Source organism: Schistocerca americana, chromosome 4 (assembly GCF_021461395.2).
Source record: "Schistocerca americana isolate TAMUIC-IGC-003095 chromosome 4, iqSchAmer2.1, whole genome shotgun sequence".
NCBI lineage: Eukaryota > Metazoa > Arthropoda > Insecta > Orthoptera > Acrididae > Schistocerca > Schistocerca americana.
In genome coordinates this window covers 428230316-428374494 of record NC_060122.1, presented here as the reverse complement: position 1 = coordinate 428374494, position 144179 = coordinate 428230316, and the positions used below count along the sequence as shown (strand labels likewise).

General features: G+C 40.6%; 1 protein-coding gene across 3 annotated transcripts; it reads right to left on the bottom strand.

Annotated features, from left to right (window-relative positions):
- Positions 1 to 39922: 39922 nt before the first annotated feature.
- LOC124612549 (alpha-tubulin N-acetyltransferase 1-like) lies at positions 39923 to 139971 on the bottom strand. Of its 3 annotated transcripts, XM_047140823.1 has the most exons (9): positions 139820 to 139971; positions 139467 to 139734; positions 138969 to 139118; positions 118024 to 118195; positions 110408 to 110555; positions 95871 to 95934; positions 88334 to 88424; positions 73233 to 73270; positions 39923 to 42172 (listed from the first exon to the last, which is right to left on the bottom strand). In XM_047140823.1, the coding sequence occupies exons 2-9, from the start codon at positions 139568 to 139570 to the stop codon at positions 42046 to 42048; spliced, it is 894 nt and encodes a 297-aa protein (XP_046996779.1). In that variant the 5' UTR covers positions 139571 to 139734; positions 139820 to 139971; the 3' UTR covers positions 39923 to 42045. The 3 variants fall into 3 exon arrangements, with proteins under 3 accessions (XP_046996779.1, XP_046996778.1, XP_046996780.1); XM_047140822.1 differs by having other exon boundaries at positions 139467 to 139919; XM_047140824.1 differs by lacking the exon at positions 39923 to 42172 and adding an exon at positions 72531 to 72672 and having other exon boundaries at positions 139467 to 139919.
- Between the last annotated feature and the right edge of the window lie 4208 nt (positions 139972 to 144179).

Sequence of the window (144179 nt, the reverse complement as noted above, 5' to 3'; positions counted from 1 at the left end):
TGACAGACTGTGTCCCTTTGCAGCTGGTTCATGTGGTGGTCAGATGAAGAAGAAAATGTGTGGATGTGGCAGAGGAAATCTGTTTGCAGGCTAGGTTTGGAAGGAATGGCTCCTTCTTCTGACATATGGGTTGAAGGAGAAGGGAGAGGGATGAAGGAAAAGCACTGGTGAGGTTTAAAAAATGGGGAGAGTGGTGGAAAAATTGCCAAGAACCCCAGGTCAGGGAGACTTAGCAGATGAGATGTAAAAGAAAGTCTGATGGTTGGGGAGTGCACCAGTTGAGATTTGAAAACCTGAGAGCTCAAAAGATGGTAGAGAGCATCATAAGCAACACAGAGATAACTGAGACAACATCATCAGAGTTAGTAGGAGCAGAAAGCTAAGGGCATTATATGTAGTAGACAGGTCGAGGTGGGGGGGGGGGGGGGGGGCAAAAATAGACAGGTCAGAAAACTAAAAGGGAGTGAAGAACGGAATAGTTACTGAGAATAAATATTGAAATTGACAGGTGGAGGTGAGAACCAAAGACACATTGTAACACCAGTTCTGAGAAATTGATGACGGGGGAAGAATGCAGATGAGACGTGTGGTGAAACAGACACTGAGATCATGACTCTCATGTTGCAGAGCATGCTTCACAACAGGATATTGTATGTTGACTGTATACACCCTCTGTCTGCACCCACTCACCCTAACTGATAACTTGGTGGTAGTTATACCAATGTAGGAAGTTGTACAGTGTTTACATAACAGCTGGTACATGACATGTATTGTTTCAGTTTCACAGGTGGTTCTCTCTTTAATAGTATGTTTTGTCAGTTACAGGGTACATAAGGCAAGTCTTACAGCAGGGACAGTCACAGGGGTAAGAGCCATAGAGTAGGGAAATGGGTGCAAAGTGAGCATGGGTTCTGGTCAGAAAATTGATGGAGGTTGAGGGGGGGGGGGGGGGGGGGGGGGGGTGATAAGCTATTTTAGGTGCAATGGGAAAAATATCAGAAAGAATTTATGGATGAAGAACACCGTCCATCACATATTACAACCAGTCCTTTCAAAAATATGCTCAGTATCTAAACTTAGATCCTTCATTGTGTTTCTTGAAACCTGCTTGGCCCCTGGAGGTACCCCAAAGGACTAACATTGAACATCCCTGTTTGTGAATGCAATTCTCCTGTACTCCAGCCCATTTTACCGTTTCAAATACAGCAACCTCTTGCACTTACACAGCTACTCTGTCACCTTTATGCCTCATCTGCCAATTTCCACTTCACCATACTTCTCTCCTTGTACAAAATCCTGCAGTTATCTGCCCTTCATGTTTCCTCCCCTACAAACCAAGCTTTGCCAACCTTCTTAACATCACCCAACGTCCCAGAGCAATGGTAACTCATGATCACAAGAACCAGCCACAACAGTACAGTGTTCTGTCTCTCATCTATGGTTCTTTCCCCTCTGGTTAGGGGCTTACTTTTCTTCATGCATAATGTCAATTGGAAACATCACTTTGCAACTCAATGCCAAAACCTTTCCAACAGTAAACCTGGTACTGAACCCTGTGTTTAACATTCCAACCATGATCCTAACTTGATCCAGTACCTCATAATAACCCCTTACAAGGATTCCTAATATCCAGGATTGCTTCACAACCCTCTTCGAGGGGCTTACAACATGACCCTAGTCTGTCCTCTGCAGAACTTCAGGTTCTTCATTTCCTAACAGCTGATGACTCGATTATTACCTTCTTGGTGGACAAGGGATCTACCAGTAGGGTACAAGACCAATGAGAGTATGTAAACAGGGATCTACGCAAGCTTTCTGACGCTTGTACATACAACTCTTGCCGTCAAGATCCCATCCCTTCGATATCCCTCCCCCTTAAAATCTCAGACCCCTCATGAGAACTAACACCTCAATCCATAAACTTATTATCCCATCCAAACCACACACTCCCACCTTTTAGCTTCTAATTAAGAACCACAAACCCAATCACCCTGGCCATCTCGTAGTTGCCGACACCAGAGCACCCAATGAACATTTATCTACCTTAGCTGTTCAACACCTGCAATCTGTATACAAAGACTCCCCTCCTCTATTAAAGACACCGAGCATTTCGTAGGTCATCTGATATCTGTGCCCATTCTACTCCCATGTCCTATCACACACCTTGCTTGTCACAATTGGTGCCAGCTCCCTCTATACCCACATCTTCCATGTACATTACTTTCACTAGTGCCCACCTGATTCCAAACTTATGGAGACCTTCCTGCTTACCTTAACCAACTTCATATTTGCAAACAAAAATACTTTACCTTTGAGGGGCACACACAAACAGATCAGGGTACACACATGGTAACCAGGATGGCTCTGATCACATAAAAACCTACTAACAAACTACTGTACTTACATTTTGACGGTTCCCATCCTTTCCACATCAAATGTTCGCTCCCGTACTGCCTTGGCATTTGCATTTGGGGCAGATGTATTTCTTCAGGTGCAGACACTCTACAGCAGTACACCACCATTCTTACCTCAATCTTCTCTGGATGTAGTTACCTCACTAATCTAGTTGTACAGCATATTTCCCCATGCCATCACATCCAATCCTGGTGCTGCTGATCCCTCCAAAAAACAACTTAAGGTTACACCTCTTCTCACTCAGTACTATCCTGCTCTTGAATTATTAATCAGCTACAAGGCTATTACTCCCTAAGATCATACCCTGAAGTGAGGTCCATTCTGTCTGACATTTTGCCCACCACACCTAGAATAGCTTCTTGCCACTCCTCCCCCCTGCATAATCTCTGCAAAGTTCTGGTCTGACCCTGTGCTCCTTATGCATCATTTCCCTATACTACGGCTCCAACTCCTGTAAGTGTGAGTGTACCCACTGTAAGACTTGCCCTATGCACCCTCTACAACCACCTATACCAGTTGTGTAACTGACAAAATATATACTGTCGAAGGGAGAAGCCACCTGTGAAAAGGCACATCACGTACCAGCTGTTCTGTAGACACTGTGCACCCTTCTACATTGGTATGACACCATCAGTTAGGATGAATAGGCGTAGACAGAAGCTGTATACTGACCTCACACACTATCCAGTCACAGAGCATGTTCTACAACATGAAAGTTGTGACCTCGGTGCCTGTTGCGCCACATGTGCCACCTCGATTATTCTCCCTGACACTGGTTTCTCAGAACTCAGCTGGTGAGAACAGGTGTTACAACATGTCCTTGTTTCTCACCATGTAACTAGCCATAGTTTACATTAAGTTTTTCAATATCAGCATTTCCTCTTCCACGCTGATTAATTTGAGTCGCAGCAGTAAATTGTACAATGGATATTTTACTGCCAATTAATAAAAATAGAACTGACAAGCTGGAACAAGTTTACTTAGTTATTAATAGTAGCTAAAATTTATTATTGGCAAATGGTTTCATCATTGTTATTGGGAATTAGCTCACCTTTCTATGGGTGTAATTGGTTTTCACATGACTAACTACTTAATTTCCCTGTGGAAAATTTAAATGAAATTATTACAGTTTTGAGGAAGTTGTGCATTCATGTTATGAGATGAATACTGTCAATTCGCCTACAAGAGAGCTTAGCACTCTTTGCACTGTGGATTTACTTCGTGAAATGACAATTTACCACAAAGGAACTGAGATAGAGTAACTTATGCTTGAGAGCTTGGACTAGATGGTCAATGTTATTGTGACTTGATTCCTTTGTAAAGCTTAGGCATCATTGGCAGCCGCTATTGCATGATTCTTTAATTTTTGTTCACTTTATGTAATTACTATGAGTAAATTATCAATGTGAATGTGTAGAGCAAAAGTGTATTGCTTCTTTAACAATATACATTGTCAATTTTTCCGAAAGGTTTGTAGTTGTTCTTATTTTGTGTACTGAACTTCATGCATTCCAAATAGATCAGTGACTAATAGATCATGCAGATAAATGATGAATAGAGGGATGGTTAGAACCTGCACACATGGTCATATTCAATATCTCTACAGATTTCTTTTTTATGGCACTATGATGATCATCATCCACTGTCCATTGGTAGTGCCATAGTAGCGCATGAGCAGAACCTGGACTGTCTACAAATGTAAAAGTAAAGGTTTTATGAATGTTATAAGAACAGCTGACTCATAATTTCTGAACAAGGTTGTAGAAAAGTCATGGGTAAGCTAAAAGAATTCATCAGAAAAGTTAAACTGTAAATCCAGTGAGAATCAAATACTATTTCTCCTGAATTTTCAAGGGAGAACATTTAACTGAAGAACAGCTTTAATTTTCTGAATTACAGAAATCTCTTAAGTGTGCAATCATTAAAGAGAATACCTTCTCTGTTAATTGCAACAATTTGCAGTTCAAAGAGATTAAATATATGTACTGTTCACAGTATTTCACTTTGGATTAGAGGTGTTATTGTAGTTAACTGATATAAAGGCAGTAGGGAGACATTTCAGGTGAAAACTGTGAAAGGACTTTATTGTATTGTACTGGTTATATGTGTATCTTTGGTGAAGTCCAATCATTGGCAGTAGAGCAGCCCATATCCATCACATATGAATCTTGCAGCACAGGAAATAGGCAAGCATGCACAAGAATCCACATAACTTGCTAAAGCATGCCACTTGACCTGTTAGCTTTCTCTTGAGTAAGTGTATAGTATAATTTATAAATTCTGTGCTCTTGGATGCATACTAGTTTTCATAGCTAGTTTCTGCGTACAATCTTCAGAAGTTTTAATTTGTATGCATTCTTTCCAGGAATTTTTTTATTGAATTGTGTTTAGAATAAGTAATGTGTTATTTGTAAGTGCATATCCCCATTAGGAAGGAATAATTGTTTGTTAAGTGAACCTTTGTGTGATGTTGATAACTCGAACCCAGTTTGAAATGGAACACAAACAGGAAACTAATGTTCACCCACTCCATGAATTAGAGGAAGTTGAGGAACTAGAGACAGTGACTCAAGCAGTAATTAATCTTTTAGCTGAGATTCTGTATTTTGCACAGGTCACAACATGACGCATGTTAGCGAGACAGTTCAAAAGCAGAAAGACACTGCAAATGAGACCCCTAACTCATGGACGGCTCAAAAGCAATTCCTACATAAGTTGCAAATGTGCAAGTGTGCTCCCTGCCGCCGTTGGATAAGCAGCTGAGCAGCAAGTCGTATACTCCTAGCTCACTCATTTGTTACATAGTTTAATTCTTAATTTCTTTGCGTGTTTTTGGTACTTGCATTGTGTAATTCATAAATTTCGGGCGTATTATAGTATTTGAGAGTTGTAGCATCGCGTTTTAGTACCTGAATAGTGTAAATTCGCGTAGTCGTTTGTCTACTGTTTTGTTTTGAACGGCCAGTGTCGGTTGGTCGCAGTCAGTGTGCTCCCTGCCGCCGTTGGATAAGCAGCTGAGCAGCAAGTCGTATACTCCTAGCTCACTCATTTGTTACATAGTTTAATTCTTAATTTCTTTGCGTGTTTTTGGTTCTTGCATTGTTTAATTCATAAATTTCGGGCGTATTATAGTATTTGAGAGTGTAGCATCGTGTTTTAGTACCTGAATAGTGTAATTTCGCTTAGTCTCCTTCCGCCGCCGAGCAGTGTCAGCAGTGCGCAAGTAGCAGCATTACTGCATTTACTAGGCAATCTTGTATTTTAATAATCGTTTAAATTTTGTCGATTTGTTTGCGCTCTCTGTAGATTAGTTCAGACGTTCTTAGCAAAACAGTTTTTAGCATGGATAGGGACTGCAACTGCTGTGTTCGGATGCAGGCTGAGTTGGCATCCCTTCGCTCCCAGCTTCAGGCAGTGTTGGCTTCGGTCACACAGCTTGAGGCTGTTGCCAATGGGCATCACTGTGGGGGTCGGGATGGGGGTTTGTCGGGGACGGCCAGCTCGTCCCACGCATCCCCTGATCGGACTACGACTGTGGTTGCCCGGGATACTGCCCGCATTGAGGCTGATCCCTCACCTGTGGTAGAGTGGGAGGTCATTTCAAGGTGTGGCAGGGGGCGAAAGACATTCCGGAGGGCTGAACAGAAAGCCTCTCCAGTTTGTCTGACGAACCGGTTTCAGGCTCTGTCTCAGGCTGATACTGATCTTCGGCCTGACATGGCTGCTTGTCCTGTTCCAGAGGTTGCCCCTCAGTCTGCAAGATCCGGGCAGTCGCAGAGGGTGGGCTTACTGGTAGTTGGGAGCTCCAACGTCAGGCGCGTAATGGGGCCCCTTAGGGAAATGGCAGCAAGAGAGGGGAAGAAAACCAATGTGCACTCCGTGTGCATACCGGGGGGGAGTCATTCCAGATGTGGAAAGGGTCCTTCCGGATGCCATGAAGGGTACAGGGTGCACCCATCTGCAGGTGGTCGCTCATGTCGGCACCAATGATGTGTGTCGCTATGGATCGGAGGAAATCCTCTCTGGCTTCCGGCGGCTATCTGATTTGGTGAAGACTGCCAGTCTCGCTAGCGGGATGAAAGCAGAGCTCACCATCTGCAGCATCGTCGACAGGACTGACTGCGGACCTTTGGTACAGAGCCGAGTGGAGGGTCTGAATCAGAGGCTGAGACGGTTCTGCGACCGTGTGGGCTGCAGATTCCTCGACTTGCGCCATAGGGTGGTGGGGTTTCGGGTTCCGCTGGATAGGTCAGGAGTCCACTACACGCAACAAGCGGCTACACGGGTAGCAGGGGTTGTGTGGCGTGGGCTGGGCGGTTTTTTAGGTTAGATGGCCTTGGGCAAGTACAGAAAGGGCAACAGCCTCAACGGGTGCGGGGCAAAGTCAGGACATGCGGGGACCAAGCAGCAATCGGTATTGTAATTGTCAACTGTCGAAGCTGCGTTGGTAAAGTACCGGAACTTCAAGCGCTGATAGAAAGCACCAAAGCTGAAATCGTTATAGGTACAGAAAGCTGGCTTAAGCCAGAGATAAATTCTACCGAAATTTTTACAAAGGTACAGACGGTGTTTAGAAAGGATAGATTGCATGCAACCGGTGGTGGAGTGTTCATCGCTGTTAGTAGTAGTTTATCCTGTAGTGAAGTAGAAGTGGATAGTTCCTGTGAATTATTATGGGTGGAGGTTACACTAAACAACCGAACTAGGTTAATAATTGGCTCCTTTTACCGACCTCCCGACTCAGCAGCATTAGTGGCAGAACAACTGAGAGAAAATTTGGAATACATTTCACATAAATTTTCTCAGCATGTTATAGTCTTAGGTGGAGATTTCAATTTACCAGATATAGACTGGGACACTCAGATGTTTAGGACGGGTGGTAGGGACAGAGCATCGAGTGACATTATACTGAGTGCACTATCCGAAAATTACCTCGAGCAATTAAACAGAGAACCGACTCGTGGAGATAACATATTGGACCTACTGATAACAAACAGACCCGAACTTTTCGAATCTGTATGTACAGAACAGGGAATCAGTGATCATAAGGCCGTTGCAGCATCCCTGAATATGGAAGTTAATAGGAATATAAAAAAAGGGAGGAAGGTTTATCTGTTTAGCAAGAGTAATAGAAGGCAGATTTCAGACTACCTAACAGATCAAAATGAAAATTTCTGTTCCGACACTGACAATGTTGAGTGTTTATGGAAAAAGTTCAAGGCAATCGTAAAATGCGTTTTAGACAGGTACGTGCCGAGTAAAACTGTGAGGGACGGGAAAAACCCACCGTGGTACAACAACAAAGTTAGGAAACTACTGCGAAAGCAAAGAGAGCTCCACTCCAAGTTTAAACACAGCCAAAACCTCTCAGACAAACAGAAGCTAAACGATGTCAAAGTTAGCGTAAGGAGGGCTATGCGTGAAGCGTTCATTGAATTCGAAAGTAAAATTCTATGTACGGACTTGACAGAAAATCCTAGGAAGTTCTGGTCTTACGTTAAATCAGTAAGTGGCTCGAAACAGCATATCCAGACACTACGGGATGATGATGGCATTGAAACAGAGGATGACACGCGTAAAGCTGAAATACTAAACACCTTTTTCCAAAGCTGTTTCACAGAGGAAGACCGCACTGCAGTTCCTTCTCTAAATCCTCGCACAAACGAAAAAATGGCTGACATCGAAATAAGTGTCCAAGGAATAGAAAAGCAACTGGAATCACTCAACAGAGGAAAGTCCACTGGACCTGACGGGATACCAATTCGATTCTACACAGAGTACGCGAAAGAACTTGCCCCCCTTCTAACAGCCGTGTACCGCAAGTCTCTAGAGGAACGGAGGGTTCCAAATGATTGGAAAAGAGCACAGATAGTCCCAGTCTTCAAGAAGGGTCGTCGAGCAGATGTGCAAAACTATAGACCTATATCTCTTACGTCGATCTCTTGTAGAATTTTAGAACATGTTTTTTGCTCACGTATCATGTCATTTCTGGAAACCCAGAATCTACTATGTAGGAATCAACATGGATTCCGGAAACAGCGATCGTGTGAGACCCAACTCGCCTTATTTGTTCATGAGACCCAGAAAATATTAGATACAGGCTCCCAGGTAGATGCTATTTTTCTTGACTTCCGGAAGGCGTTCGATACAGTTCCGCACTGTCGCCTGATAAACAAAGTAAGAGCCTACGGAATATCAGACCAGCTGTGTGGCTGGATTGAAGAGTTTTTAGCAAACAGAACACAGCATGTTGTTATCAATGGAGAGACGTCTACAGACGTTAAAGTGACCTCTGGCGTGCCACAGGGGAGTGTTATGGGACCATTGCTTTTCACAATATATATAAATGACTTAGTAGATAGTGTCGGAAGTTCCATGCGGCTTTTCGCGGATGATGCTGTAGTGTACAGAGAAGTTGCTGCATTGGAAGATTGTAGCGAGATGCAGGAAGATCTGCAGCGGATAGGCACTTGGTGCAGGGAGTGGCAACTGACCCTTAACATAGACAAATGTAATGTATTGCGAATACATAGAAAGAAGGATCCTTTATTGTATGATTATATGATAGCGGAACAAACACTGGTAGCAGTTACTTCTGTAAAATATCTGGGAGTATGCGTACGGAACGATTTGAAGTGGAATGATCATATAAAACTAATTGTTGGTAAGGCGGGTACCAGGTTGAGATTCATTGGGAGAGTGCTTAGAAAATGTAGTCCATCAACAAAGGAGGTGGCTTACAAAACACTCGTCGACCTATACTTGAGTATTGCTCATCAGTGTGGGATCCGTACCAGGTCGGGTTGACGGAGGAGATAGAGAAGATCCAAAGAAGAGCGGCGCGTTTCGTCACTGGGTTATTTGGTAACCGTGATAGCGTTACGGAGATGTTTAATAAACTCAAGTGGCAGACTCTGCAAGAGAGGCGCTCTGCATCGCGGTGTAGCTTGCTCGCCAGGTTTCGAGAGGGTGCGTTTCTGGATGAGGTATCGAATATATTGCTTCCCCCTACTTATACTTCCCGAGGAGATCACGAATGTAAAATTAGAGAGATTAGAGCGCGCACGGAGGCTTTCAGACAGTCGTTCTTCCCGCGAACCATACGCGACTGGAACAGGAAAGGGAGGTAATGACAGTGGCACGTAAAGTGCCCTCCGCCACACACCGTTGAGTGGCTTGCGGAGTATCAATGTAGATGTAGATGTAGATGTAAATGCCACCCACAAAGTGCAGGGACTCTGAACAAGACGAAATACGCTTGAGACAACTGCAGAGCAATTAGCCAAAACTGTAACCAGTTTGTCCACAGTAGTGAACAGCTAGCCAGACAGAAGTTAAAGGAGCATAAAACATGGTTTTCAACCAAATTAGATTAATGGGCTAAGGCTAAGGAACAACTAGTTGTCCAGTGTGTTTCAGGATTCAGTGGCAAATCTGTCTTGTGATAATTTGACAGCAGAAACTCAACTCAAATGAGATCTGCAACAAATAACAAACAAACTGAGATCAGACTTCTTACAGTGGTGAACAAAAATTGTCAAACCAATTGAAACTGTCAAACAAGGAATAGGGCAGGTCCAGGGGGCAATATAAGAGTGTCAGACTGACTTGCACGGACCAGAACGACGACATACCTCAAGCCCCAGATCTGAATATGGTAATACGTGTGTATTGTCTGCAACTTGTGGTCTAGTGGCTAGCATTGCTGCCTCTAGATCACGGGGTCCCGAGTTCGATTCCCAACCAGGTTGGGGATTTTCTCTACCTGGGGACTGGGTGTTTGTGTTGTCCTCATCATTTCACAGTCATCATCATTTGTGACAGTGGATAGACTGGGCTGCATAAAAAACTGGACTGTGTAAAAATTGGACTTTTTACAGGTGCTGATGACCATGCAGTTGAACACCCCATAAACCGATCATCATCATCATCATCATCATCATCATCATCATCATCATCATCATCATCATCATCTTCAATCATCAAACGTGTGTATCAGCTGTCTGACAACAACTCAAATTCCACAAGTGGCATGCTTCTATCAACAAATGTTTGCACTATTACGTTGATGGAAAAAGAATTTCAAGAACACTATCAATTCAAGACATTGCCAGATAAGAAAATGGTAAATGAGGAGGAGTTTTTCAGAGTCAAAAAAAGCAAAAAAATAAATTTTCGAGAAAACACATTTCTGAAATATCATACCAAAATAATAATTATATAAACTTAACATTTACACTGTTTTTTAAGGCAAAATTCTGACTGTATGTGTGGCTTTTCTTAAATTTTAATTTTTTGTTTCAGAGTGGAGGGCAAAGTGTCAGAGCTTTTTCAAAAATCAATAAATGCAAAGCTGGATGTTAAAAGTTTTGTTCATATACATATTCAAAGCGATTTTTCTCTGTTTCTTTTTCTTAATTTGACATTAATTAAGAAGAAAGTCACTTTATTGTTCATTATGCATAGAAGTACAATAATGTTCTACAGTATAATTAATTAGTATCACACTTTTCCATAGATTTTTGATAAGCATAAGTCAAAATAGCAACAAATGTTATTAAAAAAACACTAAAATACTAGTTAACAACAATACCAAACTGGAACGTACTGATCACTTTCAATAATGTTCTTATAAAAGTCTTTTGCTACATTAAAATGCCTCGTAAATTTCAAGATATCCTTTTTCTTTGCATTGCTGAACCTCTACAGGACATCCATTATGAGTGTTGGATACTGACAATGATACCTTCTTCATAGACTTTCCATAAACACTCACTTGCTGAGCAGTTAATTTGGAAGGCATCTTAGATTGTAGAGCTCTTAGTGCACTGGACTTGAGGTCCTGTGCTTCCCAGTCTTTATTTAGAATCTTGATGATGCAGTGTTGTTCCAGCACTTTATAGTAGCCAGTCACTTGACATTTTTACAAAGTATCTGAAGCTATATCCAACCAAGACAGCCACTAGTCCACCAGTTCTCAACTGCTTGCTGAACGACTGCATTCCGTGTATTGACTAACCATGTGTTCATCTGACAGACAATGAGTCCAAATTTACCTGTTACCATTGTAGAAGTAAATTGGTACAAAACCAAATCACACAGGTATTGACATCCCATTACTACCCAGAAGCTAACTCAGTTAAAAGTGTTTCCGAGAAGTAAACAGATTTATGCAAGCCTACTTTCATAATAAGCAAACATTATGGAATGACTATCTTCATGAATCTGAAGAGAGAAAGAATTATCTCCCACACACATCAACCCAGTTTACACCAGTGAACCTGATGTTTCAATGAGAGGAGAGAAACAAGTGGGTAGATTGAATTCCAAAAGTACCAAATGAATATTTTCAGTGGGAATACACATTTAGAACCGCTTTAGCTAATCTCACAGATGAAGCCAGGAAGAAGAAAATTGACTATAACAAAAGATGTCTGCATATTCAAGGTTTCCAAGTTTGAGAGACAGTTTTGGTTACAAAACACCTTCATCACTACTCGAAAGAAAGAATAAGAAGTGGCAACTATTATATGTTGGACGTTTTTGAGATTTTCCCATTATTTCTGCTGAACGTGTGTCATAGTCGCCATGCAAGAAGCAGTTCCATCAGTCTTATCGTGCTTGGGCTGTGACTCTCCATGGCCTTAGTGCCATTTTGTCATGGCCAAGTCAAAAGAGTCATATGCAGATGTCATTATTTGCGTTGATCCTCCACTCAACCCTGGAAAAGAAGGTCCGAGTAGGCCCTCCAACTAGAGAGCCCCTCTGTTGATGAAGTTTTGTCAATTGCCCATTGTATGAGGTCTCACACACCACTGATCGATGGCTGGAAGCATAATGAAACATCAAGGTGGTTCAGGGTGACCCAGATGCATCCACTGTGTCCAGGGAGGACGTGCAGTGCAAGCTGGCCAATCTGGCAGCATCAGAGAGCATGGATATGGATATACAGAAAGTGTCATCGCCACAGCCAGTTCCTGAACATTATTCCAACCTTTACAGTGAGGTTTTGGCTCTCTCACGATATCTGCTCCTGCTGGTAGACACTGGTGTTGCAATTTCCCTGCTTAACACTCATGCCGGTAAACAGGCACCTACGAGGATATGGTAAACAGCAAATCTCCTTGCTTGGTCAGTTCTAGCAAATGTTACCCATAGATCAGTGACCAGGCCTATTACCTTTATTGTCGTCCATGATGCTCGTTTAACAAAACTTTTTGGATTTGATTTGATGCCTTTCCGGACTTCGGCTTCTCAGTGACAGACTCCATACAGCTGGTATCTGCCCAAGTCTTCTATCAGTTATCGGAATCTCTGTGCTGTGAATTTCAGGACATATTTGCAGAGATCTAGGGTGCACCACAGACCTTCAAGCTCACATAACCTTGAAGCTGTCGACTCATCCTAGATTTTTTCATGCTCGGCAGATTCCGATAGCCCTATGCTCCCAAGTCAAGGCAGAGCTGGACTGGTTCCCATCTCACAAGGTTTTGGTTCCCATTTCCTCTAGTAAATGGACCACATACCTTGTCATCATGATGAAATGCTCTGGTAAATCGCAACTGTGTGACGATTTTAAGGTCATTGTCAATTCAGTCTGTGTTCAACATGTACCCATTGCCATATCAAGATGAGCTGTTCACATGCTTAGCAGCGGGTCACTACTTCTCCAAAGTTGATCTTTCTGAAGCATATTGCTGGTTCCCTGCGGATGAGAAGTCCAAGCGTATCCTGGTTCTTAATACGCCTTTCAGCCTGTACCAACAGTTTATGTATGGCGTATCAAGTGTCACCACAATTTTTCAGTGCTATTTTGAACAGGTCACGTCCAGTATTCTGCTCTGTTTCAACTACCTGGATGACATTCCCATTGCTGGAATACTAAAGTGACCACTTGCAGAACCTTCAGGGTCCTTTTTCAAAAACTGCAGGCTGTGGATCTGCATTGCAGTCCACAGAAGCCTAAACTTTTCCATCCCTCTCTTGACCATCTGGGAATCACCTTATTATGGCAGTGTCCAACCCCTGACAAGTCTGGTCAAGGCCATTACGGACCTGCCGCATCCCTCTTCATTGCAAGAACTACATGCTTTCATGGGTAAAATTGCCTATTTCCACCAGTTAATTCTTGGGACATCACGGCACACCTGCTCTACCTTCTTCTCTGCGAGAGTACTTCCTTTGTCTGGTCTCCAGTGTGCGACCAGTCCTTCACCACTCTGAAGGATAACCTCAGGTTGGCACCATGACGCTACTTTTGAGCCCAACATACCACTGGTTTTGGCTACAGATGCCTCCCAGTACAGCATGCAGTCCAGTGCAGGTCCACTACTCTCAGGATGAGGAGGTGGTTCTGGCCATTGTGTACGCAGTAACCAAATTTCACACTTTCTTGTACGGCACTGAATTCCAACTCATCACAGACCACAAACCATTAGTTTCATTATTCAGTCTGTCCATCTGGAACTCCAATAAGGTGGCCCAGAAGTTGCAGCAGTGGTTCTTGTTCCTCTCCAAATACCAATATGACATCCATTTCCACCCCAATGGGTGCCATGACAATGTGGATGCTTTATCCCGGCTGCCCATTGGCCTGGACCCTGAGTTTCAGTGAGACAACCTCGTGTGTTTTCATTTGGATATCACCTCCCACCAAGCGGTACGTGGGTTTCCGATCACTAGTACCCGAGTTGCCAAGGTCACAGCGCCTGCTGCTGTCCTCAAGCAGATCATCCGCCTTGTCCAGCATGGTTGGTCTTCTTGTCCTGGAGGCTGTACTTCCAATCAATTTCATAACTACTTTGTCATAATGATGACGCAGCTCCCAGATTGGTTTTTCCCAGGAGTTTGCGGCTGGAGGTCTTACAGTTGTTGCATGAGGGGTCACTAGGGTGTTTCCTGTACCAAGGCCTTGGCTCCTCTATGTGTGTACTGGCTCGGTATTGACTGGGAGCTGGAGCATTTAGTTCCTGCATGTCCACAGTGTGCTAGTCAACAGATCACTCCCAAGGCTTCATTCTCCCCACGACCTCCAGCAACCCAATCCTGGGAACGCATCCATGTGGATTTTGCAGGTTCATTTCTGAATGTGTTTTAGCTGATTGTCAGTGATGCACTTTTCCATATATGGTCCAGTGCTCCTCAGCCGCTACCAAAGTCACTAATCAGGCTCTTTCAGTTTTCCTGTTCTGTGGAATGTCTCCCAGTAACTCTCGTCTCTGACAATAGACCTTAGTTCCTGTCCCAGGCATTTCATGATTTCTGTATGCAGTCAGCATGTTTGCTCCCCTCCCTTTCACTCCCCCCGCCAATCTAACATGGAGGACGAGTGCATAGTTCACACCTTTAAGACACAAATGAAAAAATATCTGCAGGACTTTCCCACAGAGAAGGCTTTACTGTTTTTTTCTGATGGCCTACCAGACAACTCCTATTGGTTTCCACAGCCCTGTTGAGCTTCTCCATGGGCGCCAGCCATGGACCTGTTTCACCTCCTCCACCCAGATTCTCATCCACTATTGTGTTCCACTTTACCACATTTCACACCGGGGACAGCAGTCTGGATGCATCGTTTTGGTCATTGCCCCCATAGGTTACTGAAAATCATAATGTGACAATAGCTGCATCTGTATCCTCTGCATGGGAATCTGGAAGGTCCAGCACCATCAAAATCTGTGCCCTGGTCGTTGGGTGCCACCTGTCTGCCAGTGTTCCAGGCGCATTTTCCACCTGCCCCAGCATTGCCTGATGAGCTACAACATCAGCAACACTCTGCCCCCCAAGGGGAGAGGGGTGCAGTGATGGTGTTGATTCCACATCTGCTCAGGGTGCATAGTTGTAGAGCATACCACAGATATTGGAAGACATTAACCGCATCAGAGGGAGGTCTCCAGTCAGCGATATGCACGGCCTCTCTGTAGTGTAGTCTACTGGTTGGCCAACAACTCACAGTCAGACCCAGCCAGCCTTGCTCTCATCATATGTTGTCATTCAGCGTATGTCTATCCGACTAGTATTGCACCCACTCTGTGGTAAGTGTTGGTTGTACAAGTATTCTGGAAGTCATAAAGTGTTGTCTGTCATTTTCTGTGTGTTCTTGTAGTTAGAACACTAATGACATTTGTTTCAGAGACTTTGAGATTAGTTGATCGATCTTTGCATCACTATGTGACATGAATAATGTTTGACTTTTAATTTTCTTTCTGAAGATTACTAATGATTATTTTGTACAATTAAGTTGGTGCACATTAAGGGATTCATGATGCTTACATAGCACTAAAGTTATGCAGATTAATAAAAGGTTTACGACTCCAGTTAATAAGACAATTCTCAATTGAAAGAGCAGATAACACTTTTCCCTACCATGCTTAAGCTTTCACGTATGACATTACTGTGTATGACATTACCAAGGCAAATGAAGTCACTCGCATTTAGAGCATTGTTATGAGAGGTTTTCCAATTGGTTTTCTTACATTCTGAGACAGATCAAGCAGGTACAGGTGAGGTGAGTTTTGGGATTGTTGTTATATGCTTTGCACTTGGTAATTCCAATCCTTCATCAGAGTCATTTAATAGGCTTCCAATTACGTGATGTCACTCGTACACGTCATTACCGAGTTGAATTCAACAAGATTCAGATGCAGTAACTTTTCATGTAGGTTTTGGAAACTATGTGTTGTGTAACTTTATATTTGGGAAGTCCATAAAAGATAATGAGTAATGGATAACAATCGACAATGAGGTAAGTTGTGTTACAAGGAAGTTTAACAAATTCAGGTACAGGTTTGTCAGCGGTATCATGTGAAAGTTCATGTTGTTATGTTTTCATGTGTTTATGATTTTCACACTTGCAGCCACCAAAACTATTTCAAACCAATTCATTATTTGTATAATGGAAGGAAACATTCCACGTGGGAAAAATTATATATAAAAACAAAGATGAGGTGACTTACCGAACAAAAGCGCTGGCAGGTCGATAGACACACAAACAAACACAAACACACACACAAAATTCAAGCTTTCGCAACAAACTGTTGCCTCATCAGGAAAGAGGGAAGGAGAGGGGAAGACGAAAGGAAGTGGGTTTTAAGGGAGAGGGTAAGGAGTCATTCCAATCCCGGGAGCGGAAAGACTTACCTTAGGGGGAAAAAAGGACAGGTATACACTCGCACACACGCACATATCCATCCACACATACAGACACAAGCAGACATATTTAAGGACAAAGAGTTTGGGCAGAGATGTCAGTCGAGGCAGAAGTGTAGAGGCAAAGAAGTTGTTGAAAGACAGGTGAGGTATGAGTGGCGGCAACTTGAAATTAGCGGAGATTGAGGCCTGGCGGATGACGAGAAGAGAGGATATACTGAAGGGCAAGTTCCCATCTCCGGAGTTCGGATAGGTTGGTGTTGGTGGGAAGTATCCAGATAACCCGGACGGTGTAACACTGTGCCAAGATGTGCTGGCTGTGCACCAAGGCATGTTTAGCCACAGGGTGATCCTCATTACCAACAAACACTGTCTGCCTGTGTCCATTCATGCGAATGGACAGTTTGTTGCTGGTCATTCCCACATAGAATGCATCACAGTGTAGGCAGGTCAGTTGGTAAATCACGTGGGTGCTTTCACACGTGGCTCTGCCTCTGATCGTACCCGGAAGGTGTACACGATCAGAGGCAGAGCCACGTGTGAAAGCACCCACGTGATTTACCAACTGACCTGCCTACACTGTGATGCATTCTATGTGGGAATGACCAGCAACAAACTGTCCATTCGCATGAATGGACACAGGCAGACAGTGTTTGTTGGTAATGAGGATCACCCTGTGGCTAAACATGCCTTGGTGCACAGCCAGCACATCTTGGCACAGTGTTACACCGTCCGGGTTATCTGGATACTTCCCACCAACACCAACCTATCCGAACTCCGGAGATGGGAACTTGCCCTTCAGTATATCCTCTCTTCTCGTCATCCGCCAGGCCTCAATCTCCGCTAATTTCAAGTTGCCGCCACTCATACCTCACCTGTCTTTCAACAACTTCTTTGCCTCTACACTTCTGCCTCGACTGACATCTCTGCCCAAACTCTTTGTCCTTAAATATGTCTGCTTGTGTCTGTATGTGTGGATGGATATGTGCGTGTGTGCGAGTGTATACCTGTCCTTTTTTCCCCCTAAGGTAAGTCTTTCCGCTCCCGGGATTGGAATGACTCCTTACCCTCTCCCTTAAAACCCACTTCCTTTCGTCTTCCCCTCTCCTTCCCTCTTTCCTGATGAGGCAACAGTTTGTTGCGAAAGCTTGAATTTTGTGTGTGTGTTTGTGTTTGTTTGTGTGTCTATCGACCTGCCAGCGCTTTTGTTCGGTAAGTCACCTCATCTTTGTTTTTATATACAATTCATTATTTGAACTGACTTTTACACACATCATTAACAGTGTGTACAGACCAACATATTTGACAATATCTAACAACATACCAATTAACAAACAAGTACAAAATGATATAGCTATTATTACTGATATAACTGGACTTTTGTTGACCATACTTAATAAGTAAGTGAACCTTTTCAAATGTTTCTTATCAATTTCAATGATTCTCAACTAATGAACAAATATATTTCTGCAAATTACTGAATGTGAACTGAGGTTGAATGGGATTTGTTCCAGGTTTTCCATGGTTTCCTTGATGCTATTGCTTACTACCCAGTGTTAGAAAAATTGAGTAAACCAGCTGTAGTTGTTTTTCTGTGCAGACAAGTTAATAACCTTCTGTAATAACTAGTAACACATATTCAAACTTAAAGATGACTTGATAATTAGTGGTAGCAACAATGTCGATTAATTAAAATTTCGAGTCTCGGCCTGGTGCACAGTTTTAATCTGCCAGGAAGTTTCATGTCAGCACATGCCCCATGCAAAGTGAAAATTTCATTTTGGAATTTAAAAAAAAGCTAGCATGAGGAGCATTGTAATATATCATGTACTCTGTCCTAATTGATAAACATTATTTTGTTCCCTGTGGGGAATTTAAATGATATTATTATGATGTTACACAAGTTTTGCACCAAAGTTACAAGATGAATACAGTCTATTCACCTGTGAGAGAACTCAGTGCTCTTTACATTGTGGCATTTACTCTGTGAAATAACAATTGACCAAAAGGAAATGGGATAGACGTGTTTATGTTTGAGAGCCTGGACTGGTTTGTCAGTGCTATTGTGACTAGATTCCTTTGTAAAGCTTACGCATTGTTGGCAGCCACCATTGCATGATTCTTTAGTTTTTATTTACTTCATGTAATCACTGTGAGTTATTAAAATGAGATCAACTCATATGTGCACAATAAAGGTGTATACCACTGCTTCTTAAAGGATATACCTTGTTAATGATTCTGAAAAGTATGTTGCAGTTCTGATTTTGTGGATTCAAATTATATGTATCCCAGATACTTTGATGATCAGGGATAAATGGATGGATGGATGGTTATAACCTGCTCACAAGGTCATATTAAATTTTGGAAAAAATTTTATTTCTACAATTTATTTATTTATTTTTTTTTTATTTTTTTTTTTGTGGCAATACAACTATTATTCACTTTCTGTCAGCAGTGCTGTATTAGCATACAAATGGACTCCAAACAGTCTATGAAGGTGAAAGTAATGGTTTTATGAATCTTCTAGAACCATCTTACTTACAGTTTATGAACGAGGTTGCAGAAAAGTCGTGGGTAAACTACGAGACTTAATGAGAAAAGTTAAACTGTAAATCCAGTGACAATCAACTACTATTATTCCTGAATTTTCAAGGAAGAGCATTAAACTGTAGAAAGGTATTTTCTGAATCACAGTAGCCTCAAAAGTCTGTTGTCATTAGAGAAAATATCTTCTCCCTTAGTTGCTACAATTTTAAATTCAAGGAAATTAATTATACAGACTGTTCACAATATTTCACTTTAGATTAGAGATATTATTGTAGTTAGCTGATCTAAAGACAATAGTGAGATGTTTAAACATTATTTACATGTAATGTCAGTTTTCACTCATTTGCTATCGTCTTGGATGATGATAGTCATTTACTATCTGACAATAGCAGAGTAAGCTGAAATCTCATTCACAAGATAAATAAATATTGTCGAACATCCAGTTTGTAGATTAATTGATAAATATGAGAATACTGTGATGGAATAATACACATGAAATGAAAGACAAGCAAAACTTCGTGTAGGTTGAGGCTGAAGGTACAGTGGAAACCGCAGACTCCCCTAGTAAAATTCAGTGAAACTCAGGCTGCACAAGGTGAGGGCAAAATTATGGAAGCTGTACCAGATATTATTCAAATGTAAGGACAATGGTGTACTTTTTCTACATGACTACATAATTATAATTGTAAAGTTACAAGGAGACAGACTCGCTGTCCAGCACTTCAACTGTTAAGATTACGAAAGTTCTTCATATTTGCCTTGTGAGGCAATTACCCTGCTCCCTCCATCCCCCCATCAAAACCATTCTGTCTTCTTGCAACTGGGAATTTCATAATCTGATGTCAGTGTTGAAACAACAGTAGGCAGCACAGGTGAATGAGCAATGTAAATTTTGCCAGAAGAAGAAAAATGTATGTTGAAGAAATCAAAGATTAATAACAGAGAAACTGTGTGTACATGACAGTCTGACAATAATACAAGGCTACTACAAATGTTTCATTAATTTTCGAAGTTCTGTGCTGTAGTTCATCAATTGCATTGGCTATCATGTAGTTGCACGACAGTCTCTTGGAAACCCATGGCAAGATGTTTTCAGTGGGTGAGAGATCTTGAGAATGTGCTGGTCATGGCAAGAGTTGAAAGCCTTCTGTATCAAGTTAGCTCAAGACAGCACAGGCCAAATGCAGTCTTGCATTATCTTGCTGAAAGATAATGCCATGGAGATGTTGAAGAGAGGCTGCAACCACCAGCCTAACATGTAAAAATGGCTGCTATCAACACTACCGCCTGTGCACATCAGAGATGATTGTTTTTGTGTGCACAATTGTATACCATACCTTCATGACGACTGCTATCTTCCAGTGCTCATTGTCTGCCAAGCCTCTACATGTGAATATGTCCATTGCGATGCTGCACATAGAAAGGGGGAGTTCCTTGAAATTACAAAGTGGTGCTGTCACTCCTGTATCCAGTTTTGTCATTGGACAACTAATCGGCATGCTTCTCTCTCTGCTGCTGTGTCAAGTGAAGTTGCTACAACAGTTGTCATAGTGACAGTCCATGTGGTGCTCCCCATGTCATTACACTGTCCGTGCTGATACTTGTCTTGTTGCAAAGAAGACCATTTCCTGATTTGGGGTATATTATATGAATGTACAATCCTGAACAGCAGAGTAAACAGTATATTGTTCCCTTGTCCATTAGTTGTATGGAGCCTTTGAGACCACGCTTGCCATTGAGTATAGCCCCCACTCGGCCTCTCAATTCCGTATTCACTTGACAATTGTGGGATCCTGACCAACGTGAGCACCAATATCGCGGAATAATAAACTGCAATCTCAAAAGGCTTTGGTTCTGTTGCTGTTGAGATTCGACGTACGAGGGTGGTTTGAAAAGTTCTCGGAATTGCCACGAGAGGTCAGCACTAGTGCAATGAGTTGTTCACGTGATATTCATTGGACTGTTGCCTGTAAACATGTGCCACATCAGTGCTCTTGTAGGAGAGCCGTGGCGTTGACATGGCTCTGTTGTTGTTCCCGCATAGTGATTTCCGAAGATGGAAAAAATCGAGATTCGAGCAGTGATTAAGTACTTTGTAAAGAAAAGTATAAAAGCAAAGGACATTCATGCCAATTTTCAGAATACACTGGGGGACTCTGCTCCTTCATTTTCAACTGTTTCCAAGTGGACAAACGAATTTAAATTTTATTGGGAGAGCTTAGATGGTGATCGTCACAGTGGTCGGCAAAGATGTGTCACTATTCCAGAAATAATAGCAAAAGTGCACAAAATGGACATGGAGGATCGCCGATTGAAAGTGCGTGAAATTGCTCTCACTTGCCGGATGTCATCTGAAAGGGTATATCACATTTTAACTGAAGAACTAGAAATGAAAAAATTACCTGCAAGATGGGTGCTGCGACTCTTGATGCTGGATCAAAAACACATCAGAACAGATATACTGGAACAATGTTTGGCCTGTTTTAGGAAAAACAAACAAGATTTTTTGCACCAGTTTGTGATCACAGATGAAACTTCGGTGCACTACTATACCCCAGAGACAAAACAAGTCAGAACAGTGGAAACATGCTGGTTCTCTGCCACCAAAGAAAGCAAAGACAATTCCTTCAGGGGGAAAGGTCGTAGCATCAGTGTTCTGGGATGCGAAGGGGATTTTGTTTGTAGATTACCTCCACATTGGGCAAACAATTACTGGAGAACACTATGCTAACTTCCTGGACAAATTGCAACAAACTATACACGAAAAAAGCCCAGGTTTAGCAAGGAAGGAAGTCATCTTCCATCAAGACAATGCACATGTGCTGTCGCCATGGCAAAATTACATGAACTATGGTATGAATTGTTGCCACACCCACCTTATTCACCTGATATGGTTCCGTCAGACTTCCATCTCTTCCCAAAACTGAAAATTTTTGTTGATGGATGAAGAGTCACTTCAAACAAAGAATTGATAGCCAGAGTTGACAACTATTTTGCAAGCTTAGAGGACACTCATTTTTGAGATCAAGGCACAGGAACATCGTTGGACCAAGTGCATTAATCTACAAGGAGACTACATTGAAAACTAAAAAAAGTTTCAGTGATGTAAGTACTTTTTTTTTCTATTCCATTCCAAGAACTTTTCAAACCACCGTCATTTGTAGATAGATGATGTTCTTTTTATATAAAGCAAAACACAGTCTTCTCACACATAAACAACATTCAAATGTGATTTCTGAGTAAGAAACCCACAGTGTAATCTTATCTTATATACAGACTGTAGTTGGTGTTACTCTTCCTGCTTTGTGCGGTTGTATGAAATGCTAATTATTCGTATTGTAATGACTGACTGTGATACAAACACTACAGAGAGGGAAGGAGTGCTAGTTCTTATCTGTCAGGCTATCATTCTGCTCTCCCATTTAGACATTATGGGTTCAATAAACTGGCAGGGCTACATGGATCTTTTGGGGGTGGCCACAGTAAGATAGATGCATTCTGAAAAATTTATTATTCATTAAGATAGAGTAGATATAGATGTGCACTTCTGTCCAGTGAGGAAATTGTAAATAATGTCTTTCAGAAAATTATGAAATGGTTCTCTGCAAATGGACTCTCACTACATTTTGAGAAAACACAGTATCTACAGTTCTGGTACAGTAAATGGCATAACACCACTGATAAATATAACAGAAGTCTGTTGCTAAGGCAGAGTGGTCAAAATTTTGGGGCGTGTGCATTGATGAGGAATCGAATTTGAAGAAACACAATGATGATCTGCTGAAACGTTTGAGTTCAGTTACTTATGATATTAGGGTTATTGCACATTTTGGTTATAAACATATCAGTAAACTAGCCTACTATGCTTGTTTTCATTCATTGCTTTCATGTGGCATCATATTTTGCAGTAATTCACCATTCTGGAGCCCATCCAGGTCACCTCGCAGACATTTATAAGAGGATGAAATGGCAGAAGACCATCCGATTCGAAACAAGGAATTAGGGATATTCACAGTACCTTCACAATACGTATACTTGCTTATGAAATTTGTTATTAATAACCCATTGCAATTCAAAAATAATAGCAAAGTGGATAGCTTCAACGATAGAAGAATCTGACTTTGGCACAGAAAGGGATGAATTATGCTGCCACAAAAGTCTTTGGTCATTTACCAAACAGTATTAAAAGTCTGACAGAAAACCAAACAGCATTTAAAAACAAATTAAAAGAATTTCTGAATGACAACCCCTACTAAATTTTTAGATATGAAGAAGTGTGTATACAGGGTGTTTCCTAAGGTGTGCAAAAATTGAACAAGACATAGAGGATGCTCCACTGCACAATTTGAGGTACGGAAACTGGGGTTGAAGAAGCCAGCTTAAGGAGATATTCAGAATAAAATCACATTACTACATACTTCTTATTTACATTAGTTACAGTTAGCTGCAAACACATCATTAAGACAAAGAACATACCATTTGTACCGTATCTTACAAAATATCCTGACACTGACGGCCATCAACTCAATGCAAACATGACATCAGCGAATAAGTTTCTGACTCACCCTGACAAATATCCCTGGTATGTTTCAAATCATATCACAGGCAGCTACAATTCTGGAAACCAATTCCATCTCCGTATCATAAACAAGTGACTTTCAATATCTCCATAGGAAATAATCAAGGGGATTCAGGTCAAATTAAACACTCAGGACATGGAATAGGACATCCCCTTCCAATCCAGTGACCAGGAAATACAGCATTGAGAGGTTGCAGACATCCTCAATGAACTCAGGCTGTGCACTGTCGTGTTGTATCAACATCCTCTGATGAACAGCCAAGGGTACATTCTCCAACAACTAAGGCAGAACATTTTGCACACGCCTCAAGTACAGGTGGCCATTCAAACAGCCAGGTAGATGATATGGCCCAATGAGATTGTTGCCTACAATGCCAGCCCAGATATTCACAGTAACATACTTGATGGTGTGAATCTATTACAGTGTGAGGGATTTCCTCATCCCATACATGGCTATTCCCGCTGTTTGAAATACAATCATGATCTAGTGAGGCCCAGCCAGTAAGCAACACAATTTGTAGGAAATCTGGTTGATCAATCCATTGTTGGAGCAACCACTGACACATGTTGGCCCTTTGTGCAAACTCAAGTCACAAGCATTGCATGGACTTGCGGGTGATGTGGGTATGTTCATGAAGTACTTGCCACACACTATTACGTGCAGGGCCTATTTCACATACAATACGATGAATCCTTTTAGCAGGGTCTGCTGCAACACGTTACAGCACCTCCTCTTTAAAGTCGGGTGAGCGAGTGATCCTCATATTGCCAGGTCCCTCATTTCTTCTTTCCAATGAACCAGTCTCCCACATTCATTGAGCATGAGAAATGATGGATGATGCCTGTTAGGAAATCATACCCTGTACAGCCTTTCAGCAGCAAGAGCATTGCAATGTACTACACAAGGTGTATGCCAGTGGGTTCTGCGAATCTGTATCAGTACTGCTCCATCATATTGTACTGTATGTCTCTGAACAGCACTGAGTAATGATGGGTCTGTTATTGATTCATAGCATGTTCTGTCATGGGACTATGTAAATACGATACAACAGAGTCATCTTATGGACAGGTAAAGTAAACAAGACCTGCATCATGACTTCCTAGTAATCAGGCTCTTCCTCCTTGTTTCCTTGAGGGAAATAAAGAAAGCACTTGTAAATAAAAAGCACAGTACACGTAAACTTGTACACATGTTAGTTGTAAGCAAGCTGGAAAACAGTAATGCTAGACAAAGTGGTCAACAAGTTTACTTCCACATCTTCTTAAGCTGGCCCCACGTTCCCTACCTCAAATTGTTCAATGAAGCATTCTTTATGTCCTGTTACATTTTTGTACACTCTTACGGAAACACCCTCTTGTATTATCATGTAAAGAAACATTATGTTAAACTGGCATGTTCACATCATTAGAAAATATCATATCCATAATCTACGGAGCAAGTATTAACGTAATGTAGTGTCGCAGCCTGGCATCGATCCACGGTGTCTTCATGTCAGTGTAGCAGCATCCCTAAATGTTATGCACACTGCTACGAGGCAGCAGTCGAACCTAGCACAGCATTCTTGCAGGCCAGAACGACGGCACTTAACACAGCCAGTGGTGGCTATGTAAAAGCGTCTTTGGATTCCATAGGCAGCCCAACAGCAATGCACCTCGGACTCCAAGGAGCACAGCCGGCAACTTACTGGAGGAGACAGTCTGACCCTATACACAGCTCCAGTGCACCTTTGTTACTGAATCCCTCTTCACTGCTGGTAGTCTATGAAACCTGCCTATCTGAGCGTTTTCGCACTGAGTTGTTTTGCTGTCTGACGACAAAGGTTTGCACCATTTATTGACCCAGTGCTATGTTGAGAAGTCATTACCACAGTCTAGTGATCTGTATCACTGATTATTAGTGCAGAAGTTGTTGCTATGGTTACTTCTGCTAACCTAAGAGCTTTTTTCTTGTAGGAAATTCTGGAATTGAGTTCACTCACCAGTGTTCGTTCGCTGACTGAAATATCATGTTCTGTAAATTCTCTCATGAATTTCAGCCTTCAGGGATCTGGAATAAGTCAGGTAATACATTAATGTACAGAAGCAGCCACTGCAGGTTACTTCTGTACAGTACAGCTTTTCTCAACCACCGTGTTGTGACATATTGGTGTGTCATGAATATGCCAGGAAAAAAAAAAAAAATCACAAGTAGGGGTTCTGCACAATTTGAAATGTACTTTGGTGTGCCACAAAGGAAAAAAAAAGGTTGAGAAATGTAGCAGTAATACACTAGTAACAAATTATGACTGGTAGTAATCATACAGATAACTGTGGAAAATCCTTCATGCATGTTAACACATATTGTGAGAAAAACAGCAACTTTGAAAGAAACCTCTTAATATGTTTCATTTGTGTATTTATCTATTTATTTAACCTGATATGATTAGGACCATCAGGCCCTTCCTTGTATAAGACCAGAGTTTCACACATACAGTTCCTTTTGTTACACCACAGTACTACTCAGCAGTTATTTTTATCTAATCTTGCAAACAAAGAATTTATGTAATATACACAGCTGTCTTTATATTGGCATAGTCAGAATATGTTTAATGTAAACACTACACACCGAGCGAGGTGGCGCAGTGGTAGCACACTGGACTCGCATTCGGGAGGACGACGGTTCAATCCCGTCTCCGGCCATCCTGATTTAGGTTTTCCATGATTTCCCTAAATCACTTCAGGCAAATGCTGGGATGGTTCCTTTGAAAGGGCACGGCTGATTTCCTTCTCCATCCTTCCCTCACCCGAGCTTGCGATCCGTCTCTAATGACCTCGTTGTCGACGGGACGTTAAACACTAATCTCCTCCTCCTCCTCCTCCTCCTAAACACTACAATTATAAGGTCGTTTCATCCCTATGTCCAAATATTCTGATAATTATCAGACCACATTACACACTTCCAATCATCTGCTATCCAGTTTGTGTGGCTTTTTTTTTTTTTTTTCTGCGGAATGTGTGCAACTTTGTGAGTCACTGTGAGCAATGGCTTTTGCTAGGTACCCAACTCCAAAAGTTCTCTCATCTGACACTTGTTGAGATGCACCTACATTCTCTGACAGTAACAATTTCCTGCTGTGTTAGAAACAGATTATCACTGACAAGAAACAACACTCATTCCTTTCAGTTAGGATCATTTTAAGTTCACTGCTGTTGTGTCATATTAGACAGATGCGAGTGGTACACCACTCCTTAAAGGTAGGTTGGACAGTTTGTATTGATAAACCAACAAAACAGGCAACTTCATTCACAGTGTGGCCATGATGACTGCTTCTTTGCTGCAATTCTGTCATGTCTTCATACTGGCCCATCATACTGCCACAATTCCAGAAGGTGAATGGCGCATACATATCACTTTACTGCCACGACTTACCTTAGTGATAGACGGTCACATGACTGACTGCCGCCAATTCTCACCATCTGCAGATCTACAAAATGATTAGTAGCTGTCTTAAGGGATGTTAATAATATTTTGTCCTGTGAGCTTCTCATCACAGCGAGAAGAGTTACTGCTCCCTCAGTTACCAAATTATTTTTGTGATCTTCCTAGCAGATGATATTGCAGAACTGATGTCTGATGATTGAGTATGCAATGTCTGTCTAATTATGTCTAAAGGACCATTCTCTTTTGTCTGTGTTTTCAGCTGCTGCTATTGAATTTAGTAGCCAATGATTTGAATTTAATATTAATCTGTGTCACTGATAGTCATCAAGGAGTTGAATATCATATGCCATACCAAGATGAAGACCTAATGAGAAGCTGCTTGGAAAAATGAGAGGAATTAACACAAAAGTTACCAAAATGACAACATTTTGAAAGACTTGAATAAATGTGTGAAAAAGACATTTATTTAGTTTTAATAAATACCATACTTTTAGTGCTTACTGAAGGCTTGCAATATTTCATGGGTGTCCCAGAAAATAGACTGCTACTGCTCAATAGTCACTATTCATGTTATAGGAAAAGTACTAGTACCTATGTAGACCCTTCTCATAGACACCACCACTAGCCAGCTGCAAAGGGCTACCATCCCCCCACCACCACAATTTTTTTCATTAATACTCAATAACAAAGTACACACAAACATTTTCAGCTCATCCTCTGGCACGGCATCCACTATCACTTTTGACATGAAAAGATCAACATCCTTCCCACTTCTCCAAAAGTTGTACTCTGCCGCCCACCAAATCTACATAATATCCTGTATATTCTTATGCTACACTACCCCATTCCCTTACCACATAGGTCACATCCCCGTGAAAGTCTCATGTGCCAGGCTTGTTCCACCACCAATCCAGCATATGCTATTCCCATCACCTACACATCCTACCACATCATATTAAGAGCCATCTGTGATAGCAGTCATATATCAACTCCAATGCAATTTCTAAGCAGCCTCTTGTGGGGGATGTACTCACACCTCTCAGGACATCGCACTTAACTTACAAACCCTCCTCCACTCCTTCCTATCTCCTCCTTTCTTCCACCCTCTCAACCCAAAACCTCAGTCAGGGCAAAGTGCCAGAACAACGTAGTTTTTGTGTGACACTTGCAAGTTATATTAATAATCAAACCTAGAAAAAAGTCCTGTAAATGTATGTCCAGCAACAAATACTCATTGAGATTAAGATCATTTCGTATGTGTTGACAATCCTCAGTACTCATTGGTTTAGGATGAAATGGAGTCCTATTATTTTGCAATTGTTTTTAACAGTGTTAATCAGCAAGAAAGTGTCATGTAAACTAAATGACAAGCGAAAAAATTTTCACAAGATTGTTCCTGTGTGTCTTTCACACACAGGTTCATTCACAGAAATGACAAATTATAATGGAAGACATTGCACAGTTCACATGTTAGATATGGAGTAGTGAAGATCCTGAAACAAGTATGCAAAGAAATGGAGCTGCTGAAGGCATAAACCACATTCTTGTATGGTCCATTTTGGAGCAGCAGTTACTTGAGCTATTTCACAGTGTGTACCAGTTCTCACATGTTCATACTGCACCACTGAATACCGACTATTCTCGACACATGAAAATGGTCTATATCTCAACAAAGCATTTTTTTCCAGTCAAATGTTTACAGAATCCTTATTTTTCCTTCCAGATCTGACAAACACTACATCTTGTAACTCAATTTCACAAATTACAATTTCTCAGGTGCAACTCCTTTTACCATTAATATCGGACTAAACACAGATCAAGTTAAACATTACATAGCCACCCACAGACTGAAACTGTATGACAAGCGAAAAAACTCTGGGATACCTGAATCAATTTCAACCATTTTAAGGCTAAGACACCACTAGGTTCTCTAAAGGTGAGGAGGAGATGATATGATCAAAAACTACCAATATTAGCTTTGAATTCACTGTTTTCTCATGCGCCCCCTAACCCCCCCCCCCCCCCCCCCCCCCACACACACACACACACACACACACACACAGAGAGAGAGAGAGAGAGAGAGAGAGAGAGAGAGAGAGAGACTCCATTTGTCCACGCAAGAATTTAATGGGGAAACTAAAATGCTGTTTGTGTTAAAATTATTAGTAGTGGATTTATCCTGAACTTTACTTTATAATTTGCAAATTGTATTTATACTTTTAACATTCAAATAAAATAATTTTCATTTTGTACTACTGCATAAAAATACAATATTTACTGAAGCAGACAAAAATATCTCAAAAGTAAATATTATTATAATGCAGAATATTTGTTGTGTGATGACAGTGTATGTGTAACTACCTATATTCTTAACTGCAGCCAATAATTTGGTTAACAACATATGCTAAATCTTAATGCCTGCTACCTGCACCTGGAACACTATGTGCACCATAACCTTAAATTTTGTAAGTCTATAATTTTGTTACGAGTGTCACTTTGTGATTGTGTGAGCCACATAATATGACACATGCATGAGCAAATGATCAATACTTTGCATATTATTTTGGTTCCATCTTCAGAATGAGCAACAAAAAATATTTTAGGTTTTTATCTTACATGGGGTAATGGTGTACACGAGGCAGCATATGCTACCTATTATGTTCCAAAATGCTGTGCATAAGAACAGTTTCTTCTGGGGGTCATACTTTGGGTTATACCGGTGACAGAAAGTTAGGGGTTAAGTGTTTTGGACTGCCCTTCAGCTAGGGACCCTTTTTATACCCAACAGAAGGGTCATCTTAGAGTCACTATCCTACAGATCAGCATCAAAATATGAATATTACACACTTCTTCCTGCTTAAACAAGTGAAACAAACTGGGTAGTTTTTTTTTTCTTTTTTTTTCATTTGATTTGGTCTACAGTGGGTCTTAAGGGACTTATGGAAGCACCTTCTATCATGGTTGGTTCCCTAGAATACCTCAAAAAGAGTTTTCTTTTACCATTTTTTTTAACTAAAACCAAGCTGTGATTTCTAAGACAGCTATGCACAGCAAATGGCTGAAGTTTTTGCAATATATTCCAAAGATCTCAATCTCAAACAACCTTGAAAATTCTCTTGACATCTTTATCCATTTCTGAGATATAGAGGAAAGTTACTCTACTGTACATGTAAAATATTGTGTGAGGTGAAAATGTAGTTTATGAAGTCACACAGCACTGATAAATATGCTGTAACATGTCTCCTTTGTCATCAGAAGGGTTCTGGGAACCTCTTTTTGCAGTACTGAAGCATGCAAAAAATATCTGTGCATGTAAAATCCTGCCTGAAGTGTTAAATTAATTAATTTTGTGTTATTTCCGTTTCATTTAAGTACAGCATCAAAATTTTACTGACCCACAAACTTCTTTCCTGTTAGTGAACCAGTGGAAAAATGCTCCTATCAGAGCACAAAAAAGGTGAATATGCTCCTGTTTAAAAGTCTTATTAAAAATTGGGATTCTCGCTGCCTCATTTTTCCCAGAAATTTTGGTATGCAAAAAAGTTTGTGCTTCTTTTATGCTGAGAGAGGAGGAGATGGAGGCAGTGGGACAGAGATGGAAAAGTAATAAATACTGGAAGAGAGTATATAGTGGTTGTGACACAGAAAGTGTTAATGGGACAGTGGCAGTGTGAGAGAAAAAGAGACACAATGGCCATGGAACATAGCCGAAAGTGACAAACAGTGCTAGGAAAAAGTGAAGGAGACACTGCCAGTGAGAGGAATTGGGAGGGAGGGAACGAGTCACAATTAGGGAAGCTTGGGGGAGTGAGAGGTGACTTGCATGTTAAAAAGAGCACAAAGATGTAGGCATGCATAAATTTTCGGGAAAATTTTTAAAGGTGCTGAAGAACGTAGAATGGTACCCCACTTTCCAGTGTCTTTTAAACAAGAGTATATTCACCTTTTTTGTGCTCTGACTGGAGCATTTTTTCTGGTTAAGTTAATATTGCAATGTGAATGCATATTTGTATTTGCTTTAGCACTTTAGTTCTTCCAGGGCTGCTGATCAGTGCACATCAATTGCATTTTACTAGAATAAAGAGGACTAGAAGACAGTTTTCTAATATATTTTTTCGAAGTGGCTGACATAGGATGAGTGCTTCAATGAAATTTCCCAGTGCTTGAAGAAAACTGTCCAGTTCAACTTTCACATTAAAATATACAAAAATTTTTCTCTAAAGTTTGACTGTCACAATGTACATCAAAAGTTGACTTTTCAGTTACAGTTGCTGGTGGCCTTCACAAGAGTAAACTGTGGCATTTTAATTGTTATATACTACTTCATCACAGTCTTCCTAATGTTTACGTGGCACAATTCTTGGTAGTTCTTTTCTGACTGGACCCTAAAATATATAAATCTCAGAAAACAGACTACATAGAAACGTTGAAATGGCTATGAACAACTAAACAAGATGAGATCTCTTTATAGCCCCCCCCCCCTTCTCTCTCTCTCTCTCTCTCTCTCTCTCTCTCTCTCTCTCTCTCTCTCTGTGTGTGTGTGTGTGTGTGTGTGTGTGTGTGTGTGTGTGTGTGTAGTGAACAAAATGCTTACCACATCCTCAGTTTTTATCATGCATCTTTAGTTTGAGAAAACGCTGCTGACAGATTATGCCAGATGGACATTACTTAACAGTCCATTATAAAACCAATTTTTGTTTGTGTTTCATTCAACATATTTTATTATTATTGATGATATATTTTATTGATTAATTCTATTCTATGAGCCCATTCACATAAAAAATACATCAACTAATGCAAAATATTCATGGTCTATACATCATAAAAAAAGCCAGTGATCTATTTTTGGTATTTCTGTCGTTTGTCTCACACAACATTCCCCTTCTGTAATCCTGTACAGCAGTATTACTACAAGCACAGAAATGGTTTATCACAATTTACCAAAAAGTTGAGCAAATATATTTTTTTTAAGATCATAGTGCTTGATCAGACATGTTTCTATTGGAGAGGTGCGTTCTTGCCTTCCTATTACCTTTGCCTGAGCTGCCCCGCCATTTATACAGAGATCTACAGCTTAATACTGACTTCACGTCATGGTGCAACTAGGCACTTTTCACATTACATCATTGCGTGAAATTTAAGCAGCAATAACTGACAGAACCTCTCATTAACCAAGGACCTTGCCAAGGTGGATACAGATAGCAATACCATAGATGCATCCACAATGAAGGGATATCTGTGAAGGTGCCAGACAAACCTGTGATTATTGAAGAGTGGCACAGCTTTTACAGTTGTTGTGAGACCAACAGTCTGGAAGGTTGACTGATCTGACCTTGTAACATTAGCCAACAGGCCTTGCTGTGAACTGCTGTAAGCAAGGGCAAACTACATCAATTATTTTTCCCAAGGGTGAGCAATTCTACTGTATGGCTCAAAGATGGTGGCATCCTTCTGGTCAAGATATTACATAGGTAAAATGGTCCCTCATTCAGATCTCCAGACAGGGACTACTCTGAACAAGACTTTCGGTCATACGAGTACAGGTCATAAATACAAAATTATATAGGAGTAATGCAGAAGTAGGTGCAATAATGAATAAGGAAAGTATACAACTAAGAACAACATAGTGAAAGCATTATCACAGCCACGACAGACATGATGCCAACACTCCAACAATAGTACAAGATTATATGCCTACTAGATATGCAGATTAGAGCTTGAAACAATGTCTGAGGAGATAAAAGGAATTACTCTAATATTTAAGGGAGACAAAAATTTCAACTGTAATATGGGACTGGAATTCAATAATGGGAAAGGAAGAATAGGACGAGAACATGGAATGGGAGAAAGGAATGCAAGACAAACCCGCTAAGTAGAATTTTGCACAGGGCATAATTTAATCATATATAACACGTGGTTTAAGAATCATAGGGACACTGTATACAGGGAGGAGACTTGGAGCCACTGGAGGGCTTCAGATTGATTATATAATCATAAGACAGAGATTTCACACTGCAAAGCATTTCCAGGGGCAGATGTGGATTCTGACCATAATTCACTGATCATGAGCTCCACATTAAAACTGGAGAAGTTTCAGGAAGGTGGGTAATTAAGTAGGTAGGAACTAGATAAATCAAAAGAACCAGAGGCTTTTGAGAGTTTCAAAGGCACCATTAGGCAACAATTGACAAAAACAAGGAAAAGTAATACAATAGAAGATGAATGTGTAGCTTTGAGATATGAAATAATGAAGTCATCAGAAAATTTCCAGTAGAAATCTTTTCAGAAGACAACATATTGAATTTAATTCATCAAAAGAGGCAATACAATGATGCAGCAAATTAAATAACCAATAGAGAATACAGACATTTAAAAAATGAGACTCATAAAAAGTACAAAATGACTAAGCGCATATTACTGGAAAACAAATGAAAGGCCGCAGAACCACATATGACTATGGGAAAGTAGAGGCTGCCAATAAGAAAATTAGAGAGACCTTTGGAGAACAGATAAGCAGCTGTATGAACATCAAGAGCTCAAATAAAATGCGAGTGCTATTGAAATAAGGTAATGGTGTAAGGAATATATAGAGGGGCTATACAAGGGGAAGGCAATATTACAGAAGGAAGTACATGCAATGAGATTACAGATATGATATTGTTAGAAGGTCTTGAAGTATTGGGAGTGGGACAACAATGGAGTACTTAACATCCCCTTGCAATTACTGAGATCCTTGGGAGAGCCAGCCACAACAAAGCTATTACATCTGGATATGAGAGGCAGACAAAATACCATCAAACTCCAAGAAGACTGTACTAATTCCTTTTCCAAACAGATCAAGTTTTCAAATGTGTAATATTACTGAACCATTAGTTTAATAAGTTATAGCTACAAAATACTGACACAAATTATTTGCACAAGAATGGAAAAAAAAATGCTCAAGCCCAACCTCTGGGAAGATCAGTTTGGCTTCCTGAGAAATATAATCCTATGTTTATAACATCTGTAGATTTAGAAAAGGACTTTGACAATGTCGACTGGAATACTTCTAATTGTGAAGGCAACAGAGATAAAAATACAGTGAGTGAAATGTTATTTATAGCTTGCACAAAAATCAGACTGCAGTTACAAGAGTTGAAGGACATGAAAGGGAAACAGCTGTTGAGAAGACAGTGAGACTAGGTTGTAGCCTACGCCTGATGTTATTCAGTCTGTACTTTGTGCACGGTGTGAAGGAAACAAAGGAGATATTTGCAAAGAGAAGAAATAGAAACCCTGGGGTTTGCTTATGACACTGTAATCCCATCAAAAGACAGCAAAAGACTTGGAAGAGCATTTGAACATTGTCAGTAGCATCTTGAAAGGATGGTACAAGCTGAAAATCAACAAATGTTTAACAAGGGTAACGGAATGTAGACCGAGGTGATTAAATTAGGTAATGATACACTAAATGTTGTAGATGAGTTTTGCAATTTGGGCAACAAAATAACTGATGATGGCTGAAGTAGACATTATATAAAATGCAGATGCAATAGCAATAATAGTATTTCTGGAAAAGAGAAATCAGTTAACACTGAATAAAAATTTAACTGTTAGGAAAGTTTTTCTGAAGTCATTTGTCTGGAGTGAAATGTGAACAACAAAAAGTTCAGATAAAAACACACACTTTCGAAATGTAGTGCTGTAGAAGAATGCTGATGATTAGATAGGTAGATTGAATGACTAATGAGGAGGTACTGAACAGAATTGAGGAAAAAAGAAATTTATGGCACAGACTGAGTAAAAGAGGAGGCCAGTTGACACAATGTTACATTACAAAATCGTCAATTTGGTAAATGGGGGGGAAGTGTGTAAAAACTGCAGAGGGAGACCAAGGGATGTATTTTTATAAGAAGGTTCTAATGGATGTGAATAGCAGTGATTATGCAGGGATGAAGGGACTTACACAAGATAAAACTACAGTGGAGAGGTGTATCAAACCAGTCTATGGACTGAAAACAACAACAACAATGGCAGACAGATAGCAAACATGTTTTGGTTCAACTGGAGATCAAACCTCAACCCTTTGAATTTGTTGTGTGGCACTCAAGCAATGAACTGCCTTATGTATCTGATATGAAAGGAAAATTGTTTATGCAGTGAAATCACCTCCTATTTTGTACTCCTCCCACAACTGAAGAGTTCAGGAAGAATGTAATAAAACAAATTCCAAAGAAATCAGGTGTAGACAGGAGTGAATATTACTGAACTATCAGTTTAATATGCCATGTTTGCAAAATACTAACATGAATTATTTTAGGAAGAATGCAAAAACTAATAGAAGCAGGCCTTGGGGAAGCTTCCAGAGAAATGGAGGAATGCGCAAGGTAATACTGACTCTATGAATTCTCTTCCAAGATAGGTTAAGGAAAGGCAACACTATGTTTATATGATTTGTGGACTTGGGGAAGGCTTTTGATAATGCTGACTGGGATAAGCTCTTTGAAATTCTGATGACAGCAGGGATAATACATGGTGTGAGATGCTACTTACAACTGTTACAGAAACCAGACAGCATTTATAAGAGTCAAGAGGCTTGAAATGGAACCAATGGTTGAGAAAGAAGTGATGTTATTCAATCTGTACACTGACCAAGAAATAAAGGAAAGAAAATAAAATTTTTGAGAAAGAATTAAAGTTCAAGGAGAAGAAATAAAAAAATCTGAGGTAATTCTGTCAGAGACAGCAAATGACTAGGAAGAGCAACTGAACAGAATGGACAGTGTCTTGAAACAAGGATATCTACATCTACATCCATACTCTGCAAGCCACCTGACGGTGTGTGGCAGAGGGTACCTTGAGTACCTCTATCGGTTCTCCCTTCTATTCCAGTCTCGTATTGTTCGTGGAAAGAAAGATTGTCGGTATGTCTCCGTGTGGGCTCTAATCTCTCTGATTTTATCCTCATGGTCTCTTTGCAAGATATACATAGGAGGGAGCAATATACTGCTTGACTCCTCAGTGAAGGTATGTTCTCGAAACTTCAACAAAAGCCCATACCGAGCTACTGAGCGTCTCTCCTGCATAGTCTTCCACTGGAGTTTATCTATCATCTCCGTAACGCTTTCGCGATTGCTAAATGATCCTGTAACGATGCGCGCTGCTCTCTGTTGGATCTTCTCTATCTGGTACGGATCCCACACTGCTGAGCAGCATTCAAGCAGTGGGTGAACAAGCGTACTGTAACCTACTTCCTTTGTTTTCGGATCGCATTTGCTTAGGATTCTTCAAATGAATCTCAGTCTGGCATCTGCTTTACCGACGATCAACATTATATGATTCCATTTTAAATCACTCCTAATGTGTACTCCCAGATAATTTATGGAATTAACTGCTTCCAGTTGCTGACCTGCTATATTGTAGCTAAATGATAAGGCATCCCAATTGCCATTCCCTGCACCATGTGTCAATTCGCTGCAGATCCTCCTGCATTTCAGTACAATTTTCCATTGTTACAACCTCTCGATATACCACAGCATCATCCGCAAAAAGCCTCAGTGAACTTCCGATGTCATCCACAAGGTCATTTATGTGTATTGTGAATAGCAACGGTCCTACGACACTCCCCTGCAAGCACACCTGAAATCACTGTTACTTCGGAAGACTTCTCTCCATTGAGAATGACATGCTGCGCTTTCTTATCTAGGAACTCTTCAATCTAATCACACAATTGGTCTGATAGTCCATATGCTCTTACTTTGTTCATTAAACGACTGTGGGGAACTGTATTGAACGCCTTGTGGAAGTCAAGAAACACAGCATCTACCTGCAAACCCGTGTCTATGGCCCTCTGAGTCTCATGGACGAATAGCGAGAGCTGGGTTTCAAAAGATCGTCTTTTTTGAAACCCATGCTGATTCCTACAGAGTAGATTTCTAGTCTCCAGAAAAGTCATTATACTCAAACATAATACGTGTTCCAAAATTCTACAACTGATCGACATTAGAGATATAGGTCTATAGTTCTGCACATCTGTTCGATGTCCCTTCTTGAAAACAGGGATGACCTGTGCCCTTTTCCAATCCTTTGGAATGCTACGCTTTTCTAGAGACCTACGGTACACCGCTGCAGGAAAGGGGGCAAGTTCCTTCGCGTACTCTGTGTAAAATCGAACTGGTATCCCATCAGGTCCAGCGGCCTTTCCTCTTTTGATCGATTTTAATTGTTTCTCCATCCCTCTGTCATCTATTTCGATATCTACCATTTTGTCATCTTTGTGACAATATAGAGAAGGAACTACAGTGCAGTCTTCCTCTGTGAATATCAACAAAAGAAAACAAGGATCAGATTAGTAAAGTAGTAGATGAGTTATGATATGTGGGCAGCAAAATAACTGACAATGGTTGAAGTACAGAGGATATAAAATGTACACAGGCAGTGGCAAGAAAAGCTTTTCTGAAGAAGAGAAATTTCTAAACACTGGATATATAACTGTTAGGAAGTCTTTTCTGAAGGTATTTGTCTGAAGTGTAGTCCTGTATGGAAGTAAAACATGGATGATAAACAGTTTGGATAAGAAGAGAATATAAGCTTTTGAAATGTGGTGCTACAGAAGAATGTTGAAGATTAGATGGGTAGATCATGTGACTAAAGGGGAGGTTTTGAACAGAATTGAGGAGAAAAAAAAATTGTTGTACAATTTGAGTAAAGTAAGGGTTTGGTTCATAGCACACTTTCTGAGATATCAAGGGATCACCAACTTAGTGGTGAAGGTAAGTGTGGAGGGGATAAAATTGTACAGGGAGACTAAGATATGAATACAGTAAGCAGATTCAGGAGGATGTAAGCAGTAGCTATTCGGAAATGAGGCTTGCACAGGAGAGAGTACCATGGACAGCTATATCAAATCAGTCTTTTGGCTGAAGACAGTAACTACAAACATAATGGAACACAATTAATTGATTACAGTCTTATTTATGTGGCTGTCAGCTGCTCATCACCCCAGCTACACAGTGAGTGGTCACCTTTACTCCTGACATTATTTCAATTTCCATATTGAGTATTTATGTAACATCAGCGAACAATCCTAGCATGAATTCTTTGCAGAAGAATGGAAAAACTGGAGGACCTCAGGGTAGATCATACCGAGTGTTAACACCAGCGAACAATACTGGCATGAAGTCCTTGCAGAAGAATGGAAAACTGGTGGACCTCAGGGTAGATCAGACAAGTTTAACACAGACAGTAACAAAACATCAAACATGTTGGGGGTAGGTCGTGGACTTTTTTCTTACTCTCACTGTTTACAACAAAGTAGATACCTTACAGAATACTGTACCCTCACTTTCACTCTAAAACAGTAATTAGAGACTTTATTGTAATCTCCCCCCCCCCCCCCCCCCCCACACACACACACACGCACAAACAAACAAACAAAAATTATACGAATAAAATTTAATTTTTTGCAGTCTACTTACATTTTGTGATCCTTGAGTTTCTAGCAAAGTATTTGCCATAAAATCCTAAACATTGTATACAGGTTTCTTCCACTGCAAATCAGTTACATTATATGTAAATGTGAAACCAAAAATTTTATTCAAATAGTACATTAATAAAGGTATATTCACAAATCTGTAGGTCTTTATGGTAGGTAAAACAACACTGTAATTTAAAAGGTTAAGTTTCTGGGAAAAAACAACAAAATGAGTCACATTTGTTTCTTTTTTTAAGTCTGCATGGCTTTAGAAGTAATTTTCAGACTGATACAATATCACTAGCCTTCAGTCATAACTTTGTGGACATTTTGCCCAATATAACTTTTTTTCGTATTTTTTTCCGGCTCCCCCTCCCCTCATTCACTGTCTATATTTTTGTCTTCTAAATTAAAAAGATTTCAATCTATGTTCTTATGGCTCATTTTCCAATTTCTTCTCTTTTATTTACATTACATCATTTTCTCCTACATAGTTCTATTTATTTTTGGAAGTGCTCTTATTAGAGAGTCAAAATTAAGCATGTCATGTAATTTAGGTCTGTCTGTTATACAAACAACTGAAGAGTGGAAATGGAAAACATTCAAGTACCAGACCTGACATTTGCATCCAAAAAATCTAGATGGTATTTGATACCACAGGGTTCAGCTGCTCACTGCATTATCACACACACACAAAAAAAGAAACAAGAGAAACCAGAAGATAAATACTTTACTAGGAATGTTCTAAGTGCCATACCATGGAACTGACTGATTTTTTGTTGTTGTTCAAAGCTAATGTCAAGAACAGAAAATGTAATATAAATGTGAACAGCCATGAACCCGTCAGTTTGAAACTGGTAATTGCACTATTTGGGTAAATAAATGCCATTATTAACAGTGGCTGGTTGTTTTCTTCCTTGCAAGAATCAACTTGTATTTTGTACACAGCCTTGGTCTCAGTCTTTGACAAAACAGCAGGAGTGCATTCATACTGAGGCATGATATAGTATTTGTAATAATACAAGTACAGAAGTTCAGCATCCGGTTTCTAATTAGTAGAACTGTAGTCAACAAAAACTATTTCTTATATTATTTAAATTTTGGAACTCCAGACAGAAGCACAGCTTGATGTAAAGACCATGTACCAACTACTAAGCATGGTTGAAAGACTTTCTCCATGGTTTGGCACCTGGATCAAGTATAAGAACATTCAATAGAGTACCGATAACACAACTGCACTGAAAACGCATTTTTCTGGAGGGGGCGATGGCGGGGGGTGGGGGGGGAGGCGGAGGGGGGGGGGGACGTTTCCACTTTTCAATTAACAATTTTACTGCCCAAACCTATTTTGGAACATTTGTGCTACCATCAATCGTTACTTTTATTCAAGCACATATGTGCTAAAACATTTTTAGCAATAAAATATATCAGTCATCTGGATCAAAATTCCCGTAATTTACAAATATTGCCACTGTTAAAGAGTTTTAGAACCATAATGACGATTACTAAGGATTTCATTTTACTTATCTCTCCACAATAACCATTTTAAAATATTTTACTAAAAAAAACCACAGATGAAACACAAATGTGAATTTGACTTACACAAACAATATGAGAGAGCTGCAAATCAGTGATACAGCACAGTATAAAAATGGAAGTATAAAAACAATATCAAACAATATTTCATCATAACAATAAAAAACAATATAGTCCACATCTGACTTCTCAGGTTTTTTCAGTGCAGTGCAGTGTGCTTCCAAGAGTTCAGCTGAGTTGCTTGAACTTGATGCACAATATTTTGATGACAGAGTTGCCACTGAAATATTGTGCATAAAATGTAAACAACTCAGCAGAACACCACAAATCACATAATTCAGATGGTATTTTTTTCCTTATTCCAACTGTAGTCATGGCTATTATGAAATTTCATCAAAATATAACGCAATGATTATCAACATAACACGAAAAAAACAAAAAAAAAAAAAAAAAAAAAAAACCTCCCTTTTATGAATATATCTGTCTACTCAAACTACCGTTTTAGGTAACTGTACTGCATTGTCTGCTTAGTCCATATTTTCTAGGAAAGACAGTCTGTGAAGAAACATATTTCTGAAAATTAAGAGCAAAGGTATAAATATTTTTACAGTACACTTTTCTCTTTACATGAAACATACAATTTTCAGTCTCACAGTAATATTTTCATTTAACATGAATCGAAATCGTAAAACTAATAAATACTACAGTAACTGTCAGCAAACTAATGTAAATATACTTGACAAATTAAAACCGTTAATTTCAACAACTGCATATATCTTGACTGATGTGCCAGCTTAATTGAAGTTAACTGCTTTACATTTCTATGGTTAACAACAATTAATATACATTTGTTAAATGAATCTGGAACAATTCCAAATACAACCTTTTCATGAAAATAAAAAATGATTTTCTAGCATAACAGAAATTAAAAGAAAAATTACAGAATAAGGCACTTTTCATCTCATTCCATTTAACCACTCAGTATGATGACAGAATTTAAATTTTACTGAACTGTGTGTTATATGTAGGTAAAGTAAATTGCTCCATAGATCTGGTATTGTTAATTTTATTTGACATTAGCTGTGCAGTTCAAGTATTGTTAACCTGATGCTTAAAGTTTACTAATGCTTAATTATCCTATTCCTCTTTTCTCAAGTCAACTAACAATGACCAAATAAATAGCACTGTCCAAACAGGAATGTTAAATGACAAGAAAGATACTACTAATGATTAGCATTTTACTTTTTACTACTTGACAAATCAAGTAGAACAGTGCAAAGATGATTAAGCACCCAACTACTATATAAGCAACAAATACAATAATTATAAATTTTCATTTAACATTGTTCTGAATGAGATTCAGATTTTACTGAAAACAATTATAAAATATATTCATTTAACAAAACTGCTTCAAATCCATAGTGCAATGAACATCTGTTTACTTTCATTTGAGACACTTAAATTCCGATTCTATACTTTATACATGGTTTTATTTACAATATTATTAAAGCCATCTCTAATACTGCAAAAAAAGCATTATTATGAATGTGCCCACTAACAGGATGTTCCTGTTTAGCTGCCCACAATCACAGGTAGATTAATTTTCACAAGCAATGGGCATTTAGTTTGCCATAATATTGGTATGCTTACAGAATGAGTTTTGCAATACAATTAATATGGTCTCTGTAGAAATGAATGTTCTGTATCTATTAATGAAAACTAAATAAGTACCAATAATGTTTTAATGTGTGTGTTTTAAAAATAGTGTGAAAGCTTTTTCCATCTCAAAAGTTTAAAAAATAATTTTTTGTTTGTTTTGTTTTGATTTGCTGCCTCTGTATATAATGAACTTTGCAGAATACACTACTGTCACTGTACTCTAAAGCTGACAGAGAAAAACAACAGAAAGGAATTAATGTGCTGTTTGGTGCAGTAAATATATGGTGTAGTCTACCACAGCTGCGAATGATGTTGCTCATTGTGTGGTGGAGCCATCTGGAGATCAGGTGCAGATCCTGAGAGACAAGCCATCTCACCACAATGAAGATTAGCTGGATCAATTCCATCACTTGCCACTCTGCAATGAAATATGTTCACATGCAAGCAATGAAGATCATGCAGTGGCTCACCTTTGATGCAATCAAAACATTATGTCTCCCTATAATTGTGATAACAGAGATTTATAAACTACTTTTTAACAGGAATTACTTCTGACAGTTATCCCACAAAGGCCAAAATATTAGATGAAATATGAAAGTTATTAGAAGAAAATTCTTTGAGAAGAGAAAGATATTGCATTTGGAAGTACTTAAGATTTCTGTGTTTTAAATCTACACAATGATGTTTGGCTCTGAGCACTATGGGACTTAACATCTATGGTCATCAGTCCCCTAGAACTTAGAACTACTTAAACCTAACTAACCTAAGGACATCACACAACACCCAGCCATCACGAGGCAGAGAAAATCCCTGACCCTGCCGGGAATCGAACCCGGGAACCCAGGCGTGGGAAGCGAGAACGCTACCGCACGACCACGAGATGCGGGCACACAATGATGTTTACAGAACTGTCTACAAGTAAGAGTGTTTCAATGGAAAAACAGTACACATGGACGAACTGACAAGTTTTGTAAAAAAGGGGCAGGTCCCATTTCTTCCACCAAAAACACGCAAATTCTTTTCAGTTCTCTAGCCCAAATGTTTCAGCACATTTGTACCTCAATAATGGGTTCTTATTTTTTACATTATATGTCTGGAACTATAAAGTGTTTCAACCATAACAGTGAAGACTGAAATTTTGGCCTTATAATTTTTTGTACCTTTCGTAATTATTGCTTTTTTTCAGCTATTAATTTGTTTGGTTTTTTCAACAATTGTTCATTCCGTTTACAACCTATTTTTGCACAAATAGCATAAAATTTATGAAAATCACTTCATTATTTCCTGTTGCTCTGTAGAACATAACTTTTTTTTATGTTTAGGCCCCTTTTCCACAGCCATAAAAGTAATATAGATTATGCACAATCTTTTGTGGCCGTAATAAAAGTCTTACTTTGACCACAGATGTTTGGTTTTATTTCAAAGCACCTTCTGTGATCAGATGTTGCCCCCTCCCCAGTATTCTTCTACACATAGGTATTTGGTTTTTAGTGCACTGAAGTTCACTGACATGGAATACATTTTTGTTTTCCTGCTGTGTAGGTCGACTTATACTTTGTTTTGATGTTGCAGAGTGTGATGACATCAGGTTGACAGTATAGGACTACTGTTCCTCTAGTGTAGCAGTGCTAGTGAATCACCCTGAGGTGATAAAATAGGGAGATGCACACAGTGGAGCCCACTTTGAAGCAGCTTCCAGTCACCATTGGTAAGCTACTGTTTACACAAAGGTTGGCATGAAAGTCAGCACAGCCATCCTAGTAGCAACAGGTTCTGGATATCATTACTTTGTAGGTAGATGTGTTCAGTAAAGATGTGAACAGAACCCGATGCATTTCTCGATAATGCACAATAGGATAGCAATTGCAGTTTCAGTGTGCTATTTTCCAACAATGTTGCAACTGAAACATGCTTTAGTTTGCATGGTCATGGTGACAGGCAGTTTCACAGGTAAGGCCTGATTTATCTGCGGAGTTACTGGAAGAAGTAGCCAAACAGCAAGTTCCTTCTGGATTAATCACACTCTGTCTTCGCTCTTAATTTCATTATGCACTGTAACAGTTTCCTTCAAGGCTCCACAACATCTACATCTAAATCTACATCCATACTCCGCAAGCCACCTGACGGTGTGTGGCGGAGGGTACCTTGAGTACCTCTATCGGTTCTCCCTTCTATTCCAGTCTCGTATTGTTCGTGGAAAGAAGGATTGTCGGTATGCCTCTGTGTGGGCTCTAATCTCTCTGATTTTATCCTCATGGTCTCTTCGCGAGATATACGTAGGAGGGATCAATATGCTGCTTGACTCTTCGGTGAAGGTATGTTCTCGAAACTTTGACAAAAGCCCGTACCGAGCTACTGAGCGTCTCTCCTGCAGAGTCTTCCACTGGAGTTTATCTATCATCTCCGTAACGCTTTCGCAATTACTAAATGATCCTGTAACAAAGCGCACTGCTCTCCGTTGGATCTTCTCTATATCTTCTATCAACCCTATCTGGTACAGATCCCACACTGCTGAGCAGTATTCAAGCAGCGGGCGAACAAGCGTACTGTAACCTACTTCCTTTGTTTTCGGATTGCATTTCCTTAGGATTCTTCCAATGAATCTCAGTTTGGCATCTGCTTTACCGACGATCAACATTATGTGATCATTCCATTTTAAATCACTCCTAATGCGTACTCCCAGATAATTTATGGTATTAACTGTTTCCAGTTGCTGACCTGCTATTTTGTAGCTAAATGATAAAGGATCTATCTTTCTGTGTATTCGCAGCACATTACACTTGTCTACACTGAGATTCAATTGCCATTCCCTGCACCATGCGTCAATTCGCTGCAGATCCTCCTGCATTTCAGTACAATTTTCCATTGTTAAAACCTCTCGATACACCACAGCATCATCTGCAAAAAGCCTCAGTGAACTTCCGATGTCATCCACAAGGTCATTTATGTATATTGTGAATAGCAACGGTCCTATGACACTCCCCTGCGGCACACCTGAAATCCCTCTTACTTCGGAAGACTTCTCTCCATTGAGAATGTCATGCTGCGTCCTGTTATCTAGGAACTCCTCAATTCAATCACACAATTGGTCTGATAGTCCATATGCTCTTACTTTGTTCATTGAACGACTGTGGGGAACTGTATCGAACGCCTTGCGGAAGTCAAGAAACACGGCATCTACCTGTGAACCCGTGTCTATGGCCCTCTGAGTCTCGTGGATGAATAGCGCAAGCTGGGTTTCACATGACCGTCTTTTTCGAAACCCATGCTGATTCCTACAGGGTAGATTTCTAGTCTCCAGAAAAGTCATTATACTCGAACACAATACGTGTTCCAAAATTCTACAACTGATCGACGTTAGAGATATAGGTCTATAGTTCTGCACATCTGCTCGACGTCCCTTCTTGAAAACGGGGATGACCTGTGCCCTTTTCCAATCCTTTGGAACGCTAAGCTCTTCTAGAGACCTACGGTACACCGCTGCAAGAAGGGGGGCAAGTTCCTTCGCGTACTCTGTGTAAAATTGAACTGGTATCCCATCAGGTCCAGAGGCCTTTCCTCTTTTGAGCGATTTTAATTGTTTCTCTATCCCTCTGTCGTCTATTTCGATATCTACCATTTTGTCATCTGTGCGACAATCTAGAGAAGGAACTACAGTGCAATCTTCCTCTGTGAAACAACTTTGGAAAAAGACATTTAGTATTTCGGCCTTTAGTCTGTCATCCTCTGTTTCAGTACCATTTTGGTCACAGAGTGTCTGGACATTTTGTTTTGATCCACCTACCGCTTTGACATAAGACCAAAATTTCTTAGGATTTTCTGCCAAGTCAGTACATAGAACTTTACTTTCGAATTCATTGAACGCCTCTCGCATAGCCCTCCTCACACTACATTTCGCTTCGCGTAATTTTTGTTTGTCTGCAAGGCTTTGGCTATGTTTATGTTTGCTGTGAAGTTCCCTTTGCTTCCGCAGCAGTTTTCTAACTCGGTTGTTGTACCACGGTGGCTCTTTTCCATCTCTTACGATCTTGCTTGGCACATACTCATCTAACGCATTATGTACGACGGTTTTGAACTTTGTCCACTGATCCTCAACACTATCTGTACTTGAGACAAAACTTTTGTGTTGAGCCAACAGGTACTCTGAAATCTGCTTTTTGTCATTTTTTCTAAACAGAAAAATCTTCCTACCCTTTTTAATATTCCTATTTACGGCTGAAATCATCGATGCCGTAACCGCTTTATGATCGCTGATTCCCTGTTCTGCGTTAACTTTTTCAAATAGTTCGGGTCTGTTTGTCACCAGAAGGTCTAATATGTTATCGCCACGAGTCGGTTCTCTGTTTAACTGCTCAAGGTGGTTTTCAGATAAAGCACTTAAAAAAAATTCACTGGATTCTTTGTCCCTGCCACCCGTTATGAACGTCTGAGTCTCCCAGTCTATATCCGGCAAATTAAAATCTCCACCCAGAACTATAACATGGTGGGGAAATCTACTCGAAATATTTTCCAAATTATCCTTCAAGTGCTCAGCCACAACAGCTGCTGAGCCAGGGGGCCTATAGAGACATCCAATTACCATGTCTGAGCCTGCTTTAACCGTGACCTTCACCCAAATCATTTCACATTTCGGATCTCCGTCAATTTCCTTCGATACTATTGCACTTCTTATCGCTATAAACACGCCTCCCCCTTCAATGTCCAGCCTGTCTCTGTGGTATACATTCCAATCTGAGTTTAGGATTTCATTACTATTTACATCTGGTTTCAGCCAACTTTCTGTCCCTTGTACTATATGAGCGTTGTGACCGTTTATTAATGAGAGCAGTTCTGGGACCTTTCTGTAGACGCTCCTGCAGTTTACTATTAGCACATTAATATTGTTATTCCCTGTTGCATTTTGCCTACTCCTACCTTGCTGCGTCTCAGGAGGCGTCTTGTCGGGCCTAGGGAGGGGATTCTCTAACCTAAAAAACCCCCATGTGCACTCCACACGTACTCCGCTACCCTTGTAGCCGCTTCCGGCATGTAGTGCACGCCTGACCTATTCAGGGGGACCCTACATTTCTCCACCCGATAGCGGAGGTCGAGAAATTTGCACCCCAGATCTCCGCAGAATCGTCTGAGCCTCTGGTTTAAGCCTTCCACTCGGCTCCAAACCAGAGGACCGCGATCGGTTCTGGGAACGATACTACAAATAGTTAGCTCTGATTTCACCCCGCGAGCGAGGCTTTGCGCCTTCACCAATTCCGCCAACCGCCTGTACGAACTGAGGATGACCTCTGAACCCAGACGGCAGGAGTCATTGGTACCGACATGAGCAACAATTTGCAGTCGGGTGCACCCAGTGCTCTCTATCGCCGCCGGTAGGGCCTCCTCCATATCTCGGATGAGACCCCCCGGCAAGCAGACAGAGTGAAAACTGGCCTTCTTCCCCGACCTTCCCGCTATTTCCCTAAGGGGCTCCATCACCCGCCTAACGTTGGAGCTCCCAATAACTAATAAACCCCTCCCCCCGTGTGCCTGCTCGGACCTTGCTGAAGGAGCAGCCACATGTCCACTCACAGGCAGAGCGGGCGATGCCACACGGCCAGCCTCCACATTGACCCTCTGCCTCGTGCGCCGCGAACGCCGCTGAACCCGCCACTCCTCTTGGGGAGAGGGTGGCCCAACCGCACCCAGTACACGCGAAGATGTCTCGACAGCAGGGACAGTGGGTGAAGCGTGTAACACCTGGGGTGTACCTTGCGATGCACCAGACTCCCCACTGCCGCTACACTCCGAGGCAGCAGCCTGAAGACGGCTGACCGCGGCCATCAACACGCTCAGCTGTTCGCGAACAGTGGCCAGCTCCTCCTGCGTCCGTACACAGCAGCCACACATCCTATCCATCCTAAGGAATCAATTTACTGAAGAGAGTTAATCAACCTTTAACTAGACTGCTAATTCACTAAAGGCGGCTGTTTATTCACTAAACTGTGGTTGCTAGGCACTTCTTGTAGAAAACAATGAAAATAGCACTACCTGTCTCTGGACTGTATTGCAAACAAACACTAGCACTATTGGCACTATGGTTGACTAAAGGGACTCTCTCTGACTATTCAAAACAAACACGAAATCTATGGAACTATTAATAGCACTCGACAATTAAAGCTTCCTAAAAGCAAATACACACGGAAGAATAAGTGACAAGTAAGAAAAATACAGTTAATACTTAAATTAAGGTAGCTCGCTGCACAGCAGACGTGATGCAGACGGCAGTTACGACGACACTGACTCTACTGGCACTATGGCTGACTAAAGGGACTCTCTCTGACTGTATTCAAAACAAACACGAAATCTATGGAACACTATTAATAGCACCCGACAATTAAAGCTTCCTAAAAGCAAATACACATGGAAGAAGAAGTGACAAGTAAGAAAAATACAGTTAATACTTAAATTAAGGTAGCTCGCTGCACAAGACTGGACCTCCTCAAGCATTTATTATATCACAGGTGCTACAAAGCAAAATGTGTGGGGTCCAAGTTAGACTTTTATTAAAATCATTAAATATGGTCTATTACCTGCCTTATTTTTGTAGAACTTTTTCTGATACTACTTTACAATGGAAGCATTTAATTTTGTCTATTTTGAGAGCTACTACTCATTCCAATGTTTAATCCTCATCTACCTAAAAACATAAGTAATGTCCCAGTTGTCCTGGACTAATTTCAGATTAACAACAGTATTTTAGCATTTGATGTTCTTCGAGGTTTAAGAATATGTCTGCACATGTTCTTTCATGTATGAAACAATGTGTGAAGGACATGTGAAAAATATTACAAATTGTAATATTTGTTGCTAATGTGAGCATCCTACTTACAGTCCTTTTAATCTAAAAGCTTATGCAATTCTAAATGAGTAAGTAACCAAATGGTCTCAGTAAATGCTATTAATAAGTCACTAGCTGAAACTCCATGTCTAAAGTTTCTTACTGTTGAAGTTGTTCAGACATAAGCTATAAAGCCTCACCCATAGCTTTATCACACTGTTTTGTGTTGTATAGGAGGAGTCCTCACCTGACACTTTTTACAGAAAGTTTACCACAGTCTCTACGATTTTACTTTTTGGAAGTAGGTTTTTTTTTTTTCATGCTCAATGAGACCACTCAGTCGAACCTCTTTTCTGTTTTTCCCTTCAAACATCATCTGGCAACTGGGCACGATACCACAAGAAGCTATTCACTTGTAGAGAACTGCCATTCTTTCCAACAGGTCGTGAAGAAACAAGACAAATTCACATCATGCAAGATGATAACTGTAGGAAGGGTTCTCAAAAACTTTGAAGTCTGCTGCAGTTGTTTAGTACAAATTATTTGGCAATGCATTAGATTTTATTAATCACTAAAGAACAAAGTGACATGTCTCAATCTTGAATAGACAATTGTAAGGGCGTCTCCAACTTGAACTACACATTTGTTACACACTATCCATTTAGTGGATTGATCTTTTTTAAAAAAATCATCTTTAGCATCATGTGACATGGTGCATTATCTGCATATCATTAAGTGTAGAGTAGACAGACATATGATTCTCCTGTCTCATGGTATGATACACCTACTATTCTTTCTGTATTAGGTTCTATATTACAGCAACACTTCTTCATGGAATGATCAACTTACCTCCCATGAAATTCTTTGCTGCATCTGAATACGGTAAACTGCAGTGAACAGCGTCTGAGACACTTCCTTAAATCAGTAATCTACTGTGAGACTTCAAGAAAAACCAAAAATCAGATGGCACAACAGGCAACTTTACATTTACATCTACATCAATACTCTTTAAGCCATCTGTCAATGTGGTGGAAAGTTTTTTTTAGGTACCACTAACTGATTCCCCCTTGCCTGTTCCATTTGCAAATGGCACTTGGGAAGAATGAATGTCAGTAGGCCTCTCTATTAGATCTAATTTCTTGAATTTTCTCACTGTGGTCATTTCACAAGACATATATGGGAGGCAGCAGATTGTTTTCCGACTTTTCCCAGAAAGTACTCTCTCAGGATTTCAACAGTAAACCATCCTAGCAAAAACTCAAAATGATTTAGGAAAAAAAAAAAAAAAAGCATGGCCACAACAAGTTTTAAACACTGCTTTTCCTAAGTAGAAGTCTAATTCCTTATCCAGTACACACAAGTTGTCCTGAGTCTGATGGCGACCATGAAAAAGTTGGGGTAGTGCCGACAGATGGTGTGGCTTAGTATTTTTCATCTGAGTTATTACTGAATGTGAAGTGCACTTACTTTTATTTCTGGTTAGTAAATACTTTAGGGGAATCAAAAGCATAGGATATAACACATGAGAACTGTCTGCAGAGCAAACAGATAGGGCTGTGTTTACCTGAGAGCCTTGGAAGAGAGATGGATATTGCTACAAGGATTGCACATCAACATAAATCAAACATTTAAGAGTACAAAAGCTGTATGAAGCTACTTTAGAAATTATATTACTGTTGGCTGATGGGTATAATATGGACGGTGATATCTACAGAACCACAAGGTAATTGGAAATTTATATTCAACATTGTGACTTGCTCAGCACGTGTCTTGGCCACAAGATCACAACATAAAGCTGTCAGCAACATATCCCTAACCAAACGTAGAGTTCAAAATTTATTATAGAAAGAGATGATTTTTTTGCACAGCACCAGATCATCAGAAGAGTGTACCAAGAATGTGCACATCAATATGTGATAGATTTGTTTATCTACCTGACCATCAAAGGAAAAGTTATTCCTACGGAAGGTGGTTGGTTGGTTGCTTGGTTGGCTGGTTGGTTTAGAGGCAGGAGAAGGGACCAAACTACGAGGTCTCGGTCCCTTGTCCCTAATAAAACAATGCCACAAGTGTGAGAATAAAATGGACGAAACATATAACGCAAAACAGAAAGAAAGGAAAAGCCACAAGAACAAAGGGAAGGCAACTAACACTAAAAGGAACAAAAGAGGACAAGAAAACAACAGAGAGATGCTAGAAACAGAAGAGAGTACAACATGAAAGCAGATTACAGAGGCCGGCCAACCACTACAATAAAAAGGGAAAGCTAGCCACTCTGCAATACATTAAAACTTACACCCTAAAAGCACTAGGGTGGAGGACACAGAGGGGCAAAGGACATGCGCTGAAACCTACATAGAAGTATGAAATCCATTCTCACGGATAAAACGTAAAACTAAAGCTGCTGCGGAAGCATTGCTGCCCAACACCAAAGGCAGGGAACTGGGTAAGTTAAAAGTCTGCCGCAGAGTGGCTAAAAGTTGGCAGTCCAGCAAGAGGTGGACAACTGTCACTTGGGAGCCACAGCGACACTGAGGTCGGTCCTCGCGACGGAGTAGGTAATCATGCGTAGCCACGTAGGGCCAATGTGGAGACGGCTGAGGACAACTGTTTTCCAGCGAGAAGCCTGCATGGAAAACTTCCACACATTTATCATCTCCTTAATGACACGCAGTTTGTTGTACGTGCTGTTATGCCATTCCATCTCCCAAGCTGGAAAACCCTGTGGTGTAAGACAGAACACAAGTCAGCATTGGAGATGCCTATCTCCAGAAGCGATTTCCGCATTGCCTGTTTGGCCAGCCTGTCGGCAAGTTCGTTGCCAGGGATTCTGACGTGTCCTGGGGTCCACACAAACACCACAGAACGGCGGGACTGTTCCAGGGCATAGATGGACTCCTGAACGGACACTAACAGAGGGTGCCGAGGGTAGCAGTGGTCGATAGCTTGTAGGCTACTCAATGAGTCAGTACACAGGAGAAATGACTCGCCAGGCATGAGCGAATGTACTCAAGCACACAAGATATGGCCGCCAGCTCTGCAGTGGAAACACTGCAGCCAACTGGCAAGGAGTGCTACTCAACATGTCCTCCATGAACATATGCAAAGCCTATGTGAGCATCAGCCATTGAGCCATTGGTTTAAACCACTTCAGAGCCCCGGACCACGTCAAGAATCGAGAGGAAGTGACAGTGGAGAGCAGCGAGGTTAACGGAGTCTTTAGGGCCATGCAAAAGGTCCAGACAAAGCTGTGGCCGAGGCGTACACGATGGAGGCATATGTGAACGGACCACAAGTAGAGCTCCTGTTGCTAATTGAACCCCACAAATGCTGAAGGCGCTGCCAAACCATAAACCACACTCCCATAGTCAATTCGGGATTGGACAAGGGCTCTGTAGAGCTGCAGCAGCGTAGAGCGATCTGCACCCCAATTGGTGTTGCTCAGCCAATGAAGGGCATTGAGGTGCTGCCAGCGCTTCTGCTTAAGCTGATGAAAATGAGTGAGCCAAGTCAATCGAGCATCAAAAACCAGTCCTAGGAATTAATATGTCTCCACTACAATGAGTGGATCATCATTAAGGTAAAGTGCGGGTTCAGGATGAACGGTATGACGCCAACAGAAGTGCATGACATGTGACTTTGCGGCTGAAAACTGGAAGCTGTGGGATACAGCCCATGACTGTGCCTTGTGGATGGCTCCCTGGAGGCGCCACTCAGCAACAAGTCCTGGAGCAGCAGTACAAAATGTAGAAGTCGTCTCCATACAGAGAAGGTGAGACGGAGCACCCGACAGCTGCTGCTAGACTGTTAATGGCCACTAAAAATAGAGACACTTGATACAGAGCCCTGCGGGACTCCATTCTCCTGGATTTGGATGGAACTATGGGAGTCACCAACTTGGACACGGAAAGTACGGAGTGACAGGAAGTTTTGGATAAAACTCGGGAGTGGTCTCCGGAGACTCCACTCATTCAATGTGTCAAGGATATTATGTCGCCAAGTTGTGTCATATGCTTTATATAAGTAAAAAAAAGACGGCAATCAGGTGTTGCCATCCGGAAAAGGCTGTTCCGATGGCAGACTCGATGGACACAAGATCATCAGTGGTAGAGCGACCCTGGCAGAAGCCGCCCTGACATGGAGCCAGCAAGTCACGTGACTCCAGGACGCAACCCAATTGCCGAGATACCATACATTCCAGCAGCTTACAAAGGACGTTGGTGAGGCTTATGGACCGATAGCTATCCACATTAAGCGGGTTTTTACCGGGTTTGAGCACGGGAATGATGGTGCTCTCCAGCCACTGTGAAGGAAAGACGCCATCGCAACAGATCCGGTTGAAGATGACAAGAAGATGTCGCTTGTAGTCAGATGAGATATGTTTAAATCATCTGGCTGTGGATGCAATCAGGCCCAGGAGCTGTGTCAGGGCAATGTGCAAGGGCACTGAGGAGCTCCCACTCTGTAAATGGGACGTTATAGGATTCACTGCAGTGTGTAGTGAATGAGAGGACGTTCCCTTCCAGCTGCCGTTTGAGTGTGCGAAAGGCTGGGGGTAATTCTCTGACGCAGAGACTCGAGCAAAGTGCTCGGCAATCGCGTTTGTGTTGGTACCTAACTTGCCATTTGTGGTAACACGTGGGACAGCTGTTGGGGCCTGGTACCCGAAGAGACATTTGATCTTTGCCCAGATGTGGGGCACCCAATGGTGGAGACGTATCTCTCCCAACACTCCTTCTCCCATTGTTTGATAAGGTAGCGAACAAGGGCGCGGAGCTGTTTCAAGGCTATGAGGTGTTCCAGGGAGCTGTAGAGCTCGCCGAAGCTCCTTAATTGCTTCAGGAACTTCTGGTGACCACCAAGGGACTGACTTATGGTTCGGGCACCCTAAAGAGCGAGGGATCTCGTTTTCTGCCGCAGAAACAATTGTGCTAGTCACCTGCTCAACCATCACATCAACATTACCATGTGGGGGAGATTCAGCGGTGACAGCAGAGGTGAAAGTTCCCCAGTCCACCTTGTTTAAAGCCCATTTGGGCAGGCGTCCATGTGCCTAATGCTGGGCCAGTGACAGGAAGATGGGGAAGTGGTCACTACCACACAGGTTGTCATGTGCTCTCCAGTGGATAGATGGGAGAAGTCCTGGGCTGCAAATTGAGAAATCAATGGCCAAGTAACTACCATTAGCCACACTGAAATGTGTGGCATCCCCAGTATTTAAGAGGCAGAGGTCGAATTGCGGCAGTAAAGTTTCGACATGTCTGCCTCGGCCAGTAAGCATGGTACCACCCCGTAAGGGGTTATGGGCATTAAAATCTCACAGAAGTAGGAAAGGTTTAGGGATTGATCAATCAGTGCAGCTAATACATTCGGGGGTACTGCACCATCTGGAGGGAGATACACATTGCAGACAGTTATTTCCTGCATCGTCCTTATTCTGACAGCCACAGCTTCAAGAGGGGTTTGAAGGGGCACATTTTCACTACAGACCGGGATTAGGACATAAACACAAACTCCACCTGACACTCGATTATAGTCGCTACGGTTCCTGTAACATCCCTTATAGCTGCGGAAGGCAGGGGTCCACATTGCTGGGAACCAGGTTTCCTGGAGGGCAATGCAGACAGCAGGTGTAAAAAACCACCACAATTCCACTGGAGGATCATATTGAGAGACTGGAAAGGTATCGAACATTCAATGAGACAGTTTACACCTCAGAGTCACTTGCTGCCACCAATTCATTGCCTGAGCAGTCTATATCCATTGTGTCTGAGGGTCTGACGAGATCTAGGTCCTCAGCGGACACCAAAATCTCCACCCCATCCTTGGCCACAGAGCTTGTAGGTAGCGGTGGTGTGGGTGCCACCACAATTTCCTTGGTCTTAGGGGTTTTCTTTTTGGATTTCTCTTGCTGCTCCTTGGGTTTCTCTGGCTGGGAGGACTTCACTGCTTCAGTCTCCAGGACTGAGGATGAGCGTGAAGCCCTACAACCAGCCACTGGTGGGTGCCACCTTTCCCACTAGAAGAAACCTGGGAAGGGAGTGACCCAAGGGTCCCCTTCCTAGTGAGAGAGGCCGAAGAAGACTTACACTTCTCTGGCTTAAAAGTGGGGATGGACATCTCCGATGGTTGGGGGGTTGTTGCTCCCAAAGTAGGTGGTGCAAGAGCAACAGGGAGGGAAATGACCCCCACCATTAATGGGGTAGGTGTAGTCTTCCGGCTCTGAGGGGTGACCTGGTTTGGCGGAGCTGATGGCGCCAGACCTGTTGTAGCGGCAGCATAAGACGATGTCATATGCACAGGATGCAAGCGTTCAAATTTTCTCTTAGCCTCAATGTAGGTCAGTCTGTCCAGGGTCTTGTACTCCATGATTTTCCTTTCTTTCTGGAGAATCCTGCAGTCAGGCGAGCAAGGCGAATGGTGCTCTCCGCAGTTGACACAGATGGGAGGTGCGGCACAAGGAGTATTGGGATGTGATGGGCGTCTGCAATCTCAGTATGTGACACTGGAAGTACAGCGGGAAGACATATGGCCGAACTTCCAGCACTTAAAGCACCGCATTGGGGGAGGGATATATGGCTTTACATCACACTGGTAGACTGTCATCTTGACCTTCTTGGGCGATGTATCACCCTCCAAGATGAAGGCACCGGTGGCAACCCGATTATCCTTCAGACCCCGGTGGACAGGCCGGATGTAATGTACACCTTGCCGCTCTAAATTGGTGTGCAGCTCATTGACAGACTGCAAAAGAAGGTCTCTGTGAAATATGATTCGCTGGACCATATTTAAGCTCTTATGGGGCGTGATGGTTACAGAAACAGCCCCGAGCCTTTCGCAAGCGAGTAACTCCCGTGACTGGGCAGAGGATGCTGTTTTGATCAAGACTGACCCAGATCTCATTTTGGGCAAGCCCTCCACCTCCCCAAACTTGTCCTATAAGTGCTCAACAAAAAACTGAGGCTTCATTGCCATGAAAGATTCCCCATCAGCTCTCGAACATACAAGGTACCGGGGCAAATAAGATCCGCTGCCATCCTTAGCCCGACGTTCCTCCCATGGTGTGGCCAGGGAGGGGAGCGATTTGGCATCGTACATCTGTGCATTGAATTGAGCTCTTGATTGCTTAGAGACTGCTGGAGTTTCACCCCCAGCAAGAGATGATGGACTATGCTTCATCGCGTGTCATCCGCCCTGATGCCACCCTCTCCTACCAGGGTCCCACGGGCACCACCCAGCCGCAGCAAAGGCCACCTGGTGGGATGGCCATTGCCGGGAGTCCCAATGTCCCAGGGGGATGGGCATCTACTCCTTGGCATATGTGGGGAGTTAACGGCACAGGCATCAGCAGAGCGATCCCTGTGTGGTCAGGGGGCTAAGACCAACAGGGTACATGGCAGCCCCACCACAATGGACTGGCTACCGTGCTGGATGTCAGGTGCAAAGAAGTCCATGGTCATCATCGACACAGAAATCTACACTGCATAGTGCATGGTGGAAAACACACCCATGAAAGTGTCCTTGCCCAAGAGATGGAGAATGGGCAGGACTGCAATGCGACAACGAGAAAGTGGGCTAAAGATCTCAATGCACGATGGACACAATGCAGGTGCCCTTCCCCAATTGGCTCGCTCTTCGGAAAAATTTTGAAGAATGGAGGTCAAACCCTACAGGGGACCATCACATAAAGGCCGAAATGTGTGAAACTCCTTTTAGTTGCCTTGTACGACAGGCAGGAATACCTTGGGTGTATTCTAACCCACAGGGGGGAAGGAAGGTGGTACTATCTGGCAAGGCATCTAAACACTGGGAACAGTAGTAAGCAAAGTCATCAGCAAGATCATCAGCATGAGGGTTGTATGCGCATAAACAGATATCATCCATAAAGACAACAAACCTTGTGGCAATATGATAAAGCTTGGGGGAGGCAATAAAATACTAATCGGAGTTTTTAAAATAGAGTGACTACATGTGGCCAATTAACGAAAGATGGAAATAGGAATTAGTAAGAATGAAGGTGTCAGATGAAGGATTTGTCATGAGCCGCAGGATTTAACTAGGCATTTGAGACCATGCTGGAGCTCTAGGATGGAACCACTGTTATGAGGCGACTGATGCAAGTGACTCACAGTCAGCAGACACCTTCTGGCAGGTAGTCACTGTGGCCCTACAGCATATTGAATGACCTTTTACCTACAGAAAGAATGAGGTAGATGGCAGTAATGGGATCAGTCTTTACTATATATTATGTTAGTATCATCAAGACATGAGGGGAAGAACAACAAAGTAACAGTTGAGGTAGAATATTCTTTGATGGTTACTGGAATTTTAAATGAGAGTAGGGAACAATGACAATTTTACATTCACACAGGCATTGGTTGAAGGGAAGTGGTCTTTAATTATGGCAAGGTGCTTTCATAAAGCTTTATCAATTTTTAATCTGTCATAATATTGCCTTCAGAAACGAAATCTTCATGAACTGCTTCAGTATTTGAAGAGAAACCAAGTGGCATGGTATTTTTACTCAGCTGATGAATGCTGATGTCAATCTGCCCAGATAACGACATTGACGACATTCTGCATCATTCCTCAACTCTCAAGCTCAGAAGTAATCCTTTGCAATAAACCACAATTTTTACCAACTGAATCCTGTAATATTAACTTGTTCCTCTTCCTTGTCTTCAATGAATAGTTTGCAGTCAGGGAACAAGTTGTCCTCTGTTGAAAGCCTTTCCAATTAGGAGTGACACAGTTATTGCTTTACCAATAAATTTAGAAGCTATTCATCTGTCATAGGAAACAGTCTCAATACCTTACTCAATACTATAACATGTCTGAGTGAACAGAGCCCTAGAACATAGCTGAAATTTATGGAGATTGAATAATCTTCAATTATCTGAGTATCAGGAAATCTAGTTTTGACAAACACAATCACTACTGTAAGCCCCCAATATGATAGTACATCTCTACTGCAATTTCACCTGCTGCATATTAACAATTTATCACTGCTTCTTTCTTCCGGAACTTAAGATTTGCCATGCTACCAACGCACTCTTTACAATATGGATATAATTCAAAGCACAAAACTCAATAACGACATAAGCATTTAAGCATAGTCAAGAGGTTAAAACTAAAATCACATTCGGTGCATTCATTCAAATAGGTGACCTGTGATCCATGAGCTTCAGTACTTAAAAATCACACCATATATGTCAAAACAAACTATGCCGTGCTCACTAATAATGTAAGGCATGGCAGATATATCTAGTTCTTATTGATAGTAAGAACTATATCCAAAAACAATTATTTGTTGAGACATGGGTCATTATGTAGCGATCTATCTGTTGACACAACAGGAGGTGTACATTCACACAAATTTCTTCCACAAATTAAGGCATATGTTTGATACTAGTACACCTCTTTCAGTAGGGATGCCCTCTTTGCCTGTGCTAGTCTGCTTTTAATGTCCTCTTTGCTTTGCCTGCCATGTGTTACTTTGCTGGCAGAATTCCTTCACTTCATCTATTTTGTGGTCACTAGTTCTGGTGTGAAGTTTATTGCTGATCTCAATTTTGCTAAACCTCATTACTTTTGTCTTTCGTTGGTTTAGTCTCAATCCGTATTGTGTCACTGAGTATCCTGTTCTACTTCACTTTCACTAAGGATACCAATGTCATCAGCAAATATCACTGATATCCTTTCAGCTTTAATTTTAACTCCGATCTTTGAACCTTTCCTTTGTGTCTATCACTGCTTCTCTGATGTACAGATTGAACAGTGAATGTGAAAGATTGCATCACTACCCTACACCCTTGTAATCCAAGAAATTCATTCTTCATCTTCCATTCTTACTGCTGACTCTTACTTCCTGTATGTATTGTAAATTATCCACCTTTCCCTACAGCCTACAGAATTTTTAACATCTTGCACCATTTTACATGGTTGAATGCTTTTTCTACGTCAACAGCTCCAATGACCATGTCTTGATTTTTCTTTAGTTCTCTGACACTGTGTAATGATCATAGAGAATGCCAGACCATAACTCTACTTTCTCCCCTTACAGCCTTACATTTTATCAGCAACATTCACCATGCATGCTTTATGACAGAATACATCAATGCCTATCTATCTATTCTATTGCTTGCGCCTTGTCCCATGGTTACGCAGGGTCGGCCATGGTTAATCGGATTTGGCATGTTAACGGTAAGGGGTGGCCAGATGCCCTTCCCGCAGCCACCCTGTAACCCCGCCCAGGACGCAATTAGTGTACCCCAACTGTCTGTGTCTAGTGGAATCCATAAAATAGTGTGAACATGTTCAGATGTCTGCGAGCTGTGGAACTGAAGTGGAACATGTGGACTAGCCCAGTATTCACCTAGCGGGATGTGGAAAACCGCCCAAAAATCACATCCAGGCTGGCCGGCACACCAGCGCACAACGTCAATCCGCCGGGCGGATTCAATCCAGGGCTGGTACCCCTGCCCGAGACCAGGAAGCAGCGCATTAGCGCTCTCGGCTACCCTGGTGAGTCAGAATACATCAATGCCTAACCATCCTTTAAAGCACAAAAAGTGGCTCATCTGAAAAGGTTACTCACCAGCACCATCAGTTCAGTCTTGGCACTGACATGTAACGCAATGACAGGCTGTTCCACTTTAGCACGTTGCTTAGACATCATCCTCAATTGCATGTAACATCTCTCTCTAAATCACAAACTTTATTATTTCAGAAACATTGTATCTCTTGAATGTAAACTCATTGTCATTCATTAAGGCAGCTATTATAAATCACTTATTTTACACTTTATATAGCATCGCTTTACATGAATAAGGACAACTATCATTTTCCTTATCTACATATTCTTCTTCTATACCTAGTTCGACCATTCTCATGGTATGTACTGTAGTCTTCCATCTACGACATATTCATAGTAATGTGCCTCAGTGTAATTATCCAATGTGTACCCTCATATATCCAGCTTATAGAACACTAGCAGATGTTCTACACTTGTTGGCCACAGCCTCCGATTTCAGGTGTACAATAATTCATAAACAGGCATTTTGTGGCTAAAATGAGGCATACACACAGAGCCAGCCTAATTTTTTTTATCAAACTGATTAAGAAATAGACAGATTGCAAGATCACCCAGTAATGGGCGGAATGACACACATGTGACATATGAGGCAGTCTTAAATCCCTTCACCCTCACACAAAATACTGGAAGAGCTAACTATGACAGTGGAGTCTAGTAGTCTCTTGACAGAACAAAAAATGGCTGTGGTTGAAATGTGAATTATGCGCCATGTTATGGTTATGATACTAGACTGTTGCATGGGGGGTTGTGAGTTCAAAACCCACCTTAAATGTAAAATTTACCCGACACATTCCACATCATTACGAAGTGTCGTATTCATGATCTATGGAACAAATACTAATCTAATCTAATCTGCAGGAGCCACTCACATTACAGGGTGTACATATCTGCTCATAAAAGTACAGAACACTTGTAATTGTGACTGTAGTAGAACGACTAACACCTCTCTGACACTTAGCAGACAAACAAGAAAACTGTGCTGCATCATTCATAGCATTGTCGACCTAGTAAAGGCACTTTATTTTGTAATGTCGACTCAAGGGCAGTAAGACGTCAGTGGCTGAGGCATAACGCATTCATAGCTCAGTGGTACAGCCAGCGGTCTAGCAGAAAACTGCCAGGCAACAAGGTTTGTCCATATCTGGCTTGGTGTGATAAATAACAAACCACTTTGGGAAGCCCATTGCACTGCTCAATACCATGACTATCATTTCATTTAGGGCAAGTAATCATCCAGATTTCAATTAACAGACTAATTATAATGTCATAACAATGTCTGAACCAGTAATCTCTGACTTATACATGATATAAAATGTGAATAACTATGAAACATCGATACATTTAATTTGAAGAATTTGATTCATTGGTAGGAATGTCAGAAATAATCATATTCTGTTATAACAAACTTGCAATGAAATAATGTAATACACTGTTCTTTTCATCTTTTATTCAAAAACATCTGGAACAAATCAAATCATAAACTGTTGTTATCCATCTGTATAAAAAGTGAATGCAACTGAAGTCACTAATTTTCAAAGTAATTGAGTCAATTTGAGGTATTATGTCCACCAAAACATGTCAAGAAATCATCGAAAGATACTTTGTGTAAAAGAGAGTGTTGCTGTTAATACTATTAGAAATCTCTATTCAAATATATATAGAAACATGGCAGGAGAGTCATGCTTAATTTCACCTAATGGAATTACAGAAAACAATAAGTTTATTATTCATTTTACTTAACTGATGTAAATTCCTTTAGTAATACTGTAATTTGGTTAAATCTGATATCTAAAACTGATTAGAGTATTTGGAACTATAATGTATGCAAGTCAGTACAACTGGATGTCATTATTTTTAACTGTAATATTGAAAATCCGTAATAGCAATAACAAAAACATTGTTAAAGCCAGCTAACTGGTGTTCTATGTTGATCAGAGTTTCTGTGACAAATCACGTCACTCTGTGCTGTAAATACGCAACAAAAAAGTGAAAAGGCGTACCTTTTTTGTAATTCACACAGCGCACTGAATGGAACTAAAATGAGAATCCAGTTCTCAGTAAGAATGCCAGGATAACAAGCAGATCTCAAGATATGTATTCTGAGTTACACGCTACACCACCCATACAGACTGTTCATATTTTGAATTTTAAATGTCTTCAGTTTATGTAAGCTTATTTTTATTTCAAGATGATGATGTTATGTCGCAGAAGTGATTTGGAATATTTAAGTGTTACCCTAAATGAAAAAGAGATATCAAAAGTAAAAAATTTTTGTACTACTACATTAATTTTTTAATCTGTTCAAATTACAAAATTATTTCTAAAAACAAAGATGATGTGACTTACCAAACGAAAGCGCTGGCACGTCGATAGACACACAAACAAACACAAACATACACACAAAATTCAAGCTTTCGCAACAAACTGTTGCCTCATCAGGAAAGAGGGAAGGAGAGGGAAAGACGAAAGGAAGTAGGTTTTAAGGGAGAGGGTAAGGAGTCATTCCCATCCCGGGAGCGGAAAGACTTACCTTAGGGGGAAAAAAGGACGGGTATACACTCGCACACACACACATATCCATCCACACATATACAAACACAAGCAGACATATTTAAAGACAAAGAGTTTGGGCAGAGATGTCAGTCGAGGCGGAAGTGCAGAGGCAAAGATGATGTTGAACGACAGGTGAGGTGTGAGTGGCAGCAACTTGAAATTAGCGGAGATTGAGGCCTGGTGGGTAACGGGAAGAGAGGATATATTGAAGAGCAAGTTCCCATCTCCGGAGTTCGGATAGGTTGGTGTTGGTGGGAAGTATCCAGATAACCCGGACGGTGTAACACTGTGCCAAGATGTGCTGGCCGTGCACCAAGGCATGTTTAGCCACAGGGTGATCTTCATTACCAACAAACACTGTCTGCCTGTGTCCATTCATGCGAATGGACAGTTTGTTGCTGGTCATTCCCACATAGAATGCGTCACAGTGTAGGCAGGTCAGTTGGTAAATCACGTGGGTGCTTTCACACGTGGCTCTGCCTTTGATCGTGTACACCTTCCGGGTTACAGGACTGGAGTAGGTGGTGGTAGGAGGGTGCATGGGACAGGTTTTACACCGGGGGGCGGTTACAAGGATAGGAGCCAGAGGGTAGGGAAGGTGGTTTGGGGATTTCATAGGGATGAACTAACAGGTTACGAAGGTTAGGTGGACGGCGGAAAGACACTCTTGGTGGAGTGGGGAGGATTTCATGAAGGATGGACCTCATTTCAGGGCAGGCCATGTGTTAAAGCACCCACGTGATTTACCAACTGACCTGCCTACACTGTGATGCATTCTATGTGGGAATGACCAGCAACAAACTGTCCATTTGCATGAATGGACACAGGCAGACAGTGTTTGTTGGTAATGAGGATCACCCTGTGACTAAACATGCCTTGGTGCACGGCCAGCACATCTTGGCAAAGTGTTACACCGTCCGGGTTATCTGGATACTTCCCACCAACACCAACCTATCCGAACTCCGGAGATGGGAACTTGCTCTTCAATATATCCTCTCTTCCCGTTACCCACCAGGCCTCAATCTCCGCTAATTTCAAGTTGCCGCCACTCACACCTCACCTGTCATTCAACATCATCTTTGCCTCTGCACTTCCGCCTCGACTGACATCTCTGCCCAAACTCTTTGTCTTTAAATATGTCTGCTTGTGTCTGTATATGTGTGGATGGATGTGTGTGTGTGTGTGCGCGCGCGCGCGAGTGTATACCCGTCCTTTTTTCCCCCTAAGGTAAGTCTTTCCGCTCCTGGGATTGGAATGACTCCTTACCCTCTCCCTTAAAACCCACTTCCTTTCGTCTTTCCCTCTCCTTCCCTCTTTCCTGATGAGGCAACAGTTTGTTGTGAAAGCTTGAATTTTGTGTGTATGTTTGTGTGTCTATCGACGTGCCAGCACTTTCGTTTGGTAAGTCACATCATCTTTGTTTTTAGATATATTTTTCCCAAGTGGAATGTTTCCCTCTATTAATTCATATCACAAATTACAAAATTGATAGACAGAACCATTCACAGTTCTTTATAAGATATTTATGGATCTTAAAAGAGCACAGCAAGCTGTTTACCACTTAATATCAAGTCCAAAGGCCTTCAACTTCACTCACTGACTGTAATATGCAAAAAGGGAGCCTATCAGGTGTGTATAATATGTGTCTCATTTGCTGCCACCACCTGCCAGGCAGCTAGAGTGACATTCCAAAGGTCATCACAGTTTATCGGTGTAGAGTGAGACCAGTTTTCTTACATGGTTCCTTTTGTCTCTGCAAATCTATTTTCAATAAGGTTCAGGCCAATCGAGTAGAGAAATTTCATTCCGTTCTGCAAACCAGTCCTGCACCATCACTGACATGTGTATAGGAGACTGGTTCAACTGGAAACAGATTATTCTCTCATAATATAATTGTTGTACTGAAGGGAGCATAATATTATTCATAACATTGGTATACTGAGCAGCATGAAGTCGATCACCTACCCTATGAATCATTCGAGGTCCACAGGACCACACCCACCCCCAACTGTCACAGATATACGCCCACTGTGAGATGACTTATGGATGCATTTGGAAACAAAATAGGAACACTGAGGCCTATGTACTCATACTAGACCATCATTCGCTGGTGAGAATACCGATTTGTCAGATAATGTGTTCCATCAGTCACAGTTGACATTGTTTTCAGCATATCGTAATCTGTATTTGTTGATCACCATAGATCCACTTCTTGATGGTCACTTTTGTGTAGTCCAGCCTCTCAAAGCCAGCACCAAGCCATATCAACCGATCTGGGAAATGCAGTGGTACATTTGAACTGCACCATTTAAAAAAAGGATTTTGCTGTGATGTGTTGACAAGATCATCATCCTGAACAGGTGTTGTTACAAGCCAAAGTTCAGTTCCTACATGCCTATTTGATTCTTCTGTAGTTCAATAACATTTTATCTATCATCGTGCAGTGCTCTCAGGAACTGTGTAATACTGATGGAACTGTGTGAATAATTCTCATGCATTATGTCAAACAGAGATAGTAAATTTTCAGTTTTTGACTCTAGGGAGGTAACCCTCCACCAGAAGTGACTCCCATTGTTTTATACCCAAAATTCCACGGCATTTTCTGTGGGAAATTAGCTGTGCATCACTGAAATGTGTTTCAAATAATACAATTGAGGATTTCACAAACAACACACAGAAGAATGTCTCTCTTATGGTGGATGTGATGATTCGTACACAAGACACTTTACATATAAAGCTTGCAAATTGTTTTATTCAGCTACAGTAACCACTAAAGAACTTATTTCATCATGATCATTTCCTAGGGCCTTTGTCCCACTACAATGCAGAGTCGGCCTTGTTACTAAGGATTTGGCGATGTTAGTGTCGGAGGGTGGCCAGATGCCCTTCCTGTCGCCACCCCATACCCGCTGGGATGGAATTAGTGTACCCCAACTGTCTGTGTCTAGTGTAAGCCATGAAACAGTGTGCACATTTTCAAATTTCTGCAAGTTGTGTAACTGAGGCGGGACATGGGGACCAGCCCAGTATTCACCTAGTGGGATGTGGAAAACTGCCTAAAAACCACATCCAGGCTGGCCAGCACAACGGGCCCCGTCGTTAAGCCACTGGGCAGATTCGATCCAAGGCCGGTGCACCTACCGAGTCTAGATAGCAGCGCATTAGCACCCTCGGCTAAACTGGCGGGTCTACTAAAAAACTTATATCTATTCAGTTATCAATTATCTATTGATAATACCAGCATATTCTATTTGCAGAAAGATGTTGTGCCCTATGTAACAGATCTTGAAAACTGACAAGGTCAATTTCCTGTAATCTTTGAAGCAATATTTCCTCATCTGTATATTCTCAACATAAATGAAAAGATATGTTCTGTTGCACTTCATTTGTGTCAGTACTGTACCAAACTTTAACCTTGGCTGAGATTTCCGCCAACCAAGTTTTGTGCTGTCAAGTGTACACTGCAAACAACTTCATGTGTGCTCTTAACTCAGCTAATGCAGAGGTGACTCTCCAAAGTTGTTGCCAGAGCATTTTACTTTACACATGAAGCACTCCTTGACTATGTGCCTTCAGTTCAGTTAATATATTGTTTTTTACAGTTATTTTTTACTTTTTTCCTCCCGACACTGCAAAATTTCAATCATGATACATGACACTAGTAAATTAGCAGCTACTGCCATGATCCATTGTAGCTTTTGTAGTAGAATAATCTTATGGATATAGAATCAAATATGGTTTCTGATCTATCCGAGTCCATCATATTACAGTGCAGCTAACTGTACAGTCCACTACCACGATTTTACTATTAAATTAATCATCTTTCATTCTAATCACTGCACTTTTATAAAGAATTCTGCAGTGCAACATATTTCATGCATGCATTCATCTGCGAATAATACCACAACTGCTACCATTACCCAAACATCACCACCAATCACGCCCTCCCCCCTCCCCACCCTTCCTCCCTTACACATTTCCTCTCCTTTCCATTACCACTAAAGGAAGAGTATGGATCAAGATTTTTTGATAACTGAGTTATTAGCCACAGAGCACGAGTTCAGACTGGTCAAGGATGGGATCAGAAAAATCAGCCACAACTAGTGCAAAAGAACCACGATATCAGTCGCCTTATATGATTAAAAGTGAAGTTTTTTTTTTTATTTTTATTTTGAGCTTTTCCTCATTACAGAGGCTTTTTATATTTTGAGCTTTTCCTCATTACAGAGGCTTATCTCCAACATAATAATTTACTCGGAAATTACAATACAATGAATAAATACTCTTAAGCTATATTTTCAAAATATTACTCCAGGTGTTTCAATCTTGTGTGTCCTCTTCCTCTGTGCCAATTCTAATTGTGTGCTCTACATTTTGGAGCCAGATGGTCATAAGTCATCGTTTTCTTCTTCTCCCTTCGGGTTCCTACTCCAGTATCAATTTTGGTATTCTGGCTTTCTCCATTCGTCGTACATGCCCGTACCACTGTAATTTCTTCCAATCCATTACGTCATATATTCTTTCTTTTATTTCCATTCTCCTTATTATTTCAGTCTGCCTTATCTTTTCTTTCCTGGAGACTCTTGCCGATCTTCTCCAGAAGTCCATCTCTAGAGCTTGTAATTTTTTAATGTGCTTCAGGTTAATTGTCCAGGTCTCCGTTCCATACAGAACCAAACACTCTAATATGGATTTCTATATTCATTTTTTAGTTCTGCTCATTACATTTCTGCTCCATAAGACTGAGTTAAGCATCCCAATGACCTTCCGTCCGCTACTAATTCTTTTATTTATTTCCGACTCTGATTTTCCCTCGATTTCTAAAATTGATCCCAAATAAAAGAAAGTGTTTATCTTTTTGATTTTCTTTCCTTCGAAGTATAGCTCATCTGAATCATTAGTCAAGTATTCTGTTTTTGGCAATTAATCTTCAAACCACAAGTTTTGTAAGCTACTCCTAGTTGACTGCACATATAGTTAGCATCCTTCTCATCTTGTGTTACGACTACTCGATCAACAGCAAAAACAATAAATGACGTAGGTAAACTCCATCTCTTTTTCTGATCCCATACTATTACATTTACGAGACTATCTTCTAAGTGAACCATGTTCTAAGTGAACTTGAATGACAATTTGTGGGGCCAGATGGGGATTTGATGCCTACTTTTCCTGAATAATAGTCCAGTACCTATACTATTGTGGTAAGTGTCTTTATAAAAAGAGTCCCCACAAATAAACTCAGTAATATTTCTCAACTTAGTGTAACATCAACTTTCGGTTCTTCTTGTGGCTTCTGGGCATATTTTCTTTCCATGTTACAGTAGCGGTTCATTAACATCTGTCAGATGGTTTCCATTCATTTTAATTCTTCCCCCTTCCTCTTATATCCTTTGGCTTATTTATTTTCAGCTCACACTCGCTTGCTTCCTCGTTGCCTCCTACTTCAATATTTGTTGCAGACCCAATGTCCTCCATTGATTTGGTCTATTATTATTAGGACAGATTGCTACCCACCATGTAGAGGAGATGTCGATTCAGAGAGGCACAATGAAAAGACTGCTATACATTTCTTCTTTCAGCCACAAGACCTCCTTCCACAGTAGAAAACATATGCATATTCACACAAGCACAAAGCGAGAGCTCCCTCCCCTCCCCCACCCCCCTCCCCTCCTATCGCTGGCCACTTGTGAGAGTTGTGCTTGTGTAAATGCCTGTACTACATCTACTCTGGAAGAAGACCTTTTGGCTGAAAGCTTTAAAGTATAGCAGTCTTTTTGTGAATCTCGAAGTTTTCCCAGTATACTGAATATTCTACGAGGTTTCGGGATTGCACCTGGACTTCTTGCCACAATATATTGGTTCCACCATTTTCAGGTGTCCACCATTGGAAATCTCTAGTTCACGATGTCCCTCTATAGCAAAAATTGGCAAGGAGATGCATGCACATTGGTGGCCATCAGTGGAGTATTCTCTATCAAAGTCCACGCCCTCTGCAAATACTGTTCCTTCTGTGGCATGCAGGCACATGCGTAAAGGTGAAACTACATGCCCACTCTGTCAGAATGCATGCACCTGGCACTAAAAGCAAATGTCAGATGTCATCAGACATGTCATAATGAGTGAAATGTTTTCTCTCAGAAGAAATTACAGAGATCAACAGGTCCCAAGCCTTGTCCAGTTGGAAGTCACCATCACGCTTTATTAAGATCTTGTGCTAGAATATTTCCACAGATTCTTTAATTACTGAGTCCCTAAAGGATCTTGTCGGGGCCAAGATTTCTGTGGCATAATAATCAATAGAGTGTCCTATGGAAATACAATACTCAGCTACAGCCAACTTACTGGGGTGCAAAAGGCGAGTGTGGTGCTCTTGTTCAATACACCTTGCATGTACTGTCTGACCAACGTATGCCACACTGGCAAGGAATTTTGTTAATTCCAGCTTTCAACAGCCCCAGATCATCCTTTACTGAACCGCGAAGAGCACTGATCTTCACCGGTTGCCAGAAGATTACTTTAACTTTATGTTTCCTCGGAATCCTGTGTACTTTAGATGAAAGGTTGGCGAAATGTGGAAGGAATATTCTGGACTCGAATAGCTCCTTATCCTCTTGACATTGTGGGTGGTCACGTTTCTTCCTCCTTAGTGCTGTATTAATCTGATACGTTCCTCTTAATCCCTTTGTCACTCATCAGAGTGACAGAGTTCATGGCCAATATAACAGCACTTTTTCATAATGTCCTTTCCTCAATCTATTTTTTATTTAAAAATGAAAATTTGAACAAAGAGACAGTGTTGCCCCTCTGGCAGCAAATGTTTTTACGGAAGACTTCAAGGAAAGGGCACTTGATTTGGCAGAACATAAACCGAGAGTCTTCTGTTGATATGTACGTGACACATTTGTAGTGTGGCCTCACTGTGAAGAATAACTGCCATGTTTCTTGCAACATCTGTATTCAGTCCACAAGGACATCCAATTTACGATGGAAATAGAGAAGGATGGTTGCTTACCTTTTTTGGACGTCTCTGTTGGTAGGAACCGGATGGATCGTTAGGGCATTCTGTCTACTGTAATCCCACAATACGGTGCTCTATCTGCAAGTGTCGAGTTGTCGTCACCTTTCACAAACTACCGGCATCCTTAGAACATTGGTGTACCAGTCACATGTTGTTTCTGATGGAGACAGCCTTACAAAGAGCTAGAACATCTACTGGCAGTGTTCAAAGATAATGGTTACTCTCAACATCAGATTAATACAGTGCTAAGGAGGAAGAAACATGACCACCCACAACATCAAGAAGATAAGGAACTGGCAGGATGTTAAGGAAACACCAAGTTAGAGTAATCTTCCACCCACTGGTGAAGATTAGTGCTCTTCACAGTTCGGTAAAGGATTATCTGGGACTGCAGAAGGCCGGAATTAACAAAATTTCTTGCCAGTGTGGAAAAGCTTACAGAGATCAGATGATACACACGGTGCACGAAAGCTGCACTGAACACGAGCACCACATCCGCCTTTCGCAGCCCAGTAAGTCAGCCATAGCTGATCATTGTATTACCACAGGACACTCTTTGGATTATTCCGTCACAAAAATCTTGGCCCCCAACAAGATCCTTTTGGGGTCCAATAATTAAACAATCTGTGGAAATACGTGTAGTATGAGATACTGGTAATCATGATGGCTTTCAACTGGACAAGGCCTGGGATACATTTATCTCTGCAATTTCTTCTGAGAGACACCTGACATTTGCTTTTAGCACCATGTGTGCACATTACTAAGAGGGCAGACATGTATTTTCATCTTTACGCACACATCTATGTGCCACAGCTGAAACAGTACTTGCAAAGGGTGTGGACTTTGATAGATGATGCTCATTAGTCTCCGTGGCAATTTTTGCTACAAAGCCAACACTGAACTAGCAGTCTCCCGTGGCAGACACCTGAAGATCGCTGAATGGTTGTCAACAGAAATATTGTGCCAAGAAATTAACATGATCCGGTTGAAATCCCAAAACCTCATTGTAGTCTGTTTGTCGTGCCTCTGTATGACTCAACATCTCCTCTACTTGGTGGGTAGCAATATGTCCTTTTCACATTATTATTATTATTATTATTATTATTATTGTTGTTGTTGTTGTTGTTGTTGTTGTTGTTTACTATCATCAACATGAACATGGCTGGAGACAAAGTGTAGTGGAGGGTATTGGTCATAAGTTTTCTGGAGGAAGAAGACTGGCATTTTTCTTAAGCAATCTCTGCAAACTGCAGAAAATCTAAATCAAGATGAATGCAACAGTACTTGAACCAGATATTTCCTGAATATGACTTCTTGTTTATGACTGCACCATCTCAGTTGATTCACACACTAACAAACTTACACTTGTCCCATCAACATTTGCTTTATTTGCATCACATCTCATCCTAAATGCCTACTTCAATTATCAAATCAAATTGTGTGAGCCCTACTCTCCTTTAAAATTTAGGCACATATTTGTTTCTTTTCTGTTTCTCTCTCAGCCTGGAGTACACGATCTGTGATCTGGTTAATGTTACCACTGTTTCCAGCAAATATTAATTACTTATATAGCTTCTTTCATCATCATTATTATTATTATTATTATTATTATTATTATTAAAAATATATTTTTTGAACCCAACTGATCACAACTGCTAAAGGAGCCTCTTTGCGAAGTTGATGACACCAGCAATGAACATTGTGTTTGTTTTATTGTTATGGTCTATTTATTTAAAAAAAAAATACATAACAGCACACTAAAAATGATACAATAAGCAAGCAAACATGCATCAATTCATCCTTTGCACGATGCATTTAAAATGCATTAATAAAATCAAAACCTACTATACTGTCTTTTTCTGATTGTCATGCATTTACACCCAGTTTTTATATAAACAAAAAAAGCTGATGAAGAATTAATATTGTTTTACTTTCATTGATATTTACTACTGTGCCCCAGTATTTACCTCATCACTTTTAAAGTAGTCTCATTTCACCTCAATGCACTTTTTTGGCATTTCTGCTAGTTCTTGAGTATATGATTGAAGCCAGTCTTTGTAGAATCTCTGAGAAATGTCTAATCTTTAGCATTGTTCCCTACTTCTTAAATCAAATTCCCAAGAGGAGTATCATTGGTGATGAGAATAGAAAGGAAGGAACTGGGAGCAGAGTGGCACTTTATGGTAGATGATAGATGAATGTGGCCAAACATCCTAACATAACACCCCCCTCTCGCCGGATTGATTTGTGAAGAAATACCATGCACTATGATAGCTAAATTACACGAACCCAGAGAAAATAGAGCTGGTTTATCTGTAGTGTCATTCCTAAATGATGTGAACAAATATCTGGTAGCACTCCTGTACGGAGAGGGAACAGCATGTTGGTAAATCATTCCCTTATTCTTTCAAGATATCAATATGCAGCCATCAATCACTATCATTTAGCATTGGGAAATGTTGTGCTCAATGAGAAACTGATGAAGATGAGCATGCATAACTAGGAAGGCAAAGTGTTTCTTTAATATGTAAGTGAATGAGTATAAAGCTAACCATTTATCATCATTGAAAAACATAGCTTTTGTACTGATGTTGATTTTTGTGACAGTGCAGATAAAAATACTGATGATTTGTGCTTTATAGAAAACAATTTTACTACCCAATAATGCTCTTATCACAGCAACTGAACTTTCCGTAATCAAAATGGAAGCAGCGCATATAATAAACAGCATGTTAACCAAAATGTATGACAAGTGGGCACCAGCTGATACAAAACCCAGTTCTTCGTCGATAAGGAATGTAACTATCAAGGAAGTTCAGGAGATGTGTCAACCTCAGTCTTGATCAACCTTTATAAATTCAATAACTTCTACACCATGCTGCATATGAATTCCTCTAATGTTTAGAAACTGTTCCATGTCCCAGTTATTAAAGCACTCTATTAGTTCTATCTTTTCATGCCATTTAATTTTTTTTTTTTTTTATTTGAGAAGATAATTTAATTTCACATGATACCTACAACAAAAATTGTCTTTCTAAAGAAGTATAACTAGTTTTGAGGACAAAAATTTATAGTGCAGTCAGAAACAGTACTTTAGTCTATCTTTTACCTCAGAATGGCAATGAAGATGCTTTAAATTGTCTTTTGTTTTTTCTTCAACACCGAAAAAAAAAAATTTTATTGCCAGCCACAATATTTTATAATTTATGTATATCTTACACAATGCATTCTGAGCAATAATGTTGGCAAAGTATTCTTGGGGAGGGGGGCGAGTGATGGGACTGTAACTGATGGTAATAGGTGAGAACATTTAAAACATTCAAAGTTATCAAAATGATGAAGCACCATACATATAAGAAGCATCGTGTTTAAAGGTTTTAAGTATACAATCTCGGGAGGGGTGGTGGTGAAGAGGACGACACATTTGGTAAACGTTTTTTTGTTTTTTGTTTTTTTGTTTTTTTAATGTATGGGAGATAGCTTCACTAAATAAAAAACATGATCTGTAAAAACAGTTTTTTGATTTTTTTTTAGAAACCATTGTTTTACAACTTAAAGCTTTCAACAGTTATTTCACAGTAGATAAAATAATAAATAAGAAGTTTTACACACAAAGAAATGAAAGACTGTTCGACTATATCAAGTTACTATAATTCCAACAACACATTAACAAAATGCGAGGACTGTGACAGTGTGCATATCAAATCTTAAGCTTTTGAAATAGACTGAACCTTGGTTTTGAGGATAATGAGAGAGAAAAATAAAAAGAAATATAAAAGAAGTGGCAAATGGGCACATATGTCAACTATATCTTCATTTCAAGCGAGATTCAGAACATATAATATTATGCATGTCTCAGATCTTCCCTGTTCACCCTCACTGTGGAAAATTTGGAGTGCCTAAAAAGCATTCTTCTGTTTGTACATGGGAAAATCTTACCTAAAAAGAGAAAACAGGAAAAAAAATTATTTCAGTGATCTAAAACTGGAAAGTGTTTACTAGTAAGCTGAAACTGGAAGACTTCTTCATTATGCACATTACCAAATCACATCCTACTCAAGCATTCTTTCTGTACTTCTCTTTTCCTCAGCACTTGAGTCTCAGTTACTCAGATGTTCTTTAATCGATTCTGGTATCATTGCAAATCTCTACCTGCTCCTTTTCTTCCTTATACTCCCTCACCCCCATTTTTCCCAAAAAAAAAAGTGTCTAATATCAAAAGCTTCAGGTTTAATATTCTTGTTTTCATATTGTTACTTCCCTATCACAGTCCATGTATCAGCTTAGTGTTGGCCTCTTCACTATCTCAGTTTAATTTTCAGACACCGATCTTTACAGTTACTAACAAAAATTTATTGCAGAAAATGGATAGAAGGTACCTACAACTTGCTGAAATCGCTAATAAATTAATTTACTAACTATGTATCTTCCAACTGAATAAATCTGAAAGAACTTAAAAAATTTGTATAGGTTAGAATAATGTATACTGAAGTACTTACCTCTTAAGTTCACCGCATGGAAAAACATTTTGGATGATCTGTCAAAAGTAACAAAACAAAACAATCAATAGGGTAATAATATTAGCAGACGCATTCTAGTGTACTACAGTGAAATAAAAACCACACTTTTTACAACATCACAGTTTTATTATTATTCACATGTCTTGCTTATTGCTCAACTATTTTAATATACTAATGTTAGATTATTCCCCACATGCCCTTTTCATTGTATCATACAGGCTTTTAATCTGTCATACTTTGGAGTTGCAGGACAGACTTATTCACTGGGATTTGGAGTGGCACCATTCAGATTCTGCTGACGTAACAAGTGGATCTTACAGACTAGCCCTCTTTGATTTTCTTCACACTTTCAAGATTTAAAGGTCAGTGCTTGGACATAAATTTTGTATAGCAGTATGATGCACTAGCCAAACAACAGTCTGACGAGGAAAGGGGAAGGGATTTGAAGACTTACAAGTGTTGTTAAAGTCCAAAAAACATTCTGCTATCGACATGAACATCTGTGGTTCCAGGTGTAGCACTCTTGTAATCTTCAAACCACTGGGTCAATTTTTGCTATTTCCAACTTTTTCTTTCTTTTTTTTCACTTTTACTAAAATTCTACATTTTTTATTACAATGAAATGTTAATTAACAAATAATGAATCACAATTTGTTAATTTGTTTACAATTGTAAATTTTAATTACTGATCACTTGAAAATATGACTATTCATGAATTAAAATTGGTAAAAAATGTGAACAGTCTTATTGTTAAATTAAATATTATATACTATGACTGCTATTATGTTTACATTTATTCATAATCACTGGAATTAAAAGTATTTTTCATAATCACTGGAATTAAAAGTATTTTAATTTCTATTTTATGTTTTGCATTATTGAATCAAATTTTAATTTAATATAGACACTTGTTTCATGTGATTATTGATGTTGTTTACTTTCCTTTACTTTAAATTAATGAATTTGTGATTTGTACTAGAAAAGTAGGAGTCAACAACTATTAATTTTCATTTCAATTCAACAGTAAATAACAAATTCAAACAAAAGTACAAAAATGCAACCAGCAAGAAATGAACCAGCAACTTTGTGATTATAAAACTAAAATACTATGCACACAAGTACAGTCAGCTCTGATAAAAAGTTCAGATTTCTTTATATTTGGTGATACCTGGATCCCCAAATCTTCAAAGTCAATTTTTTTCTGGTGTTTTCAAAAAGTACCTCACACTGTTTTAGGAAAATGAGGTCTCGTCACTGATCTTCAAATCCTACAGATATGAAAAAAATCAAAGGGGGCCAACCAATAAGGTTGCTCTTTAAGACAAGGTGTCAGGTCACAAATGCCCACTGCTGTCCGTGTAACTGTTTGAAGTGATTGTTCTGAGGACACAATTTTTACCAAGTAGTGGTAAACATATAATAGACACACCTGTTTTGTAAACCTGCCCAGCAAGGATGAAAATGTTTAACATGGAACATGCAGATACAGAATCTCCAAATGAAAACAAACAAAGATAGAAGGTGGGAGCCAACTAATAAACGTGAACATGTGGATGTACCTTCCATTCCAATGCCAAAAGATACACACACAGCATTTTCTTTCAGTCTCCTCCTTTTTACATTACAGTGAGAGTGTAAAATTCACTAGATGTTCTGTCTGTGTGAGGTTCATGAATTTTGTCCCTGATTTCAATTTTGTTGACAAAAGTAATCAGTATAATACTTCAACATGTATAGTGAATATCAACCTTTTAAATAAATTTGGGCCACTGTAAATGCCGTCTTTTTTCCAGAGACAGGGAGCAAAAGCAACAAATACATCACAAAGACAACATTAGAAACAAACTGAAGACCCCCCCACCCATTCACGCGCGCACGCACGCACGCACGCACATACACAGCTGTATTCATTTCACATTTCAAGATTTTTTGCTATTCTTCTTTACCTTTACCTCTATAAGAATTAATACTGATACTGAAATCTCTTTGAATTAAGTGTTGTATGCTATGAGTCTATTCTCAATTTGTAAAGTTTATAACATCATAATCTTCACACGCACCTCTGGGTGGTGTGGGGAGAATATTGTCAAGGGATTATCTCATTTCAGGGCTTGACTTTAGAAAGTCATATCCCTGGCGGAGTAATTTGTTGATGTATTCGAGGCCAGGATAATACTGGGTGACAAGGGGGATGCTTCTGTGTGGTCTGGGGGTAGGAACATTGTTGTTGGACGGGGAGGAATGTATTGCTCGGGAGATCTGTTTGTGAACAAGGTCTGCAGGATAGTTGCGGGAGAGGAAAGCACTGGTCAGGTTATTGGTGTAATTGTTGAGGGATTCATCACTGGAGCAGATACGTTTGCCACGAATACCTAGGCTGTAGGGAAGGGAACGTTTGATGTGAAATGGATGGCAGCTATCAAAGTGAAGGTACTGTTGTTTGTTTGTGGGTTTGATGTGGACAGAGGTGTGGATGTGAGCTTCAACAAGATGAAGGTCAACATCCAGGAAGGTGGCTTGGGTTTTGGAGAAGGACCAGGTGAAATTCAGATTCGAAAAGGAGTTGAGGCTATGGAGGAAATTAAGGAGTGTTTCTTCACCATGAGTCCAGACCACAAAGATGTCATCTATAAATCTATACCAGGCCAGGGGAAGCAGCTGTTGGGTCTTCAGGAAAGCCTCCTCCATGTGGCCCATGAAGAGGTTGGCATAGGACGGAGCCATCCTGGTTCCCATGGCTGTTCCCCCGATTTGTTTGTAGGTCTGGCCTTCAAAAGTGAAGTAATTATGGGTGAGGAAGAAGTTGGTAAGTGTGATAAGGAATGAGGTTTTTGGAAGATCTTTGGGTGGCTGTTGGGAGAAGTAGTGTTCAAGGGCAGAGAGACCATGGGTATGTGGGATGATTGTGTAAAGGGATGTAGCATCCATGGTGACAAAGGTTTCAGGTGGGAGGGGAGTGGGAATGGATTTGAGGCATTCTAGGAAGTGGTTTGTGTCTTTGATGTAGGATGGAAGTCTGCAGGTGATAGGTTGGAGGTGTTGGTCTACCAGAGCTGTGATACGCTCTGTTGGGGCCTTGAAGCCTGCCACAATTGGACGGCCAGGATGGTTCTCTTTGTGGATTTTGGGTAATAGGTAGAAAGTAGGGGTACGGGGCTCAGGTGGAGTGAGTAGGTCTATGGAAGCCGTTGTGAGGCCTTGTGAGGGACCTTGGATTTTTAGGATTTTCTGCAGCTCAGTCTGGATGGAGGGAATGGGATCCTGGGTAACAGCTTTGTAGGTTGAGGTGTCAGAGTTGACGCAGTCCTTCTGCCACATACTCCACACGGTCAAGTACCACAGTTGTGGAGCCTTTACCCGCCGGGAGGATGACAATAGAGCGGTATGTTTTCAGCTCCTTAATGGCACGGGATTCAGCTGGGGTGATGTTGGGGGTTGTCGGGATGTTCTTCAAGAAGGACTGGGAGGCAACACTGGATGTGAGGAATTCCTGAAATGTCTGCAAGGGATGGTTTTGGGGGAGGGGAGGAGGATCCCTTTGGGAAGGCGGTCGGAACTGTTCTAGACAGGGTTCAACACTGGGTTTAGTATTTTGGGGCTGTGTTTGGGTGGTGAAGAGATATTTCCAGTTGAGGTTCCGGGTGAATGAGAGGAGATCTTTAACCTGAGCAGTGTGGTTGAATTTAGGCGTGGAGCTAAAGGTTAAGTCTTTTGATAGAACAGATGTCTCTGGAGGAGAGAGGGATCTGGATGCGAGGTTTAGAACTGAATTGGGACTGGTGATATGTGGCATTTGACTGTGGTTATAGCTGAGATTATCATCATGTTTCACTTTGTAAGAGGAGTTATACAGCTCCAGGTATTGCCCTATCTTCAGTCAACTCTTTTCTATTCCACGCAGCAATGGTAGAAACGGTTTATCTTCACTTGTTCCAGTGGCTACTCCAAACTACAAGGAATGACCACACATTCCTACAAGTTCATAATAGAAGGGAATGAAGCACTAACAAGTCCAGAACGTAGTGAAGACAGCAAAACAATAAAACTGTTCCAAATCAGTAACCACTCAAGACTGGAAAAAAACCAAGTCAAATTGGTTGTGCAGTGGCGAGATACGAACTGCTACAAAGAATGCCGTGACCCCAGGCCACAGGCTCAGCAGCAAATAGTCGCCACTGGGTGGTGCCCCATGACGTGCATATCACAATGGCGGCCCGCAGCTGCCACTCACAGGCTTAGTACCTCTGACATGTCCACATCTGTACTAGGAAGGGAATCTGCATCACTGTCTGATACACAGCTCCTCCTCCCTTAATCAGCGTGTAGGGTTGGAAATGGCCCGACCTATGCCAATTGCAACAAGGACGGGGAGAGGACAAAACCAGAACCTCCAGCAATGGCTCAAGTGAAACTTTCTCTATGGCCAGACAATAAGAGGGTGCCATCTGCATGGATTACAGCCCAATCAATGACCTCTGTGGTGCAACTTGGGTCAGCTCATTGCGAAGTGGCCACTGCGTGCAAAGAGGGTGGTGCCAAAGGGTTGTCCTCCATTGGCATCTCATTCCGTGACACGCACAGTCTACAATCGTTCAGAGTGGTCGGCACCAGAGGTATAGTCAGGAGCCGTGCATAGCACGGTGTGAGCAAGGGGAGCCACCTCAACTTGTTCCCATAGATTGTCAGTATCTACTTCCCGTCAATGTCTTGCACTAGGGCGGAGGGTGGAAGGGGGAGGAGCAGGCTCAGAGGCTGGCTCAGATCTGGGACAAGTCCAGAGGCGTTGCCTCATCGGTGATTGGGGAGGATATGAGGACAGCATGTCATGCTGTGGGCATAGTTGATTGCCGCGACAGACCAGCTGCTCCTGGTCAACCACCACCTCGAACATCACCCCATGTTGCCATCCATGGTGCACTGGGTCCACTTGGGATTTTGGCTGAAAGTGCGGGCCCACACCTGAGAGCCAGTACAATAACACAGTTGAAGGCAGAGGTGCGCTGCCTGCACTGCTGGATGCAGGAGGTCAAATAGGATATGTGGTCGCCTGCCATGCAAAATCTCAGGTGGGCTTTGTCCACTGGCAGGGTGTAGACCAGTACGAGGGCTATGTCGAAAGTTTTTAGCAGAATGTGTGAAAAAAAATGTATTTGCAAAAAAACGTTTACGACTTTTCATAATACTCTCCATTAGCATGTGTATTTGCAAAAAAACGTTTAAGACTTTTCAAAATACTCTCCATTAGCATGTATACATTTTTCCATTCTCTGAAACCACTTAGAAAATGTGTCAGTACAAGCTTCCTCTTCATCTGATGAAAACCACTGCCCTCGAATTTTTTCCTTAGTCTTAGGGAACAGAAAGAAGTCACAGGTGGCCAGGTCAGGTGAATAGGGGGGATGGGGTAACACTCGCACTTTTTCCTTCTCCAGAAAGTCCATCGTTCTGGTGGCCCTGTGCACAGATGCATTGTCGTGATGCAGCAGAAGGTGCCCATTCTTGGACTTTGGATGCTGTGACTTCCATGTGGCGATGACTTTTGGAAGACAATCGTTCACGTACCACTCAGCATTGACTGTACGACGTGTGTCCAAGGTCACAGAAGTGAGATGCCCGATCTTTGTGAAAAAAGTTGCCACCATCTGGGTGGTTCCTCCCCTGGAAAACACCACACAGAAGACTGTCTCTTCGTTTCAGGGTCATAATGGTAGACCCACGTTTCATCACCTGTGATGATATTGTAGGTGTCTTGGGACTTCCCACCATTGAACTTTTCAAGCATGAAACGACACCAGTCCACTCTCACCTCCTTTTGGCTTTGTCAGGGAATGTGGCACCCAACGGGCACATCTCTTAGTAAGGCCTAAGTGACTATGAACTATGGTCTGTGCTGCTGTTGATCCAATATTTAGGGTCCCTTCAATGTCGCAAAATGTAAGATGTGGATCTTCTTTGATCATTTTCCTCACAGCATCAATGCTTTCAGGAGTCACAGCTGTTGCTGGCCGACCGGGACGAGGTTCATCTTCAATTGACTGCCAACCCCTCGAAAACTCGGGAAACCAAATTCTAACTGTGGCCCTAGAAGGGGAAGCTTCACCAAAAACACGCAGCACAGGAGAATGGCATTCTTCGGCACTTAAACCCTTTTTATGATCATAAAAAATCATGGTGCAAAAGTCGCCGCACAACAGCTCCATCCTGCACCGTCTCTGACTCAGCACTGCCTGTGCATTCTTACCGCGCTGTGGGGGGATCACAGCCAGCCAGGGGCTGTGCGTGCACATCCCAAGGTCGAAAAAACATCGCTCTTTCGAATGAAAACAACCCCATTGTCCTCCGCCTTACGGTTTACGGGCTGCTAAAAACTTTCGGCATAGCCCTCATATGTGGCCCTTGAATTTGCCAACATCAAGATTTTTTCATCTGTGACTTAACATTCTGATTAATTGCGAGGCTTTGGAATTGGGTGCCAGACAAGTGAAATGGTGTGGTGGTCAGGTGCTCGATACCATAATGTCTACAAAAAACTCTAAATGCTGAACCAAAAAATGTGAGCCGCTGCTGGGAACCACTGCAGCTGCAGCCCCTTCTATAGCAAAGAAAGGAGATAAAGCCCAAACTGTGGCCCCAGAGGATGTTCAGGGTGTATACGAAGACAAGGAAAAAATTCCCAGATTTCCGGGTTAAAAGTACATTTTTTCTTGGGTGAAAATACACTTTTTCTGTGTAAAGTGATAGTATACTTTCCCTCAGAACCGTAAAACTTATAAATTCCTTGATTAGTTAAGATTTTCCACATAGGCGTATAACTTCCCAACACTTTAGAAAACAAACCCAGGAAGAGAAAGGAAAGGTGTTTTGAAAAAATCTTTGATGTGTAGCAACATGTACACTGCATATTTTCTTATTACGAAAGTATATATTCAAATTCAACCGAACACAGAACATTAGTTTCCAAAGCACTGAAACCGAAATTGCGATACACTTTTGTAAGCCAATCATAGCTCCTGTCAGTGGACTTGCTAGCAGATGACAGCAGATATTCAGAGTTTAAGACACCTGATGTAGCCTGCCAATAGGAACATCACTCTTAGGTAACGCAAATACACAAACACGAAAAGTTAAAGATTTCAATTTTAATACTAGCTAAGCTTTCACATATAATATTGGTCTTTTCTTGTGTGTGTTACATTTTAAGACACACCACACAAATGTGTCAGTAAAATTTTAAGTAATGACCTAAGCATCTGCACTTCTGGGTTCAAAATTCTTGCAACAAAGTGTTAAGCTCTAAACGAGAATCAAACGCTCTGTGATTTAAGAAATCACATCCATACACATAACATAATTCATTGTGAGTAAAATGAAATTTACTTTGAAAGTAATGCTTTTGAAAGCACCATTCACAATATTTACCTGTAACCTACTAGAATTCGTTTCAGCAGTTAAGAGAGCGCCAGAAAACGGCGTTACTGTGCATGAGCAGCTACGATGACACAGGAAGCCCATATGTGTATAGCATTAAGAGATCTTACATTCCGTCATAAATGAAACAGGACATCAGAGGATACTCCAAGAGCATCAGAATTTTGTTAACCATACTAAAACACATCATTCAGCTTAAAGCGCACATTCCTAGTTCGGATTCACAAAGAAGTAGGCCACAACCTGATATAAAGCTTTTCAGTGTGGTTTTTGGGATACAAATTTTCTTGGATTACCAGTACTGTATTGTCTTATGTTTAGTTATTTACTATAGCATAATGCCAAACACGCCAGAAGATAAAAACATACACCTGAAATTCCGCAAACTGTCAATAGTGTTTCAAATAAATTGACTGCCTTTGCGAAAAGATTAATAAAAGCCAAATTTCTTTAGCGAACTGACAAAAGTAACTTAATTGTTCTGCAAGGCAATAATTATGTGAATGTATTTTAATTCCCTTGATAGCTACTAGCCACAGAAATTCATTTTGTTTTCATTTGACTTAAGAGATGTAAGCAAAGAGGAAACAGCAAAATCACTAACTGCAAACATGGGTCAAGTGGAAACTACCCCTCTCCCCACTACAACTCAGGCCGCTCTGCACATGATCGAATCTGGCACCTTCAGCGCGTTAAGACAAATTTTTCCGAGTTGGATTTGGCTGCTTGTTGCTACTGTTGATCCAGGTAACAGCTGCACTTCAATTACCCAGAAGCGGGAGAAAAGGTACTATTCACACATGACTCAACTGCGCATGTGCATGAGTCCACTGGCAACTGCTCAAACAAACTTAATGTAAACCATTGGGACATCACACTCATTAAAAGCAGTTCATTGTTATGAACTATTGGATAGTCTTTGTCCTTTAACACATTATGCTATTGGCAGACACTTGTGTGTGCGTGTTTTGTTGTTGTAAATGGCGCGTGGCACGGTTTTTTGCCCTCGTTTATGTTTTATTGTTACAGTAGTTTTCTGCAGTAGCAGGCTAAAGTGAAATTCTCTGTTAGAATATCAGTTCGTACCAGTCAAAACTACAATAATTTAACTGAAAACTAAAACAATGAAAACTTCCCAGAATTCTAATAATTTCCAGGTTTCTGCTGGATGAAAAAAACTCCAGAGTTTTTCCTGGATTTCCCGGTTGTCCTGGGGCATGTACACCCTGATGATGTTGACATCCACACTATATGTGGCAAATCTGAAAGAACATTAATGAACAACAACCACATTGCTCCCTGGAAAGGGCCGGCAAAATCTGTGTGTATTCTTTGGCAAAATCTTCGTGTATTCTTTACCATGGATAGTCAGGCTGGAGCCACGAGCTGAAACACTGTGCTGGGGCTGACTGGTTACAGGCACAGCTGTAGCAGTTGCGGATGATATATCAGGGTGTATACGCAGACAAGAAAAAAAAAATTCCTTGATTTTTCCCGGATCTCCCGGTTAAAAACGCACTTTTTGTCCCCCACATGAAAATACACTTCTTCCAAGGTGAAAGTACTCTTTTCCTGTGATAAGCACCAGTGTATTTTCCTGCATAGCTGTAAAAATATCAGTACTTTGAATGATAAAGCTTTTTATACACCAGCACAGAACTTCTCGACACTTTAGAAAACGAAACTTGACAAGAGAAAAAAAATGCGCTTTGGAAAGATCTTTGATGTGCAGTAACATGTACACTGCATATTTTCATATTACAAACGAATAAATTCAAATTCCATCAAACACGGCACATTAGTTTCTGAAGCATTGAATTAGAGATTACAGTGTGCTTGTTTTGTCAGCCAATCATAGCACATGTCACATGCTCTCGGTGGCCACTGACAGCAGATATTCAGAGCATAAGACACATGATGTAGTCAGCCAATAAGTAGTGTGAATACACAAATAGGAAAAGTTAATGGTTTAAATTAACATATGCAGTGTAGCTACAAGAAAAGCTGAGATTTCATATATAATGTTGGCCTTTTTTGCATGTGTTCCACTTTAAGATAAATTACACACATGTGCCAGTACAATTTTAAACAATGGCATTAATGTCTAGTCTTCTACGCTCAAAATTATTCTAAGTGACTAGTCCTCAAAGAGTTAAGTTTTAAATGAGAGTCAAGCACCCTGTGATTTAAGAAATTCATTACACCTACTCTCACTAACATAATTCATTTTGCGTAAAAGGAAATTTCCTTTGAAAGTAATGCTTTTCAAAGAACCATCCACAATATTTTCCTGCAACCTCTTAGACATGGGTTCATTTCAGCAGTTGCCAGAGAGGGCCAGAAAACAAGCATGACTGGGCATCGGAAGCTACAATGACGTAGGAAGCCCCTATGTTCATACACATATAGCATTAAGAGATGTTACATGATGTCATAAAAGGAATACGACATCAGAGGATACTCCAAGAGCATAGGAATTTTGTAAACCATACTTAAACGCATAATTCGACTTAAAGGACACATTCATATGTGCATATCCACAATGAAGTAGGCCACGTTTTGGGATGCAAATTTTCTTGGATCATCAGTACTGTAATGCCTCATGTTTGGTTCTTTATTATGGCATAATGCCATACATGCCAGAAGATGAAAATGTGCACTTGAAATCCAGTGAACAGTTGAAACTAGTCAATAGTGTGGAATGAAACACTTTGTTTCTTATAAATTGGCAGCATCTGCAGAAAAGATTAATAAAAGCTACATATATTTATCAAACCACCAAAAATAATTTCATTGCTGTGCAAGGCTATTACTGCTAGACTGCCAGAAACAGTGAAATAAAATAAAATCAGAAAACTGAAACTAGTAACATATTTAACATTCCATAATTATGTGAATGTATTTTAATTCATTTGTTAGCTCTCAGCCACAGAAATCCATTTTATTTTCATTTGAGAAGTGAACTGTAAACGAAGAGGAAACAGCAAACTCACTAAATGAAAACACAGGTCCCTATCCTTCTTCCCACTACAAACCAGACTGCTCTGCCTATGCGCAAATCTCGTACCTTGAGCGCACCAGAAAACATTTTCTGGGTAGCATGACTGCTTCTTGCTACTGCTGCAGCCACATTTCAAGTATCCAGGAGCGGGAAGTGGTACTCCTCATACGCAACTCAACTGCGCATGCGCATGATCCCGTTGGCAACTGCTCAAAACGAACTTCATGTAAACAGTTGCGACGCCATGCTCATCGGAAGCAGTTTGCTGTTACGAAGTATTCCATAGCCCTCGTCCTAAAGCCTCTGACACATCTTGCTTTGGGAAGGCGCTTGTGTGTGCACTGTGTTTTGTTGTTGTAAATGGCGCATTTCCTTTGGAACGTAAGTTTTATTCTCTTGTTGACATTTTATTGCTGCAGTATTATTCTGCAGTAGCGGGATACAGTAAAATTCTTTGTTAAGACTATCAGTCAAAATTACAAAAATTTAACTCAAGACTGAAACAATGAAAAATTCCCGGAATTCTATGAACATCCTGGTTTTTTTCCGGTTTTCTGCCGAATAAAAAAATTCCCGGGTTTTTCCCAGATTTCCCAGTTGTCCCTGAGCGTATACACCCTGTACATTCAGTTTTGGGATCTACGCTCTGCCAGTACACGACACCATGCTACTGCTTGCATTTGGCACATTCCCCAATGTGCAGCGTGGAAGAACTGCAATATGTGGGGGAAGAGAGCGGGAGGGACAATCATCCAACATTCTGTATCGTCCGAGGCTAACAAAATGACCCCTTCAGTAACACCGAGTCTGGGCCTGGGGAAAAAATAAGTGAGCCACTCTGGGTCCGCATCTTTATGCAAATGTTCAGGTCAGCCTCACTGCACTGCAGATAACGCCCTCCGAAGGAGCAGGTCCAATCTTGTCTGGTGCTACACCACCCACCATATTGGAAAACTCATGAAGGGTGTGCAGCTGGTTCATGTCCAAGGCAAAAACAGTGTTTCAAATCTGTAGAAATCGGCATGGTAGTTCTGTAGTGCATATAATAACTAAGAAACAATGCCCACTACTGCAGCTATTGCAACATGTTGTCCGGAAGTTTTGCATGGGGGTCCAACAAAGATAGCATGGGCCTGTGGCCCATCATCAGCTGAAACTTTGTACCACAGAGGTAGACATGGAACTTCCAGACAGCAAAAATGATGGCCCATGCCTCTTTTTCAATCTGTGAATAATCTTGCTGTGCTTAGTTCAACATCTCGTCTTAGACACAAATGCAATAGGCTGTCCCATGTCATCGGCAAATTTATGCAATAGGAAGGCACCAACACCACAATCGGATGCATCTGTGGCTAATGTTAACCATTCGCCCAGCTGGAACATTTCCAAACAAGAAGCCAGCCTCAGGAGCAAAGCTGTACAAATTCCCTCTGACCACGCAAACAGAGCACCCATTTTATGTAACTGGTTAAGTGGGTGGGAAATACAAGCAGCATTTGGAATGAACTTGGCATAATAATTGATTCCACCCAGAAAAAAATTGCAATTTTTTATGATTCTGAGGCACCAGTAAATTAATAATAGTAATTACATGATCTTGGGTGGGTGTAAACTCATGTTCACTCGAACTTTGACCAAAATACTTGACCCTGGGCTGAAAAAAAACTACACTTGATAAGATGACAACATAGACCTTTGGCTTACAGCTGATCAAACAACAGTTGTACATAATGCGAGTGTTGTTCCCGCGTGGCCTCCATACCTAACAAATCATCCAAATACATGACACAATTAAGGATGCCTTCAATGAACTGTCTCGATACCTCTGAAAAATTGTGGGAGCATTTGCAGCCCCAAACGGCAAACTTATTATAACTGTACATGTTGAATGGCATATTAATCAACAGAAACTGTTTTGTGATCTTATTAACAGGTAAATGAAAATATGCATCAGCGAGATCAACTTTTGAAAAACACCGACTTCCAGCCAATTTAGCTAACAATTCCTCTTGCCTAGGAGCTGGGTACAAATCGACATGCTCAGGCATTAATGAGAGATTTAAAAGCACCACTGATCCAATGTAACCCATTACGCTTTTGTACAACACCACAGGTTTTATCCACTAATTACACAAGACTGTGGAGATTACACAAGTATTCTGCAATCTGTCTAGTTCTGCCTTAACTTGATTGCGCATGGTAAAGGGTATCTGATGGGCTCTTCAGAACTTTGGCACTGCCAAATGCTTCAAAGAGATGTGCGCCTGAAAATTCACAGCACAACTTAAAGAAGGTTCAAACACCTGTTTGGAAGTTTTGCACAACACATCCAGTTCCATGAATGGAGTCACCCTAGAAATTAGAGTCCCCTGATACTGAATATGGAACCAGAAAAGTGCAAAAGCATCAAGACTAAAAATGTTAGTAATCGTCTAAGAATTAGCTACAAGCAAGGTTAGTTTCCGAGCTATCTTTTTGTACTTAGCTTGCACCATGATTTGATCCCGCAGTGCCATCAAGTGGCCATTGCACATCACCACTTTGTGCCACAGTGGACGCAGTGCAGGGAGCCAATGTGCCAGTAAGTATCCCCATTAATTAAGAACATGGCCGCATCGGTGTTCAACTGGAATTCTGCCGTCACCTCCTTGATGTTCAATAGCAGCATGATACACTGCACCCTGTCTGATGATGTTCCTGGCAGTGGCAGGATGGTGTGCAGGAAGCTAGTGATGGAAGTTGACACCCACCAGCCAAAGCAGTCACTCTTGAGGTGTCCTGGCTTGCAGCAAGCAAAATGGGTAATGTAATGGTACAGGCAGTGATGATGAGGGCCACACTCTGGACATGATTTGATGGCATGACTTGCATTGGGGTCCTCATATAATGATGGGGAGGGAAATTCTTCAGGAGCCACTGCTCGCTTCGAGACACTTCAACAGTGAAGCAAGTGCTTTCATCTTTGAGCACCTGCCAATTCATAGTGTAAAGAAGCATTAACTACTGAATCCTATGGCAGACTACCAGACGCACAAGAGCTCAGTAAATCAGATGATAACCTTGATTGAGAGTCATCAGTTGATCAAAAAGTATGATAATGACTAATACTTCTAACAACATCAAAACCAGAAGAATCATCAAAGAGAGCTTGCGCTGAGGCAATCACTTTATATGCCTTAGCAATTTTTAACACATCTTCCAATGAAGGATTTGATGTTTCTAAAGCCTTTGCACACCTCATGATCCAAAGCCAGGTAGACTGTAACCTCCTGAATTAAAGGATCTGGTTATGACATACCACACTTTTGACAGGTAAAAATCACACTTGTGATATAAGCCTTGTAAATCAGCAGCCTATACTGCGTAGGACTGTTTACTTTGCTTAATATGCAGATTGAACTTGAGCCTAGATGCAACAATGTGCATTTGGTGACTGTAGTATTCAGTCAGCAAAGCATAGGGGTCCAAGAGTGGAAGTAATTTTTGCACCAATTCATACAACTTACTACTAGATGACAGTAACAGCACACAATGGCACTCAGGAACATCAGTTTGACATGCCTTGCAGTGCAGTTTGAAATGCCGTAAATAGACCTTCCAACTCTTTCTTGCCTTACTGAAGGAAGTGAGTGGCAGAGGGAGATGTGTGGAAACAGTGGCTGCCATGACAAACTCAGGATCCATGGTTCTACTTTAAATGGCATGGTAAGAAAGTGCTCATCGCCAGTTTTCTATCCTGTGTTGCGAGGGTAGAAACTGTTTATTGTCACTTGCTTTGGTGAATATACTGAACGACAGAGAATGAGTAAGTGTTCCTGTAAGTCCGCAGCTGACATGAACTGAATGAAGAACTAACAAGTCTGGGACATGGTGAAGTCGGCTTAGCAATGTAACAGTTTCAAGTCAGTGACGACAAACTAAGTCAACTTGGCTGTGCAGTAGTATGATATGAATGGCTACAAAGTACAGCAAGGAATGAACCACACAGCGAGCCTGGGCCACAGGCTCAGCAGCAAACAAGCGCCACTGTGTGGTGCCACATGACGTGTATCTCGGTGGTGGTTCCATATCAAATAGCGGCCCACAGTTGCTGTTCACAGCTTTAGTATCTTTGAATGTCCACATCCATGCTAGGCAGGGATTCTGAATCACTATCAGGTACAAAATGTTCCATATACCACATTTCAGCAAAAAGAAATTTATATCACTGCTGCACTGGCTGGCACATTTGCCCAACAACACCCACTGAACATATCTGGGATATGGTTGGTTGGCAATTTGTCCATCAAAGTCCTCCAGTGACCACTGATGGTCATTTGTTGACTCTCATACAAACTATGTAAAGAGAGATTCCCCAGGAACATTTCTAGACACAATCTGATTCCATGTCACAGTGTACAGATACTTTCACTACAATGAATGGAGGCTTCATATTATACTAAATTATAAAATTCAAATATTATGTGTAGTTCCGTAATATGAATAATTTCAGTACTGTTACATAATTTAATGGCAGAGTAAGCTTGATTCAGTCACTTGTATGTTTCTTAGTATTCCAATTTTTACAAATGTGTGTGTATATTTTGAATAAAATTCTGCTGGGTGTTATATTAAAGTTTACTGTTAGACTAATATTAAAGCAGGTTTGTACCTTTCCAACAGTAGACTCTGGTTTGTGAGCAGCATATCTACCAAAATGAGGCGATGAGTTAGCACTTCCTGCTGCCTCTATTACCCGAGTGCTGCAACATTTTAATTGAGATTAACTGGACACAGAAATTTGGAAGTGTCATCCGTATTAGTCATAAGAAACTCTTGTATAATAATCCAGATACTTCTACGAAACACAAGAGCATAACAACCTTGATACATACTAAAACTGTGTCCAAAATAATCGTAGCACAAGTTTATTAAAAGGCATGCAACTATTTTAAATAATTATGATTGGACTAAACTATTTATTATTAGTCTAAAAATGAAGAGAGACAAATATCATACTACATTTTAACATTTTAATGATTCAATATTCTGTTTACCTTGATACCCCGAGAAAAACCTGCTAAATTAAAATACAATTTGGACAGTTGTTATGAGGACAGAACATTACTTATGTTTAATATATTTTCTGAACAGAGAAAGACTGAGTGGAGACATCTGCTGAAATAGCTAACTTTTGTTTTTCATCTCACCTTTTAACTATTGAACAATGGAAAATCTGAGATGGAATGACAACAATGAATTAGGATAGGTTGCTGATCACCACATACAGGAGTCACTGAGCAGCAGACATGCACCATAAAGAATAAACCGAACAGCACCTTAAGGTGTTTCATAAATAATGTCACTTCTATATTTAAAGTACATTTCAAAGTAGACTAAGCTATCAAAGTCCTTTGTCAGACATAGGATCGCCCCCCACCCCCACCCAAATCTTTTTGTGTGTGTGTGTGTGTGTGTGTGTGTGTGTGTGTGTGTGTGGTTTTTTTTTAAGAGTGTATTTCTCATTCAAGACTTTGCATTATCTCATTTCTGCCACTGAGGATTGTTCAATCAATAGCTCTGATTGAATCTGATTACAAACAGTATAAAACTGACATTGATACGAAATGTTTCAAATACCACACTTCGAGACAAACTGCGAAACTGTGGGGGGGAAGATATTTTTCTACTTTTTTATGGGAGTAGTGGAGAATGCAACCATTCAGAAATACTGCCAAGTGCAGCAAGTGTCTATCATTAGGTATAAACACAGGAACAGAACTTTCTGGTGGAAATTGAAGGAGTAAAGGTAACGACTCACCGGATTGTAGCGATGTACCATCCATTGAAATCTAACATTTATTCAGTAGTATGTTCGAGCACTGGGTAGTAAATGCCACAGTGGCCACTCCTGGGTGGACAGTGGTTGGTTGTCATGCATACACAAAAAACGCTGTGCAGAAATTGCAGCAGAATTGATATACAACATGACTGCTTTAACAGGTGGGCCTGCATTCGTCAGGATAAGCCTACAATAGGACTAACTGGAACAGGATTTGCTCGATGGGTGTATAGGACAGGTCTTGCACCTGGGTCTTTCACAGGGGAATGACCCATATGACAAGAGCTTGGGAGAGAATGTGGCATAAAGACTTGTGGGGTAAGATGTTCCTCATTTCTGGGCACTTTGATAAATACAGGAAATCGTGGAGAAAGATATGGCTGAATTGTCCTAGTTTGGGCTGATGCTGGGTGATGAGGGGGAGTGTTGCTTTGCCACTGGTACTTGGGGTTGGTTGGAAGTTTTGAGATGTATCAGAATATTATGCGCAAAATCTGTCTATGGAGGATTAGGTCTGGAGGATGTGCCTATCTGTGAAGGCCCTAGCAAGATCTTCAGTACAGCGGGAAAGGGATTTCTCATCACTGCAGATGCACCTTCCACTGGTGGCCAGGCTATATGGGAATTAGTGTTTTGTGTGGAGGGTTGACAATTGATTGGAAGTGTTAGTCAAATGCCCTACTACAATAGGGCATTGAGGATGGTTGGTTTTCAGGATTTTGGAAAGCATGTAGAATATGGGGTGCAAAGAGATGAGGAGATGGATTTGGGTGAGATATATTGTGATGGGGCTAATGATTTGGATGTTACATTTGACTTCTGGGCAGAGATCATTATGGCAGGGCTTGTAAATAGAGCAGTCAGACAGGTGACAGATGCCTTCTGTTGGGCAGTAAGTGTGCTTCATCACAATAGTGGCAGAACCTTTTTGTAAGAAGGAAGATTAAATCTGGGTCTATCTTGAGTTTGTAGACAGCTCTTCTTTCCTCCACTGAGAAGTCTGTAAGGAGTCTGGGAAGGGACCTAAAGAGTTGGTCACAGAGAAATTGTAAATAAAGGATTCCTGGATGCTACCCAGGGATAGGTTAGGCAGGAGCTGGCCAGGGTCATGTTTGGTTAGTGGTATGAACTAGGAGACGCAAGGTTCAATGTTGGAATTTGGTTGGAGGAATTGGTGTCTAAAAAGTGCTCCCACTGTAGGAACTGAGAGAAGGAGAGTAACTCTTTGATAAGTCCAAAATGATGGAACTCAGTCTTGGTCTGAGGTTACACTTTTACACAGGACTGAAACACCATCTCTCCCATCCAATTCACCTCGTCCTCCTCAGCCCAACCTGCCATCTTACTGGCCATTGACCTCTTACCATTCAAACATCTATCCACATCAAGCTCACTAACTGTCATTCCCACCAAAAAAAATCATCACCTCCATATAGCCTGGTCACTGATGGATGGCTCATTTATAGTGACAACAAAACCTCTTGCCAAGTATGCTGACAGTCTTACTAAGGCCTTCATAGACAGGCACACCCATCACACCTTCTCTGCAGACAGATTTTCCTCGCCACAGACACACACATGCCTAATCTTCAAACATCCCCAAGAGCAATCAGCAAAGACGTAACCCCTCAACACCCAATATCATCCTACACTGGAACAACTGAACCAAATCCTTTGCCAGGGCTTCTATTAGTTATCTTTGTGTCCAGAAATGAGGAACAGTGAAAGCACACTTATCATATATGGCTTCTGTTTTCTATTTCCGCAAGGCATTTCATATGGGCATGTCCAACAATAAGACAACTACTCAAATGAATGGCCACTTCCAAACTGTGGACTAGACCAGAGTTGACCATCCAGTGGCAGAATATGCTGCTCAGCACATGCTCTATTTCAGTGTCTGTTTCACAATCCCTATCATCTGGATAATTATTCCCCCTTCTCCAAAAACTGCTTTTCTGAAATGTGTAAATGGGAGTTGTCCTTCCAATAAAATCTCCAGTCCCACAGTCCTCCTGGCCTCAATCTCAGCTAGCCCCCTGACCAATCCCTAACTCCACCCCTGGTCGAGGACACTAACTTCACTCACCCTGCACCCTCTCCCCTGAAGTCTCCCCTCTTCAATTGTGTGTCCCCCTCCCAATCCACCCTCCTTGTCATTGCAGAGTGAACTGTACACAACTAACCCTGCCTGCTGCTCAATGGTGTCACTGCCCATGCCACAATCCTATCCTGTGTATCTGAAGTCCCTTCACCTCAACCATCAGCCACCCTTCCTCAAACCTCCTTCCCGTCCCAGCCTCCTTTCTCCTTCGTGTGTCTGTGGCACAAATTTCCATACACAGTGGCAACATGTAGTCAAAAGTTAATATACAACAATATAAAACTGGAAAATGCATGTTCAGAAGCTGCAAGGAAACACACGAAAGGGGAAAGACTCAAACTTTGGAACTTCTTTGCCTGGAAAGGGAGAGGAAAAAGGGGACTTATTATTTTTTTTAAAATTATTTATTTACACGTCCAGTCCTGTAGGACCAAACCGAGGAGCAAATCCTCAAAGTTGTGGAACATGTCAGTACATTAAATTACAACATAAAAGTAGTAACAGATAAAAGTAGTAACAGATAAAAATAAAATGTCAAGCCATAAGTTTAAGTAAATGCAATCAACAATATAACATTAGAATCAGCTTAATTTTTCAAAACTCCTCTACAGAATAGGAGGAATGACCCAGGAGGAAACTCTTCAGTTTCGATTTGAAAATGCGTGGACTATTGCTAAGATTTTTGAATTCTTGTGGTAGGTTACTGAAAATGGATCCAGCAGTACACTGCACACCTTTCTGCACAAGCATTAAGGAAGTCCGATCCAAATGCAGGTTGGATTTCTGCCGAGTATTAACTGAGTGAAAGCTGCTTATTCTTGGGAATAAGCTGATATTGTTAACAAAAAACAACACTAAAGAATATATATATTGAGAGGCCAACATCAAAATACCCAGAATAGTGAACAGCGGTCGACAAGCGGTTTGCGAACTTACACAACTTATTGCCCAAATCACCTGTTTCTGAGCCAAAAATATCCTTTTAGAATGAGAGGAATTGCCCCAAAATATAATACCATACGACATAAGTGAATGAAAATAAGCAAAGTAGACCAATTTTCATGTCGAATGATCACTTTCTTCAGATACTGTTCCAATAGTAAAATGACAGCATTAAGTCTTTGAACAAGATCCTGCAAGTGGGCTTTCCATGACAGTTTACTATCTATCTGAACACCCAGACATTTGAACTGTTCAGTTTCACTAATCATATGCCCATTCTGTTGAAATTAAACCATCAGGTTTTGTTGAATTGTGTGTTAGAAACTGTAAAAACTGAGTCTTACTGTGACTTAGCATTAGTTTATTTTCTACAAGCCATGAACTTATGTCATGAACTGCACTATTTGAAACTGAGCACTACTGCACACAACATCCTTTACTACCAAGCTAGTGTCATCAGCAAACAGAAATATTTTAGAAACACCCTAATACTAGAGGGCATATCATGTATATAAATAAGGAACAGGAGTGGCCCCAACACTGATCCCTAGGGCACCCCCCACTTGACTATACACCACTCAGACCCCACATCACAGCCATTCTGAACACTGTGAATAATACCTTTTGCTGTCTGTTGCTAAAGTAAGAGGTGAACCAATTGTAAGCTGCTCCCCGTATTCCATAACAGTCCAGTTCCTGGAGCAATATTTCGAGATCAACACAATCAAACGCCTCAGTTAAATAAAAAAATATGTCTAGCATTCAAAACCTTTTGTTTAACCCATCCAATAACTAACAGAGAAAAGAGAACACGGCATTTTCAGTTTTTAAACGACTTCTAAAGCTGAACTGTACATTTGATAGCAAATTATGTGATATAAAATGGTCAATTATCCTTATATACACATCCCTTTCAACAACTTTGCAAACACTGACACTATAGAAATATGTCTAAAATGGTCTATATTATCCCTTTCTCCCTTTTTATAAAGCAGTTTTGCTACTGAGTATGTTAATTGTTCAGGAAACTGAACATTCCTAAAGGAAAAATTACAAATATAACTAAGTACAGGGCTAATATGTGCAGCACAGTACTTTAATATTTTGCTAGGCACTCCATCATATCCATGAGATTCCTTAGTCTTGAGTTATTTAATTACTGACTCAATCTCCCCTTTGTCTGTATTACAGAAGAGTATTTCAGACATCATTCTTGGAAAGGTATTTGCCAAGAGAGTTATATGATTCCCTGCAGAAACTAAATTTTTGTTTAATTCACCAGCAATACTCAGAAAATTATTATTAAATACTATCCATCTATCTGATTTATCAGTAACAGAAGTATTTTTACTACAAACTGACTTTATATCGTCGGCCATGTGCTGGCTGCTGACCAGCCATTTCCTTCACAACTAATCACATGGTTTTAATTTTATCCTATGAATTAGCTACTCTATTTGCATACTACATACTCTGTCTTCCTCATAACATTTTTAAGTACCTTATCACACTGTACGTAATGGGCTACTGTAGCTCGATTGTGACTACTTCTAATGTTCTGATATAATTCTCGCTTTGTTCTACATGATAACCTTATCCCACTTGTCAGCTACACAGGCTGCCTTTTACTGCTAGTACCTCGTTTAGAACATTCTAATGGAAAGCAACTCTCACAGAGCATGAGAAATGTGTTAAGGAACACATTACATTTGTCATTATGTTATCAGCACTATAAACATCCTGCCACTCCTGTTCTTGACGAGGTTTAAGAAACTCTCCACTGTCGTTCCTACATAATTTGTAAATATATGTGACATTTATTTGAGTACAAAAGCCTTTTAGTCTTAAAATTTGTGCATCATGGTCTGAAATGCCATTCACCCTTTTACGAACAGAATGCCTGTCTAGTAATGAAGAATGAATAAAAATATTGTCTATGGCTGTGCTACTGTTCCCCTGCACCCTAGTTGGAAAAAAACACAGTCTGTATCAGATCATATGAATTTAGGATGATCTGCCAACATCCTTTTTCCTGCACAATCACACACAAAATTAATACTGAAGTCACCACATATAACTAATTTCTGGTACTTTCTATGAAGTGAATCAAGAACCCTCTCTAACTTGAGTGGAAATGCTCTCGCGTCAGAGTTATGGGACATATATACAACAAAAATTAGAAGTTTAGTTTCACTAATGATAATGTTGTTCATTAAAATGCACTAAGGGAGACAATACAGGAAAAAATATGAAAATTAACACTGAAATTCCTGTAACAAATGAGGCTTGAGAAGTTCGAAATGGTGTACAAGGTAGATAACAAGTCAGAGTTAGAAAGGAGACACACAGCCTAATGCAAATATGGAGCCAGAGGTGAAAGAGAAAAGCACATAAAAATACTGGAACAGAAGAAAAAAGTTACTGAAACAATACATACTGAAGAAGGGCTTGCAGATACTTGAGTGAAGAAATGGAATTCCAACTTTCAGTTTAAAGTCTACCAGTCAATTCATTTAATAGCAGAAGGGGTAAGGATGAAATAAAAATGAATAGGAAATGTATGCATGTCTACAAAGGCAGAAAAATCACTCCAAACACAGAATTGGGGGGTGCACAGTGTAAAGGAAAGCAGGTGCAGCATCTTTCCCTACCTATGGCACACATTTTCACATTTCCAATCTATCCTCCTTTCTTTTCCTCCAATGGATACGTACCCCACTGGTCATCTCACACAGGCAGGTGCTGATCAAGCAGCCCGTGTCAGCACAGAAAGTGTGCAGTGGGGTCACCAGAACGTAATTTAGAACAGGATGTTCCATCTTATGTGCCTGCCAGAGGGGGGAGAGGGCAGCAGCCAGGTGAACACGGGAGGTACAGGTAGGCAAACGGCTGATGTACAGTCAGTCTCCCTTTGATTCCCTGTTTTTTTAACTTTACTTGCAAAATTCTCCCTTCTTTTCATCTCCGTCTTTAATTCAATATTTTTCATTTGTCCCTTCCATTATCTCCCCACTGAAACTGGCATAGTGCTTAGCAATGGACTTACTCAATCTGATGCTTTTCCCTTCATATTTGCCTCCCTCTCCTTGAATCAGGCAGGTGCGAATCTTTCTCAACCACGAGAACATGTGAACTGAGGGTGGGAGGATAGGGCTCTGACTTTCCTCCAACAAACATACCTTTTTTCATTGAAAAAGGAACATATAGTTCTAAAAACTAGAAGGATTATTATTTTCTACTTTTAGTGTTTCAATCAGTAACATTATGAACTGTGCCTTCTGTAAAGTACTGGCCTGTCTCTCCGCAATTTTACATACTTACGCGTTCATGCCTGCTACAGACTTATTGTCTTGAAGATGTCCTTTTCCTGACATGTGAATAACATCTGTCAACAAATAGTTATCACCCAATTAATATAGTATAAATGTAAGATGAGAACAGATTTATTTACTACAAACAACAATTGTACGAAAAGAACAGATGTCATAAAATTTTTGCAGTATTATTTTGATACACACAGAAACACGAATAAAAAATTACAAGGAATGTGTGCCTGGCCTTAAAACAATTTTTCCGCACTGTACGCAAACCACTGTTGAGAATGTGAACATTGCAATGGTGCAGGCTAACATCGAAGAATGGTCAAAACATAGTGTAACATGGGTTATCTAAAACAGAGAATGGCAGACTAAATATGGCACAGAAATTAAGCTCCAGTGCCACAGAAATGCAAAACAAGACATTGTCGGCCATTGTGTGCATAAATGCAGCAACAGAGACATTAAAAAAAAATTGCTGATTACAGCAATGTGCACAGAACAAACATATATGTAAAATAAATACTGGTAACCAGAAATAAAACTTAATTTTAACTTATTAAAATATACAATGCTTAAAATTTGTATCAAACAATAACATAACCACTTAAAAATAATTCTAGATTTTTACAACAACAATATATGTAAACTTCTTGATAGAATAAAACTGCATGCTGGGCCAGGACTCAAACCTGAGACTTTTGTCTTTCCCAGGTTCCGGTATTAATCTGCCAGGAAGTTTCAAATCAGCACACACTCCAACACAGATGTAAAATTTATTTTGGAATGTAAGCAGGTTATCTTTGCTATTTTTCAGTTTGTTAGTAAAACACATGCTATAGTCCTCTAGTGTATTTACTTACCATTTTACATGTCTATTGCTATTCAGCTTGTTGGGAAGCTATCATGAAATTCCTGACATCAATCGTTAGGGAATTCTCCATACTCTGTGCATGTGCATGCTAACTTGTAGCTCTCCTCATATCACACTGTGTAATTTGATAATCCCTCACACTTAACCATAGCAAGACCCATACATTAGGTTGGTTCATAAGTTCGTAGCATTTTTCCATAAGTTTAATAAACACAACAGAAACATAACAGAGACTTTAGTCATCAATAATCTACTCTATTTCACTATTTATAACAGCCTGCCAATGCTGGGGTAACTTTTCTATTCCACAACTGTAGAAATCACAGAGTTGAGGTGAAGAAGTCATTCAGCCAAGTTCAGAGCACATTTTCAGCCAGACAGGAAGTTCCTTGAAAGCTGTTCGATATAGACAATGTAGGAAAAGATAGATTGCTACTTCCCATAAAGACGATGTGTCAAGTTGCAGACAGGCATGATTAAAAGACACTCACATATAGCTCACATGTAGCCACAGCCTCTGTCAGTAAAGAAAGATGTGCATGTGCACAAGCAAGCACACCTCACACACACACACACACACACACACACACACAACCACCAACTCCAGCATCTTGCCAGTCCAGCCAGTTCTTGGGTACACTGACATGGATCATTATAGATTAATGCATTTAAACAATCTTCATGAAACCTTGAAGGTCTTCCTGAATGTGGAGAGTCAGTAATGCCAAAACAATCCTCCTTAAAACGAGAAATTCATTTTCTTGTTGTGCTGTCCAATGGCATTATACCCATAGATGGTGCAAGTGTTTTTGGTTACCTCCACTACTGTCACTGTTCTACTGAACTCTAACAGAAGAATATGTTGGTAATGCTCTGATTTCTACACTTGTCACTCCATTTTCTAGCATCCACAGCTCCACTCACTATCTCCAAATGACAACATGGAAACTTAAACAGCAACAGTGAATTATAAATAAAAACTGACAATCCGTCGCAATCAGCCATTGCAACTGGAATAACATGCAAAACAAAAATGCTACAAACTTTTGCACCAACCTAATATTTTTGGATACCAATTTGTAGATATGTTATACTATTCAAATTCTCTCTAAATTCACAAGATACAGTCAAGTCATTCAAGTAGTACAAGTAAAATTTTAGTATTGTAGGGTATTTTGTGGTGCAAATACATTCTGAAAACAGTTTTGTAGTATTTTCAGGAGTTGCTTAAGCTTTTTAGGTGTTCCACTCCAAAAACTCAAAATCTAATTAGATTGACTATCCATCATATTCTGTACTCTGAAATTCATGAAGATATGTGGACTCGGAATTCTGTAGAAAGAAAACTCCACTCACCAGGAACTTTATGAATAAAGGCAGTCAAATGAAAATGAGACAGACTATTTAATGAGCATGTGGTGGATGTTGGTAACACAGGTACAGTATGAATGTTAACTGCTGTGCCACGTGTCTATTAGACATGCTCATCATGCTTTCAACTTCACTGTGGGGCTGGGAAAGAGGAACATCAAGGAATAGAGCCATTTTTAACTGTAGATGGAGTGTAAGGAAGTGAAATTTATACCCGAATGCCTGCTTTGTATAGTGAACACAGTATGCCATGAGCATGTATGTTTGCATGGGATGAATTGTTTTGACAAGGTCGGGTGTCACTGGAACACAGCAGTCGGCCAGGAGAGGCTCACTGTGTCATTAACCCTTCTCTTTAAAGTCAAGATGGTGTACTCAGTAATGAAACAAAGCAGTAGGCTCTGCCAGAAATATCGACTCTTAGACAATGTGTCTAATAGTGTATTTTAATACGACAGTAAGCCATCTTAGGCAGTTTATAACACTTAAAACACTTGATAGTGGCACTTTGTAGCTGAAATCATGAGTGTGTAAGTGTAAATGTAACTGTAACATTGTAAATAAACAACAGTCTAATGGCAGTACTGACTTTAAAGAAATATATTAGGACTGTGGCTCCGCGTTATCAAAAAATTATTAGCCCTTCTCTCACTGCTCTGGTGGATGCTGCCATCAGAAATGATCGATGATGGGTAGTAGAAGACTTGTGGCTCATGTAGAGCATCAGTCAGTACTGCTCATAACATCATGACAGAGCATCTGAAGTTCTGTAAAATCTGATCATAGTGGGTTTCCCACAGCTTGAAGGAGGACCAGAAGGTGAACAGGATGTTGATATCACTGCAGCTCCTGGAACAGTATCATAATGAAGAATATTGTTTCCTGTCCCATATTACCATGGGAAATGAAACATGGTGTCATCATTTCGAGCTGGTGAGTGTCAGAGCCAAGAATGGAAGAAGATGGGTACACCCCTACTGAAAAAATCCAAAGCCGTGCACCCCAGCTCAGGGAAACACAAAGTTTTTCTTCAACTGCAAGGCCCTGTTGTTTTTGGCTTTCTAGAACACAGTGCCACAATTAACACACAATGGTACATGGAAACTTTGCAAAAACTGAAGTGCATCACGTCCAAGCAACCAAGAATGTCGATTGAAGTCATGATTCTGTTGCAGGATAATGCATGCCAACACACAGCCAAGATTGTTTCAACTCCGCTACAAAAATTTCACTGGGAGGTCCCTTACTCTTCCTCCACACAATCCTGATCCCTCTCCATGCGATTTTCACTTATTTACAGCCCTGAAGAAAGACATTCATGGCTGTTGATTTGCTTTGGAAGAAGGGTGCATCCCTGGGTACAATCGTGGTTCCATAGGCAGCTGCAAACATTTTTCCATGAAGGCATGGATACCTTGTCTCTCAGTGGAATACATGTATTAACAGTTGTCACGATTACTTTTGAAATAACGAAGAGTTTTCTTAATTTTCCCCTCTGCCTCTTTCTCATTTGGCTCCCACTTATATGTCTGTAAGAACCCACACAATGTGATATTACAAGTGGCTGATGGTGAGACGAAAGGCAGAGATGAGTATACCTGATGGTGTGGCTGGCTGGCCAAAGTGGAGCCTGCTAGCCAGTCGTGTGGGAAAGCACAGGTGTGCTTGGAAGCTGTGACTGACCACAGCCGTAACAAGCCTTACAGATATGTTCAAAAAAACATACACCAAAGATACTGAGGTGATGAGAGAAGCTCATTGAAACTTTAATTCTGATCCTCAAGCTTATACTTTCAAAGTTATAAATGTCTGAATTATAACAGTTTATAAAAATTAATAACAAATGAACCAATCATACAACATGCACTTATGATGTGCCATATGAAAGCTGCTGATGTCAGTAATTACCACAACACATTAAATTTACAACCAGACACCTACAGAGAATCCCAGGAAGAATGATCAATCTTCAGGGACATGAGTGAGATGCTCACTTGAAGCAAAAAACTTCATATGGAAAAAAAAATGCTCTATACCGAATGGTTTCTGGGATAGATTATATTTAATGTACATTTATTTTTGGGTTAGCACTGCACATGTATGAGTCTCACCAGCACAACTTCTTTGATAATTTATTCTAACCCAATCTACCTGATTGCTTTCAACCTCTTTGCTAGGGATGTCTTTCTACAGTTAAATTAACCTGCTGAACGCGCATTTGTCCATAGTGTGTTGAGAATGAAGTATCTATTTATTTATTTATTATTCCATGTGATCTGTTGGTACAAAGTGTGTTGCAGATGTCGGAAAATATCAGTTAACATTGTTTTCATACATTAACATATAGTACCCTAATGTATTATATTGCAAATGTAAAACCAGTGACACAACATGTATGACTTCACGGCTTTGCTAAATTTTATGTTGTCATCGATGGACTTAATACTAGTGGCAGGATTGCTGAACAGTTGGAGGCCCATATGGAAAGCTCCCCCCCCCCCTCCTACCCCCCCCCCCCCCCACAGTTGAGTGTTTGTACATAAAACATGCACATTTGAGTTTTTCCTGGTGTTGTGTTTATGTATTTCATTATTTTGTACAACTCTGGAGTCAGTAGCCACTACATCTACATACATACTCCGCAATCCACCATACGGTGCGTGGCTGAGGGTACCTCGTACCACAATTAGCATCTTCTCTCCCTGTTCCACACCCAAAAAGAACGAGGGAAAAATGACTGCCTATAAGCCTCTGTATGAGCCCTAATCTCTCTTATCTTATCTTTGTGGTCTTTCCACGAAATGCAAGTTGGCAGCAGTAAAACTGTACTGCAGTCAGCCTCAAATGCTGGTTCTCTAAATTTCCTCAGTAGCGATTCACGAAAAGAACGCCTCCTTTCCTCTAGAGACTCCCACCCGAGTTCCTGAAGCATTTCCGTAACACTCACTTGATGATCAAACCTACCAGTAACAAATCTAGCAGCCCGCCTCTGAATTGCTTCTATGTCCTCCCTCAATTCGACCTGATAGGTCGTATTAGCGTTTTATAAGTGGTCTCCTTTATAGATGGACCACATCTTCCCAAAATTCTACCAATGAACCGACGACAACTATTCGCCTTCCTCACAACTGCCATTACATGCTTGTCCCACTTCATATCGCTCTGCAATGTTATGCCCAAATATTTAATCGACGTGACTGTGTCAAGTGCTACACTACTAATGGAGTATTAAAATATTACAGGATTCTTTTTCCTATTCATCTGCATTAATTTACATTTATCTATATTTAGAGTTAGCTGCCATTCTTTACACCAATCACAAATCCTGTCCAAGTCATCTTATATCCTCCTACAGTCACTCAACGACGACACCTTCCCATACACCACAGCATCATCAGCAAACAGCCACACATAGCTATCCACCCTATCCAAAAGATCATTTATGTAGATACAAAACAACAGTGGACCTTCCACACTTCCCTGGGGCACTCCAGATGATACCCTCACCTCCGATGAACACTCACCATCAAGGACAACGTACTGGGATCTATTACTTAAGAAGTCTTCAAGCCACTCACATACTTGGGAACCAATCCCATATGCTCGTACCTTAGTTAGGAGTCTGCAGTGGAGCACCGAGTCAAAAGCTTTCTGGAAGTCAAGGAATATGGCAACCGTCTGATACCCTTCATCCATGATTCACAAGATATCATGTGAAAAAGGGCGAGTTGCATTTCGCAGGAGTGATGCTTTCTAAAACCGTGCTGATGCATGGACAGCAACTTCTCTGTCTCAAGGACATTCATTATATTCGAACTGAGAATATGTTCGAGAATCCTGCAACAAACCGATGTTAAGGATATTGGTCTGTAATTTTGAGGATCTGTCCTTCTACCCTTCTTATATACAGGTGTCACTTGCACTTTTTTCCAGTCGCTCGGGACTTTACGTTGGGCAAGAGATTCGCGATAAATGCAAGCTAAGTAAGGAGCCAATGCAGTAGAGTACTCTCTATAAAACTGAACTGGAATCCCATCAGGACCTGGCGATTTATTTATTTTCAACCCATTCAGCTGCTTCACAACCCCAGGGATGTCTATCACTATGTCCTCCATATGGGAATCTGTACGAGACTCAAACGGCGGTATGTTTGTACGATCCTCCTGCGTGAAAGATTTCTCAAATGCTAAATTTAAAATTTCAGCTTTCGTTTTACTGTCTTCTGTTGCCAGGCCAGACTGATAAGTGAGTGACTGGATGGAAGCCTTCGACCTGCCTACCGATTTTACGACAGACCAGAATTTTCTTGGGTTTAAAGCAAGATCTTTTGCTAAGGTATGACGGTAGTGGTTGAATGTTTCGTGCATCGCTCTTTTTACAGCACCATGAATCTCTACTAACTTTTGCCTGTCCTCATTCTCCCGATCTTTCTTGTATCGCGAGTGCAACTGCCTTTGCTTCCTGAGCATTCTCCGAATTGTGCTGTTAAACCACGGTGGGTGTTTTCCGTCCGTAACCCACTTTTTCGGCACATACTTGTCCAATGCGTAATTTACAATGTGTTTAAAATTAGCCCACAATTCTTCCACGTCCATCGTACCGGAAGTAAATGAAGTCGATTCATTTACTAAGTGGGATGCTAACAACTGCTTATCTGCTCTTTCTAGTAAGAATACTCTCCTAGCCTTCTTGATCGACTTTTTAACTTTCGTAACCATAGTCGTAATGACAACATCATGATCACTAATACCTTCTCAACACTGACACCGTCGATGAGGTCTCGTCTGTTCGTGGCTACCAGATCTAAAATATTTCCATTAAGCGTTGGCTGTCGATTTAGCTGCTCGACAGTTTTTGGATAATGTGTTCAAAAGTAATTCACACGATGGCTTGTCTGTACCACCTGTAATGAATCCATAGACATCCCAGCCTATACTAGGTAGGTTGAAGTCACTTCCGACTACTATAGCATGATCCGGGTACTTCTGCGATACAGAATGTAGACTCCCTTTGAATGATGCTAGAACTGTAACGGTGGAACCTTGTGGCCGGTAATAAAACCCAACAATAACTATTTCTCCTAGCCCTGTTAAACGTGTCCAGATAACTTCACAATCACACTCTGCTTCGACCTCAGTATACACAATATTTTTATCAACTGCAATGAAGACACCACCTCCTACGGTGTTCAATCTGTTTTTCTGATACATGTTCCAACCCTCACTAAACATTTCAGAACTTCCTATCTCAGGGTTCAGCCAGGTCTCAGTCCCGAGAATAATTTGCGTGCCACACGCTTCCTGGAAGGCAGTAAATTCAGGAACTTTATTCCGAACACACTGAAAATTTACTGCTAATATCTTGATAGCTGAAGTGTCTTTACACTGAGCATGTCCTGATTTCTCTGCCTGCACGTCGACTGGTGAGTGGTTTCTGAAAAATTTTAAAGTCTCGAGAATGTATAGGCAAGGCAGTGTAAGGATTTCCAACTTTCTGATTATGGGTTTGCAGGAGTCTCTGGGTTTGCTCCCAGTAATAATCCTCATTGCTCTCTTCTGGATTTTGAATGTGCTCAGGGTTTTTGGAGAATTTCCCCAGAATATCACACCATATTTTAGGTGGGCTTGTATGTAAGCGTAGTACGCACTGGTTAATGTTTTCAGTCTAGCACATGATTTCAGTACACTCAATGCATAACAGCCAGTACTAATTCTTGCATTTACCTTTCTTGTATGTGTATTCCATTTCAGGTTATCTTGAACCCACAGACCCAGGGACTTGAAAACAGTGTCAGTATCTATTGGCTGATTATTTACAGTGACAAGTGGCTGAGAGGAATTTGCATTTTGTGTTGTGTGAAAGATCATGGAAGCTCTCTTTTTGGTGTTGAAGGTTAATCTGTTGATTTTAGCCCAGTTGATGAGTTGTTCAGTGGTCAAGTTCACAGTGTTCACAGCTTTCTGCACAGCCTCTGTATTCTCCCCTTTTAGGAGTACAGTTGTGTCATTAGCAAATATTATTGTTTTGTGTGCATCTACATTCAGGCTCAAGTCATTAACATACAGGAGGAAAAGCAGAGGTCCCAACACTGAGCCCTGTGGTACACCTTGCTCTATAGTTTTGCAATTCCTCTGATACCATAGTGTTCTAGTTTTTCCAGCAATATTTTGTGGTCAACAGTGTCGAAAGCCTTTGACAGATCCAGAAATATGCCTGTTATGGGTTGTTTTTATCTAACAGATCTAATAGTGTATTTAAGCAATCGTATACTGCAGTTTCAGTAGATTTGTTGCTTCTGAACCCATGTTAAGCTAAACTTAGTAAATCTATTTTTCCTCTTTTTTTTCAATGAAGTCCATCAGTTTTTTGTACATTATTTTTTCAAATACTTTAGAAAAGCCGGATGAGATTGAGATAGGCCTGCAGTTATTCATATCTTTATTATCACCTTTTTTGAAGACAGGAATTACTTTAGAAAGTTTCAGAGCTTCAGGGAAAGCACCTGCCTGGAAAGAACAGTCACAGAGGTGAGTTAATGGTTCAGCAATTGTGTGTACACAATTTTTGATTACAGCTACTGGGATACCATCAATTCCAGCTGAATATGAATTTTTTAACTCTCTGAGGGCTTTTTCAACATCATTTTCAGTGACTTTGGTAATGAAAATTGACTCTGCATATGTGTGATATTTTTGGTTTCCTGGTTGGTAGTTTGTGTTAGGATTATTTTTGACCAATTTTTCAGCTGTGCCCGTAAAGAAATTGTTGAAAGAGTTCACCACAACTTTGCGATTAGATATAAATTCATTATTGAGTTTGATTTCTATGTTCATGTGTGTAGCTTTCATTTCCCCTCTTTACCTTTTTATGATATTCCACATTTCTTTTACTTTATTTCTGGATTTGTCAATGTACTCATCATTTTGCATCCATTTTGCTTGTCTTATCACTCTTCTTAGGATACATGTGTAGTTTTTATAGTATTCGGTTAGTTGGTAGGAGTCAATACTTCGTTTACATATCATATGGAGTGTTCTTTTATGTTTGCATGAGATTTTTATAGCTGGTGTAATCCAAGTCTTGTTTCTATTACTATCATTTATTCTTAGTGGTTTTTGTAGAAAAGCCTGTTCAAAGTGGTGGATCATTTTCTCAAGAAATATGTTGAATTTCATGTCGACATCATTGGCTGCGTACATCTCTGTCCACTTTTCTTTACAAAGGAAGGCATTTAGCTTGTTCAAGTTATCTTGAGTGAAAAACCTTCATAAAGTTTTAGGTAGGACTGGGTTTGAGGTATCTTTGCTAACATCAACCTTTAGAATGACAGCTTGGTGGTCGCTGAATCCTGCGTTGTATACTTCTAGAGTTGGGTTAAGTTTATTTGTGATTCTTCAATTTCTCCGGGCATATTTGTTGCTCTAACAGTCCATGGGTATACTAACGGTTCATAGTGTCCAATGGGCACAAATTTCGGCGATCAGACATGTCGCCATTGTCAGGTGCGCTGACGAATTGAGCTCCTGAGGGCAGGCGGCTGATTTAACCCCCCCCCCCCCCTCCCCCGTAAACCACACTAAAATGCATAATTCAGCTTGAAGTGCACATTGGTTTTTTCCAGATTCACAATGAAGTAGGTCCCATCTGATATTAAGCTTTTCAGTGTGGTTTTTGGGAGGTAAATTTTCTTGGAGTACCAATACTGTACTATGTCGTATTTGGTTCTTTATTATGGCATAATGCCATAAAAGGCAGAGGATGAAAATGTGCACCTGAAATTCAGCGAACAGTTGAAACTAGCCAATATTGTGGAATGAAACACTTCGTTTCAAATAAATTGAGTGCCTCAGCGGAAAGATTAATAAAGCCAAATTTCTTTAGCAAACTGACAAAAATAGCTTCATTGTTCTGCAAGGCAATTAATGCTTGACTGCTAACTACTTGGAAATAAAATAAAATCATAAAACTGAAACTAATAAAAGTTTTTGCCCTCCCTAATTATGAGAATGTATTTTCATTCACTTGACAGCTCCTGGCCACAGAAATCCGTTTTGTTTTCATTTGACATGGGAGCTCGTACACGAAGAGGAAACTTAACGCAAACATGGATCACGTAGATACTAACCCCCTCTTTCGCATGCGTGAATCTGGCGGCTAGGGCGTGCGAGGAAATTTTTTCTCGTTAGCATCTGGCTGCTTGCTGCTACTGCCAATCCAGCTAACAGAAACACTCCAAGTAGTTGGAAGCAGGAGAAGATATTGCTCATACACGAGTCAACTGCGCATGCACATGAGCCCACTGGCAACTTGTCAAACGAACCTAATGTAAACAGTTGTGATGTCACGCTCATAGAAAGCATTTTATTGTTACTAAGAATTACATAGTCTTCGCCCTAAGGCCTTTGACATATTTTTGCTGTTTGCAGACGCTTGAGTGTGCATGGTGTTTTGTTGTTGTAAATGGTACACTTCCTTTGCCACTCAAGTTTTATTTTTTTTTTTTCTCCCATTTATATTTTATTGCTGCAGTGTCATTCTCCAGTAGCAGGATATACTAACATTATTTGCTAGAGAATCACTTCTTACCAGTCAAAATTACAAAAATTTAACTGAAAGCTAAAGCAATGAAAAATTCCCAGAATTACGAAAAATTCCAAGGTTTTTCCCAGTTTTCTCCTGGATGAAAAAATTCCCGGGTTTTTCCCACTGTTGAGTGTCATTCTGGTGACATAATCAAGACTCTTCCTGGCAACACTTCACACTATGCCATTCAACTGATGCAAGTGGGAACTTATGACACTTGATAGGGCAATCTGCACTTACCCTATGCTTGTGTCATTAGCCACATCTACAAAATTGTGTTTCAGCAGTAGATTGTGAAGGGTTTTTACACTGGTTTTCAGTTTATGTTATTTGTTCTGTAAAGTTGAAGTCTAATGAAGAGGCATTCAATATTCTTCCAATGTCACCACAATTGTTAAACTATTAGGTACTCTAACTACAGCAACATAGTATACAAATTCTAGTAATAAATTAGTATTAATTAATCCATTGCACTTTGGCAGGCATAGCAATGTCCACAATAATGGATGAGAAACTCTTTCATTATGGCCACTTCATCAAATGAAATGCCAGGAAGATAAATTTGAAAGTAAACCAAAAGTGTTTCTTCTTGGTAAATGTTTCCATGTGTCCGAGACATTTATGCTTTAAAATAATGTACTGAAAAAGTGTTGTTTACTTACTTCTGTTGGTGAACAAAATGCCTTTACTCCTAATATAAAACATATCCATAAATTTTAAAACATGAGCCATATTAAATTGTCTGCGAAAGAGATATTCATTCCATGGAATGACTCAACTAAACCAGACTGTATCAGTGTCCAAATATGATTATACTTAACGGCCTGAGTGCTGAGAGTTATTTCCTGAACAGGATGCAAGAAGTGTTACAGAACAAGGCAAGCTCAGCCACAAGATGTTTAACACTCAAAAAACATACAATTAAAGATACTGAAATTGGATATCCCAATTTCAAAGAACTAACAAAACCAGAACATCTCAACCAGTGGGGATATATGCCCCAAATTGTGAAATATGCTTGGCAAGGGACAGGTTATGTTTATTATGTGCTTCAAGAGCTCTGTTCAGTTTTCTTTGTAAGAAATAACTGTGCAGCTGTGTGGGCCTTTGGTGACAGCTGACAGGCTGCAATTCATCTTCCCACGAATCCCTGGGATGCTCTATAAGATTAAGTCATTCATCAGAGCTGAAAAATTGTCCATATTTTTGCAGTACTTCATCTTTGGCCCTCTGGAAGTTGTCAGTATACTTCCTATCAACACCACAGATGCAAAGCACCATATGCCCTTCCAACATGACGACTGCCTTTACCACCACCACCACCACCACCACCACCACCACCACCACCAACAACAACAACGGTTTTGTTTTTCCAGGATTTTACTGTAATTGTCATGGGTACCATTTCACACCCAAATGAATCATTCTGAAGACAAACATGATACACCATTTGAGAGCACATTCCTTCATTCATTCATGGTCCAATCTAGAGGTTTCTGGCTCTACAATAAAAAGGTTTAACTTTGTAGGTATTCACAGCCAGTGTCATTTTGGATTAAATAATTTTGGGTATTGAACCACATTACTGTAACTGCAAAAACAACTAAACTGCCAACATTTTCACCGATCTGCTGCGGTTTTCAGACCTGTTCACTGCTGTATACTGTCATTTTTTGTTATCTGCTATCTACCAGCATCACATATCATTGACAAATTGATGAGGGAGTTACAGAGGGATGTTTGTACGGTATGCTGCTGTCTTACTCTAGTGGCTGATCAGAAAGCAACTCTAGAAGGTAGTGTATTGGCTGTTTGCTGCGTGTGTCACTCTGGTAAGTGACCGCTGGGCAAACTCTAAGTGATTGGAAGGCAATAGCAAATCAGCAGCTTGTATCCAGGAGATGATGCTTTCCTGTAGCAAGGTGGTAAGTTTTGTGGACTGGCAAGATAGCCAATCCACTAGGACGGGAGGCCGAAGGGCACGCGTTTAAGCTCACGCAGGATGGCGTGAGGTCTGGAACAGGACAAGGTCTTTATAGTAGCAAAAATAGTACGTAGCTTCTGGAATACTTAACTTTAATCCACAATTGGTGAACATCGGTCTGACGGTACATGCATCACAAGATAAATAGCAAATGATTATGGCACCTTGCTAGGTCGTAGCAAATGACGTAGCTGAAGGCTATGCTAACTATCGTCTCGGCAAATGAGAACGTAATTTGTCAGTGAACCATCGCTAGCGAAGTCAGCTGTACAACTGGGGCGAGTGCTAGGAAGTCTCTCTAGACCTGCCGTGTGGCGGCGCTCGGTCTGCAATCACTGATAGTTTCGACACGCGGGTCCGACGTATACTAACGGACCGCGGCCGATTTAAAAGCTACCACCTAGCAAGTGTGGTGTCTGGCGGTGACACCGCATTAAGGACACACGGCAGTTCTCTCGCAGCCACCATCTGCACAGCCAAACCCAGATCATGTGGCACAGTTGGTTAGTGAACACACATGGTCCGCCACCATAGGTAACTCCTTGTTTGTGTTGTTACAGCTATTGCCTTTCAACCACAAGAGTTTGCCCACCAATCACTTACCAGAAAGGCACAGGCAACAGATAGCCGACATGCTCTCTTCTACCAATCATCATCTCGAGTTGCCTTCCAATCAGCCACTAGGGTAACACAGGCATAGTGTACTGTATGGCCACCACTCTGTGACAACATCTTCAAATTGTCCAATGACATCTCAGATATACGACGTCAGTTCCATCAGATAACCAGAAATTACAGAACATAACGGAAGACATTCACCAGTACAAAGCAGCGAGTCGCACTGAAGAGGACCGCAGCGAGTCAGTCAAAACATCGGCAATTTACCTGTTTTAGTAATTACAATGACGTGGTACAATACCCAAAACTATTTTATCCAAAATGAAAAGGTTAATCTCTGCATGGCTTTGAGAAACAAACACTGCCATAAATCTCATACTACATCCAACTGCTTTGGACTTCTGACAGAGTCTGTCAGGAAACTATAATTCCCGAGAAAGTTACAAGCTGTACAAGCAAATGCCATGCACCTACTGTTGGATTTTGCTGTGCATTTAAGGCTAACTACCAATCTAGTTGTTGGCGTTACCTTTGGTCCTGCTCTTACCAATCTTAGACTGTAGTCTTCTGTGCTTGAAAACAATTGCCAAAGCTTTGAAATGAATTTCTGTGGCACAATCAATGCTGTGGAGACTGCTGTCTATGTCTAAACTGTATCAGACTCCCAAAGATTCTGCTCTACAAAGCAATATCCAAATGGTGTCTTTCTGACATCAAACAGTAAACTTTGCATAAGACTACAAACTGCTTACAACAAAACTGATAACTATAAAAAATTATGAACTGTTTGTACTATTTTTTGTTATCTTGGAAAAACATGGATAACATACCTTATCAAAGCAAAGAGTATTTATTCTTAGCAGCCTCTAATCTCCAAGCATTTTCTGAGGCTATCTGACAATTAACACTATCTTTAAGGTGAAAACGGGAGGGCGGGGGGGGGGGGGGGGGGGGGTTGTCTCTTCTGGATCAACAGTGACACTTTAATTGTATTGAGAGTTAGTAGGGCTACAGCACATAATCCAATCATCAATATTACTGCTAGACAATAATAGGATATTTTGCATTAAACTGAACAATAAATGCATAAGAGAAAGCACTAATCCTTCACCTGGATGGTTTTCAAAGAATCCATCATACACAACAAAATTATTATTTTGTGGTAGAATATTCCTCAGACCATAATGTTTTAGAAGGAAATTCATGAACTTCTCTGATGGTCTGTCAATTGCCAAATGAATGGGCAAGACACTCTCCTCCTGCAACAAGGTTTTCAACATTATACAATGAAGCAGCAATTGGAATGATTTAAAAACACACAGAAAATATAAATTTATTTGCGCTGAACTGTTCCTAAAATTAAAAATGGCTGTGTTGTAGAGCAAAAGTCATACTACGGTGGTTGATTAATGATGAGTGTGTAGATGTGTGTACACATTTATCATGACCTGGCCCAGCTACATTGGTGTGCAGCTAAGAAGACAGTTGTTTGATGCACTCGACTCAGAAAGAAAAAGAGAGTAGTTTGCAAAATCAAAAGTGTGCTCTCGTTTTTGTTCCACAACACATACTCTGAGTATTCTTCCCTCTAAGAACTGGTGACACTGTGGTATGCATCAAATGGAGACATGTTTCACACTTTCAGTATTTGAAAAAAGTTATATACATGGAATATTACTGCTGCTGATTATTAATATAATATGTATTGTTTTTGTTTTAGGTGAGCCACAACAAACACTGCAACAAGACAATAGCTGTCACCATACGTGCACTAACATGAAAATCATTTCTAAATGTTCAACGTGCAGCACAACTCTTACATTACAAGGCAGATGCCGCAGAATTACACTGTTGCACTGGTGCATTAACTGGGACAGTGTCTATAGCACAAAACATCACACCACCACCTGCCGTCTTCCTTTCAAATTATTCTAGTACCTATTATGTTGAAGGGCTACCATCCTTTCAAGCAGTTTGCAGAGCAAATTGGTGAGTAATTGGTTCATAGTTGTCTATAGACATTGGTTTCTTGCCTGGTTTAAGGATCAGAACGATGATACTATCTTGTCACTGTGAAGGGAACACTCCTTCTAGCCAAATACGGTTGAAGACCCTGAGTAGATGGAGTCTCTGTGTAATATTCAGATGTTGACTCACCGGATTGTGAATTTAATTGGGGCCTGGCACCAAACTGTGTGATGAGTCAAGAGCCTGAAGCATTCCAAATCAGTGAAAGGTTCATTGTCTAACTTGCTGTGATGAGTATTAAAGGACAGAGAGATGTCTCCAACTTATCTTTTGTTTGTTCAAATGGTAGCCAAGTAAGAAGAGGACACCGATGCAGTCCCAAAGTGCAGTGCATGATATTCTACAGAAATCACTGCATTGGAACAAATACCACCATGATGGAAAAGACCCAGAACAGTTATTGGTCTTTGGTGGCCCAGAAGACAATGAAGCTTGGCCCACACCTGGGATGAAAAGGTATGCATTCCCTAACAGAAAACATAACACTTCCAGTATTCCCTTTTACTAAATTTAATTAGATAGTGAACCTTTGTGAGAAGCCATTTAAAAGTGACGAGGGCAGTCTGTGAACGATGCCACTCAAAACATTGCAGGGCCCTTCAAGGATCCTGGAAAGTTGTTGCTATGTCTTTGGTCAACTAGCGGGTGGCAGAGAGGGATTGTAGAAAGGGGTATAGCAGTTCCAACTGTGAAGTTATAGCTCTAGGAGAATACATACATATTTTTCTCTTGTTTTATTCATGATTTTTCACAATAAATGCTGATACATTGAAATATTACAAAAACATTCATGGTTCAATGTTCTGTAGATATCATTGTTGTAAGAGAGCCTGTTTTCGACTATCAAGACAAAACAATCGAGTGGTAGGGTGGTGACTTGGAGAATGCTGATTGCTGATGTGCAGCATCGCTGCTGTGTTAGTTTTCATGTGTGCAGACATGGATAATACATTTATATCAATAAGTGTATTGTACTGTGTCAACTGCAGAAAGACAACGATTAATACTGAGTAAACTGTGAACTATGCACTCTTCTTTATGTGCGGATAAACCAGGACAGTTTTCACATGTGTAATAGACACAAATAATTGATTCACTAGTGAAACAATGTGTATGCACAATATCAGCCTTGAGTGTTTTGAGAACTGTGATTTGATGTGATTAAGCCTTGGACTGTGTCATATCAGTCACTGAACTGAAACAGTTTCACGGGTGCAACGAGCAGAAAAGTGTACTGGATGAATATTCTAGATAAATACGTCTGTTCTACATTTCAAATTTTCACACTTTTGAGCTGCAATCCCATGGCATCAAGCTCATGATGTCAGCCGCAACAGTACAGGAGCCTTATTAGATGTTCATGGTTAATGTTGTTACCAGGCCCATTAGGGTATATATGGGGCATGAACAGCATCAGATGTTTAGTGATCATTGTGAAGGACACACATATTTACTCATTTGAGACAGCATTATCAGCACCCGACAGAGTTTGAAAGGGGCCCGATTGTGGGTCTCCATTTGTAGATCTGGTTGAATTGTTCAGTATCCACATTTATGGGGCATTCGGATGTGATCTGGAGACATTATTTTCAATGTAGAATCATGAAATACCAGCATCACATGTCAACTTCACCACACTGTCTCAGAATCCTGCAATGAGGTGAGGGACAGCCAATGGAGTATGTTTGAAAAAGATTTAACTGCGAACAGGTTCTCAGTTTCAAAAGTAATGTAAGAGAATGGTAACTATTTTCTCTTTAAAATAAAATATTCATGCAGTTGTAATATTGTAATTTTTCAATCTACAATACAATGTCATTGTAATGGTACCAACATGTAGATTATGTTTTTGCTCCCCATCTTTTCCTATAACTTATCTGCTACTGACAAAAATAATAGTGACATGTGCTCTCAGTCATTCAGTACCTTTAAATACACTGCCTGACAAAAAAGGGAATCACCTAAACAGGAGGAGAAATCAAAATGAAACTTCATGGATTGAGATGATCTGTGATGTTATTGCAATGATTACAAAACTGAGTCACATTTACAAGTAACTTGGCTGTATGAACCGAAAAAATATCAGTATCACAATACATCCCCTATGGTCTGGACACATACATTGATTTATTGATAAGGGGTCATAAAACCATTGTATACTCTGCTGAGGCAAGCTAGCTCGCAACTGTTGTAATCGGTACTCAATATCATACACAACGGTACTGCAACATAGTTGACATCCAAGCTGGTCCCACAAATTTTCTATTGAGGACAGATCTCATGATCTTGTAAGCCTAATTCAACATCATGTAGACACCTCATAAAGATGTGCCATGTAGAGAAGAAGCATTGTCCTGTTCAAAAATCGAGCCACAATATTGCATTATGAGAGGTAACATGCGAGGACACAGGATGTTTGTGACATACTGTTGTGCTGTCAGAGTTCCCTCAATCATGGCTCCCCACACCACGACGCTGGGAGTAACACCACTGTGCCTCTCCTAAACATTCGAAGAATGAGATAGAGAACTCTCCAGGTTGCCATCATACTCGTCAACAATGGTCACCTGGAGCGGTATGGAACCACAACTCAACACTGAACATAATCTGATGACATTTATCAGCTGTCCGTGCTTCCCAGTCATGACACCACTCCAAATGCAGCCTTTTGTGTTCCGGCGTTAAAGGTATCCCACGCGTAGGATAGAAATTCACTAGTCCAGCTGCTGCTAGTATTCGACCAATGGTGTCGGAATGCTGCAGGAGTCCATTACTTCTCCTCAGATGGCAAATGCTCACCTGAAGGTGGTTGTGATGTGCTTGTACAATGCACTAATCCTCCCTTGTGGTGGTCAGTGGTGGTCGAGCAGAACCTTGACAATGAGTACTCCGTCCCTCAGGTACCCAAGTAATCTAACATCAAGCCACTGTCACATCCAAATGGCCCCACAAATCTGGATATTACAAGATTCGACTAGCCAGGCAAATAGAAAGCCAGAAGGAGGTCCATCCGAACACTGTCATGTGCTGATAATGCTGTCTCACACAAGTACATTGCATCTCCAAGTCCTTCACAGTGATCACTCAACATCTGGCACTGTTCACGCTGTTTACATACCTTAAAAGGCCTCATAACAGCACCAAACATATACAACTTTCATCACTTTAGTGTCCAATCTACCTATCACAGAGAACTGCAACTCTAATCAATCATGTACCTGCCAATGGTGCATACATGTACTAAGTTACATTGATGTCCGACCATGTCTTCTGGGAGCTTCACTCTTTTTGTCATGCAGTGCATATTTTGTATACTCATTTCTCATGCAGTAAACAAATATTTTCCAGAAATTAACAGTTTTCCAACCCACCATTATACACCAGGCACACAAAACTATCTTCACAATACTTCGTTCTGACTGGCCAAGAACTGCTGCCTGTGTGGTATTCTAATTTTACAGCTTTGTTTGTATTATTACACAAGTTGGAACCATCAGTGTATTTCAAGTAACTGAGAGCATTTCTGAAAGCATGCATACTTATTATTCAACATCTTTTGCACTATGTATTTGTAGCAACTATATTTTATGCTAGCAAATAAAGTTTAATTTTCTTGATTCTGGATTTTTTATGTCTGATTAATTATATGAGTCTGTTTTATAGCTTTCGAGTTACATAGTAAATTTAATTTGATTCTTTTGACTCATAGTCCCGCACGTAGAATTCATCACAGTTGACTAAAGCACTACAGTTTATTCACTCCACCACAACAAGATTAGGTCACCAATTTATTACACACTCATTTGTTGTTGTTGTTGTTGTTGTTGTGGTCTTCAGTCCTGAGACTGGTTTGATGCAGCTCTCCATGGTACTCCACCCTGTGCAAGCTTCTTCATCTCCCAGTACCTATTGCAACCTACATCCTTCTGAATCTGCTTAGTGTATTCATCTCTTTGTCTCCCTCTACGATTTTTACCTCCACGCTGCCCTCCAATAATAAATTGGTGATCCCTTAATGCCTCAGAATATGTCCTACCAACCGATCCCTTCTTCCAGTCAAGTTGTGCCACAAATTTCTCTTCTCCCCAGTTTTATTCAATACCTCCTCATTAGTTACGTGGTCTACCCATCTGATCTTCAGCATTCTTCTGTAGCACCACATTTCGAAAGCTACTATTTTCTTCTTGTCCAAACTATTTATTGTCCATGTTTCACTTCCACACATGGCTACACTCCTACAGATACTTTCAGAAATGACTTCCTGACACTTAAATCTACACTCAATGTTAAATTTCTCTTCTTCAGAAATGCTTTCCTTGCCATTGCCAGTCTACATTTTATATCCTCTCTACTTTGACCATCATCAGTTATTTTGCTCCCAAAATAGCAAAACTCTTCTTCTACTTTAAGTGTCTCGTTTCCTAACCTGATTCCCTCAGCATCACCCGACTTAATTTGACTACAATCCATTATCCTCGTTTTGCTTTTGTTGATGTTCATCTCACATCCTCCTTTCAAGACACTGTCCATTCTGTTCAACTGCTCTTCCAGGTCCTTTGCAGTATCTGACAATTACAATGTCATCGGCGAACCTCAAAGTTTTTATGTCTTCTCCATGGATTTTAATACCTACTCCAAATTTTTCTTTTGTTTCCTTTACTGCTTGCTCAGTATACAGACTGAATAACATTGGGATAAGCTACAACCCTGTCTCATTCCCTTCCCATACACTGCTTCCCTTTCATACCCCTCGACTCTTATGACTGCCATTTGGTTTCTGCACAATTTGTAAATAGCCTTTCGCTCCCTGTATTTTACCCCTGCCACCTTCAGAATTTGAAAGAGAGTATTTCAGTCAACATTGTCAAAAGCTTTCTCTAAGTCTACAAATGCTAGAAATGTAGGTTTGCCTTTCCTTAATCTATCTTCTAAGATAAGTCGTAGGTTCAGTATTGCCTCACATGTTCCAACATTTCTACAGAATCCCAACTGATCTTCCCCGAGGTTGGCTTCTACCAGTTTTTCCATATGTCTGTAAGGAAATCGCGTTAGTGTTTTGCAGCTGTGACTTATTAAACTGATAGTTTAGTAATTTTCACATCTGTCAACACCTGCTTTCTTTAGGATTGGAATTGTCATATTCTTCTTGAAGTCTGAGGGTATTTCACCTGTCTCATACATCTTGCTCACCAGATGGTAGAGTTTTGTCATGGCTGGCTCTCCCAAGGCTGTCAGTAGTTATAATGGAATGTTGTCTACTCATGGGGCCTTGTTTCGGCTTACGTCTTTCAGTGCTCTTTCAAACTCTTCACGCAGTATCATATCTCCCATTTCATCTTCATCTACATCCTCTTCCATTTCCATAATGTTGTCCTCAAGTACATCACCCTTGTATAGACCCTCTATATACTCCTTCCACCTTTCTGCTTCCACTTCATTGCTTAGAACTGGGTTTACCTTATTTAAATTTAGGTCAACCATTCCCATTGTGTTATACGGCAGGATGGATGTTCGCATCAGACACATCCCACAACCTCATCAATGCAATCTGACAAGAGGGTATGAATGTGACAGTAGATGTATACAACTGCCAATTGGCACATCTAAGAGCCGAACATGGCAATTCGCCCATTGGGCAGTGACAAGGGAGTTACATGATCACCAAAAAGTGGTCATGTCACAAAGATCATCATGTAGCAACCACTGTAGCAGAGGCACGAGACTAGGGGACGAGATCTTGTGATCAACAGCCAAAAAGGCACCATGGGTGGCATTAAAGTGGATAGGAGTACCGTCACTGAGGAGACACAGATCAAGATCAAAAAGAAGCTGTTCAATTAGAATGATCCAACCAGATGACCTAGTATTTACCCACACTGGGTGCTGTGAATTGAAATCCAAGTAGGAAAAAAGTGGGGGAGAGTTGCTGAATTAAGGTATTCATCTCAAGGTATGCAAGTGCCTTGCCTGTGTGTAAATAAATGTTCCAAACGATGGTCACTGGGGTCATTCACACATGGAATGAGTAACAAACAAGGGTCCTCACAGAAGATCAGTAAGTAGCAACAGAGCAAATATGAGTAAATCGAACATTTTAATTTGCAGTATCTGTCACTGACATGTAATGATTAACTGAATCTGAGCTTGTCCTTGCACCACAGGGTAATCGTCATTGGCACAACTGTGTTAAGACTTACAGAAATTTTGCAACATACAAAAAGTATCTTTTTTTATTAAATTTATAAATTAGAAATCAAAATAATATCAGTCAATAAGAACACTTAACCAGAAGGATGTCTGCACAATATCCTTTCAAGATACTATCCATACCAGAAATTTTCTGTACTATTGTATTATTTAGACTTCTTCCAATGTTGACTTACAATACACACAATCAAATCTATTTCCTTTACATATTTTGTAAGAGAGCAGAGACTTATGACATCCTGCATACACTAACACAATTGTGACAGCACACAAGCTGATAATTTTACACAGCTTTCTAAGTGTCTTCCTTGGCTGTAACAGCAACTCCAATTTATTCACTCAGTGCAATTTTTTCATTTATTTTTCACACCTTTTCATGCTACGTTTTACTACATTAGTAGTTCAGCTTCAATATACTATCCACTGTGAAACGCAGTATGATGTAAAATACTTACCAAAAGTCAAAAATAGTCTTAATGTGGTGACACCTACCTGCAGCATATACTCATACAATATTTTTCCCATTCCCATACGTTGCTTTGACTCATGGATGTAAAAATCTAGTATACAAAGAGGCTCCACTTCTTTATGGGCTCCAGATGCATCAAACACAAACAGTTTCTTCCGTCCCACTTTAAGCAGGCCAATAACTGTACCTTTCCCACTGAAACATTGTGTGTAAAAATAACATTCATTAAAATATATTTTCGAAGAAAAAACAAAATAAATCTTATCAATGAAATATTAAGTATACAATACAGAATGAGGCAGTCTGTTTATTAGCAACTGGCATAGAAGCAACTATAGCTTGAACGTAAATGCAGAAGCGGAACTGTTCAGGTTTTGTAAGTGGTAGTGCCTTCACTGATATAAAAAGAGGAAGCACAAAATGTGAAAATGTGATTAATTACAATGTATGTACTATGTTGTTGTTATGGTCTTCAGTCCAGAGACTGGTTTGATGCAGCTCTCCATGCTACTGTATCCTGTGCGAGCTTCTTCATCTCCAAGTAACTACCGCAGCCTACATCCTTCTGAATCTGTTTAGTGTATTAATGCCTTGATCTCCCTCTACGATTTTTACCCTCCGCACTTTCCTCCAATACTAAATTGATGATCCCTTGATGCCTCAGAACATGTCCTACCAACCGATCCCTTCTTCTAGTCAAGTTGTGCCACAAATTCCTCTTCTCCCCAATTCTATTCAGTACCTCCTCATTAGTTACGTGATCTACCCATCTAAATTCAGCATTCTCCTGTAGCACCACATCTCAAAACCTTCTATTCTTTTCTCATCTAAACTAATTACCGCCCATGTTTCACTTTCAAACATGGCTACACTTCATACAAATACTTTCAGAAACAACTTCCTGACATTTAAATCTATATTCGATGTTAACAAATTTCTCTTCTCCGGAAAAGTTTTCCTTGCCTTTGCCAGCCTACATTTTTTATCCTCTCTACTTCAACCATCATCAGTTCTTTTGCTCCCAAAATAGCAAAACTCTTCTACTACTGTGTCTCATTCCTAATCTAATTCCCTCAGCATCACCTGATTTAATTTGACTACGTTCCATTACCCTCGTTTTGCTTCTACTAATGTTCATCTTATATCCTCCTTTCAAGACACTGTCCATTCTTTTCAACTGTTCTTCCAGATCTTTTGCTGTCTTTGGCCAAATAACAATGTCGTCGGCAAAATCTCAAAGTTTTTATTTCTTCTCATTGGATTTTAATTCCTACTTTGAATTTTTCTTTTGTTTCCTTTAGTGCTTGCTCAATATAAAGATTGAGTAACATCGGAGATAAGCTACAACCCTGTCTCCCTCCCGTCCTCACCGTTGCTTCCCCTTCATGGCCCTCGACTCATAACTGCCATCTGGTTTCTTGTACAAAATATAAATAGCATTACGCTCCCTGTATTTGATGTCTGCCATCTTTGGAATTTGAAAGATAGTATTCCAGCCAACATTGTCAAAAGCTTTCTCTAACTCCATAAATGCTACAAATGTAGGTTTGCCTTTCCTTAATCTATATTCTAAGATAAGTTGTAGAGTCAGTAATGTCTCAGGTGTTCCAACATTTCTACAGAATCCCAACTGATCTTCCCTGAGGTCAGCTTCTACAGTTTTTCAATTTGTCTGCAAGGAATCCATGTTAGTATTTTGCAGGCGTGACTGATTAAACTGATAGTTTGGTAATTTTCCACCTGTCAACACTTGCTTTTTTGGGATTGGAATTATTATATTCTTCTTGAAGTCCGAGGGTATTTCGCCTGTCTCATACATCTTGCTCACCGGATGGTAGAGTTTTGTCAGGGCTGGTTCTCCCAATGCCATCTGTAGTTCTAATGGCATGTTGTCTACTCCCAGGGCCTTGTTTCGACTTAGGTCTTTCACTGCTCTGTCAAGTTCTTCACACAGTAGTATATCTCCCATTTCATTTTCTCTTGCGTCCTCTTCCATTTCCATAATACTGCCCTCAAGTACATTGCTCTTGTGTAGACCCTCTATATACTCCTTCCACCTTTCTGCCTCCCCTTCTTCGCTTAGAACTGGGTTTCCATCTGCGCTCTTAATATTCATACAAGTTGTTCCCTTTTCTCCAAAGGTCTCTCTAATTTTCCTGCAGGCAGTTTCTATCTTACTCCTAGTGATATATGCCTCTACATCCTTACATTTGTCCTCTAGCCATCCCTGCTTAGCCATTTTTCACTTGCTGTCGATCTCATTTTTGAGACGTTTGTATTCCTTTTTGCCTGCTTCATTTACTGCATTTTTTTATATTTTCTCCTTTCATCAATTAAATTCAAAATCTCTTCTGTTACCCAAGGATTTCTATTAGCCCTTGTCCTTTTACATACTTGATCCACTGCTGCCTTCACCATTTCATCTCTCAAAGCTACCAACTCTTCTTCTACCACATTTCTTTCCCTCATTCTTGTAAATCATTCCCTAGTGCTCTCTGAAACACTTTACGACCTCTGGTTCTTTCTGTTTATCCAAATGCCACCTCCTTAAACTCCCAACTTCATGCAGTTTCTTCAGTTTTAATCTACAGTTCATAACCAGCATATTGTAGTCAGAGTCCACATCTGCCCCTGGAAATGTCTTACAATTTAAAACCTGGTTTCTAAATCTCTGTCTTACCATTACATAAACTATCTGAAACCTTCCATTGTCTCCAGGCCTCTTGCACGTACACAAACTTCTTTCATGATTCTTAAACCAAGTTTTAGCCTTGATTAAGTTATGCTCTGTGGAAAATTCTACCAGGCAGCTTCCTTTTTCATTCCTAACCCCCATTCCATATTCACCTACTACTTTTCCTTTTCTTCCTTTTCCTACTATCGAATTCCAGTCCTCCACAACAATTAAATTTTCATCTCCCTTCACCATCTGAATAATTTCTGTTATCTCATCATACATTTCTTCTGTCTCTTCATCATCTGCAGAGCTAGTTGGCATATAAACTTGTACTACTGATGTACAAATGGGCCTCATGTCTATCTTTGCAACAATAATGTGTTCACTATGTTGTTCGTAGTAGCTTACCCGCGCTCCTACTTTTTTGTTCATTATTAGACCTACCTGTATTACTGCTACTTGATTTTGTATTTATAACCCTGTAGTCATCTGACCAGAAGTCTTGTTCCTCCTGCTACCAAACTTCACTAATTCCCACAATATATAGCTTTAACCTATTCATTTCCCTTTTTAAATTTTTTAACCTACCTGTCCAATTAAGGGATCTGACATTCTATGCTCCAGTCCGCAGAACATCAGTTTTCTTTCTCCTGGTAACAACTTCCTCCAGAGTAGTCCCCACCCGGAGATCCGAATGGGGGACTATTTCACCTCCGGAATATTCTACCCAAAATTTATAGCTGTATTTTGCCCTTGCTTTCAGCTATGCTATATACAAGGAAAAACCACTGACATCATCACATTAAGAGTGCTACACAAGACACTGCACTCATGGTTTTTTCATTTGTGATTCTGTTGACCCATTACAGTTAGTTCTGATTCAGCAGTTGGTAAAAAACACAAGGTGCGTTCAAAAAATGCAGTGAATTACTTTTTTTAGTAATAACTGCTGACATTACAGCCATTTGATGTAATCTGTCCAACATCCTGATCCGTTGGGACTGGCAGCATCAAGATGGAACACGTTCTGACTTGTCAGAGTTCAGAGATGCAAGAGTGAAGTTGTGCCTGTCATGCATCAAGAACTTCGAATATCATATGAACATTTAAGTTTTGTTCCAAGTTTGGAAAAGAAAGAAAAAAAATGCTAAATAAACTTGTGAAATGTTGAAAGTGGTGTATGGCAATAATGCTATAACTCTGGAGGCTGTTACAAGTAGTACAAGTGACTTGAAAACAAAAATGACTCAGTAGAAGACTAACAATGTTGTGAATGTCATTAACCACAAAAACAGCAAAAACAAAAGGAAACTTACAAAATGTGGCAAAAATTGTTCATTCAAACAAGCGAATAGCAATTCAAGAGCTTACTGAAGAACTTAAAATCTCGTATGAATCTGCGCGAAGAATTTTAAATAAATATTTGCAGATGAGATGAGAGTGCAAAGGTTTGTTTCCAGATTTTCCAGTAATGAACACAAGGAAAATCGAGTGTCAGTTTGCACGGAGTTGACGGATTATCTTCATTCAGATCCTGATTTCATGTCTAAAACTGTAAGTGTAGATGAAACCTGGGTCAATAGGTATGACCCTGATCATTCCAACAGGAACAATTGTAAAAGCCAAAATGGAAGAATTGCTTCTTTCTTCATAATGACACCAGGCTGTGCCTCACCTTCCATTTGATTCCTGAGTTTTTGGTTGCAGCAAATGCTCCTGACTGTCCACATCCACTTTACTCACCCGATTTAGCACCAAGCAACTTCTGGCTCTTCCCAAAAATTTAAACCATACTTACAGGAAAACTTTAAATACCATTCCCAACACGGTGGGGACCACGGCAGAGTAGATTAATGTCCTTCCAAAAGAAGCCTTCCAGTCATGGATTCAACATTGGGATATATGCATTGCTTGCCGAGGCAGTACTTTCAAGGAGATTAAATCAAATTCCAAGTAATCTAATTACATTATTTCTAATAAAAATATTCACTGCCTTTTTTTTAATCACACCTCATATGCACTGAGGGTTGGGAACAAATAGTCAGCTATTAATCCTTTTACTGCTGTGGGCATCTACACACATCCTGCTATGCTGTTTGCTAGGTGTTGTGGTCTGTGTAAGTGTGCCACTTTGGTTTTCCTACACTGCTATGAATGTCTGTACAGCATAATCTGTATCACTTCAGACATGTAGGTTATCTTCATAGTCTCTGATGTTATTGAATTTAGCATATGTTAAAATTCAGGAGTACCTATGAAACACATTTTTTTTTTTTTGTTTTCTCCAAAAAAAATCCTGTCCCAAGATACAGGCCTCCAAAGATGACACTGCGAACACCATTTTGAAGGTAAAAATTTCGGAAATTTTTTTTAAAATGCTGTCATTCTGTAACAGTTCTCGATATTTTGTTACAGTTTTTTTATTTGAAAGATAATTGCTTTATGATTACAATGGTATCCTCCACTTGGACATACCTTTCAAAATTCTTTCACTGTCACCTTTTGAATCTTTTTTTATAATGTACAGATTTTTTTTTTTTAATACCAATCCAGGAAAGTTAGAATTTTTCTTTTGATTAGTACCATGTAGTACCATATTCTCTGTAAAGGAGAGCTTCCACTTTTGGACAGGTTTCATTTCTTAAAAATATTTTTTTTTTTTTTTTTTTTTTTTTTTAATTTTTAAGGGTAATGTATGTTTCCACTGAAGATGTTTCTTACTCATTTCTTTGTTACAATGTTTTTTTCTATTGTCTTTGTTGCAGTTATTTCTTTTCACTTTCATTGTTGCGGGTATTTCTTACTCTTTGTTGTGTTTTCTTGTCAGTTTCCTTGTCGTGCTTCTTCATTGCAGGTTACTGTATTTTAGATGTTCAGTGCTAATACGTTTACTGAAGAGGCTTCTAAGAAATCTGAGACCATCCAGTGAGTTCTGTGTTTTCGTGAGTAATTTGCCAGTTGACAGAGCCGCAGTGTGTTTTGTGAAAGGGACTGTTTGAAATGTCTTCTGACTGGGGCCACAGGAGAGTGAAGTGTGCTCACTATTTCCATATTTTAAAAAAACACCTTTGTTCAGGTTGGGAATAAGTGTTCTCCTTTGAAGACCCAGTATCAAAGTGAAGATGTTTCCAGTGACGACTGTTTATGTTCTAAATGTTTTGACAGAACAACAACTATGATAGTATCTGAACAAAGGTGAAGCCTCCCATGAAGCAGATGATACCGATTTTGCATCAATAGAGGGAGAATTAAATACCCTGAATCAGTCAACTACAGAGGTAGATGTCAGCCCTGTTAAGAAACCGTGGTCAGTGAAATTGAGTCATAAGCTCTATGCATCAAGAAAGCGCCGAGAAATTATTAAAGCTATGCATGAATACACTACAGCAAAACTGACCATTCTCTTCAAAGTACACATTCCATCTTCAGAAAAGAATGAGCCAAAGCACTCTTTGCACCTCTTGTCAGGAATTTTTCACAAATGTCAATTCAGCTGTTGAATATTGTGCATCCTATAGCGGAAAGGTGCAAGTTTTAACTATTATTCCAGAGACATTATCAAAGAAAACAATTTCGAACCATGTTCCATCAGTTTCAAGGTACACGGTATACAAATCAAGAAATGTGGGGTCAGTAAAAGGAGTCTTTGGAAGACCAGATGCTTTAATGGTCATCCTGTAGAAGCAGCTGAAGTTCAAATAGCGCAGTAATTTCATCTGGAAGATAAATGAGACTGTTCTCGCCAGACTGCCAACAAAAAAAGACACTATAACTGTAACAGTTGAAGGTCAAAAAGTTGTGAAAGTGAAGAGGTACATGACTCGCAGTATTACAGAAACTTTTGCAATTTATAAGAGTAACTATACAATTTCACATATTGGAAGATCAAAATTTTATGCACTACAAGCTAAGTGGGTAGTTCCACACCCACCTCAAGATGTCTGCCTATGTGTGTACTGTGCAAATTTTGAACTTTGTGTGGTAACTTGGAAGAACTTACTGGAGCACGCGACGTGACATATGACAAGTTGTTTGGGCATGTCATTAGTAGTCTGTGATGTAAAGCGAGAGACTTGTTTGTTTCAAGAATGCGGTGACTGCCCTGGAAAGGGAGGACTGTCTTTATAGACACTTGGCCCGCAATACGTAGCAGATAACTCTGCAGAAATTACATATGTGAGATGGGAAGAAAATAAAAAAGACCATTGCCTGTGGCAGTTTCATTGATGAACTTGGTAAAAGGTCAGTGAAAGCAGTGACACACCAGCATCTGAATAAATTGCAATAACAACACATTGCAGAAGTGAAACGGTGTGTACAGGCTGAAAAACTATGTTTGGTGCTTCACTGTGATTTTGCTGAGAACTGGATTGTAATTCCCCCACAGGAAGTACAAAGGTATCACTGGAGTAATGACCAGGTTTCAATTTTTACAGGAGTGACATATTTTCTAAACAAGACCGCAAGTGTTGCAGTTACAAGTGATGACACAGGACATGACTCAGCACATGCTTTGCTAACAATGCACAAAATTCTTCAACTGCAAACAGAGGCAGAGAACATCTTTATTATTTCTGATGGTGCTCTTGGTCATTTTAAAAATTGTTACCAGCTGTTCAAACTGAGTAAGTCACTTGTGCCAACTGACTGGGTATACAGTGCTACTGGTCACGGAAAGGGGCCTTGTGATGGTGTAGGAGGCCTGCTGAAGCACCATGCTACAAAACAATCTTTCCAGGCCAAATGCAGCTGTGATTCAGAATGCAGAGGATTTTACGAGAGTCATGAAATCTTACACATCCACAGCCCTCATTCTTTTGTCCAAATAGAAAATCGAAGAATTCCATGAGCAGAAAAAAGAAGAATGGTCCAAACTAACTACTCCTGTGAAAGGAATTCACAAGACACATTTTCGGATTCAAAGTGATGGGTGAACTCATACTGCATGCTCTTTAAAGAGCAAGAAAAAAGAAATTTCGTTTATTTGGCCAACAGCTCAGAAACAGCAGGATAATATTCAGATCACAACATGAGGAGGGGGATGTTTGTGGCATGTGTGTATGACTGTGACTGGTGGATTGCAGAGATTATAGATATCGGTTATTAGTTAAACGAAATAGTAATGAACTTTAGCTAATACATGGACCAGCTGCTAGACATAGTTTTCCAGAAGGACAGCAACAATGCCGCCAGTGCTCACTTCCTGTTCACAATGTTTTGAAGATTGTGAGTGCTCCAGTTCCTATTGGTTCAACAGGAAAGCATCACTCTATATCAAAGGAAGATACTGAAGTGGTGGAACATGCTTTTAGTTCATTGACTGGATAACTGCAGTACAAAACAGAGTGCACAGAAGTTGTATAAATTGCAACCTTTAAGTCTTTGGACCTGTCACATACTTTTTGGAACCATTTGAAACACTTGAAAAATGAGTCTCTTCCTCATCTTTCAAAACTAAAATTATGTTAAATATGACTAGGTTTTGATTTTTATGAGCCTGTTATATGATAATGTGGTAATAAAACAGGATTCATGTATGGCAAAAATTTAAATTTTTTATAAAACGTGTTCAACCAAAAAGTGGAAGCTCTCCTATCCAGGGAATGTAGAACTATTGGTACTAATCAACAGAAAAAAATTGAAATTTTATGGATTGGCATTTTTCAAAAAAAATTTGTTTTTCCATAAATTATAAAAAGTTTAGAACGCTATAAAAGAACTTTGACAGATAAGTCCAAATGGAGGATTTTTTGTAATCATATAGCAATTATATTTTAAATAAAAAAACCAACAAAATATCTAGAAATGTTCCAGAGATACAGCATTTTAACATTTTTTCCCAAATTTGCATCTTTAAAATGGTATATGCAGTGTCATCTTTGGACGGCTGTATCTTGGAGCAGAAATTAATTTGGAAAAAAAAAAAAAATGTTCCTTCGTTAGTCCTTCAGTTTGACGTATGCTAAATTCAATAACATTCAAGACTATCAAGGTAAGACTTTTTCCTGGCCTGGATGAAATGATACGGACTTTGCCGTACGTGTCCTGGTCTACTAATCTCTCACTGCTACGGACGGGTTACTCCCATATGTCAGTGAATTAAAAAAGTTTCAAGTGTTTATCACACAACATACATGTTTCATAGCATACTATCATTTGCAAAAATCTCGTTTTGGTATTTTGAATTGTTTATGAGACATGACAATTGTTATGTCAACATCATACGTGGTGTGCAAGGACAAGAATGGGTATGTCATGCATGACCATCCTTCTGAAATAAAACACAATAACTAGATAACGAAAGTATCATTCCGTTGTCAGTTTTAAATAAAACTTCAATGTCTTATCCATGTTTCATGCAGTGCAATTTATGAGCTGAAATCAATCATATGCTAAGTTTACACAATGGGTTTTTCCTTCTGCAAAATCTTTAAAAGTTCACACAATGTTTTACTTAATTTGACGCAACGCTGTAACTAAGGCATATAACAGAAAGAAATTCAATCCTTTATCAAGCAAAGATATCGGACTGTAAGATGTGCAAAAATCAAATTTTTTCACCTAATATCTTTTTAAAAAAATCTAATGATAAATATTTCATATCAGCCAATATGTCATCCCTCAGCACAGGCACAAGCATATGGGGTGCAGTACAGTCATAATGGAAGACGCCTCAACACGGAATGCTCAGAGCACGTCTGTAGCAGCAGAAGGGCAAGATTGATACACCTGCAAGAATACGTTCAAGTGATACCAGTGTATTGCAGGTTGAAGTAAATATTGCAGTTTTTTTCCAATCTTGCATTGACTCTCCTCAAATAGTTCTGCACTTCTGTGACACCCACGTGTTTCCACTCTTCAGGTAATTCCCCAGGTTCCATCTCCATTATACTGGACCGAGTAATAATGCCTTTACAGAAGTTAAGGGTGTCGTGTATCTCCACCACAACAGAGGTGGTCACTGAGGCCTTGCATTTCAGAAACTTAAAATACTTGGTGTGATGTGACAGTTTGAAAAAGAACTGTTCCATTAAGAAGTCATGGAATGCTCTTTAAAGACCCAGCAATACCCTGTAAGATGTGACTGTAGAAAGGGAGACCTTCTGAAAGGTTTCCACTGCTCTCTTGATTACAATGAAAGTATTATGGCAGACTAGTTCCTGTTACTACATTCTGAGACTTTGTATTGGGCGGACTGACCAACCGACCTGTCTTTGTCAGATGGGTGTAGGTACTACCTGAGAGTACACCCACCCCATCATGAGCAATGTGAATTGAGGTCGCTCCACTGGGATCTCATGAGATGCTTAGGAAACTTATTTCAACCCAAGCAGAACCCCATGTGCTTGAGCAAAAGCAAACCTTACACAACTGGCGGCAGTGTGTGTGTGTGTGTGTGTGTGTGTGTGTGTGTGTGTGAGAGAGAGAGAGAGGGGGGGGGGGGGGGGGCGGTGCCCATAAGGTTGCGTGCTAGAGACTATTTTCCTCAACAGTTATTCACCTCATCAGCATGGAGCATACCTTGAGGTTAAGGGTTGAGAGGTGTGTGCCTTCCTTGCAACCCAAGCATTGAAGCCAAGGCCTCCATTATCTGAAACGCAACGTTCCACTGCCATGCCTAATTACCGTCTCTGATGTATTGTAGGAGTTTATGGTAGAAGAGGTCTGGTGGCACTGTCCACTCCCCTGCTCGGGAAACCTGGGTTCGTCATGCCCTTACCCAAACACTTCGGGGAAGAAACATACCTCCTTTCCCTAGTTGTGGGATACTCTTCGTCAGGCCTCTCCACTGAGACCTGTCCGGTCTGGGTGACCCTGCCAGCAGCTGTGCTACTGCTGATGTAGCCCTCAGTGTCACTGAGGCACACAAACCTTCCCATATGGCACTGAAGAGGCTTACGAAAACGCGGTGTCCCTGGGAAGAGTAATTTAGGAGACAAAGCAATCTGACTTGATTCCATATGTCATCTAATGAGACAGCTAACAAAGTCCAAGATTCCTATGGAGCCTGAGGAAATAAATGAGGAGAGACAGACAGCAGCTGCTGTTTCACATAAAAACTGCATCTGGCACATTAACTGTAGTCCGAAGAGTAAATAAAGAGCCAGTAATTTGTTTCAGTCAGTCACAAATAGTGTCTGGAAACGCCTCCTTTATGTAGTAGATGGGTAACCACCAAAGGAAAACAAATATCTAATATGATTAATGTTACCCAGAAAGAAACATCATGACCATTCAGGTGATATTTTAGCAGTGATCTGGAACAGCCAATAGGCACAAACATTCTACAGAAATGAGGACCTGAAAAATCTTTGACTATTTGGAATTGAATATGACAGCTGAAGCATAAACATATTTTGTGCTATTTATAAATGAGGCTTTACCATCTTTCTTTCCTGTGTTAACTATTAAGGAATAATGACACTTTGAAAAGTTGAAATATTGGAATACTGGAAAAAGTGGAAAATAACAAGAATGCATTTTCCAGTAAGACAAGGCATGACAACAACAGTGTATGAAAGTTCCAGATTACATTAACTGTCAACTGCAATAATTACTTGCACATCCATGACATACAGCATCTTGTTTACATTGCTATCCCACTCACTAAATTCCTCAGGGTGTGGTTTCAACAAGCACATAGCTTAACTCCACTACCTCTGCTCTTGAATGTAATAGAAGTTACTGAAATAGAAAAGTCATGAAAGAAAGAATAGTACAGGACAAATAGTGAAAGATACCATTGTCTGGGACAAATAGCGGAAGAGAGCAGATTAAATTACAAGGAGAAACAAATGCCCACCTAAAAATGTCTTCAACAAAATGGTTCTGAAACTGATACACAAATTAGAAGACTAACAATAACAAATAATATCTTGGTGGGAAACCCTTTTCAGGAGTAAAGTAGGGCATATGTGTGGCAATTACCATTGTAAATATTTAGGAGTAAAGGAGACCTCTCATCAAATAGCAGAGACACTGAGTTGTTGATTGGCAGACACGAGAGAGACAGAAAACTTGCTAGCTTTCTGAATAAATTCTTTGTTGAGAGCGGGCGGGCGGGCGCGTGCGCGCACACACACACACACACACACACACACACACACACACACACACCAGTGCCCCTACATTGTGCCGACTGGTCGTGTCCAGCCGGCACACTGTAGACTGTAGGGACGTACGTACGTCTCAAGAAAGAGAACAATGATAAGGCGGTAAACCAATAACAGACGTAAAAGCAACAGGGCACCCCTCCAACTCCTCAAGCAGCTGACGAGGTTAATGTTCCCTACCTCACAAGAGGATTAGCAACCATTTTCACAGTTAAAACATAAAACTAGTTCAGCCATTTTGGCATCATCCACTAGCACCAGAGACAGTCCCTCATCAAGTTTAAGGTTTCCTGTAATGTGGCCAAAATGGGGCAGTCCAGTAGGATTTATTTATTTATTCTCCATATTTAGTCTATTATCTGAAAAGAAAAAATACGTCATACAAATCAGACTGGCACCACACTGACAGCACAGTGGATCCTCATGTCGTAAGACGTAGCCAAGAACCAGCCAAATGTGGCCAATGTGAAACTGACAGAATGGTAGATTTCCTGCGAGAAGCGCAAAATGAAGACTGCCACTTCGTTATGATCCACTTCATTGCTGCCAGTCTGTCTGGAGAAAGTAGGGCACGGTAATCCATTTCGCAAACCTCCAACAACTGATGGCGTAGAGTCAACCACAAGTCCAGTTCTGGTACCCTCAATCTCCAAAGTCAGCTTCTAGGTAACCAATTTGGCCAATCAGTCAGCATGGTCATTCCTTGGGATCACAATGTGAACTGGAATCCAGACAAAGACAACCTATTGTTCAGCTGGATGGAGATCAGAAAGGAGGAGATCCTGGATAGTCAACCAATGGGTGTCAAGGGTAGCAATGGTAGATAGCCTGAAGACTACATGTGGAGTAACTTTCTTAAAATGTCTCACCGGTGCAAGAATGAATGTGACTGAGGGCTTGAGTGATGGCCAACAATTCTGCAATGAACACACTGTAGATGTATGGCAGGCAGCACAGTTCACTGCACCTTGCATGTGCGTAGGTTGATCGTACAGCTGTCGGTGTATACCATTTCCGAACCTGTAAATGTACCTAGGATGGCCAGAATAGGTGGTGCAAACCAGGGAGTTTACACACTACTTCATTCCAATGGATAAGTTAAGACAGATCCAAGGACCATGGGGGCATACATATTGCTCCCTGGCAAGGGGCAACAGTGGTGGACATCAGGAGTTCAGAGCAGACACACTGTATGTTAAATGCGATTGTGACACCAGTCCTGGGCTGCTGTTGCAGGAGGTAGATCTCCATACCAAGAAAAAGGAAATAGTAGTTTTGGATGCTCACAGGAGCAGCAAATATGTATCACATAGTTAAACAGGAGTTGTTGCCACCTGATCTGCAGTGGAGTGAACCCAACCTCCACAAGTAGGCTGCTCACAGAGCTAGTCTGAAAGGCAACTGCTCCAAGTTGGACTCCACAATGGTGTACTGCGTTCAGCGTCCGTTATGCTGAAGGCGATGCCGAGCCATATGCCAGACTCCCACAATCAAGACAGGACAAAATCAGAGCTTTGTAAAGTGAGAACGCGAAGAGTCTTAAGGTGTGACCAGCACATTTGCTTGAGTTAGCTAAGATGGGGAAGTCACATTAACTGGGCATCAAAGACCAGTCCCGGAAAGTGATAAGACTCCACCACATTAAGCAATTTGTCATCAACATAGAGTTCTGGTTATGGACGGACGATCTGGAGGCAAAAGAAGAGTATGACATGTCTTGGTGGATGAAAAACCAAAAGCCTTGGTTGAAATCCCAGGACTGCACCTCATGGCAACCTGCAGTCGGCAGCTAGATCGTTGATGGCTGCAGCTAGATCATTGATAGCCACTAGGAAAAAAAAGGGCACAGTCAATACAGAGCCCTGCAGAACCCCATTCTCTTGGATGTGGGAGCATAGTGTGGAAAGCAGCTACTTGAACACAGAAAGTACAGTGCAAAATGAAGTTCCAGACAAGACCCGGGAGTGGGCCGTGGAGTCCCCAAAAATGTACAGTAATGTGGAAATGATGACACCATTTTGTGTCAAGTGTCTTTTGTAGATGAAGAAGATAGTGATAAGGTGTTGACACTAGGTGAAAGCTGACCAAATAGTCAGCAGTAGAACAGCCCTGGCAAAAACTGCCCTGGTATGGAGCCGAAAGATCCTGAGACTAAAGGTAAAAACACAGCCACTGGCTCACCATACATTCAAGCAACTTGCAGAGAGAGTGAAGCTACTTGGGTAATAACTGTCCATCTCAAGGGTATGTTTACCCAGTTTTAGTACCTGGACAATCATGCTTCCTAACCAATGAGAGGGAACTCATCCTCACTCCAGATATGCTTGAAAATGGCAAGGATGTGACATTATCAATTCAACAATAGGTGTTTGAGCATTTGGTTGTGGATGCGGTGTAGCCCTGGACAGGCCAACGCGCTAGGGCACTCACTAAACAGGCATTACATGGCTCCAGTTGACATTTAGTGAAATATAATTAAATTCACTCCACCTACTGTTTGAGGATGTGAAGTGTACATGAATAATTCTCAGACACAGAGGATCAAGCATAATGCACAGAAAAATGTTTAGCGGCAACATCTGACTCTGTATAGACAACAGCATACAGGGATATACAAGATACTCCTGTGGGGTACTGTTGTCCACATAGGTACCGAACCTTTGCCCAAACCCCTGAAGGATGGGTACATGGTCGAACGGCAGTAACATTCCATTCCCAGCATTCTTGTTTGTGTCATTTTCTTACAAGGCAGACCCAGGCACAGAGGTGTTTGAATGCTCTGAGGTGCTCCGTCAATGGATGTCAATTATGGCTTTTGATAGTCTGTCTGTGACCTCTAATGACCATGGAGATTCCAGAGTGAGATTTTTACTCTGCAGCGGAGTGCGCGCTGATATGAAACTTCCTGGCAGATTAAAACTGTGTACCCGACCGAGACTCGAACTTGGGACCTCTGCCTTTCGCAGGCAAGTGCTCTACCATCTGAGCTACCGAACCACGACTCACGCCCGGTACTCACAGCTTTACTTCTGCCAGTATCTCGTCTCCTACCTTCCAAACTTTACAGAGGCTCTCCAGCGAGGAGAGCTTCTGTAGAGTTTGGAAGGTAGGAGACGAGATACTGGCAGAAGTAAAGCTGTGAGTACCGGGCGTGAGTCGTGCTTCGGTAGCTCAGATGGTAGAGCACTTGCCCGCGAAAGGCAAAGGTCCCGAGTTCGAGTCTCGGTCGGGCACACAGTTTTAATCTGCCAGGAAGTTTCATCATGGAGATTTATGAAGTCTGCCAAGGTACTGTCTCCAACAGGGGGTCCTGAGGAATAGGGGACAGCTAAGCTTGCTACTGACAGAATGGCTGCATTCATGCTCTGCACACCTTCAACGATACTTCCACTTGGCGGCTTCTAGGGTGATGGCAAAGGCAGAGACCAAGGCATCCCAGTCAGCATTGTTGAGAGCCCATCTGGGTGGACACCCAGACGAGTGACACCGAGGAAGCGAAGAGACAATCGAAAAATTGTCCATGTCACACGGGTCATCACGAACTCTCCAATGGAAAGGGGGGGGGATGAAGACTATATCTGCAAATGGGAGATCAATGGCCTAACAAAATCCATATGCCATACTGAGATGTGTGGGGACACTAGTATACAAGAGATGAAGATCAATATCTATGAGTAAAGTTTCGTTAGCTTTACAGTTCCACATCATGAAGGGTTGTGGGCAGTGAAGCCACCCAAAATGAGGAGGGTTTGGGGGAGCTGAGAAACCAGTGCAGACAATTCTGGGACACTTCGCCACAGGGAGTGAGAAACACATGAAAGACAGTAAAATCCAGAGACGCTCTCACACGAACAGCTACAGCCTTGAAAGTCATATTGAGTCGCACGTGTTCACTGTAGACAGAGTTCAAAACGTACATGCTAACTCCACGCAACACTTCGTCACAGCCATCTTAAAATAGTTCCAATAGCTGGGGATGGTAGGTGTTCACAATGCTAGGAAATAGGTTTCCTCAAGGACAATGCAGAAAGCAGGGGAAATGCATGGAAGACACTATGGATAAGCCAGTTACTGGAACCACTCCAGTTCCACTGAAGAATCATGCTATCAGCATTCTTTGGGGGGGGGGGGGGGAGGGGGAGGGGGGAGGGTTAAGGGACCAAGAAGGCAACTCATCCCCCACGGTCACCTGCTGTGAGAATACAGCATCAATACACAATGATTCTGAAGCTGGCTGTGTGGAGTTATCCAGTGCTGAAGGGACTACCTGGAACTCCGTCATGGGCAGGGAGTTGGATTGTAACCACCTCCATCTTGGAGTTGTTCGTTTTTGTCCCTCTCTTCTTGGATGATTTCAATGTTTGTGAGAGATTGCCTGTCCTAGTTTCAGAGTCAGAGGAGGAATGCGAAGCACTACAAAGGGCAAGCTGTAGGTCCTTCAGCCACTGGCTGGTATCTGGTTGCAGATCAGAATCCTGACAGGAGAATGCCTAAAAGAACTACTTCTGGGTGAGAAACACTGGAGGAGGTCGTTGCTTCTCTGTCCGGGGGTCATGGATTGACATCCCCAATGGGTGGGGAGTCAACACTCCATAGGTGAGTGGAGGGAACCAGTGGGAGAAGGGCTCCGACGACAATGGGAGCAGGTGTAGTCAAGTGCCCTGAAGACCTGATATAAAAGACATAAATGGTGAGGATACTGTCACTAGACTGGATGATGTCGTCATAGCCACAGCAAATTTCAACATTGTTATAAACACAGGATGCAAATAATCAAATTTATTCCTGGCTTCCTGTACATGAGTTAGTCAAGAGTCTTGTGTTCTTTGATTTTCTTTCCTTTTTAGAAGAAGGTGCAATCTAGTGAATGGGGGGGGGGGGGGGGGGTGTCAGGTGGGTGGGGAGATGTTGCTCCCTGGAGTTGACACTGTCAGGCAGAGGGGCACAAGAAGCACTCATGTGCAACTGACATCCACAATCCCTACAGACAGGGGTTGGTATTACATTGTAAAGACATGTACCAGCACAGAGTTTCACATCACACTAACACACCATCACCACCACCTTTTCAGGCAACAAGTCTCTTCATAGGCTCCAGTATCAATCCTATTGTTCTCTGGTCCCCACCGGACATGATGGACGAAATGCACACCCCACCTTTCCAAACTGGCACAAACTTGTCATTAGTCTGTAAAAGGAGGTCATGGTGGAAGATGTTATCCTGCACCATCCTGAGACGTTTGGTGTGTGTGTGTGTGTGTGTGTGGGGGGGGGGGGGGGGGGGGGGGGTGATAGTTACAGGAATGTCAGCAAGCTTGTTGCAGACAAGCAGCACCCATGACTGAGCAGGGGATGGCATCAGTCCTAGAACAAACTCAGTATTCTGGGGAATATATCACCCCTTGCATCCTCCCATGCCACAGCCAGGGAAGAAAATGTGGGATCATCTCTCTCTCTCTCTCTCTCTCTCTCTCTCTCTCTCTCTCTCTCTCTCTGCACGCTAGTAATCCTTTCCTTCATAAATGATTCCTGATTCCTGGAGCCATGCAGCAATCAGCAAAAGGAAGCTTGAGCTGTTTCATTTGCAAGTCAATCCTCTTGGTGCCATCCACTCTGAGGGAGACACCCAGCCATCGCAACAGTTACCTGGCTGGGTAACTGTTGCCCGTTGTCCCTGTGCCCCTGCCACAATGGGCACATATTTCTTGGCATATGCTTATAGTTTCTAGTGCAGGTACTGACAGCGCGATCCCTGTGGGCTGAGGGGATTACCACCATGCAGGTACTTGATGACCCCTCCACAATGGGATGGATACGATATTGGGTTTTGGGTGTATTACTTTTGCTTGAAAGTAAGTGTGCAAACACAAAACGGCACAAAAGGCTGAACATAAACTACACTGGGCGACCTTCCTCTCTCAATCCACATTTCTATAACATTTGGAAGAGGAATAGTAGGTCAAACCCAACGATGGGAACCATGTAGTGAAGGATGAAAAGCAAAAAGCCATATGAAGTGCTGGGGAGGGAGGGAGGGGTGGAGTGGAGGGGGGGGGGGAGGGAGGGAGGGAAGGAGAGAGAGAACAACAACAAGTGTCCAAAATCATAAACCAAACCCAAGTGTGGTCAGCACCAAGAAGACCATCCAATGGAAAGGCAGACAGGAAAAAAACAATAATAGAAGGAGGGACTTGCCGCACGGAAAGTGAAATAAGTGTTGCAAGGGCTGGGGACCTCTGTGGGCCAAGCACATACTCACAAGAGAGTTGTGAGCCCTCTGCAAGATATACTGAATATCATCTTTATCAGGCTAAATATTTTTTGGAACAATTAAACAAAAAACACCTAGCCGAGATTGTTCTTAGTAGATTGCCAACACATTTCACAGAGAAATTAAATGAAAGAAAGTGGACAAACATCATTAAGCTGTTCGATAACAACTCCCCTCTACTGAACAAGACTGAAAGAGAAGGAACTGAGGATAGAAATATGGCAAAAATGGAGGTTTCAAATCTATAATAAATCTGGAGTACTGCTAAAGATAAACTACAAAAATCTTTACAAGAAGAAACATAAGACATGGTGAAAAACAATGTTACCACACAAGAGGAAATATAGCGGCGTCACACTCACATCCGTGCCAGGGGGTATGGAATAGTATGGCACTCCTGTGACATATTACTGTTAAAATGCCATCAACCAAGATGGAAACATTACAAGAAATGTTTAAATGGAAGAGAAACAGCTGCACCCTACTAACAACACAAAACCAGTTTTGTTCATTAAAATTAATAGGGAGAAGACACTAGTTATAACAGACTGAGGCAGAGAAACAGCTGTGTCATGGGAATGTTTCAAGAAAAAATAAGACACCTTTAGTTTGACCAATATGACTGGGAAACAAGTTTAAAATTTTCAGAGCTACAAGGGGTACAGGAGCATCCACAAAGAAATAAGTTATGTCAAAATTTATGGTGGTTAAGTTACCTTTTAACCAGAGATGGGTGGCTGTACCTACTTTAATGTTCCTATTCTGAAAGGAGTAACTTGTTAATGCAGAATGAGATGATCATGGATCTTCAGAACAGGAGTGTTCAAATGTGGATCTGGAAAGCTGAGTGCCATGTGTTTTCTTAGTGGGGGCAAAGTTTGTAACAGAAATCAAAAAATTATTGGGAGAGGAATTCCACTTTATGCAAGACACATTTGCAGTTTTGTTTTCACCTAGACGTGTTTCAGCACTTTTTATGCTACGTCAAGTGGGTTTGTTTATTTTCCTTCTGCAAAATTGTTACATGTTCATCCTTAAAGAGACTTTTGGTACAAAATATTTACATATATAAAATGAGCAATTACTGCCAAAGATTGCTACATTGGTTTGCATACAGTACAGATTGGGGTATTCTATGTTGTTTATTTATGATATGTCTAAAGTTTCTAGGTTTATAGTATATTTGGAAATAAAATGGGTATGTTTACAAACCTCACATGAAGCAATTGGATATTTACGCCAGTAGCTTTAGGTCTACTTCTGGGTGAAAACATAACTACAGAGGAGCCTTTAAAATGCAGAATTCCTTCCCAATTTTTAAGCACAGAAATAAGAAGAACTGCAAATTTCACAAGTTGATTATCAAAAAATTAATAAACTAAATAAGTAGAAAAAATCATAATATTTGGGCATCGTACTATGGCATGGACACTGAGCAAAACAAGGATGGTTATGAGAAAAGGAGATGCTGTATTGGAAAGGACTGAAATAGGAAAATGGAGGAGGGGGGGGGGGGGGGGGGGGGGCGTAGAGGTGGAGTGTATATATAACTGAAAAATAAATTGATCTGCTAGTACTGTGTATACGGATGGGGTACCCCAGTCGGGATATGCATTTGGCACATGTTGACACTGAGGGAAACATAGTGAAAACCACAATACCTGGATGTATTATGTGAGAAGAATGCTTAAGTACAGACTGATCTTGCCAAATGCAAGATGAATACTATAATATTGAAAGTTTGTGAGACTTAGTGGTGATATATATGCACCACTGCCAATAACCTGGGGAGTGTTACCATACATCAAAGTATTAGTGGTATGTTGTCTATGTATGTTAAGCCACTTAGGCCTACTTTAAACTGGATTAACCCACATACCATCTGTAAGGTTCTAAGAGGTGAATCGTTTCCACCAATGATAAACTTAAGAGAACATTTAAAGACAATGGTATTCAATTTGTTTTGTCAGAATTTTGGAAGTTTGTGTTGACAAACATTTTGACAGATTTCAATATCTTAATATCACTTCCTACAGAATTACATGGAAACATCAACTACTAAATGAGGGAAGTTATGCCTAATGTACTGTTCAAGATTATTTTTTATTTGAAGGTTTCTGCAGAGTAATGAATGACTTAGCCTATGCATGCAGCGGGGCTTTGCTACAGCAAGTAGTTGCGGAACAAATCTTCAATGGCAAAGCATGCATATAAAGAGAAGGGGTAGAATGATACTTGGACACTAGAAATAAGAGAGATGGGTTAAAAAAAAATTTAATTGGGAAAGCAAATGGGTTTTAATCTCAAGTCACACAATGAGTTCCAAAGTAAATTTAATGTATCCCATATTTTTGAGGTTTATTGTACTGTTAAATGTATACCACAACTCTAAGCACAAATGATTAAGAATTCTGAAATGGGGTTATATACAGTAAATGATTTATATTCCAGCTCATAATGAAATAAGTTTACAAGAAAGACCAAGATTAGAAAACATAAAGAACCAAACATAAAATTGTAGGAGAAAACAAGCAAAGGTATCAGTGGTGCATTGCAGATATTTAATAACATTTAGAAGCACACAGCTAATGCAGCAGGTAGTACTGTTGAGTGACAAAATGGTATGAGATGTTGTAAACATACATAAAATGCCCAATGGGAACCTCTTTGATTAGGTACAATAGGGCACCCTGATAAGGATTGACAGAAATAGCTAAGACTGATCTCAGTGATACATGGTTGATATGACAGAAGAAAGGAAGGGACCATGTGCGTTCAGTGGTGTGCCCATTATTCAAAACAGTGGTTTGTCTAGCATAGATTTGTGCACAGTTTTGATGATTTGCAGTTAACAGATGAAAAATATAAATAATTAGTGACATGTATCAAATAAGTAACAGAACTTACTTATTTCCTTCAGGATCAACAAAAACATAAACTGTGTAATCAACATTCCTCATTTTCTCTCCACTTGTTATAGCTCTCTGTAGACCTTGAGCTTTTGCAGATGCCTTGCCCATTTCATCGAGTATTTCTGACACTTTATCAACACAATTCCTATAACAAATTCACATATGTAGTAACGCACTCTTAAATTGTTTCGTATCATTCACAGTAACACAAAATGCATTATTTAAAGTACAAAATGTATTTCATTAAGGCGCAACCTTACATACAATTCATTATGCTAAAAGAAATCCAATTCGTTCAACTAAATTAAGCACACTACATGAAATCTCCAGCTACTGGACAACATAAATAGGGGAAAACATGACACAAACGAGAAAAAAATGATTACAATTTACAAGCTATTCATTCTGGCAACGTAAATAACATGTGTAGAGCATGCCATAGTCGCATATCTCACTACATTCAAAAACTTTTAACAAGATATTCAGTACTTACTGCGAACCGCGACGATCTCCGACAAATCCTTCGGGTAGCAGACTGCTCCTGATTTTCGTTATTTGATTTGGAAGTATCTCATTTACGCTGAAAGGGAACTCCATTCTTATTCGAAGACACTACCTGATTTGCATGCACCAAAGTTTCGTATCACAGCAACAACAACAACAAATGTCACAAGTCGTTACTAGTTCAAGGAGTACCAACGGAATACAACTTGATTGTGCTGTATTTAAAGAAATCTCTGACAGCAATACCCACGTGATGTCTGTGGTGGAAAACTTTTATGTAGAACAGGAATGTGCGAATATTCAGCAGAAATTATGTCATGAAAACTAAAATAATCATGCTACCTCACAGCCGTACGACGATTTCAGTGGCATGCAACATTACAACGGCTTTCTCATGAACCTGATTCCGTCGAAACTGAAAGTATATTCCGGCGCCAACATTGCAGAAAAGGAAAGCAGCGATTACGTAAGGGCGTACCTATGCGGAAGAGCAGACATTTCGCAACAGATGCCACAAGATGTCTATATAGAGCCTTGCTATATTCCTTTTAAAATTCGTTGAATAGTGAAAAGCGAGGATACAAGATTGCCATTATCATTAAGACTCACGGCACAGAAACGAGCAATAAAGGTTGCACCGGCATGTGATGAACTTCAACAAACATAAAACATAGCAAGCGGAAATAAGTGCTTGGGTGGATGAAATGCAATGTTTTTTTTTGGCGGACATTCAGAAGAGGAAAAATCTTTGACTACAATTCTTCCAGTAGAGATCAAATCAAAGAAGAAAACTAAACGCGATCAGTAAGCTACCGTATATATTATGGGTGAACCGTAACCGTTTTGAGAACGAAGCAGTATGATTGGATCTGCTCACATACGAATTCCTTTTTTACTCATAACAGGACTCTTTTGTTTTCGGGATACGGCAACATCGTTGTTATCTCGCATGACTGCACTTGTTTCATTCCACATACCTAAAAAAGGTACAGTCTCTAAACAGTTACTGTGATGAATTGACCGATATGGTTTTCATTTGCGGCAAGCTGCAACAGACTTTTACTGGTGCTTTGTAGGTCTATTAAGTATTTTCCTGCAGTACCATACTTCATGAGCGCGCGAGGTGACGCAGTGGTTAGCACACTGGACCAGCGACCCTCGTCTTAACACTGTGCCATATCATTCGGACGTACAGCTGGAATTGAACCATCATTTTGATATGCAACACCACAGAACGTTTCTATTATAGGCTGTTGAGCCAAAACAGCACACAGCTACAAATTCTCAGCACACTAACACTGGAAGAGGCAACTTTGGAAAATGGCGTTTTCAGTTGCAAAGCAAAACCTTTGTTCCGCCTTGGAGGACCTCCGTCACTGACTGGGTAGGAGCAGTTGTGATTCCTTCCCGCCTAAATGGATCAGAGCTGCACTACACAGCATAGGCTGCTACCTAGGCCTGATTATGTATAGAGTGCACACAAGAGATTTTTTTAGATTATTCAGCTCTCCATCCTGTCCAGATACCTGTAGGAGGTCCCAAAGCATTAGTTGTAAGATCTAAAGAAATGCCTCTAGAGGTGAGACCATTAATCGCCTGGTGATCAACTGTCAAAGCATTCACAAGAGAATCCCAGATTTTGAAGCACTCCCAAAAAGCACTGGAGCTCACATGATATTAGGTACAAAAAATGGTTCAAATGGCTCTGAGCACTATGGGACTTAACATCTGAGGTCATCAGTCCCCTAGAACTTAGAACTACTTAAACCTAACTAACCTAAGGACATCACACACATCCATGCCCGAGGCAGGATTCGAACCTGTGACCGTTGTAGTCGCGCGGTTCCAGACTGAAGCGCCTAGAACCGCTCGGCCACCGCGGCCAGCGATATTAGGTACAGAAAGATGACTAAAACTTGAAAATGGCAACAGAAAGATTTTTGGTGTAAATCTAAGTGTACACGAAAAGGACAGGCAAATGCAAACAGGGGTGTAATGGTAGCTCACAGGCCTAAATTCCGGTTGGGGGGGGGGGGGGGGGGGTCGAGAAGCATATTGGAAAATGCCCTTCCCTTTTAAGGTACACATAGCTAGCATTCCTAATTAGCAGTACTACCACTAATAATAATAATAATAATAATGATGAAACTCACTTTTATTAACTAATGAACTGGTAGATATGGAATTTGAGCACTTTACTTGTAAAGCAGGCTAACCCGATGATTCTTCTTCTTTCTGAATCTGTCAGTAATACTGTCATATGATGTATCTCTGCTCTCCAGTATTTGCAGTACTTGTTCTTCAACTGAGGTACAAGGAAGAGTTGACAGGTGATCCTGGGCCATACTGTTATGAATTATGTTTTTACTCATTTAAGACAAGAACTACTTAACTGAAACACTTGTTGCAGAAATGGTAGCAACTAGACAAAATAGTTTAAAAGCTCCTGGAAAAATTTGGTCCATTTCATTCTCAATCATTCGTTTCATAACATCTCCCAAACTGACAGAATGAAACGTTTCTTTATTCTCAAAAGAAATTCAGCCTCCAGTAGAACATATAACTGTGACCGATTGAAGAATGCATTATAAGGAATCCAAACCGCCTGCAGGCAAATAGTGAGCATAATTGGCAAACTGAGTTGCATCACCTAATTTAAGGTTCAAATGGCTCTGAGCACTATGGGACTCAACTGCTGTGGTCATAAGTCCCCTAGAACTTAGAACTAGTTAAACCTAACTAACCTAAGGACATCACACACATCCATGCCCGAGGCAGGATTCGAACCTGCGACCGCAGCGGTCGTGCGGCTCCAGACTGCAGCGCCTTTAACCGCTCGGCCACTCCGGCCGGCCCTAATTTAAGGAAGAGGAGTTTATCATAATGCGAAAATCTGTTTCTAACTGTGTTACAATATTATCCAGTACCTTGAACTACACCTGTTTGTATTTTGACATCAGTGGATTGCCAGTGCATTCATCCCTCATTTCAATTCTATAGAAGGAAGATTCAGGCTGGATATTAGTTGAGCATCTTATTGAATTTAAAAAGTCAGTCGATTTATCTTCATTTATAAAGTTTTTTTTGTGTAAGCTATGTGTTCTGAGACAGCATTGTTGCAAAACTCTGCATCATTAGGTTTCTTTCTGAAGAATGTTGAAAAGCAATTTAGTCTTCAAATAAATACTTTGAAAAACATAGAGAAGAAAAACAAAGTCTAAGTCTAGGGTGCAATTTTGGAAACTACAGACTTCTCTCGTAGCTATTGCGCTAGAGACTGGACCATCAATTATTTCATTTAAAATCTCAATTAGCCCTGGATGGCTTTCATGATTAGCAGATATTCCAGTGTTACAGTTCCACCTCATTTCACTGTCGAGAATTGTACATTTTGAAGACCAGTGGAAGAAAAGAGGAATAACATGAAGCATGGGGAAAAAAATCCTTACTGGTACCGGTATTATATGAGAACAGTTGTGCTGCAAAACTAAATTTAAACGATTTGTGCCAAACAGTGAGTAAAAAGAGCATTGGGTGGGGGGCAATTTCCTGGACTTTGGTTTGTGGGCCATTTAATTCTCCATATTCACTGCACATGGGACAACTAATGTAAGAGAAACCTAGAGAGGTGGCACCACAGCTACTGGCCTTCTGTGCCACAGAAGGGCATGGCAACATGGGTTAGGTCAGCCTGTATACCCTCTTCTGTCCCTTGTAACGATGTCAGGTTTTCATGGCAGCTAAGTGTTTGCAGGTGACCTGGAATGGCTCTGGCCTGATCACCATATACTTCATGCCTCTGGCTGCATTAGATTAGAGTGCTTGATTATGGCGCTTTGACTTGCTCTCTAGTGTTGGCCGTTATGTAATGGTAACAGATAGATCTCAACTTTTTGAGGATGTGAGGCAACTGTAGCAACAATTTTTATCAAAATACAAAGGGCAATTAAAACAAGTAGAAAGTTATACATGTTTAGTAAGCCATATAAAGAGACAGTCATGTCATATCAACATACTGGAAACAGCTGTAAGCAGGAGCATACAATGGAACTATTGATGAGTTTAAAATTACTATTGGCAATACAATGAATAGATATTTACTTCGTAGAACTGTTCATGGTGGGAGGGATCCTCTGTGATACATAGTCTCTGTAAAGAAACTTTAAAGAAATCTTGACTAATGCTCAATAAGTGTAACACAAAGCATAGCGCAGCATGTTTTGTATTATCAGGAAATGTGGGAGAGAATGTCACTGAAATGATACAGGATTTCGGCTGGACACCATTGATTTGATTTGATTTGATTTTAACAGGAGAGCTAAAACAGCTTAAGTCTAACACGCCGCTGCCCGCACCGAAACTAGGTTTATTGTGAAGTATCACTCCCTGTATATCTAGTAAAGCCAACCAGTGCCATTGATTAGTGCAAGGAGTCCCTCTACCAGTTTTTTTGTTAGACACAATTTCTTCAGGTCTAGTTGTCCCGAAGATTCTGTATCTTTTACTCTCCAATGCCATGCATTCAAAGATTAGGTGTGATGCAGTTTCTTCACCCTCATCACAGATCCTACATTTAGGGTCCTCTTCCATTATACCCATTGTGTGTAGGTGTTTTTTGAAGTTCCCATTGCCAGTCATCAGTCCAGTCATGAGTTTGATCTCTTTCCTGTTCAATCCCAGGATTACAGAGCTTCTTTTAAAA

Bases quoted from the DNA above. Each gene is read 5' to 3' on its own strand.
- LOC124612549 (XM_047140823.1), bottom strand. From the start codon at position 139,570: ATGGAGTTCCCTTTCAGCGTAAATGAGATACTTCCAAATCAAATAACG. The intron at 95,935-110,407 runs GTGAAGGATTAG...ATTTGTTGACAG, and splicing joins ATTCTTTGAAAACCATCCAG to ATGTTATTCACATGTCAGGA. The intron at 42,173-73,232 runs GTAAGTACTTCA...ATTTCATTGCAG, and splicing joins CCATGCGGTGAACTTAAGAG to AGTGGCAAGTGATGGAATTG.